General features: G+C 42.3%; 7 protein-coding genes and 1 long non-coding RNA gene across 11 annotated transcripts; 6 read left to right on the forward strand and 2 right to left on the reverse strand.

Moving 5' to 3' along the window:
- The first annotated feature begins 1,849 nt into the window (after positions 1-1,849).
- igf1rb (insulin-like growth factor 1b receptor) lies at positions 1,850-37,866 on the forward strand. 2 transcript variants are annotated; one of them, XM_029846032.1, is made up of 21 exons: positions 1,850-3,116; positions 10,047-10,610; positions 24,722-25,025; positions 25,233-25,375; positions 25,718-25,862; positions 26,580-26,788; positions 26,877-27,003; positions 27,492-27,727; positions 28,089-28,256; positions 28,488-28,695; positions 29,767-30,086; positions 30,162-30,295; positions 30,997-31,156; positions 31,251-31,350; positions 31,478-31,548; positions 31,621-31,850; positions 31,934-32,041; positions 32,248-32,407; positions 32,518-32,647; positions 32,731-32,865; positions 34,122-37,866. In XM_029846032.1, exons 1-21 carry the CDS (start codon positions 3,026-3,028, stop codon positions 34,624-34,626), a joined length of 4,248 nt encoding a protein of 1,415 aa, XP_029701892.1. In that variant the 5' UTR covers positions 1,850-3,025; the 3' UTR covers positions 34,627-37,866. The 2 variants fall into 2 exon arrangements, with proteins under 2 accessions (XP_029701892.1, XP_003969481.2); XM_003969432.3 differs by having other exon boundaries at positions 1,854-3,116; positions 32,245-32,407.
- Positions 37,867-38,502: 636 nt separating this feature from the next.
- lrrc28 (leucine rich repeat containing 28) lies at positions 38,503-42,637 on the forward strand. 2 transcript variants are annotated; one of them, XM_011609558.2, is made up of 10 exons: positions 38,503-38,645; positions 38,850-39,080; positions 39,200-39,240; positions 39,392-39,429; positions 39,508-39,645; positions 40,254-40,460; positions 40,556-40,658; positions 41,476-41,639; positions 41,793-41,952; positions 42,049-42,637. In XM_011609558.2, exons 2-10 carry the CDS (start codon positions 38,913-38,915, stop codon positions 42,113-42,115), a joined length of 1,086 nt encoding a protein of 361 aa, XP_011607860.2. In that variant the 5' UTR covers positions 38,503-38,645; positions 38,850-38,912; the 3' UTR covers positions 42,116-42,637. The 2 variants fall into 2 exon arrangements, with proteins under 2 accessions (XP_011607860.2, XP_011607861.2); XM_011609559.2 differs by having other exon boundaries at positions 38,987-39,080.
- A 1,822-nt stretch (positions 42,638-44,459) lies between these two features.
- LOC101079833 (synaptosomal-associated protein 25-A-like) lies at positions 44,460-64,575 on the forward strand. The gene is made up of 8 exons (XM_003969433.3): positions 44,460-44,603; positions 52,594-52,700; positions 53,689-53,730; positions 56,311-56,359; positions 58,917-59,034; positions 61,873-61,992; positions 62,343-62,487; positions 63,470-64,575. Exons 2-8 carry the CDS (start codon positions 52,629-52,631, stop codon positions 63,536-63,538), a joined length of 615 nt encoding a protein of 204 aa, XP_003969482.1. The 5' UTR covers positions 44,460-44,603; positions 52,594-52,628; the 3' UTR covers positions 63,539-64,575.
- A 3,787-nt stretch (positions 64,576-68,362) lies between these two features.
- On the forward strand, positions 68,363-70,545 carry LOC101080058 (cytochrome c oxidase subunit 5A, mitochondrial-like). 2 transcript variants are annotated; one of them, XM_011609561.2, is made up of 5 exons: positions 68,363-68,512; positions 69,242-69,358; positions 69,439-69,560; positions 69,683-69,805; positions 70,416-70,545. In XM_011609561.2, the coding sequence occupies exons 1-4, from the start codon at positions 68,395-68,397 to the stop codon at positions 69,794-69,796; spliced, it is 471 nt and encodes a 156-aa protein (XP_011607863.1). In that variant the 5' UTR covers positions 68,363-68,394; the 3' UTR covers positions 69,797-69,805; positions 70,416-70,545. The 2 variants fall into 2 exon arrangements, with proteins under 2 accessions (XP_011607863.1, XP_003969483.2); XM_003969434.3 differs by having other exon boundaries at positions 69,683-69,792.
- Positions 70,546-70,810: 265 nt separating this feature from the next.
- fam219b (family with sequence similarity 219 member B) lies at positions 70,811-74,159 on the forward strand. The gene is made up of 6 exons (XM_003969446.3): positions 70,811-71,147; positions 71,589-71,697; positions 71,978-72,071; positions 72,168-72,245; positions 72,602-72,653; positions 73,081-74,159. The coding sequence occupies exons 1-6, from the start codon at positions 71,073-71,075 to the stop codon at positions 73,228-73,230; spliced, it is 558 nt and encodes a 185-aa protein (XP_003969495.1). The 5' UTR covers positions 70,811-71,072; the 3' UTR covers positions 73,231-74,159.
- A 297-nt stretch (positions 74,160-74,456) lies between these two features.
- LOC101063886 (AT-rich interactive domain-containing protein 3B-like) lies at positions 74,457-117,186 on the forward strand. The gene is made up of 9 exons (XM_011609562.2): positions 74,457-74,816; positions 75,683-76,315; positions 95,522-95,596; positions 95,691-95,763; positions 110,158-110,341; positions 111,387-111,646; positions 112,333-112,605; positions 112,922-113,014; positions 113,148-117,186. Exons 1-9 carry the CDS (start codon positions 74,781-74,783, stop codon positions 113,384-113,386), a joined length of 1,866 nt encoding a protein of 621 aa, XP_011607864.2. The 5' UTR covers positions 74,457-74,780; the 3' UTR covers positions 113,387-117,186.
- On the reverse strand, positions 97,581-108,750 carry LOC115251919 (uncharacterized). Its single transcript, XR_003890406.1, has 3 exons — positions 107,709-108,750; positions 97,982-98,040; positions 97,581-97,721 (listed from the first exon to the last, which is right to left on the reverse strand). It is a non-coding gene; the product is annotated as an uncharacterized lncRNA (long non-coding RNA).
- A 4,606-nt stretch (positions 117,187-121,792) lies between the features above and the next one.
- On the reverse strand, positions 121,793-131,818 carry LOC105417227 (semaphorin-7A). Its single transcript, XM_011609563.2, has 14 exons — positions 131,430-131,818; positions 130,689-130,816; positions 130,569-130,625; positions 130,382-130,483; positions 130,138-130,246; positions 129,564-129,671; positions 129,338-129,471; positions 129,021-129,196; positions 128,107-128,203; positions 127,161-127,353; positions 126,470-126,582; positions 126,260-126,399; positions 125,244-125,296; positions 121,793-124,632 (listed from the first exon to the last, which is right to left on the reverse strand). Exons 1-14 carry the CDS (start codon positions 131,524-131,526, stop codon positions 124,298-124,300), a joined length of 1,842 nt encoding a protein of 613 aa, XP_011607865.2. The 5' UTR covers positions 131,527-131,818; the 3' UTR covers positions 121,793-124,297.
- Between the last annotated feature and the right edge of the window lie 9,581 nt (positions 131,819-141,399).

The following is a 141,399-nucleotide window of genomic DNA, read 5'->3' on the forward strand; positions in this document are numbered from 1 at the left end:
TTGTTTTGCTAATTGCCTCTTCTTTCACCTGCTGTTTGTCCTCATTCAACAACAGATGAATCTGAGCTGGGCAGGTTGATTTACAATGTGATGATTCAATGTTCCCTTTATTGAACACACATTTCTGAAATATTTTCTGCTAGACCATTAAAATGATAATCCTGCCATTTCTTTTGACCTGTAAAAAGTTAAGTTTGACCCAGACAAAATGTTACATATAACATTGCTTCTCACACTGCACCTGTGAACATCCAGGGTTTGGACATTGAGATTGTGGAGGAGTACAAATACCTGGGTGTTCACCTCAACAATTAACTGGACTGGACTCATTACACAGACGCCCTGTACAAGAAGGGCCAAAGTCGTCTTCATCTGCTGAGGAGACTGAGGTCCTTTGGAGTGTGCAGGTCACTGCTTAGGACTTTTTATGACTCTGTGGTGGCATCGGTGATCTTCTACGCTGTGACTGCTGGAGCTGTGGAAGCTCAGAGAGGGACAGGAAGAGACTCAACAAACTGGTCAGAAGGGCTGTTCTCTGGACTCCATTGACGAGGTGGGTGAGAAGAGGATGTTGGCCAAGCTGACATCAATTATGGACACCCCCTCTCACCCCCTACATGAGACTGTGGGGGCCTTAAGCAGCTCCTTCAGCAGCAGACTGTTACACCCATGGTGTAAAAGGGAACGTTACCACAGGTCATTCATCCCAACTGCCGTCGGATTGTTCAACATGCACAACACTTAATTGTAGCACCAATAACCCAGGGTTGGCATATTTGCACTAACTAATCATCCTACCTCTGGAATGTCTTATTTGCACATCTTATTTGCGCCTTCATTTTTCTTCACACTGTCCGACAGTCCTTCTGTAGATAATTTTAATTTCTGTATATACTGTACAATGTACATAGCAATGTACCTAATAAGAGTCTTTTATTTTTATTTCTTTCTTTTAGTACTTTTCTGTATTGTACACCACGGGCTACCGCAGTAACACGCAATTTCCTTGATGTGGGATCAATAAAGTTTTTTATCCTTATCCTTATTGTACCTTGACAGCTATTTTTGTAGCATTATATGTTTGATAAAAGTCCTGAAAGAACAAATTAAAGAAAGTATTAAGCAAATCCCTGAAACAAAGTCTATGGAGAAAAATAGCGTGAGCAAAAAGTGGCAACACATTTAAACATAATTTATTTAATATGGATTGTTCACAGCACATGCAGAAATAAGCAGGCACATAGGCAGAGAAATATTTTGTTATTTTGAGAAAGATGGGAAAAAACATAAAAAACGGTCAGAATTGTACATTGTCCAATGTGTCCTTTTCAACGCACAAGGACATTATTTCAAATTTCTTTCCCAATTTCAAGGATATTATTTTATTGTTTATTACAAATCGACATTTAATTATTTACAATTTTTTTAAAAAAAAGTTGACCTTGACGAAAATAGACATATATCTTTATTTGGCTACGTCCCTACCTATAAATAACCTATAAAACAATATTGATTTCTCCACCGTCGCTCGGAATAAATAAAATAAAATGGGAAAAGCCCATTTTCGAAATTGTGTTTAAAACAAGAGTCCAATATAAGAAAGATGCCTAATAATAAAGTGAGGCTTCATTGTGCACACGTCCCGCATCCACGTAGACACACCTGTCCTAGACGGTAGCTCTAATTACAGGTGGTGCAGTCAGACAGGGCTTTTTGTATCGATGGCTTTCCGCCGGGTGTTTGTGAGAAACAAAACAAGCCGAATCCCGGATCATCTTCCAGGTCTTCCCACACACCGCACCATAAATGGAGCAGCTACGGCGGCGACCAAAGATTAGAAAGAAATGTGATATCGCACTCCTTCTGCAGTTGTTTTTCGTTCCTCGTTCTTGGTGGTGCTCGGCAAGTTTGAGGTAAAGGTTCAATTGTTTTTGTTGAAAAGGACTACCATATGACGATTTGCTTAATTATGAGGTCTTTTTGGTGTCTTATGTGAAGATCTGAAGGAAAGCGTTATCAATAAAGTCAGTTACAAAACGATCTGTAAAATTTTAACGTTAATACATTTTTTCCCTCTGATATACGGACGTAATCATGAGCAGGGACGCATAGACACAGTTCCTTATAAGATGAAAAGAACTAGAAATGTGGAAAGAGGAGTGAGTCATCGTGTCTGACAGAGACGATCTGTGTGCACGGCGCCGTGTTTATAGTGAACACAGCGGACTGCAGACTGGTCGGAGGAGACTGTATACCTGTACATTAATCTGCCCAGCTACACTTCCAGTCAAGCCATCCGTGGACGGAGGACATCAGAAAACCAAAGAACTTGACCTGACCCAGAGCATCATGATCAAATGACCTGTTTTCCGTTAGTACGAGGGTGAATTACTGCCAGGGCGACAACGCAATGTTTGTGTGCACTGTGGGCTGCTGAAGAGGAGGAGGAGGAGGAGGAGAGCAGGCTCCTGCGGTCTGAACCCAGATTTTATCCTGGATATACCCAAACCAGGGTCGTGTAGTTATCGCAGGGGAGCGTGTAACAGCTCAGTATGTTGTCACATCTTCTGGACAATCAGGTATCATCCCGATTCTGATGTGAGTCTGACCCGTTTTCTGCCTCCAGAGGATCTCCTAGCAGCGGGACGTTTTTTTCCTCCAGATATGGAGTGTGAAGATGCGGATTACAGAGGAATCCCTAGTTTAACCGCATTGATTCCATTACTCTCATCACAGCCCCGTCGCCTTGTGCATGAGTAGACAGTGGAGAATGAACACATTCTTACCCGGATAGAGAAGAATTCCAGTGCTTTTTGAGGGGACGTTCTGACTCCCATTAGGAAACGTGAAAACGGCTACCTTGTTAGCCTGAATGCAGTAGCTATTAGCTCCATTAGCCGGCTAACAGCTAAAAGGTGCTGGTTGGAGATTAAAAGGCTTTTGACGATTTCTGCAAGGTTTTGTTCACGTTTTATCCCGCACGAATAATATTTCGCAGCTTGTGAGAAGGTTTTCTCACCCAGGAATGAGGTCTCGAATGGAAAGGAGCCACTTGACCTTGTTTTGGGGTCTGATGCTGGGTCTGTCGTCCTGCCTCCGGCCCGCCGCCGCAGAGAGTAAGTACCGCCGCTCGCACCAGCCTCTTATTAATGTTCGTTTGTATGACAAAAACAAGCAGAATGTTCCCATGGAGAAATAAATATGGTGGATTGCATCGCTTTGGATTACATGTTAATATCATTTTTTACATTTTCAAAAAGTCGGTTACTAGTACACCGATGAAATTCACTCCAGCTGGTGACATGATGGATTTCATGGCAGTTGCCAAGTCAGAAGTCTCACAACACATTTTCCTGTAATAGAATGATCGGGACATGACATGCATGGCTTCAAACCACGTTTTTTTTTTGTTTTTTTTCTGATGTCTTATGGGTGATGGTGGCTGAGAAGAGCTGCTGATGTTTGAGGGCTCAGACCTTAATATTGTATGGTAGACCTTTAGCAACCCACTGCCCACAAAAAACTGCTACTAAAACTGACCAAACACAAAATCGCATCTGTGGGAGCTCAGATTGTCCACACTTGAATGTCCACAGTTGAGTCTACGTCCCTCATCATAAACGCAGAGACCCAAGAAAAGTTGCTGGTCCAAAGGTGGTACCCAAAACTTCACTGAAGAAGCTGTAAATGACACAGAAAATGTCTATACGCAGGTGAAACAAGTAAAAACTGAACTATCACCAGCATGCTTTCGAGATGACGTGTCAGTTTTTCAAATTAAGCTTCTTTATTCAGAAATAACTCATGAATGGCCATCAAAGCATTTGTTTTAGCTGCATATAAACACATATATGCTGTCCCTCTGCGTTAGACAGTTTTGATACTTTTAAATTCATTGTATCTTCATGTTTCATCTTTCATTTTGGAGACCTCACAGAGCATGAAGCCTCAGAATGATTTGAAGGCATCATGTCCATGATCGGTGTCAACGTTGCAACAGCATAGTTGGTTCTTAGATAGGGTAATCTTATGTGTAAATGAAGCTAATGTAATAATACCATATAGTATATTTATTTTTATTCAGTTGTGTTTAACAGCGTCTTGGTGAATGCAGCTGTCTATCAGCATAGTTATAATATTATTTTCTATTATTTTAAACTAAAGAAACATAACGTGAAGAAAGCAGATCTGAAACCAGTTTAAGGAAATGTGCTGTGTCTAATGATTGATTGATCTTGCACTGTCATTTATTTAATGTTTTTTATGATCTAACAAATATGTAAACCTGTGTAGACACAAGTTAGTTATGTAAAGCCTTTACAAAAAGGCCTTGACGTTTCTATATAAGATGAACAGAATGTTTCACCACTGTTGTGTTTTAAAACAGTTATTTATCATTTGAAAGCCATTGCAAGGTCACATGAACGCGTAGCTTCAAGTAGAATTTACGGCGATAAACATTCCTTTTAATCTGAAATGATCTGCTCTTCAATACTTGTGTTGATGTATGCAGGATAAAACTCAAGTTTACTAAAGCAACCTTGAACATCAGGCCATTTTTTGAGAGCTGGACGTCACAGTTTTGGCTGCAGAGTTGAATTGTTTCGTGAAAGCACGATCTGTTGTTCTCCACAGACCAGGTTGTAACTGGACCTTGAAAGTGTTTACCTGAGTAACAGACCACTGCAACAGTTGATCCAGCGCAACAGCTTCTTCCCAGCACAGACAGATAACCACACAGGGCTGACTTTCTGGATCATAATGCCCTGGAGTCAGTAAACCTATCTGGAGGTTTGACAGGACACTGAAACTAGCTGTAAGAGGGCGCTCTGGCTTAAATGGAATGACGTTAAGCAGTTGTGTTTCTTTAGAAGTTGTTTTCATGTGTTGCCATCTGAAAACTTTCCATGTCTCCGTCTACACTGCAAACTAGGTTTCCTGATTCATCCTATTCATTATTACATGTTGGGGGAGGGGGGTGGCGGTGGGTTTGGGGGTTTAACCAGGGTCTGGGTTTTAAAATAGAACACGCCAAAATACATTTGCAAGCAAAACAGACTAAGTTCTGTTGATTGCAAAGAGTGAGGAGCTTGTGAACGGCGTGTCATGGGGTTTACTGTTAGCCCCAGTGGTTACAGGACAAACCTGGAGCAGTGGAGAAGTTCTTCCATCCGAACGCTGCATTTAATCTCCTTCCAGTGTGCAGCCCTGTGAAGGTGCCTTGTGTGGCTGAAGTCTGAGCAATCCTGCTGGGACTTAAGGGCAGCCAGTGGGCTTGGGTTAACCAGGTTCAGCTCTGCTGCTACACCCACCTCTGCAGGTGAAGGTTTATCTGGCGATAACTGATTCCAGCACAGTTATTATCCCGTTGCCCCCATCATGTGTAAAAGAATTTGTGGGTCCATTGCCCACCATAGGCAGTCTGTCACTAACCTGTCAGAAATGAGGAGTGAGCAGACTTGCTGAGGCAGCCTTATGGGGGTCTGGTTTAGCGCAGATAGCTTCCTTTTTCTTTTCTCAAAGGGCTTCTGGTGGATGTCCTCTGACTCTACGGATTGCCCGAGTGCTGCAGCCAGCTGGGAAAAGGTTATCAACAGTAAATATGTGATCTGGCGGCTCATCAGAGTGGTGGACATAGGCTAGCGTCATCAGCTGGTAAAAATGTGTCAGGATAGGAGCAGGAGGCACTTTCTTATTTTTCTCTCACTCGATTGGTGCAAAAATGATGCGTCTTGATCAGGATTTTTGCAAAATATCTTAAAGTACGAGGTCACGCTGAGCAGTTCCCATAAAAATGATGAGCGTATAGACAGAAGCTATGCTGATGTCACTGCCTTTCAGGGGCCTGTGTATTGGGATTGTAGTAACAGGTCTGCAGCCAGCTGACAAGTAGATTACAGAGAAAGACAGAACCGCCATGCCAGCACACTCCCAGCCTTAAATAACACCAAAGGCATTTTATGATGGCTCACCAGAATGCTCTCGCGCACAGGCCTTTAGCAAGTCTGTTTAAAAAAACAAAACAAAAAAACAGCGTTTCACAAACTGTTCATACTTGTACATATGTTTTTGAGTCAGTATATTTGTAGAGTTTCCTGTTTTGCTGCTGCCAGACCTGGCTGTTCCAGCACAGAACAATGTGAAACAAGTGGGCTATTTTGGTCATTACAGCACATTGAATTTCATTTTACAAGAAATTTTCAAAGAGGAAACACTATAAACAAATATTATGATGGGCCCTTCAGTTTAATTCATTTGGCTACACTCCATATTTCCAGCTGAATTCATTAGCTCTGCTACATTCTTGTTTCTGCACACATGTTGAGCACATCTGGAATTATTTTATCTTTATGCGTGTTTCACACATGGGACTCTAGATTTCAGGGTTTTATGGCTGAGAGGTTCTCTGACATTGATGCTTTTCTTCTAACGGCACTCTTATTTCAGTTACACTTTGTACACTTTTAATGAATAATCATCAGTGTAGTCTATGTAAAACATAAACTTTACAATTAAATATTAAGTAATTTGCATTTGTTCACCATTTGAAGTTCATGTTGCTTTTGTTTCTATAATTCAGAAAGAGCTGCTTTCTCAAGAATGCACATTTTAATATATGAATGTGAGCAGACGCTTGATGGAAAAACGAATCTAACGTCTTAACATGTTGCATCTGACATGTTTGGAGCTGACGCCATTGATATTGATGGATTTACAGTTGTTGCTGTGCAACCACAAATAAAGTGACAGCCTTCTTCAGGTTTTCTGAAGGACCTAAATAACAATGACTCGGGGTTCTCCACCTCAGCAGCCTTGTCCTTGCTCCCTCATGTCTGTATTTTTCAGCATCAGTTCCTTGCATCATTTTAGTGTAATTCAGCATGAGAACTTGTGGGGATGTGGGTCAGATTTAAAAACAGTGCTACAATTACATATAAATAAATAACTTATAATATGATTATGATGCTTACATTTACAGAGTGTGGAACAACAGTTTTTACACTTTAATTAGGTGAACTAAAGTCTGTTTTAGGGAGTGGGGGTGTGTTTAGGCAGTAAATGAAATGGGCAGGCATTAGCATTAAAGCGGTAGTGTCACACCTTGTTTGCTGGTTGGTGAGAGTTTCCATGAGTCTGTGCCCTCCAGCTCCTGAGGTCTGAATCCTCCTACCACCGTGCTGTGATAATGGCCTCTATGTTGCTGTGGCTGCTGCAAGTTGTGCTTGTTGCACACAGGTGGAGTAACTGTTGGGAAGGCAAACACAGCAACCACCAACACTGGTCGTCACTGTGGTGCTTGAACTTGCTTTTTGATGTCAGTTTGGATTATTATTTCAATTTAGTATCGGATTTTTCCACAGGGCACAAAGACGAGCACTTTCATTCTGTTGCAAAAAAGATGCACACTGAATTTAAATGTAAAACGCCATAAAGATGCTGTCCATAGCATGAGTTCATATGAACGGGCAGCACAGTCCTGATCAAAAGTCCAGTCAAGTGATATCCTTGGGTCAATTAGAACGCTAAGAGCATTGCCCTTGGTCTTCCAATGTGTGATTTAAACCTGTAGATCTGTCAACAAATTCCCAGTTCAGTCTGATTTGGCTCAGATTTAACGTTGCTATAGTTGGATGCGTTTCAGGTTCTGAAATATCCCGATAATTTATTCCAGAACCTTTCAAAACTACACAGTTCTTTTTAAAAGTGAAAGTCTATGCATTTTGAAACTTCCGAAGCTGATGGAAAGGTACCATATTGGTACCTCAAAGGATGCGATACCAACCAGTGGTAAACTGGCTGTCTGACTCCTAAGTGTTGACCCCATATGTGAGAGTTTGGAGAAAAACTTCTGTTGCTTTAGCAGTTAGAACGAACCTGGTTACAAATACTTGTGACCAGCTAGTTGTGCATGCAGACATTTGCTAAAAATAACCAGGCTTGGCGCATTCAGTCTGTCGTTGCAACATTGACTTTCACAGCCAGTGACGCTGTGCTGACTTTCCCATGTACATGCATATCATAATCAATACTACTGGATCAGCATAGACGGGACTCACATTATGAGATTTAAAAGGAGGGAATTTTTATAAGAGAGGGCTTTATTTGGCACCTGTATCAGAATTTCTCCCCTCAATTCAGAAAGTACTTTTAAATACATTTTAATTGAGCTATACGGACTTTGGTGTTTGAATTCAGTCCTTGTCCCAGTTTTCATGCGATGAAGAAAGTCAAGAACTGACGGGAACATGTCCTTGTCATGAGGTAGCTGTATGCATCTTTTCAGCAGGTTAATACGACCCTTTTTCAGTTGAACTATTACGTCTCATAGCTGAAGTCAGGTGGCAGCCTGGATTTTTTGAACAACCACAAGATGGGTAGTCGTACAGCTTTCTTTATTTCATATGCGATATGAATGATTTTCTAGATAAGATGCACGCCATCCCTCATGTTAATGACCAAATTTCTTGGATGTTATTTTTCCCGGGGTCATATGCCAGCAAGCGTTTGTGGAGTATGTGCACATGTGGTGTCTAGTTTAAGTATGACTAAGACGTATATATGCTGGTGATAATCCAATCACATTATCTGGGTGTCTTTAAGGCACATTTGCACTGCAGTGATAATTTTTGGGATAATTTTAAGTTGCCATGGCTGTTGGTGGGTGTCTCCAACGCAAGTAAGTGCCCCGACGACCATTTGCGAAAATCTCCTGGGCCAGGCTTCAGAATTACTTGGGATAAACCTAGAACACAATGTGTTTTGGCACCCAACAGAAGAGCCTAGCAGACACCACTTCTCTCCATAGGAGAAGAGACCATATACAAGAATACACAAACCAGAGTATTGCAAAACAACACCTGCTGTTTAATACTTAAACACGGTGATGTTTACACAGATAAAGTTTTCAACAATAGATTGGACCAAAAAAGTCACTCGTTCGAATGCTATAACTGCACATTTTAAAACAACACAACCCTCGAGAGGGCTACGCAGGAGGAAGGGTTACTGCAGAGTTTCTGCCCCCAATATTTACCAGGAAATCCCGCAGTGGAAACCCGCCATTAGTTGGATAAGGAGGACTCCAGAATTATTTGGACTAACGCTTTTACAGTACATGCACTTCAGTTGTCCAGTTATAGCCGGTTTTCAAGTGTAATGTAAACGTAGAGACAAATATTTAAATATCAATGGATTTGAGACCAAAGCCATGCCATTCCCTCAATTTATGATGATTACTGAATAACTTTTTCAGTCTTTTGTTCTTTATATGCATGCTAAGCTGTGTTATTTGGCAAAATGTCACTGTTTTATTGTAAATGTCTTGTGCACTTGAATGGTTTCTGCATGACAAAAGCCGGTCATGAAGGTGGACGCTCATGGAACAATAGTTCTAAGGCTAAAGGTACCGTCAACATCACTGCACTGTGAACCTGAGCTTGGAGAGAAACTATGAGTCAAGTATTTATTCTGTCACACAATGTTCAAGAATTTAAAACAAGTGAAAGGCAAATGTCTTCTTTCAGCATCGCCACTGCTCAAGTGTTCTGTCAATATGTTAAATCAACATCTCTGTTTAACAAGCAATGGGAACGAAACACTCTTTATTAAAATGTTATTCTTCAGACAGATCATATTTGTACACGGGTTTTAAGTTAGTTTAGTTGCTTGATTCAGCCAAGTGACATGTTTTTGTTGTTAGGATAAAACAATATAAAATGGAGACAAAAACTTAAATAACTTGGTTGCTGATGTCTTTGATTGCACTTTGAATTCCTAAATGTTGTTAATCAGCTTCTAATTAAAATTAAAAAAAAGATTTATGTGACACTTTATGTGTTGAGGATTGGATTTTAGCAAATGGCTTTGGAAAATTAGTTTTACATAGAGTCACTCCGATGCCATTCTTATTCAGAGAAATAGAGAATGTGAAGGAAAGCTGAAATGATCGACATCTGCATTGTTTGGACTTGTCAGTGAGTGAACTAGTCATAGATAAAAGTGCGGAGTGGTTAATGACCCATCTTCTATCCTCTGTCTCCCTGCAGTTTGTGGTCCCAGTATTGACATTGGCAATGACATCAGTGAATTCAGGCGTCTAGAGAACTGCACAGTGGTGGAGGGCTACCTGCAGATTCTCCTCATCGGTGACAAAAACAACAACATCAACCAGGAAATCTTTCGCTCACTCAGTTTCCCCAAGCTGACCATGATCACAGATTTCCTACTGCTTTTCAGAGTGTCCGGCCTGGACAGTCTCAGTACATTATTTCCCAATCTAACTGTCATACGTGGACGAAATCTCTTCTACAACTACGCTCTTGTAATTTTTGAGATGACCAGCCTGAAGGACATCGGCCTGTACAGCCTCAGAAACATCACTCGCGGCGCCATTCGTATCGAAAAGAACCCCGAGCTGTGCTACCTGGACTCGGTAGACTGGTCTGTCATCATGGACGCCGAGTTCAACAATTACATCGCTGGGAACAAGCAGTCCAAAGAGTGTAGTGACGTTTGTCCAGGCATCATGGAGAGCAGCCCTCAGTGCAGAAAGACCATGTTCAACGACAACTACAACTACCGCTGCTGGAACTCCAACCACTGCCAGAAAGGTAAGCAGACTGCTTTGCTTGATAACATGTGAGAAATGGAAACTCTGAACAAACCTCCAGATTGTCGTAGCTGAGAGGTTTGGCGAAAGTTGACAATATTTCATGGAGGAAGGAGTGTGAAGGCTTGCCTGTCTGATACAGTATGTCTGCAGTTTTTTGCATTCCGCTGCAGGTGTTCAGAAGTAAACTGGTGAAAAACATCCATTCCTTAGCCTCATAAGGTCAAAGTAGTCTATGAGTAATCTGCGTGATCTATTCCATTTCTTCCAAAAGTTGCTGTTGTCTGCCTTTTAGCAACAGTAAAATAATAATAATGCATTCAATGTCCTCAATAATTAGCATGATGAAAACACATTTAGAATGACTTGAATCAGTGTATAAATGCTGTGAGTGTGAGCTCAGAACTAAACTCTGTGTTTTGCATTCAGATGATGTGTTTTGGCTGACGGTGTGTATGTCTGGCTGCACTGTTTCCCCTGACGACTGGCGCCTTGCTGCAGACTCAACATGTTGATGTTTTCAGTCTTGTGACATAGAACTGTCGCAGGACTGTCCTGGGCTGTGTGCGTTTCCACTGACACACGAGTCTGAGGGTAGAAAGCGATGCGTGTTCCCATAAAGAATAGAGTCAGCACAGACAGAAAATCACTGGAAACACTGGTTCAATTCTTCGCAGGTATTAAGGGCTTGTTCATTTAATGTTGTAGAGGGTTTCTAGTAGAACTGGCATGTTGACGCAGCAGAGCTTGATCTAGCGTTAGTACATTTCTAACACAATTTATTCAAATAGCTGCCATCAAAATAAGTATTCTTCATTCAAATATTGTTGAAGTAGCAGAGTGTGGACACACTGGAAAAGAAACCAGATGGTTGAAGCACAGCTCTGTGCCCTTGAGTAAAGACACTGAATTAAGACTCGAGATGGATGCTAGCTGACACAATATCTCTGCACATGTTCAGCTGTGGTTGCATAGGCACCACCAGAAATGTTGTTTTGTGTTTGGAGTTTCAAAGGGTTCCCCGGGAGCTGCCTGCTGCTGTTCCAGGGTTCCACTGCATGATATTCACACTCCTATTTATAGAGAAACAGTAGCTTGTCCTGCTCAGTGATAGTAGCTTATAGAGTAACATGCAATATATATTTACAGTAATCTAATGCAATATATTATAATGTAACATGTAGGCATAATATATAAAAGAGGAGCAAAACTCGGCACAACATATTAGAATTTGTTGGTTTTGGTTCAATGGACACACAAGATACAAAAAAGATGGTTTTATGTTATTTATTTTAATCAGTGACCTCATTGTGAGGCTTGATAATCCATGATAGGCCATAAAACAAGTCAGCACATATGAGCAGTGCTGAGCCTTGATTGGCCTGTCTCTGAGGCTGGGTGGGGTTGAGAGGAATGGGTTGGGTGGGTTGCGTCTGCTGTGATGCTCATAGCTCCAGTTCTGCGTTTGCTGTTGTATATTTCCTCTAGAGAAGGGAGGCTGCAGTTGGTAATTTTCGATGAAATCATTCTGCTCAGCAGTAATCGGACAGAGGTGCCTGACAGTGTTTTAAACTCAGCCGCTGTGTTCTGTCAGCCTGCTGCGTGCTTCGATTAAGCTGTGACGTTAACTTTCCAGTAATTATCACTTATACTTTACTCACCTGAAGTTCTGCAGGATTCTTGAAAATAGAGGGCCTTGGGTATCTTTACTCTTACTACAACCAAGGAGACACTGAAACATTTCATTTATTTTTCACTTGTTTGCAAGCCCAATATTTTCCTGTTCCTTTGTGTAGTGGTATTTGTTCAGGATTCTTCGTGCTCATATTTACTTTTGTAAATACATTCACCTCTCTTTTTTAATTTATGTTCACGTCAACCTTTTTTGTAAGGGTATTAAAGGTTGTCTTGTCATCTTTGAGAAAAAAACACTTTTCAAAGGCTGGGGACTGATATATGAAAACAACTTTTAAATTGGTAACAAAACTTCATTTCTAGCTATTAACTTTTTCCACCTCTAGTTACATTTATGAAGTTAACTCAGAGGGAAACAGTAAGTGTATATTTGTGTGCAGTCACTGATCAGGCCTGTGGCTCTGTGTGCCACTGACTTCAGACATTGTGTGAGGCTAAAAAAATATTTTGAATGTCATTGCTGAGGAGAAAGCCTTAAATATTTTCTGTGTATGTTTACATAAGGACTTGGTGCAATTCTCATCATGAGCTCCTATTTTAAAAAACAAACAAAAAAACAAAAAAATACATTTCAAACCTGATGAGCTGCGGAGTTTTTCAGTCTCATCAAATATGAGCATCACTGTCTATTTGTAGAACTGAACTGAAGCAGGATCAGAACGACCTTCAATGCAGCGTCTGCATCAGTGAGCTGTTTATTCCGAGCTGCAGGTAGAGTGGGCACTAACACCAGGCCTCATTTTAGTGAGGAAGGCTTGAGAAGGTGGTGTTCACCTGTTACTGGAATTCTATAACAATAGGACAGACATTTTGTCATTTATAATCAACACTCAAGTTTCGCTTGATCTGCTTTGGGATCTGCTGTTCCTGTACTTCTGTTGCCATGAACTGTTGCATCATGTCCTAAGGAAAAGACCTAGTGTTAGATCGATACGTGCTGTTAGGAAAAGTTGATCACAATATTGTCAATAACCTGACGGGAAAGTACAATTTGGCCTGAAACTGTTACAGGAAAAGCAGCAGTTTCTCCAAACCATGTCCCTGCATGCTGGGAATGGAAAAACCACCATCTCCTGTACTCATAAACACACATGTGCTGATGCCTTTGAGTGGCGTGGGGGTTGTTTTTCCGTTGCTTTGTATGGTTTAAGGAGATGAAAGGACATCATCAAAGTACAAAGTAGGTCTTCAGGGATTTCCTGGCATGTTTCTTTCTGTTGTTGCCCCTGGGTGAGGAGATTACACATTACAACTATAGAGATTGTCTGGGCTACTATATTTAAATATACATAAATAATAGTTGGAAATATCCATCTTTTATGTCAATGTTCTTTTTGTTCTGGTCAGGAGAAGGAAAATATTTACAATTGCATCCAATCCCATCATTTGGTTAAAAATCAAGAGTAATGGAGGTTAGAAACGGATGGAGAAAATAAGCAGGGGAGCGAGTTGTGGAGTTGGTGGTGACCAGCCACCCTCCTCCTGTATTCTGCTTGGGTTTGGATGTGGTTGCTCTCTTGTTTATTTACCCAGTGCTTCTCATGCTAAATCGGAGGCATTTTAAACATATATTTTTGTGACGCTGCTTATTTTAGCCTCACTGATGTGGCTTTTTCAGATCTCCTGACCTTTAAATCGGGTTGTGTTGTGTTCCAGCATTGCGTTCGACATGATCTACTGTCAGCGGGATGAAGCTGGATTGTTCGGTGCCATGTTGTGATGCAGATCTATTAAAATTGGATGTATGTGGCGTGAATGAATAAAGAAACACCACTCGGCTGCATGCTAGATGCGATTCAAGAAACATCCTCAGCATGCATCGTCCTACACCACTGACAGCTGTATGCAGTATACTGTAATCGGCAGTATGTGAACCTCCCTCACTGTGATGCAGGACTGCCATCTTGGAGATTGCGTATAATCTCATGTACTTCAGCGCAATTTTGTACTAAAGCTTTTTCTGACATTTAAAATTCAAAAGTTTAGGTTGCTCATGAACCCAAAATAATAAATAGCTTAATGAAGCTAGTGCTACAATAACTGCGCCTATAGGGTTTACTTCAGTCAGGACATAAATGTCATTTGTCTTGCCCAACCTCCAGTAAGAGCGACAACTTGAGTGACCAAAATTTTTCAAATTTCCAGTCATGATAGTCTGAGGGCTCTATAGTCTGCTGCTGTTAGTTTGGATTGTAGTTTTGCAGAATGGGGAGAAGGATGTGAGAAAATCGGAGTTTGTAGAAAGGTTGAACTGAGAATTACATGCCACGGGCATGTTGCCAGGGGTTTACAAGCTTTTCTGTCAGCCTGGGCCTCCTCCAGCGTGCAGCATGAGCTACTCAGTAGGGTTTGTAACTCTCACTGGAATCCTGACTATGTAACAGTGTATTTTATTACAGTGCTGTGTTCTCGGGGCATGTGCATCTTTTGATATGTGTGTATTTTCTGATGTGCTGTTTATTTCCCCACTGGAGTCCCTCTGACACGCATGGTTTGATGCAGACACAGGATATCTGTTTCCATGCACCAGAATTAAAGGTGATTAATTTCAAACACTCATTTAATATTTTATGTTGCTCCTATTGTTATTCTATATATATTTCTGAGCATGCATGCTAGAAATGATCTACACTGGCTTAGACTGAGGTGTGTCAGCTTGACAGAGGGAGAGGATTTAGCACCTCCCATCAGCTGCTGTCGTGTCAGGCTAATTCTGTAGCTAATGCTACACATGCCAAAAATACCAGCCAGATCAGGGCAGACTGTAAAGTTCCATATTGAACTGACCTGCTCAGTGGAATGGCCTCATTAGAGTCACAACTAGCTGTCCTTTCCCTGTTAGTGTGCTGAATTTAGGGTTAACAAACCCTGGACAAAAGAAAGAGGAATTAAAGATCAACAAACTGTTTTATACAAACTACGCTGAAACAAAAATCACAGTTTGATTACCTGGTACAATGTCTTTGTCAAATTAAGTCAATTTTAGATCATGAAACTTACTCAGAAAAATGACAGTGCTCATTTTTTTCTAGATCTGGAGTCATTGTTAACCTGCAGCCGGATGCTCTATTCTGATTAGTATAGTGACCAAATTAGTTTCAGGATCATTTTAGATCAGATGAAGATTCAGTGTTATTTATCTTTTTGTCACTCACTATATATCTATACATATTTAGTAGTGCAGTGCAAAGACAGGCAGGTGAAACCCACAAGGGATAAAATGTTGTTGCTCCATGACTGCACTGGAGGGTTTTAATGAATGTAAATCAAGTACTGAGTGATCTGAGCACCAGCAGAGACGTCACATTTTCCAGACAGTCTGACTTGTGTGACCCAGCACTCAGGGCTTAAGGATGCCCAGGGACTGATGTCTGTCTAATCTCAGCTCTGATTAGCTCTAAACCATCATGCACTGAGTACAGACTGTAAAGGCCAAATTTCTCTCACTACCCACACATACATTTCTGATGTGCATCAGTTAATAAAAGATCAACCATCTGATAACTGTAGGTCTTTTAGAATGTGTGACTGTCCAGGAATAGGATTGTAGCTATCAATAAACAGTCTATATTTGATTTCTGACATGTTTAAGAACAAAAACGTGAGCAAATTTGATTGGGATGATCCTCATTGCGGATGCTGCTTCTGCCTGTGCAGTTTCATCTGTAATTGCTCGGGACGTAAAGATGGTAGGGATGGCTCCACAGTGTCAGGATTAAGATCCCCCACTCTGGTCAAGACGAGCTGCAGCATCAGATTGACTGACATATACGTGAAGAATTATAGACTCTGATTTATGATGATTAATTTACTTTATTGTCATCCATTGTTACTGTCTGCTGCTCAAGGCTGCATTGAACAGCAGGTAAAACAGCGTATGTTGGTGTTAGCTTATCTGCATTGCTGTTGGCTCCAATATTCAGTGTCCAGTCCAGGAAATTTTCCCTTTTTGCCTGTGTTTTTACCTGATGAAAGCTCTGCATCAGTGAGATACAGTTTATCCCCAGATAGAACTCAGGTCTGCGAAAAGATTTGCATCAGAATTCTAAATTTCAAAACGTAAATAAGCAACAGAGGCAGGATCATTGTTGGCATTGTGATCATTCACTTACAACCTTTTATCAACACCAGTAAATTAGTGTTAAACAGTATTTGTATTTCTGGCACCATTAGTTGATGTGCTTGGTGAACATTTTTAGCTTTATTACATGTAAATATCATCTCATAGTGTCACGTAAAATACAAAGACACCGCAGTCAAAACAATTTGAGCAGTAACATATAATAGTTTCATGTCACATTGACAGAAGGTTCATGTTATCATGCTCTATTATAATCGATATACTTTGTCAGTAAGATGATGACATTTTCTTCCTTCAGATTTTTGGCCTAAGGATGTCAAGATGCTGTTTAGATGTTGATGAAAGATCAACATGACCTCACAATATTTTAAAAATGCTCTATAAGCACTGATGGTCTTTTCCTGATCTGGAAAGCACATTATAAATGTTTGCAAAGCCCCATTTGAGTTTGTCAAACTTCATTTGGTTCTTGGAGGCATCAACTGCCACTTTTGTTATCCTCATTTTTAATTATTTTATACTTAATATTTTAACTTTACACAAATGTTCTGTCAATACAAAACAAATTCTGGATTTATTACCTGCTGCATTTGTCTGTCTGCTTCTATTTTTAGGTTTCAACAGCATCTTATAGGGGTTACTGTGCCAGACTAAGTACAATCCCTGTCTGTGTGCCTTTGAGCCTGGCACTCCCAGTCTCGATGGGATCTAAGAGAAAAATGGATGGTTTATAGCTAATTTAGAAAATGCCACAATTACTCATGATAGCAGCATTTCAGGTCCTTTAGTATTGTGATTTTTCATCCATTTAAAGGTGGCATTTATCATTACATTGACAACATTTGATGATTACCACCCCTTGTGCCCCCTCACCCTGAGCCAGAAGATGGAGGCTGTCAGAGCTGGTAATTACAGGGACCGCTCTGTGAACCAGGCACATCCACGACTACTTTTAGTGAACAGTCACACCCATTCCTGGAATTCCTGAAAGAGAACATTACTGGTTTGGCTGTGTTGAAGTGCCTACTGTAATTATGTGGCCTTTAATTGTGCTCTGTTAACACTGTCAGACTGGGATGCTCTAGGACCAGGGACTAGGATCAGGCTCTTGTTAGTGGATTGCAGCGATGGATCAGGAATAATACATGAGCAAAATATTTCGACAACACAGTTAAACAATTGTGGATTCGATCAAGGTGGTTCAAGCAATGTATGCCTTTAAAATGTACGTGTGATCATCTAGTATGATAATTCAATGGTAATGCTGTCCAGTATACAGTGATATTTTACCATAATTGTTCCATTTACCGTAATTTCAGGACTATAAGCTGCTACTTTTTTCCTACACTTTAAACACTGCAGCTTATTCTACGGTGCGGCTTATTTATGTTTTTTTCGTGGCGCACTATCACAACTATTGTGAATCAGTCATTTTTACTAACCCTCATCAACGTGGAAAATACTAGAAGAAAAGCATATGATGCGACTTAAAGTTAAAAGCGATCACTCTGGCGGTTGAAGAAGGAAATCGAGCTGCCGTGCGTAATCTTGGCATACATTACGGTAATCAATGGCGAGAAGGTGGAGACGCCAGCATACAGAACTTATCGAAAGCAAAAAGACGACGAAAGCTTCTAGACGTAAACATCGCAGATGGCCCGAGCTTGAAAACGTTCTGGAAGACTGGGTCAACACACAGAGAGCAGGCGGCCGCGGTGTTTCCGCTGTACAAATCAGACGGAAGGCAAAAGCAATCGCCACCGCAATGAAAATAGAAGATTTTAGAGATGGGCCATCGGGGGTTTTAAATTGTTCATTGCTTGAGTAAAAAAGCATAAGCAACGTAATTTGTGTGTAGCTGATACAAACTTATATTTCAAGGTAGCTGCATTACAGACATCGTTAGGAAAAAAAGCATTTACCAGTAGAATATATTTGTTTATGTTGCTAAGTGGATTAAATTAAAAGAAAAGTTAAAAAGTCCTGACGTGATAAAAATTGGATTTAAGGTCTCTGTATAAACATACAAGTGAAAAGAGTGGCTGTTGTTTCTTACCTGTCTGTTTGTCACCCATCAGTGACTCGTCTCTTACGGTAATAAAAACATATACCGGTACTGAATGTTTTCGATCTAATTTTTCATATTACTAAGTGGGATGCCTGCGGTTTATAATCCGGTGCGGCTTGTATAAGTACAAAATTGATTTTCTTTCTAAAATTAGATTATGCGTCTTATAATCAGGTGCGCTCTATAGTCCGGAAATTACGGTAATAGTCAGTTCAAACCTCATCACGAAATATCATTATTAATTGCAGCCTTGATGAGGTTGCCTGTATTTAGCTTGTTTTGACACATGACTGGTTAGCAGAGTCACACATCATCCTGAAACCCCTCTCTTGATAGCTTTTGGAGTAAGCTATGTGGGCCATGTTGCTGTCTGGACCCAAGTATTTGATTTGTCTTGTATTTTCTAGGTTTGTCAGCACAGGGATGCCATGAATTCCTTCTGTCTGTAGTTTTAAAGCATCATCAGCTGACCAAGGTTAACATTTGGCGCTGTTTAGGCTGGTCTAAAGTCAACATTTAGTTTAACTGTTGCATTTGCTTTGTCTATGAGATCATTATATTATATACTGTATTGTCTGCTGTTTGGTAGCTTTAATGGTGGATAAGCCACTTTATTCCTATTGTATTTTGAAGAGTTAACTTCTTGAATAAATAAATCCAATAAAGTTTCCCTTTCTTAATCAGGTTTGAGGGAACTTGTTGACAAAATCAACATAATGTTAAATTGTCAGAGCAACACAGAAAACTATAAACCAAGCTGAAGCTAAAACCAAAAATCCACCATGATTATCTCAACCGTGAAAGGGTTTGTAGACCGAAACACCAAAATGTGATGCACTTTGAGCTGTGCAAATAATAACAGTAAAATTACAGAGCAGCAGAATATCGCAGAGCATCGGGACTTCATCTTGTTTTGATTCATCCCCGCAAAGTGATGACACATTCAGAAAGGCAACACACGAGTTAATAAATTCTTGAAAGTTTATGAGGCCATTGCATCAGTTCAAAATGTGCCTATATTTGAATAAGTCGTATTATGAGATTAAAAACATCTGCATCTTTAAGAGCAAGGCAGAGCCTGATCCTCTGCTGTGTGCAGGGCAAACGACGGCATAGCTTCAGGGTTACAGATTCAACTGGACTGGAAACACTCTGCTGGAGCCAGCCAACCAACTGACACCTCTATATTCATCCTTTAGTCTGTTTCCTGTTATATGGGGGGGTGCTTCTAAAATATGTCTTGTAGTATTTTCTTTTTGAACTTGTCATTTATATATACCGGTGTGTATATATATACATTGTTTTACAACATAAATATTGGTCCACAAATGGAGCTCCTCTCTCACTTCTTGGTGGACTGATATGATACCTGCTTGGTGAGCTAGCAACCAGCAGTACCCAGCACACCCTTTATCAGTTGATAGTTTGTGTCATAAATGTGCAAGATTTAATCTGTTAGGATTAGAAATTGTTGGCAGAGTGAGGGTTAGGCTCAGCCTTTCAGCCCAAATGGGAGTGATGACCTGGGAGAACTTCATCCCTGTTGTGTTCCTTTTAAGCAGACTGTGAGACCAATGACTGAAATTTATCTGCTGTATTCAGTTCATGCTAAGATTTTAGGCTTACTTTTTAAAAGTAGACAGAATTCCTGTGAATGCTGTGCTTAAATAGAAATTGCTAGTGTTCATCTTTCTGGCAATCTCAATATAAACATGGCCGTTGGGTTGCTGTTGTTCTCTCGGTGCTGTTCTCCGTCTGTGTTGCAAACGGCCTGTTTATGAGCCTGGCAACCATCTTTCCAGTTAAAATGACTGCCTGGTATCTACTGGGATCAGCAGTTGTTGCTGTGACTAAGTGCATTTACAGGCCTTCAAGAAAACCGAAGTCCTGCGTAGGCTTGATTACATCAAATGCACGTGGACACCTTAGCTCGATTAAAATCAACCCAGAGAACTCCAGGTGAAGTCGGACTAACGCCCTCAGATAGCTCAGCTTTGATTTGAGCCTGTGTGATCTCTGCATGTGCTAACTTTTGCTAGTATTTCGCTGCCCCCGTAGTGCAAGCGACCCACTGAGTTGTTTACAGTTTGCTGTGTGATAGCAACCGGTAGGAAAACATGTGAAACTGTGGATCCTTGTTCTGCCAACGGGATTCAACCCTAGGACGACATACATGAAATTACGCTGGCATGCATTCAAAGAGGGAAATGGGTTTATGGAGTGATTTATAAACAAATCTATGCTGACTGGAAATCTGGCTGTTGGAATTGATGTACTGTGTGAAACTGGAAATAGCAACATTGTTGTGTTTCATCCATCATCATTATCTCTGTCAGACAAGACAACTGCGCCGTTGCTCTTTATTACTGACTTATATGGAGCGTTGGAGCACACTGCGGAGGGTGTGCAGTGTGTAAACTGACATTTGGTTTTTCCATTAACATTTCAGTGAACACACCACCGAAGAAAAGTTGCCATGTCTTGTCTTCATCAGGAACAGCGAACGTTGCAAAATGCTCCAAAGCATTTATCTACTGTTAATTTTTGAGCATTGTCCCTTTTCATGATGGGAGAATCTTGTGGTTTTTGTGAGGATGCCGGATCGACTGGATCATGAAATTATACCTTTTCAGTTCCATCAACAGCGGAACCAGGCACATAATGAATGAATTGAAGGTATAATATCAATGGTAATTTTAGACATTATATTATTGCTCTACAATGGTAAGATTGTCATTATAAACCCAAACATTGAATGAGTCTCCTGTACTTTCTATGACAACATGGGATTGTATGTTATTATTTTAAACCCTTTAAGAAAAAAATGCATCAATTCAGTTTCCACCTCCTGTGCTTTTGTCCTCTTTCCAGGTGTGAAAAAGACCAGGAAAGTTTCCCGATGGTCGCTTATCTCAGATTCACATTAAGAAGAGATCTTTATCCCACTAAATGCACTGAATATTGATGGGCAGAATGGAAAAGGTGACAGGCAGTCATTGGCAGCTCCATAAGACCTACATTTGTCACTGTTTAAATACACTGTGTACATGTAATTATTGCACAAATTATTCAAACGCTGAATAATTTACCAACGTTTAATTCTGATTCATTCTGACCAGCCTGCTGGGCGTTCCATTTTCTCCTGGGTGGCCTTCAAATGAGCAAGACAGACAACCTGTTGTTCAGAAAAAGATGGTCTGTGCCACTACTGTGCTTTCAACACAACTGGTTGATTAATTCCAATTCCATTCATCTCTGTTTATATAGCTTCTGTTGCAATTAAAATTGATACTAGGTGTGCTAGAGAAACCTTTCCCCTTGAACAGGAATAAACCTTGAGCAGAACCAGGCTCATATTTGAGGACCCACCTGCTGATGGCCAGCTGGGCAGAGATGAAGGGGAGGGGATAGATAAAGAGAATAGACACATCATGCAAATACATAAATTACAATGAGCTGTCACTACTAGAGCTGAGCGGTTCAGTGGGGTCAGAGGTCAGCAGGTCAGTGCACAGCTGGGAGGTTGGCAGTACCTGTAGGTTCAGAGAGGAACAGTTGATGATAGATTTCAAAAACAGGCTAAGATAGTAATGACTAAGGGTCAATTGCGGTTGATAGTTGATTTTTGTCTCCATTACATGTTTTTTTAAAATAAGGTAACAGCAGTTACGCTGACAGCCGTGCACATACCTTTCTACAGATTTATGATATGATGTGGCATTCATAACACGGCCAGGCTCAAGCGGAAGTCGGCCAAATTACTAACCCGGGTGGTTATCTATTGGCCTCAGGTGCTGTCAATCCTCCATCCGGGCCTGGTACACCCCCCTGTATTCATCATGCAAACACACTACCCACACTCCAATTACACTTCAGGAATAGATCCTCTCCTTCCCAACCCTCTCCTTTCCCTCCTTAAAAGCAGGAAGCAATAAATGATCAAAATTGCACCTTTCCTGCACAGCTGCCATCAGGCTGTGTTGGAGGTGAAGGTGAGAGGGTGAAGGGGGCTCAGAGTGGAGAAAGAACATTCTGTTCCAGAAGAATGTGGCACTGGTTCTCTTTCTTTGACCATTCTGATGTGTAGGTGGGACCACACATCATGGAATTTTTGAGTTTAGGCTTGTTTCTTTGTTCAAAGAGTATTTAATATCTTCCAGTATCAGAGTATATTGCATAATCACTGTCTTGTCAAGTGGTGATTTGGTAGATAAAAATCTATCCCAGCATCCAAAAGAAGAACTCAAGATTCTGTTCATTTTTTTTATTTTCATATGTACAATAATTACAGTAGCAATCACTGGCAATGAAAGTATTGGGTCTCAAAGTCTAAATATAACAAGAACTAATCTCTCAATGAACCGCTCCGCTTCGAACTGTCATGGACAATGACAGAGGATATCTTGGGCTACCCAGCACCAGTACCGGTTCATGTGAAGTTGGAAATGAGGAGGAATCCATAGTTTTAGATCTGTGGCCAATACTGTGGCACATCAGCCTACAAAAAGTTCTATTTATTGAATGTTGTTAATGGGAAAAATGTTCTTAAATAAGGCACCCTATGCACTGTAAAACTATCTAATTTTGTCATCTTCCAAAGACATTTTTAAGTTTATTGTTTATTTACAGTATATATGTATGTTATATATGTTTATTTAATTAACTGTTGTTGAGCCCGATTCAAGCCCAAAAACATGCTTGTGTGTGCATAACTTAAACATAACGTTTAACTTCAGAGCACAGTAAAAGAGACATTTTACTTTTAAGAAGCCAAGTTCAAGACAGCAGATCTCTCTTAAATCTGTCAAGGAATAAAGTGGATTCTACAGTGTGTGGCCAGTGACACTGGATTTACATCAGACACAAGCTTTCAACCCAGCATTCGGTGTTTTCAGCTTCAGAAGTGATACTAACGTGACCCCCCCGTCCTGACTGAAACACTGATGGAATGTGTGCGGATGATGAAGTTTTAACAGTTGGCCTCTTCTTCGGACTGCTGTCCAGTTGGACAGAGGTTTTTTATTTACTCAGCATTCTCTCAACAACCCAAAAGTTTGTTGAGTTTGTGTTTAAACACGACCTCTGGATAACCTTAGTGGGGAAACGATTGTCATCAGTCAAGCAGCTGAGTTTCACCCACAGAACTACACAACACCGTGGTGGGTGACCCTCTGACCATCTGGGGAGTCTGGGGGTAACGTCGCAAGGGACAAAATGTAGTTTGAGTTGTTTCACTGCTTCATAGCTTTATCATGGTTTTGATTAGTTAATGTGTTTGTGCACAGTGTTACTTTACTAAGCAATGCTTCATAAACCTTTAAAATATCAGCTGTTTTCCCCTCACCTTTGTCAGAAAGGTTGTTGGTTTGAGTAGTGCAGCTATTAGGTTATGGAGGAGTTTGGCCACTTTGGTGGTGCCAGTAATGTAGATATAGTTAGATATGTAGATTGTATTATTTTTCAAAGTTTCTTGCTCACTAAGAGACTGGATCAGAGGATGGTAGTCTCATATATATGGTTTCTTTCTGCAGCTCGTGAAAACCATTTTTAAATGCTGATCAGATACCACTGCAGCTGCAGTTGCTGGATTTGTCATTGTAAATCTTCTCCAAACAGCTAAACTGGGATCCACATCAGTGAGCCCACCCTGCAAACAACTGTTTGACAAAAAACTCTGACACACTGTTGATTGGATGTGGTTTCTGTTAGATTTTAAACAAAATAATCATGTGAGAAGCCGGCCTGCAATATTAGTAGGCCTTGATTTCCATCTTCAGAGGGAATGACAAGTTCAGGACAAGGGTCAGGCAAGAATCAATTGGAGGTTGATGACTGACTGAATGCCCGTTTTAGTTCATATAATGCAAATAGGGGGGACACTCTTCTTAGTGTGGATGTTTGTGATATTTTTCAATAATGGCTGAACATCTGAACCGTCATGATTTCTTTGACCACTGATGTTTGGGTGGTTTCATTTCAAATGATAGAACACTGTACGTGTTGGTGACTTTGTCCATTATTGCAGTTAATAAACAAACACTTATGGTAGAGAATGGTCAAGCCTGGATGCTTTCTTCACATCCCTAATAAGATAATTTCTTGCTGATACAATAAACAGAGAAGTGTTAAATTGTTTTCCTTAACTGCCTGTGCTGAAGAACATTCAGTTCTTTTTTATGGTGGCTTTCTGTCAATTAACTGAACATAAATTAAAAGAGAAATATTTTGGTATGCCCAGGTATAATTCTGTCTTCTGTGCTTTCTCCAGAGTGCCCGGAGAAGTGTGGACAGCGAGATTGCACGGTGGATGGTGAGTGCTGCCACCCCCAGTGCCTGGGCAGCTGCACACTCCCTGGGAGTGATACAGCCTGTGCTGCCTGCGTGCATTACTATCATCAAGGGCGCTGCGTGGCTGAATGCCCACCTGGCACCTACAAGTTTGAGGGCTGGCGTTGCGTCAGCGTGGAATTCTGCTCCAAAGTGCACCTACCTGATCCTCACACTTTTGTCATCCACGGGCAGGAGTGCATGCCTGAGTGTCCATCAGGCTATACACGCTCGACGACAGACAAGTAAGCAACACAAACTTAACAAAATCTACTGGTCAATACAATAACTGAATTTCCCACAAATGCTAAAATAGGTTTTCATAGACTTGGAATTCTGGAGGTGTAATTTATTCTGGAAGAACCCAATTTTTAAATTGACATAAATGTAGGATTAACATTCGGGGGAGCAGTGTTGACAGCAGTTTACTTTCATTCTCTGTCTGTCTCCAGTATGTCCTGCACAGCCTGTGATGGTCTCTGTGATAAAGTGTGTGAGGGGGAGGAGAAGGTCATCGACTCGGTGGACGCCGCTCAGTCTCTCAAAGGCTGCACCGTTATCAAAGGCAACCTGCACATCAACATCCGCAGAGGCCGTAAGTTCTGCACAGTAGCACAACCAGACTGCAGTTGAAATGTTTCCATGGTGATGTGCATGTGACACAGTCATTCTGCGGAAAAGATGAAAAGACACCAGGAAGTCTCATAAAGCTTTTGTATCCAATTTCCCCATCTGCAAAAGTCAGCTGTTTCTTTAAGCCCCCTGACCCGAGACAAGCTGAATCGGAATCCATTTGTTATTTCCATAAAGTCTCACTTTAAAAGTGTTTAGCAAAGCCAAGCATGACCTCCTTAAATGACTTTTCTCAACAAATCAAACATATTTGGTGAACTGTCAGAGATGAACCTGGGAATGGTACGTGTGTTTGTGTGTTCAGACAACATGGTGGCCGAGCTCGAGAGCTTCACCGGCTTGATCCAGCGAGTTAAAGGTTATGTGCGGATCAGACATTCACACACTCTGAACTCCCTGGCCTTCCTACGCAGCCTCAGATACATCGATGGAGAAAACCTCCTGGATGAGTACGATCACACACACACACCCACACCCACACCCACACAGCTAAACATCTGGATGATGGTTGGGGTTTCTCTATTGTCTGTGTGTTCATTTTACTCTAGTGTTTTTTGTGGAAGTTCAGGGTCCTCCTGAATTATGTCTGTGGCCAATATGTGATAATCTTTTTTTATCTTTAGTTGTGTTTTCAAGAGTTGCTGTATTAATGAAGATGGTGCTGTTTGTTTTGTCTGTGAAGGTGCCACTTGTGTCAGGCTAACTGAATGTTTTAGGTTGATAACAGCAGCGTCTTCATTAAAAAAAAAAAGGGACATTTCTGGCAAACCCAAGAGCAGATGTTCCTCTTTTATAAGACCTTGAATACTAAACAACAGTGGTTCTTCGGAGGGATATGTCAGGCTCCGATTTCTGTTCTCCTTGAGCTGCAAGGAATTTCTGTCCCAAGGTCCACATTACAGCCATTCCGGAGCGTCTGGATTCTTACACAGTGACTCATAACTGAGAGTCTTCTGAACCTGTCCCACTATATGTTGAAGTGTGTCTGAGCATTACACTCCAGACTGCTCATTGTGCGCTTTTCCACTATACAGTTAGAAAAACTTTGTCCCCTATGGTCTTCAGTCCCACATGACTCGCAGTACACATTGTCCATCCACACTGAAGCTTCTGTGAAGACCAGAGAATCATTATTCCCTCTCAATTTAGCTGTTTTTTCCCTCCAGTATGTATGCCTTCTCAGCGTTTGACAACCATCAGCTCCAGTATCTGTGGGACTGGTCTCAGCACAACCTCACAATCAAGACAGGAAAACTATTTTTCCGAGCCAACCCTAAGCTGTGCATGTCTGAGATTCACAAGATGTGGGAGAAGACGGGCATCCAGGGCCGCTTTGATGAGAGCGATTTCCGAAACAACGGCGACCGAGCCAGCTGTATGTGTCACGTCAGCTTTTCTTTTTTTCCAGTGAGTTTTACTTGAAATATTGTGAATAAGTTTGATTCCAACTTTGGTTTCCACAGGTGAAAGCACTATCCTTGCATTTACATCAAACAGTACCAGTAGCACACGGATCAAACTGACCTGGCAGCGGTACAGACCTCCTGACTACAGAGACCTCATCAGCTTTATCGTCTACTTCAAAGAGGCGTACGTTTTCCTTACCATTAGTAGTTCCTTTCTCTTGACTGGGTGCTGCTAATTGTAGTTCTAGAATTTGTGCAAAGGCACAAATATACACTGTCACTTGATAATAGCAAAATTCTAAAAACCATAATTTGAAAAAAAGATGACTTCCCACAAAAATATTGTGTTGGGTGCCATGACATCATCGTTATTGTAAAATGTCTTCTTCAGATATCTCCTTTTATATGTTATTATGGGTGTCTGTGTGTGTGTGTTGTAGTTCAGTAAAATAGAGGTAACAGGTACGTGTGTGGTGCACATATGCCATTTCTGTGGTTATGTGTTACGCTGACAATATTTCCTGTCTCCTCTACACACAGATCTCATTTCTGTTCTGTGAGCAGTGTTAAAATGTTTTCCTTATTCTTTTTGTCAGTGTTACACATACAAAGTATGATTTTACGCAACTTGGCTAAAATGTCATCCGTTAATGATTAAGTTATTTTCCCCAGACCTTACCAGAATATCACAGAGTATGAGGGCCAGGATGGTTGTGGCTCCAACAGCTGGAATATGGTGGATGTTGAGCTGAGACAAGACCGAGACTCTGACCCCGGGGTCCTGCTGTCTGGCCTGAAGCCCTGGACACAGTACGCTGTGTTTGTGAAGGCCATCACACTTGTGGTGGAGAACAAGCATGTACCCAGTGCCAAGAGCAAGGTCGTCTACATCCGCACACGTCCTTCAGGTTAATATGACAAGTTGATATGTCACCAAGGTTACTGGGAAAGATCTGTTGCTTTTGGGTTTTCAAACAGATGGAATGATTGTTTTGTGATGTTTTTGTGGATACAGTCCAACCATGCTGTAAGAGGTGGAGAGCAAAACTGTTTTAGTAAACACAGCTGCAAGTTAAAGTGATGGGAGACAACCTGATTTACAAAACCTCCAGCATAATTACATGAAACCACGGCTTTAAGTAAATCCAGCTGCTATTGTGCTTTGGTCTGAGAGGCAGAAAAGAGAAGTTATTAGGGTTTTTCAGAACTAAGGTTTACACTTTGAAGCACCCACAAAGAGAGTCATTTAGTTCTTTGTTTCTCTGCCAGCACCCTCTATGCCCCAGGATGTTCGAGCATACTCCAACTCATCCACACAGCTGGTGGTGCGTTGGTCACCACCCGTCTCTGCAAATGGAAACCAGACTTATTACTTGGTCAGATGGCAGCAGCAAGCCGAAGACAGAGAGCTTTATCAGCACAACTACTGCTCTAAAGGTGCACACATCCTAATATTTCTTTGACCTGGTGCTTCCTGGGCTGTACACCCAGAACAGTCTCGGTGTTGTGTGTTGATTGGTTACTTGAATGTCTGCCCTGGTGTGTAAACAGATGAACGTTAATGTAGTGATCTGAATACTCAAGGATCATTACAGTGCTACATAAAAACACTCCATGGTTGATTATATGAATGTCATAAAAAAACAACACATTGGTTGCTTGTTTCAGAGCTGAAGCTCCCCATAAGAATTGCAGCCACGGGTGTAGGGGACCAGGAAGAGGACACTAAGCCCACTAAACCAGATGCTGATGGACCAGAGAAGGGTCCGTGCTGCCCCTGTCCCAAATCGGTGGAGGATCTGGAAGCTGAGGCTGCTGACGCCTCTTACCGAAAGGTTTTTGAAAACTTCCTGCACAACTCCATCTTTACACCAAGGTACACAGGTCTTTTTTTTGTTTTAATCTAAAGATTCAAATGTTCTAAATGATTCATCTGAGCTCCATTGAAGCCTCACCTGCTGATTCAGAGTAGGACTGCCTTAAATTACATTGGTACAATTTAATGTTTAGATTTTGAACCATTTTTATGGATGAATGAATCCAAGCCTAAAGTGAATGTTTCACTTTTGGTGATGCGTCTCTTAGTTATTTTGTCACACTAATGTGTAACATTCTGGGAATTCGTCTTATACATTACACTATTCTGACTGGAAGAAATGGTCCCTTGTGATCTGTTGATAGTTCTTCTGATCTTTTAATGTTCTGCACTCTTTCACATGTTTGTGATGTCCCCAACATATTTCTGTGTAAAGCCCTTTTTTTTACTTTTACAGTTTAACACACACAAGGTTTACATTTTACATTTAGGTGGAGGCAAGTACAGGGACTTTATTCCTAAACACCATTTGACATTATTCTGAAGGCCACTCCAACCCACCTTATTGTTATTTTTTGAAATATATGAAAATATAAATTTGGAAAATGTTATTTTTTCGACAGCCATAAAACTACACAATTGACATCCTCATCTGGAAGAGCTGTTCAACAAACTTTTGAAATTCAATATATTCTTATTTATCCTGTCTTAATCTGCTGTTTATGTTTGATATATCATAAAATTATTACCCTTCTTTTTTATTGTTTATAATATTGTAATCCACTGTATCCACTTGTATTCATTGTGAATGCGGTCATGATTGGGAAAATGACTTGCAATTAACTTGCTAGCATCAGGATTTTTGAAGAAAAACCAGTAGTTAGAAAAATTAGCTGCGCAGCTTTTCTTTTGAAGAGAATCTGTCAAATAAGGTCCGCTATAAGAAATTGCTTGTGTGTAACCATTGTTGTTTACCTAATGTTCAGTGTATGTATGCTGTACATTTTCATCATGTTTCTAATTTTTAACGCTTCTTTCAGATGAGAAGAAACCACTTCAACTGTAATTACGCTGGATTTTGTTGTGTTAGCCCCCTTTTTCTAAAGTTTGTTGATTATCTTCTCTCTCCAGGCCTCCAGATCGACGCCGGCGAGATGTATTTGGTGTAGCCAACTCCACACACTGGCCTCACAATAGGCTTCCCATCAACAACAGCACAGTTTCTTCTGTCCAGGCTGGCAGCAACAGCAGCAGCAGCAGCAACAGTGGTGACAACGTAGAGCCAGTGGACAGAGAGTTTGAGTTCACTGAGCAGTCTGTGACGGAGCGCGAGCTGCAGATCTCTGGCCTAAAGCCTTTTACAGTTTACCGAATCGACATCCATGCCTGCAATCGCCAAGTTCAACGTTGCAGCGCTGCAGAGTTTGTCTTCTCCAGAACCAAACCCGCAGGTGAATGAATTTACGCTAGTGAGTGTTACTTCACTTCCAACTTTTCTGTTTACCTTGGCGATATTTTTCCCACAGAAAAGGCCGATGATATACCTGGTACAGTGACCTGGGAAGGCCATGAGGACTGGGGGTTCCTGCGCTGGCCAGAGCCGCATCACCCCAACGGACTAGTCCTCATGTATGAAATCAAGTTTAAACTGGCCTCTGAGGTAAGCTCCCACCAAAGGGTTCAGCCAATGTAAAGCCACAAGACTGCATTTCCCCTCTGAGAAATGTGCCGACTAAGATAGCTGATGTGCTTTGTGGTAAAGGAATAAAGGGAATATGGGTTCTGACATGACTGATAATATGTAAACAGAATCGTGACATATAAAAAATCACCAACATTCTTTCAGATCTGCAATTGTTTCTGAAAAGAAGCAACCATAGCAACAATTTCACGTTCTGGATATTGTACTGTGAAATCTGTGAGAGGCTGTCAGTCAAAAGATTATTTTGTCATCAAGTGAGCACTTATTACACAAGGATTGTTTGATTGAGATTGATGTAAACACCATTAAGGCATAATATTTAATTCTGGGCTTTAGAAAGGTCTTGACAGGACACATTTGTCACTGTCACATTTTAATTATATGCTGTTAGCCGTTATAAAACAAGGTCATTTTCCTTCATGAGTTGTGATGGAAAATATCAGCTCCCTGAAATGAGAGTCTGACATGTTATTTAGAGGTTCTTTAAACATTACAGGTCATTAATACAACTCGCCTGGTAAATAGTTGTAGGAATTGTTCTTGTGACCCATTTTAATGTAATGCTACAACTGCTAAAATGGTAATCTCCTTGTGATTTATTTCTCACGTTCCTAAGATTCAGCCTGTAAATGTCATCTCTTGTCCCGTTCATTTACCAGAGCGAGAAGCATGAATGTGTCTCTGGTCAGATGTATCAGACTCAGCGCGGCGTTCGTCTCTCCAACCTCAGTCCAGGAAACTACTCGGTCCGAGTCAGAGCAATTTCCCTGGCTGGAAATGGCTCGTGGACACACATTCTGGACCTCTATGTGGCTGAAAGTAAGCCTCGGAGAAATGTCTGCTTTGTTGACATCTGTGTTTAAATATTACAAGTATACTCCATGTTTAATAACCAAACTGTTTGACCCAACAGGATATCAAAACATCCTCTTTGCTATGATCTTCATTCCCATTGCCATCGTCTTCTTCATCTGCCTATTAGTCACAATGCTGGTGGTGCTCAACAAGAAAAGGTACTTTTTTCAAATGATGAAATATGTTTATAATGACAATAATTTCTGTTATTGTTGAGACTGCAGTATGCATTAGCATAAATCAGAGTGAAAGTAATATTAATTGTTGTTGTTTTGTTTTTGTCAGGAACAGTGACAGACTTGGAAATGGCGTCCTGTATGCCTCTGTTAACCCAGAGTACTTCAGTGCTGCAGAAAGTGCGTGCGCATGTGTGTGTGTGATACACATAGTTATTAACTTTTCATTAAAACTTTACTAATTTCCTCTAGTGTACGTGCCGGACGAATGGGAGGTGGCCCGAGAGAAGATCTGCCTGAGCCGTGAGCTTGGTCAGGGCTCCTTTGGTATGGTGTACGAGGGCCTTGCAAAGGGTGTGGTCAAGGATGAGCCAGAAACCCGTGTTGCTATCAAGACCGTCAATGAGTCTGCCAGCATGAGGGAGAGAATCGAGTTTCTGAATGAGGCCTCAGTCATGAAGGAGTTTAACTGTCACCATGTGGTGTGTACACACACACACACACATACACAGATGCATAAACCAAAGAGGGTAAGTCAATTCTATCATGTGTGGCATTCGCGCAGGTTCGTCTCCTGGGAGTAGTTTCACAGGGCCAGCCCACACTCGTCATTATGGAGCTGATGACCCGCGGGGACCTGAAGAGCTACTTGCGCTCTCTCCGTCCTAAGGAGGTAGAGTCTGAGCTGATGCTTCGCATCAGGTCCACGAACAACTGATGTCTGTTGTTTGTTGATTTCAGTAGGATTTGATTGCATTGAAACCTTGACAATGGTCTCAAGGCTCTACTGTTCAGTGGAGACGATTACAATATACACTTGAGGGGAGCACAAACCCTTTTACTTAGCTAAAGACTCTTTGTTGTACCTGTCTGCAGCAGCAGTGGTCGAGTCTGTCTCTCCCGCCCTTAAAGAAGATGCTGCAGATGGCTGGACAGATCGCTGATGGCATGGCTTACCTCAATGCTAACAAGTTTGTCCACAGAGATCTGGCTGCTAGAAACTGCATGGTGGCTGAGGACTTCACAGTAAAAATTGGAGGTAATAGAATGTGAGGAGTAGAAGGTCCAGTGGGGGTGTAAAATGTCTAATAGGTGAGAAAAGTCACTGGGTAAACTTATTCGTGTGTGTCTGTCCACTCTCGCGAGCAGATTTCGGCATGACGAGAGACATTTATGAGACCGATTACTACCGTAAAGGAGGTAAAGGTTTGCTCCCCGTCCGCTGGATGTCCCCTGAGTCTCTGAAAGATGGAGTCTTTACCACCAACTCTGATGTGTGGTAAGTAAAAATGGTGGCTTCATTTTCTCTGTTTACAGCTGAGAGCTTTGGTTGAGTTATTGTCATACACCTGTTGTGTGCAGGTCCTTTGGGGTTGTATTGTGGGAGATCGCAACCCTGGCAGAGCAGCCCTACCAGGGTCTGTCCAATGAACAAGTGCTCCGTTTCGTCATGGAAGGAGGCCTCCTAGAGAAACCGCAGAACTGCCCTGATATGCTGTAAGACCAACAAAACAAAATTATTAATCCACTGCATTCTGGTTTTTATAGTCAAGTCAGAAAAATCTGGAATTTGAACGTCTATTTCATGTATGTCCCCACTCTTCTGGGGGCAGTGTGGTTCCATGGTGCTTTGCTTTACAGTTGAATCCACCAGAGACCACATGTGTGGTTTATAGAGCTGTGATAAGTAGTGGCTAAACATTAGTGGCCACAGCATGAAAAGCTGATGTTTGGATAGATCTTGGATTGATCTATAAGACCTGTCGGAAGTCAAGTGAGCATTAAGTAAGGCTCCTTTAATGCAACAACATTTTCAGAATTTATTGAAAACAGTTCCCCATGCAGACGGCCACGTATGGCTAATGATCTCCGTGCACGCAGACAAATATGCCGTAGAACACGTCAGGCCAGCAGTTGGCGGTAACAAACGTACACCTATATAGAACTTAATCACAGCAGTGAACAGGTTGAAAACAACGACGGATATAATGGCGAGCACCAAAATATTCCAGTGGACCCACACGAGGTGCACGAGCCGAAGTTGCTTCTAATCGCAACTCTGAACTGTAAAACTAAAACGCTTCCAGAGAAAGTGTATTGAGTGGTACCGGACTTCTTCTATACTACGTATGGTCTACAACTACTCATGCAAGCTTAGGTGCCTTCAGCTGGAGTGCATGTCCAAAATAGCCGAAAATGCTCCGCTTTGTAGTGGATTGTGCGAAGCGTTCCACTCTAGAGTCTTCTTATCGCTCCAGTTTCAGCTGTTCTATTGCAAACAAACAGCCCAATTGGAACTAAAGCTTTGCGTTTTCACCCCAAAAGGTTGTTGTGTAAACGGAGCCTAAGGTTTTTTTTACCAGCATTAAGATTCCACAACAGTTACAAACTTACCGAACCATTGAGCCAATACAGCCTGGATCACAGAGGAATTTGTATATCTGCAGACTACCTTCAGGTTATGAGGGCACAGAATATTAGAGAATACAGTAATCTTCATCTGCCGGGACTACAGCTAATTAAGAATAAACAAGTAGCATTGCCCGAAAAATAGATATTTTCTATTATAGACAGTTGATATTAAGTTCACAGGCTAAGGAAAGTGACTTCAGTTGGGCTTGTTTTGATGATTTGCAACGGGAATTTTGAGGACTGGTGAAGCCCGCAGCAAAGTCCGAATATTATTGGAATCTGTGTAAAAGTCATGGAGATTTTGTGGTTCCATCTCATGTGCGTTGTGTTCTTTGGTGTAGGTTTGAGCTGATGCGAATGTGTTGGCAGTACAATCCTAAAATGCGACCATCCTTTGTGGAGATCATCAGCAGCATAAAGGACGAGCTCGAGCCATCCTTCAGCGAGGTTAGTTTCTTCTACAGTGCAGATAACAAACCAGCCGAAGCGCCACAACCACACATAGGCAAACTGGACAACGTGGATGACATTCTTCTGGACACGCCGTCCTCTTCCTCCTCGGTACAGCCACAACAGACCCCCGTATCCCAACAGACCCCACCCTCCCCCAGCTCAGAGACGCCACCCGCTCCCTCGCGAGCAGCCAGCTCCCCATCTTCACCCTGTACGTCAACCGCTGCCGTGGACAAGCAGCCATCCAGCCAGCAGGCAGCCAACGGCCTGTCAGGGGCGGGTTCTGATGCAAGCGCTCGGCCGTCCCTGGACGACTTGCCGCCGTACGCACACATGAATGGAGGCCGTAAAAATGAACGCGCGATGCCTCTCCCACAGTCATCTGCCTGCTGACTGAACAACAGGCAGCCAGCAGACTGCAAACCCTCTTACCTGCTGCTCTGGAGAACATCTCAACGGGTGCACCTGCATTTTTTGGAGTCTTACAGCAACACCATGTTAACCAGCTGCAGTTGAGTTCTTGGCAAGGCACAAAGACTCAGTGTGAAGTCTCGAGTGTGAAGACTGCCAGGAGGTCCATGCGTCGCTGTGCTTTCACACCTTGTTTCGTATTGTTCTGGTTTTGGTTTCCACCAGCTGGCTGTCAGACTGCCCTGTTTGAGAAAACCACAAGAAAAGGTACAAAAAAAGAAGTACAAATCCTTTATGGGAGCTCTGTCTCTCTTCATGGCTTAACTTATTTTATAAACTGTTGTTTGTTACATTTTTATCTGAATTTCCATGTGTAGGCCTTTATCCTGGTCACATTTGGGCAGGCGTTATTAAGAAAGCATATCGGGGGAATGTTTTTCACCAGTTATTCGGCATTGTTGCTGTCAACGTTGATGGCCAGTCCACCACCAGAAGGAGAAATTTGCAGTTTTATTTGCCAAAATGATGCTTCAAAATTTCCTCCAAATTTCTCTTCAGTCTCCAACATATGGGCATGAAAATGCCAGCAAGAGCAACAGAAGCACTTTGACCTGCTGTCTTCGAATTTAAAGTTCTTCACTCAAAGGGAAGTTGCTTTTCCTCCACAGTTCTAAGTTGGACCTAGGTTACCTCAGTTTTCCCAGACTGAGCCACATCCTCATCTCATGTCATGCTTTCAATACTTACAGTAATAAAAAACTCTTAAATCAGAACTGTGGAGGGAAGAGCAAAAAGAGGACAATAATGTCCCTTTAGTGGGACTTTCTCTGAGTTCAGGGGGGTCCTTGTCGTATACAAACAGCTATTTTTTTAGAATAGTCATGTGTCTGCTGCATTTACAACATCCATATGTGGGCAGAGCATTTATGTGCGCACCAGTTGTTTGAGTCACTTTTCTAACTTTTATATGGTTGGAGATGTTCATCATGTACAGAAAGAAGCTGCTATTCTTTATTCCTTTTGTGGTTGTAATATAGTTATTATCTATGTATAAAAGAGGTAAGAAAAAAAAAACTCCTTCAGGTCAGCTCTGCAAACTTTTCCACTACAGCCCTTTTTTAATGCTTGTAAAGGCAAAATGTGTTCTTGAGCTGGTTTCCTTTCTGTGTCTGTTAAGGAACGTCTCTTTGCCTTGTGAAAGTAAGCGCCATTAACTCAATGCCCCTCTAGATGACAACAGTGATGGTACCAAAATCACCATTTTCTCTCCAGAGACAGAGGTCAGGCAAAGGTCAGGCATCACTGCTGGTTCCCAACTCAGTCTCAGGTGTGTGTGTGTGTGTGTGTGTGTGTGTGTGAGTGTGAGAGAGAGAGAGAGAGAGTGTGTGTGAGAGAGAGAGAGAGAACCTCTGCAATTAAATTAGATCATTAAATACTCAACAGTGTGGAACCAGATTTGGTGTTGGGGCATTTGAATGATTCCTTGCACTTCCTGTATGGAATCCCGGTAATGACAATATCAAAGAAAAGGTTATCAGAACATTCAGATGTAACTAAATCCATGTGTATTTAACAGACATTAATTTAGCTGTGGTGTAAAAGTCAAAGAAAGCCTTATTTTTGTTTTCAGTGATTTGGGGTTTTATTTCTCTACAGTAAACTCCTCAATGTTTTCAGTTGTTTTCTCTCCCTTCCTGCAGGTCTCGGCACATGTAATCACTCTGCACATCTTCCTTCATTAAGCCAGTCCAACCTGGAGCTCATTTGTCATGAAAATTATATTAATTTACTTACATGGTTATTAAAACAGCTGCGAGTCAGTTTAATGTTTGTTGGGGGGTAAAACCAGAGCGCTGAAAAACACAATAAACCAGAGAAAAGCCTGGAGGAGAGGGGGGTATTTTAGGGTGGGTGAAGCCTTTTGTTTACTTAAAAATAAGGTTCTGTCCGAAAGCTTTCTGTCAAATATTGTCTCTTCCTGTTTCTTTGTATCTGTGCTGCTTCAGACACCGGGCTCAAGGTACGAAGTGAAAGCAAAATGGTGAATTTCCAAATTTAGTGCAGAAACAAGCCTTCACATCATATTTTTCTGAAACTGAAAAAGTTGGCAGAAGGTTGATTACACTCTGCTGATTAGCTTCCTTTTTTCATCTGGTTATTATCGTTTTTGCATGTTGCTGGCAAAGGTTCACATCACTTTTATATCCAAGCATTTGTTGTTGAGATCAGAGATTCTTTGATGATTTCTCCACCGAGGCCCCATTGAGACTCCCAAAGTCCCAAATGTTTTCGGTCATGATCCTTGAGTAAATCACTGTAGAGAATTCTCCAGTAGTCATTATGTCTTTTCAATGTTTATTTGAAAGGTTCTGTAAACCATTCAGCCAGTCATCTACCTCAATTTTTCAGTTTAACGTGTAGAGAATTGAAACATCTGCAATGACAACATTACTGAATGCTGTTAACAAGTTCAAAATCAAACCACAAACCAAAGCATCCTGACAGGGCCAGAGGCAGCAGGGGGTAAAAGCCAGTTTAATATTCTACTCTGTCCTGCAGATAATCCATAACTTTAGATTTTACTGATTCTGAAGAGCTGTAACGAGTCCCCCCAGCAAGATTCTGTTCAAGCAGGAAGTGGATTCTTTATATTTCTGTTCATGTTTCTGTTTTAGATGCTGCATCTGCTCATGATTTACTTATTCTTGTTGGGAATAGTGGCTGCCTGATATACTGGCACCGCTGGTTTTCTTGTGCCTCCACCTGTTGCCATCTGTGCATGAATCTCCCCTCACAAAGCAACTTTTTACACGTAGACTCAACGTGTCAGCAGTTTTTACAAGGTCAGGATGGTCATGTGAGCGTTTGTGGTCTGGTTTTGCTTCACGTTTTACCACTGGACCACCTCAGTGTGGACGTTAAACTGAACAAGACTTTTTAATGTTTTCTGTTTTGTTATATTAATGGCAAGTTTGTTAGAAGGTTTTGATGTGTGTAAATTATTCACAGCCTTCCAAATCTGTTTCTGTTGACCTGATCTGTAAAAGTTCTATTTTGATTTTTTTTTTGTACATGCCATTGTCAGAATTTTTCCTGTTATCTATATTTTACGAGTACTGGGAAAAATTGTTGGCTGAAGGAAAGAATGTTTTCTGATTCTTTTTTCTTTTCTACACAGGATTTGAGATTAATAAAAATGTATGCAAAGCTGTTTTTCATTTACATTTTTGTAGTCAACTTTCTCATGAAATAAATGTAAAAAAGGATCTAATGGGACAAAGGGATTTAATGAGAGTTCTGGTTCTGCCCTCACCATTACAGTGGCTTCAACTGAAAGCTTTCAAAGAAAGTAATGAATATGTCAAACTTAAATCTCTAATAATTACATTTTAGTGCTGAAGCTCCAAATTGTTGTTAAAAAGGGACTTGTTGAACCCAAACTTCTGCAAAAACAGCCAAAATTAACCTTTATAAAGGACCTCCATGCTGTTTCACCAGCGCCTCCGACGCATTAATCAAAGGCGAAAAAGCTACTAAAACAAGCGGAAGCGGCACTTCAAGCCCCGCTGCACTTTGCTCCTTCAGAATAAAAGCTTGACTTCAAATTAAACCGTACGCTTTCCATATAGAAATCACTATAATATTCATGTTTTAGCGTAAAAATATTAAGCTACTGTACATAGAATAAAAGATGGTTGCGTTTGTTTAGCTACGCTCTTTTCCAAACGGAGACATTACTCACAGTAACATGAGTTAGTTTTGTTAGGGACAGAGTAAACAGCGTTTAACCAAACCAAGTAGCCATCCATGTGACGTCACTAGAATCCAGCCAATGAGATGCTGGAGGAATCGGGAAAAGGCGGGGCCATAAGTCTCATGCTAGGTCGCTATCAGTCTATTCGTCACTGGGGCATGCGATGATATAAAAACATACATATTCAGTATGACCAGACATAACCACAAGTGGGATGAATATGTGAATAAATCAAAGTATAGTTAAGGTAAATGCGTGTTTTTAATGTTATTTAAACTGTAATACAGCGGTAATAGCAGCTGTTTCCCTAGCATGCTAACATTAGCCAGTTAGCTGAAGTCAAGTGTACTGGTGTTTTAAAGTACCTGTTACTTTAAACTGTCCCTGTTTCAAAGGAGAAACACTGGGTCCTCTTTATGCACGTCTTTTTTTGTTCCCACATTTATTTCAGGAAAGAATCGTGCATTAGAAGAAATCAGCATCGTGTCCCGGAGGGGGAGAGCTCTCTTCAGAAATGGCAGTTGAACTCCATGAAACTATTTTCATCGCCAAACAAGAGCGTCACAAAACCCTCTTTCTGAATTACAGGAACCTGAACACTTTTCCCATCGAGCTGCTGAAGGATGAAGGTTTGCAGTTTCTGGAAAGACTTTACATGAAGAGGAACTCGCTCACGACACTGGTACCCAATTTGGGATTCATCATTAATGTGATCGGGACCCACTTTTCTTACAGTGTTGTAGCTCAGAATCCATTCAGTGATGATTATTTTTTATTATTTTTGTTATCTCTTCTTCTCAGCCGGACAATCTTGCCCAGAAGCTGCCGAATCTTATCGAACTGTGAGTCTGTGCTCTAAATAAGTGCTTCCATGGTGGACTTTTGTGCTCTTTCAACCTTTATTGTTGTCATTGTGCATTTACTTTTTCAGATTTTTAAATGGGAAAGTGTTTTGTGAATTATAATCAGGTATTTTTTTCTACTTCATTTAAGGTATTTGCCCTCAAACAACATTGTCATTATTCCTGAAGGTACTCAGTGTTAATACTGAAGATTACAATGTGACCTTAATTCACATGACATTTACCCTGTTGTGCATTGGTTTGCAGCAATTGGAAACTTGGCAAGACTGCAATCATTAGATCTGAGCGATAACGTCCTACATCATCTCTGTTCAGACATCGGCCGAATTAGGTCTTTGCGTCATCTGAGACTGTACAATAACCAGCTGAAGCACCTTCCATCAGGTAAAATGCGCTAGCTGTTATTTTTTTGTGTTTAGCTCACAATTTGTCTTACCAAGTCTAAAAAAGTCAATAAATACAAGGTTTTCTCATTTAATGGCATCACATGCATGAAGAGCTGTGATGTAAAGATAATTTAAAACTCAATTAAGCAAAGTTATTGTAGGATGAAGATAATTCTGCAAAGAAATTGCACTACTGCACACCTCCATCAGGCTCTGTCTACACATTAGTCAATGAATAAAGCAGAAATGTGTGATCAATTCCAATAAAACCCATGCATTTGCAGCCTTGAGTATCAAAGACTTTAGTGGCTCATCAGTTAACACATTAGACAATAATATTTTAGTTGGCCAGGAGGGGGCGACAGTGTCTCGCTAAAGTTACCGGACAAAGATATCGCATTTTCATCTGCAGTATGTCCATCTTTTGTCATGATTTATTGATGATGTTGAAGCAATCAGTGGTAGAAATTGAAGGCAACAACTGTGTCTGTTTTTTTATACTCATAATTATAATGTGAAAAAAATATCTGTTTTCTGTATCATTTATAAACATGTTAGGAGAAATAGGTCTTTACCAAACATGACTATTACCTCTGAAACTTTCAGAGATCGGACTCCTGCAGGAACTGGAAACTCTGGATGTGTCGATGAACCAGCTCAGGTCGCTTCCACATCAGCTGTCCAGCTGTGCTTCTCTGCAGACCCTGACTGTCGACCACAACCTGCTGAGACACATTCCCCGTCAGCTGTGCTGGCTCAGGCACCTCAACCAGCTATCCATGGCTGCCAACCAGCTCTCTTTCCTGCCACTTGGTCAGTGCATCACTTTGAGCACGTGCTGCTGTTGTCGTAGCCCCGAAGAAAGCAGTGTTATTCTGTGTGTGTGTGTGTGTGTGTGTGTGTTTCAGATCTAGGCAGATCACAGGAGCTGCAGTTTATTTTTGTGGACAGTAATGTGGACCTGAGAGCCCTTCCATCCTACTTGTACAACAAGGTCATTGGCTGCAGCGGGTAATACAGCACACAAAACACAGAAGTTCAGTTTAAGTTAACATGGTTAAAGTTCATTTATTCCATTTCAGTTACACTTCATGTGAAGCAGTATGAGATTCTTTAACTGGGTAAATTTTACTCTGAAACACATGTGAGGATAAAAAAAACCCTACAACAATAAATTGCTGGTTTAGGTCATGTGGAGAAAGTTTCGACAACCGACAGAACATGGGTAATCAGCCTTTTGAAGGAGGCTGCTGACTGTTGAAGTGAAACTGGGGACATTCAAATAGCTTTCTGGGGTCATTAGAGAGGAGAGTGGAGCTCCTTACATGCCTGGTGAGGGATTTAAACAAACACTGTTTAATCGGCCATTTCATAGCCCGGACAAAAGTCTTCATGTGGAGGACATTCAACTCAAGTGCCAACATGTCCAACTGTGACTGTCCAAGCAGATTCCCCTTGAGAGGAGACCAAGACCTGCGGCTGGTTCTGCTCTTGGTGCCTCTACAAAGGCAGCACTAAATTCACTAAAGGAGTGAATCAATCGTACCCCAGACTGGTGTCAGTCTGGTAGATGCAACAGGAACCATCTCTCTGAAGTTATTTTAGCCAAAATAGGTAGACAGGAGTTATTGGGGGGGTAGGGTGTCCTAACTTTACTCACTCAGAAGACACATTTCAGTTCACATCTTTGCTTTAAAGTGTAAAACAAGCTTATTTTTTGTTCTTTATTTGCAAGGAAATATCTTTCATTTCTGGAAATAATCAACATTAGAAATGGACATGAAAAATTTTAAGTAAAGATTTATTTCGTGTTTTTGCGTGGCTGTAGGTGTGGAAGGTCGGCCGGTGTGGTGGAGAGTGGCGCGGATAAGCAGCCGTATGATGCTCTGGCTGGGCTTCCTGTTGAAGTGAAAGTATTGGCATCAGAGATGGATAACGTGGTTTCTCTGGAAGAGCTCGCCATGAGGTCCCTGCACCACATCTACCAAACAGGTGTTTATTTAGAAACCGAGTATGTCCACCTCAGCTCCTGTGAGAAATGGACTGGTACTGTATTTTTAGAGCACAGAACTACTTTTTGCACTTGATGAAATCTCTTCTGTCTCTTGGTGAAAAGTGAATATTTCCTGTCCTGTTGTGTTGTAGAGCTTGACCTGCTGCCTCCCACCAGCCTCCCAAAGAACCTGCTGGACCTGCTGCAGTTCCCCCTGGGACACTGCCACCACTGCAGCCAGGCCATGTTCACCAGCATCTACCCCAAACTCTTTCCCCTCCGCGACACCCTGTTGGCAGGAGTTCACCGCAGGTCAGAATATCTCTGCCTTCATCTACATGTAAAAAGGTCACAATTACTGTTTTCACACCAGTATGGATAAAAGTGGCTCTTTTTTCCCGTCTGAAGGACGTCCGTGAATTTTGTGGCCTACTGCTGTTCAACTCACTGCCTCAGGAACTTTGACCTTAACTGACGACTCGTTCATCCAGGACTGGTTTCCAGGAGTTGTCAGCAAATGCCTAATAAGTGAAGAGACAGGAGGTGGAGGAGATGATGGCAGTGCAGCTGCCTCAGCCATGTTTGAACACTGGCCTGGCTGGGGGACCGTCTGGGACAGTTCTGTGTGTGTTACGGCGTTAGAGGTCCAGTAACCACACAGATTTTTTCTAAATGCACTATTTGAATTCTATGAAATCCCTTTTTTTACAAAGCTCTATATTTTACGATTGGATGGAATGTGTCTGCTTAATGAGTGCTTATAATTTAAAGAGTCAAGCCAGCAAGCGTGAGAACCACTCAACAGCAGCCATGTGTGTTTGGACATACAGTCCTCCAGCGTGATGCTTCTGTCATCTGTAGGGACGATGATCTGATGGTTCTGAGCTTCACAGATTCACTGTGACTGAGCTGACACCCTATTGTCTTTCTGTGCAATCCTAATTTATCATTTGTTCTTGTTTGACTTTTTTTGCCAGTAAATGATGCTAATGTTTAACCTCTGCATTTGTGGCTGTTAAATCGCACGGAATGAATCTGGGGAATTTTGCATTTGCCTCATCGTTTCGGGTGCGATGACACATCTGAGATTTCAGGTGTGTCACCTTCAGTGTGTGTGTGTGTGTGTGTGTGTGTGTTCATGTGAAAGTAGCAGAGGTCTGGGGAGGGAGGGGCAGTTCCATCAGCGGGATCTGTTTCAAATCAAAGTGTGCCCGCTGGAAATCTCAAATATCTGCTGACTGCAGGTTCACGTGGAAATATAGCCACTGTTCACACGTGCGTGCACACACACACAAAATGAAACTCACACAAGCAGCTTGCAAAAGAGCAGAAGTCATTGTTCTACTATGGAATCAAAACTGAACAAGAAAACATATAAAATGTAAACTGTTTTGAGCACTTCCTGGATCAGCCCAAGTGAAACCACCACTAAATGAATGTTAAATATCAAAACAAGAGGAGAGTGAGGAGGGAATTAAGTAGACATTTGTCTAGTATTATCACATCAAAGAAGATACATCTTCCATTCCTGGTGGTGGCTGCTCAGCTCGGATCAGGCTCCTTCTTGTTGCTAAGGTGACCTGGTGAAGTGATAAGGAAAACTTTTTTTTATCAGATTTATCAATCATCAGCTTATTTGCAGAAATACCAATCCTTTAATCAAAACAATGCCACGTGAGTTATTGTGCTTCGACTGGAACATCAATGTTCTGTAATTTAATGTAAAGCAATGGGCTGCGATGTGAACAACACATGGAAGATTTCAGCAGATGGAGAACAGGACATGTTTCTCCCTTCAGCCAGGTTGAGGATACAGAAGCCTAGGCAAGGAAGAAGAGTATCATCTCTATCTAGTACGTGTCCTTCAGCTCTCCCGTCCTGCCTCCAGCTGTCTTACATGACCCAGTTTAACGATTTTAACAGGAGTAATAAATATTCCCCTGTCTCTTGCCTTTGACCTCATAAGGAATCAGTAACACTGAGACTGGCAAGAATACTCTCCTGATGGAGAAGTGACTCCCCTGCAGCACGTGTTTTAATGCCAAAAATATTATTTATGGTTATGTACAATGAATGACTTAAAGACAAATGGGCTCAGTCATTAGTTATGTTCCATGTTCTTTTTTTCATAATATTTATATTTGATAGAATTGGTTTTATTTGTAAGCCAGAAGACAGGTGTTCACACCTGTCTATGTGAATGTGAATGTGCCTTATTTAAGCATTTTAACTAAAAACAAAGGGGGAAAAGCACCCTTCTGACGTCAGAGGGCGCAGCCATTTTATGGTGTCATCAAGCTCAACATAAGGCACGTTGCGCTTCAATTACGGTTCAAAATAAAGTGACCTAATCTAATAGTCAATCAACGTGCATTATTATAGGACAATGTTTTAACTGCGTTTTACCGTCATTTAATCGGGAAAAAATTAGCAGCGCGGAACCACCTGCGGGGAAAGCTATTTCTGACGGACAGCAGTGATTTTTCCATCTCCATCTTTCACCTCTTTTTCTTTATTTCTTTCTTTTGGTGCGTTAAAACTAGAAATCTCTGAACACGGGTTATGTACCTTTTAAATAGCGCTCTTTTCTTGACCCCCTTTCGAGGTCATGGGGAGTGGATCCTGGTACCTTCCTTAAATTGTAATCATACGTTCTTTGCAATATGTATTATTTGTAATTATTCCATTGATAGTTAACTTATCGGTTGCTACATATAGTACATATTCCAATAAATGGTCTTCCTCATAAAAATGAATTTGAGGCGTTTTATTTTGGAAAAGCAGGAAATGTGTGGTTTCTGAACCGACCCACTTTACAGGTAGTGACGGGGAGGGCGGTGTTTGTCCACCGGGGACAGTCCCGTTAACTGGAGCGGTGGAACGGACGGACATTTTCATCCCGATTCCAAACAAATACAGCCAAATAAATAGGGGACTAAGAATACCGGAACAAATCTAACGAGGTAAGATCGGTTAGTTATCGCCATTATTGTTATATTTATATAAAACCGTCACATGGAGTTATAAACTCTATTATGTCCAGATAAAAATATAAAAAGTAAAAGTTTGAAATATAAGCCAAATAAGCATGTCTATAGTTAGGCTGAATTAGCGTTTTTGTCAAAACTCTCAGCATTTGCAGTGGGGAATATTTTCGTTTTTATTCCTTAATATCACAAGTTTAACAAAGACGTCATGTTTTATAGAATGAAACTGATTTAATGTTGCTTTGTGTTGCGAAAGGCTCGAATTTTGTAGTGTTGTTTGCATCACAGCAGCCTTTGTAGCTGCGCTTTCCTCGTAAATACATTATGAGATTAAAGTGGTTTGTTGTGAGGATTAAATGAAGAGCTGAAGCTTGGGTAGTGCGGCGGAAGGTTACAGCGGACAGGTTTGTTCAGCACCGCGGACAGCTCCGCGGAGAGAAGCAGTGAAGTTTCTGCTGCACAGAGCTTTTCTAATCTCTTCTAATTACATCCTCGTAGAAGAGAAAGCATCCAGCTGCTGGGGTGTGTACCAGTTATCAGAGACAGATGTGGAATTCGTTGCCGAATATAGTTTTCTTGTTTGTTTTTTGAAACCATTGTGTGAATGCAGGAATGAAACCATTTGGAAGCACTTTGATTGGGTCATGGATGAACTCACTTTAAAAGAATTGATTCTACGTGCACTCCAGGAAACGTGCACAGGGAGTTTGCCTCTCCTGACCTGGTTTCCAACCTAACGCAGGGTCTGAAGCTGGTTTCCTTGTCTTTGTTTATCGCCCAGCAGTGTCACATGGGACTAAACAGAATCTTTAATTTCAGGATGAAATGAATTAAAATTTGTGGTATATATTGTATATTCAGAAATGTGTTTTTGAGAAAGTGTCATAATAAGACCTTCACTCTTGTACGTACTAATTCTTGAGGTAGCAAAGTGAGCCAGTCAGAGGAAACAAAATACGTTCAGGGTGTCATTTCAATAGAAAATGCACAATTTTTTGGTCACTCAGATTTTTGAATATATTGATTTGCTCCACATCAACATTGTAAATCTTTAGGTATGATGCTCTTGGCTTTATACAAACATCTGACATCATCACTTTAAGTTGATAAACTGTGATGACTAAGTGGTTGGTTGGTTGATGAGTCTTTTAATCAGGCAAAGACAACCAACTAATCTTGAGGCTCATAATTCAACTTCTTGTGAAACAATTATTAAATGATTAGTGAGGTAGAGCTTTATGATGAAAACTATTAACAGCAGTCAATAACTCTTCCTCTTCTTTCCTCTTGATCATAATAGAGTCATCATAAGATCATAATTTTAATAATATAAAAGTAGACTTTGGTACCCAAATTTCATGGTAACATACCTTACTGATGTGAAGGAAGTGGACCACAGCTGCCCTGCAGAGAATGGAGACCCTATAGATCATAGTCTAAGGCTGGCACTGACAGTTAATGTATGTAATGATCTCTGTGCAGGGCCTGGTGCCGTTCTATAGAATTGTTAAGTTAAAGTTGGACGTGTATGTTGAACATCTGTCTGTCCACCAGAGCCTACAGACAGACTCACCACAGGCAGCATGGGCATATAGGCACCCAGAACAGATGGCATCTGTGCTCGCTATAGCATCTCTGACTCATTTAACAGCCTTGTTTGCTTTTTCAAGGTGTGTGCTGTTGAGATGGGGAGTGGGTGAATGTCCAGTCTGGTTGGAGTATAAACCTCCTAGATGTTCTCCTCTGGTGTCATGATTAGACGTAAAGGCCAGCTCTTATGGAGACCTGACGCCTCTGGTAGAGAAGCGGCTTCTGTCTACCTTTTCTCTAACGTGTATGTACATATGGATGGATGTGGAAGGTTGTGAATGTTAGAGTAAAGGAAAATGGAGCACATGTACAAAGAATGAAAAGGAACATTAGAGTGGGCTGTATATTATGTAAGTGATGTGAGGTGTGTGTGTGTGTGTGTGTGTGTGTGTATGTGTGTGTGTGTGTGTGTATGTGTGTGCATGTGTGTGTGTGTGTCATGTAGGCCTGCAGATTAATCCGGGGGTTTTATCCTCTCTGAATGGGACAGGGATTATCCCTGCAGGCCACAGATGATTGCTTTGAGTTTCCTGTACATCCACCATGTTTCCCGTATGTTTTTATTCGCTAACATTCTGACACTTTAGGTCATTTTTGCAGGTGACTACAGAGGCTTGAGCCATCATTGTCCAATTTTAAAAGTTATATTATATTATCACCCTGAAAATGTTAAATATTGAACATACTGTTGGTTGAATGTTCCAGCCTGAAAAGCTTGAACATTCTCTCATCCAGAGACAGAAAGCCTAAATGTCAGGAAATGTTTCAATTCGGGGCAGGTGTCAATCCAGCCTTTTCATAGTAAACGTGTTTGTTGGCGTCAGATCGTTTCATCCCGTGCGGTCAGTATAGGCTGTGTGCAGGAATTTACCCTGACGCTTCCATTCTGACAGAGCAAATCAAGTTATTTTTGAATTATGCAGTCAACAGTTCCACCCATTACAGCCCATAGAAAACAAAGCACCTGCTCAACTGCCCTCCTGGCGTTCTCAGTGAGTTTCCACAGCAGGTTTGTCCATGTGTTCTTCCTGCATCTCTACATGAAGGATTTTGATTCTCTGAGTCCATCCTGTCCCTGCAGACGATACTGTGGGCAGAAAACCAGAACAGTCAGAGCTCCGGTCCTCCTGGATGGAACACAGGAGCCCTCCCACTAAAGGAACGAGCACATTAAGTATGAAAACACACAGTTTTGAATGGGAAAGTTGTGCCAGAGACGGTTTTCCTGCTTCCAGGGGAATGCTCAGGATGTTCATATAAACTTACCACATTTGTGCAGGTGAAACACACACTGTCTCGCGTGAATGTATGAGAAGACAGTTAGATGCATGTTTGTATGTTATGTTATGTCAGCAGTCAGGCGTGAAGTGTGTGAATAGTTGAGCCTCCGAGCTGCCGTCATGCTTCCTGGCCTGGTTCCATCTCAGTTTCTGCTCCCTGACTGTAGGTCAGCATAGAAACAATGTGTCAGCTAAATGTGGATGGATGGATGGATGGATGGATGGATGGATGGATGGATGGATGGATGGATGGATGGATGGATGGATGGATGGATGGATGGATGGATGGATGGATGGATGGATGGATGGATGGATGGATGGATGGATGGATGGATGGATGGATGGATGGATGGATGGATGGATGGATGGATGGATGGATGAAGGTTTACATGAAGCGTGTGAAGTGACGCCACTCCCTGCTTCTCTCTATTGATTCTTCGTAAAGCTCCGTGGTCAAAGGTCAAACTGTAACATGAACCTCGTTTGGTCTGTAAACATCGCCACTTTAATAGCCAACCATTTAGAATCAGATCAAAGCTTTATTAATGAAAGTGCAGTCAGCATAGAAGAGTTTACTTGTGAATTCAGAAAGGACTGAGTCTGTCTGTGTTGGATTTCAGTTGGACAAACAGACAAAACATGATCTGATAGCATGGGAAAGAACCAGAACACCTTCAGCAAGGTACCCTTGAGCCAGGTACCGAACCCACAAATGCTGCAAAGAACTGGTAACTCGTCCAGTGGACCCTCCCCATGACCCTGAAAGGGGTAAAGCAGTCAAGATGAGAAGATAATTGTAATTAGCTGCCGCACCCTGATGCTTCAAATGCATCATGTACTCTCTCTCTCTCTCTTGCACACACACACCCACACACACAAAAAAACTATCTGCTGCTGACCTTCTCATCCTTGAGCTGAGAGGCTCCTCTGCTATCAACCGATACTCAGAAATCACGCACAAACACACTCACAGTGATGTCGAGACTGTCAGGTCTGGACTAAATTATGATCGTAACCGATGCAGTGATTCGATAAACATGAGAGAAACACGAAGCTCAGCAACTGACCCCATTTTGTTGACAGTGATTTGAACGTAGCCAAGAGGATCCTGATGGCCTGTTTCCCTCATATTGTTGTTCTGAGCTCACAGAGCTTGATTGACAACAACCTCCTCACATTCGATGTCTCAGCTGAGTCTCTCTCATGGTTTCAGCTTGGATCTCTCTTCAAGTTACTGCAGCCGAAGTAAAAATAGTTTTCACTTTCCTACCTTTCTATAAATATCTTCCAGAAATATATTTCAGTGTTTTTATTGTCTTTGATGCATTGCAAAGCTTCAGAAGGTCTCAGCGACCAGAGACGAGAGCTGAGGGTCTTTTCAGATGTCCTGGTGTGGTGGTCCACTGTATAATTGTCACCTTCACAGTCCATACTCATGTGCTTATTTCCACTGTGGTCCACACCACTGGTGGAGCGTCTTGTTTCCATGACAACTGGCAGGAAAAAAAAGAAAGTTTGGTTGATGATGAATCATTAAAAGCACATGTGATACTTTGTTTCTCACGTGACTCCTGAGTTCACAACGGACACACACTCAGGTAGGTGTTGTGGTGCTGCTGGTTTCGTGATAAATCATTTCCTGAATGAACTCTCCTAAGTTTGTGTCATCCGCACAATCAGCAGCACAACAGCAGAATCCTCCTGAGCCCTAAAGTCTCATTAGATGCAGAAACCAACAAGCTTATTTAGCTCAAAAACGCCAAGCCTACTCCTGAGAATCGGTGTGCACCAGAATGTAACTGTCGTGCTCACACTGACCCATCTGCACCGCACAACCTGGGCCAACCTCAATCCTGCCTGTGTGAAAGCAGCCTTAAACGGATGATGAACACATTTACACTTGTCAGGAAAACAAAATAACCCTCCTGCCAAACCAATTAGAGCTCAAGATTCACTTTAAAATCAATCAGCTGAAACTGCACTTGGCTAGGAGACGCAGCAATTAGCAGAGCTAGCACAGCACAGCTAGCACAGACAATCCAACTACATGTTTTAAAACAGGAACAGGAAAGTATAGACAAGTGGAAACAACAATACTGACAACTGTAGTGTTCATACGTGTGTGTTAGTGTAGGTGTGTGTGTGTGTTTGTAAGAGAGAGAAAGAGAGAGAGTCCCACCGGTACAGAACTGGGCTAATCCCATCCCTCTCTGGCTATATTATATTCTCTGCTTTGGTCAAAGGAAGCTTGAAGAGCTTCTCAGCTTGATGTCTGGGCTCTGCATCAGAATCTTAAATGGTGATGGAGCAGTTTGACGTGTTGAGCATTTAATGATTATCGGCAAGAGCCGATGAAACAAAAAACATTTTGTGGTGTGTTTTGGCACACAGATGGTGCAGCGCTTACTTTCATGTCTTAATGGATTTTTTCTTCTTTTCTATTACTGCTTAATGTCCTCTCACAGTTTATAGAATATGAATTCTATAAACTATGTATATGTATTAATTCTCAGATTAGAATGATGTGAATTGTCCCATCTCTTCCTGCCAGATTGACGATGGGACCTGGGAAACTCCTGCTTTAGATGATCGAATGTCTGCCTCTCTACTGAACATGAACTGTATGAGTTTATAGATGGAGAAGGCCTGGAAAGGAAGCAAAGAAAAGTGAGAGGAGACAGAGGAGAGAGTGAGTTTGTGTGAGAGAGTAAATCCTCTTTCCCTGCTGACTTTAATCTCTCCATAGGCTGAGCCGAGCACTTCAGGCCTCACAGCAGCCGTCAGTCACATCGACTGACAGGCAGAGGAGGGGCTGTTGATCCTCGTGTCAGGTCCACTGTAGCACGTGTGTGTGTGTGTGTGTGTGTGTGTGGGTGTGCTTATTATGTCACAAAAACAGTGACACTTTTATTGCAAAATGGATGTTTTCCTATTTAAGTCTGGAACTCAGAGAACTACTGTCCTATAGAATACATTACTGTATAGAATTGGTGATTATGGATTTGGGACCTAACTTATGTGCTGCTGTTACAGCATGTGTGTTATATTTGAGCAGGGGGAGACTCCCAACCACAGTGATTGGTTGGTTTTTTTTATTCAGTGACATTGTTGAAAGATGGTTAACAAACAAAGTCGTTCTGTCCTGAAACAGGAAATGGTCTGAGTGTGTCAGTATATGTGTGTGTGTGTGTGTGTGTGTGTGTGTGTGTGTGTGTGTGTGTGTGTGTGTGTGTGTGTGAGTGTGTGTGTGACAGGAAGCAGCTCTACTTCAAAGTCATAAGGAAGAACTCAATAATAGACAGAACCTGACATTTGGAAGATGAGTGTAGGCAGCAGCAGTGCGAGAACCACTTCAATCCAGTTAAATATGAAGGGAATTTTGATCATCGTGTTATTATTGTGAATTTAAAAGCTCCTTTTTCACAGAACTTGTGTAATAACGTGACTGCTGTTGCCACTGACAACAAGGCCTCAGTCCCACTGTCATTATGCAGGCATGAAGTGATGGAGTGGGTGTGATCTGTCTTGGTTTGCTGCCATTTTTGAAACCCCTCATCCATTTTCTAAAATAGACCACAGCTATTCATTATCACCAGAATAAATCATGAGAGTTTCACTCCGCGCGCACATAGACCTGCTTGATGTTAGAAGGTATAGTTGTTGTGTTGCCTATAAAATTGAAGTTTTTTGTTCAAGTGCCGTTTTTAAAAATGCTCTAAACCTAGACTTTATGGGCCCATTTATTTATTAAAGATCCAAAGTCCAGTGACCTTAATGTGTGCAAACACGTGTCACCTCCATTGTTGTCTTTATGATCTGGGGGACACCAGAGGTTGCCTGCTCCCTTAATCCTTAGAGCATTCAGGATGGATCGTCACCTTCTTCCCTCCTGCACCATGTTTTAACCAGGTTCTTGAGAAGCGATAGAGAAGGAAAGGCAGATGTCCTTCCGGCTCTCATCCCAGCAGATGTTGAATTATTAACCCCTCTCAGAAACTCCCCTAGGAGCCTGGGAGCAGAGAGAAGCATGGGATTTCGACCTTGGATCACTTTACCTCAGAGATCATTTATAGATCTCTGCGACATTAAAGATATTAAACTAGACATTTACTGTGCGTCTTTAAAGGATGACCTACAGGATACACTATCATTATATCAGCGTCTGCTCTTTTCTTGACATTTCTTTTGTATATATATATATTAAGACCTAAGTCAAGAATCCATTCTGGTGGTTACATCATATTAGCTTCTATAAAGTTTGAATGACCTCTGAGCTGAAATCAAATCATCTTCAACCAACCAGCAGATGTATGGACGCCATCTGCTGCCACTCTCTGCAGAGCAGCAGCAGCATGTAGCACTGTCAGCTATGTACATTTTTTATGAAGCAAACCTCTCCATGAAATAATGTCTCACAGAGCAGAGAGGAATAAAAATGGACCTGTCTTTACACCGAGGCTTTTATGGAAGCGTTGGGTGGAGGAGCTCTTCCCTCCTTCACCTGGTGTTGATGCTCGAGGAGGAAATCTGGGCTCAGGGCAGCGTGTGTCCACCGGCGGCGGCGTTGCAGGTGCTTGTGGGGCTGCACGGCTGCATTTGCTTGCGTGATTGGATCAGCGAAAAATAAGCAGAAGGTGTTTATGAACACTGTTAAATGATGCATCACTTGTGCTGATGAGGTAAGCGTAGCCGACAGCTCTGGGGCTGTTAGCATCTCAAACCCTGAAAACAATTTTTTTTGTGGGACATGAGTCATGTTGTTCTTCAGGAAGTATGTGAAGGGACATTTAAACTGACTGTGGCTGCACTTAGCCATAAGTATTGATAAGTGCTGACTCCAACAGGGTCAAGTCTTTTATGAGTCACTCTTAACATTTAGCTGAAGGACACTTGGAATATAGCTGCTAATGGGAGTGATTGACCTCTACCCCTGCTGGTGAAGACATGCTCTCCAATCTCAGGATGAGCCTGGAAACAAATCAGTGCAAAGCTCTGGACTCTGTCAGTCGTGATTTCTGTCAGTTGCGTTCAGAAGTTTTATCCACGTCTTTCCTCTAAGAGATGCAATAACGTCTAACACACTTTCTCCTTCCCAGTTCTTCCCGCTTGAGGTCAAAGTTCGACAGTCATCATGGCAGATGAAGCAGACATGCGCAATGAACTGGCCGACCTGCAGACCCGTGCAGACCAGATAGCTGATGAGGTACCGTAAAGGATGTGTGAATCTCCTGGCTTTAACAGAGGGAGAGTAGTGGGGGGAGGGTAGTGTGGGGGGAGGGTAGTGTGTGTGTGTGTGTGTGTGTGTGTGGGGGGGGGGGGGGTTTAGGGTAAACCTTCATTTCTGTGAGTGTAAAGCTGTTTATTATGCTGATTAATACAACAGAATGAAAATGTGTTTACTGATGATATTTGCAGCTTTTATGGACGGTAGTGGTCCACAGTGAGTGGAGATCTTCACTGTTGCTGACAGTTTGTGAGGAAGGATCGGTCAGAGAACAGTTATGTTGCTCTGAATTAACCTTTAAGGGACCTATTGGTAACAGATTCTCAACGAAGGAACAACCTAGCAGAATTTTCTTGTGTTCTTGGGTAAATGTTAAAGTTGTGGGTTCAGAAGAACACATGTTGACATCAGTGGATATCCTAAACTATGTGAAAGATAGCAGACATAGGTTCCTTTCTGCATTTGGAATATTTTTAAACTCTTTTGGGTGGAAGGACAGTTCATGAGAGTTATTGTGTGGCATTTCAAACTAACCTTTTCTGAGACAAACGTACCTCCAAAGCCCACAGACTGCTAACCCCAACCCGTATTCTCAGGTCTTACATAAAGATGGTGGTTGTGGGTGATAAGAGAGAACATTGCAATTGTAATGAGTTGAGAGGAGCTGCGGAAGAGCGGTTAATTCTGAGCAACAGAATAATAGAGCAGCTGAAATGGCCTCATGAAAAATTCAAAAGAGGATAAGACAAGGCCAAGAGGCTCCAAATGAGGAGAAGGAGAGGCAAAGAGATGAGAGACAGGACAAATGGGGTTAAGATGAAAGGTGCTTAAAGAAAGGATGTCCAGAGTTTAGAAAGAAGGTGAGCAAACTTCTGAATTCAGATCACTGATCCAGAGACTGTGGCAGCTAAAGCAAAGTACTGACATTCACATTCTCATGTCTCCCTCTTCTTCCTCTCTCCTACAGTCTTTGGAGAGTACTCGGCGTATGCTGGCTCTGGTGGAGGAGGTAAGTTCATACCGACTCTGCACACATTTGCCCCAGTGAACCCGGCTCAGGCTAACAGAGATGAAGTTTAATGAAGGCAACATCACTACTGATTCTGCCGGTGACTCATCTCATGGATCTTTAACGCCCACCATATTAACCCTCTGTCTCACTTTATAAGAAAGGCCTTTATATCTGTATCCATAGGCTGACCTGGATTGATTATAAAGGTGAAACACATAGTTGAGTCAGCTGGAAAACCAGTTTTCTATAGATGTGATTCAATTTTGACTTTGTCAATTATCAATGAATGGTTTATTAAAAGATCTTTGCCAACAGAAATGTCACAAATAAACAGTTACACACCGATTAATGTAGGAAAAATGTCATTAGTGTTATTGAACGGTTAGGAGTCCCTTCACCATACTTGTATTCAGCTCCTTTTACCATTTTGCTCTCAACATTATGAATCGGGACATTTTAATTTGTGTGTTACGACTTCAGCGTCCCTGCCACTCAGAAAGCAAATTGAAGTGCGTCATTTCCAGATTTGCCTGTTTCTTCCTTCAGCACCACCCAGAGAAGCAGCACTGTTGTCTCTTCGGTCTTTGGTCAGGCTTCAGCTCTTTGCATCAGTGTGTTTGTGTGGCTGCTGCAGGGCTGGCTGCTGGCTCCACACACATGGGCGCTGACAAAACCACAGGCTCACAGCCATTTCCCTCACAGCAGCTGAGGATTTGCCCTTTTAAGTTAATGCCAACAGAATGCCACTTTGTTAACTTGACTTTGACTTGTGGCATATTAGAGCTGTGCATGTCTGGACAAACTTGCTAAATGCTACCTCACATATGATGCACAATTTGGTAAATACAATATTTTTAAGGCTCTGGTCTGTTTCTGCATGTATGAAAATGTACTATCGGACCCTCATATGTTACAACATGTAGCCAAGGCAACATAGAAATGAAGATATTTAGATTGTAAACACACAGCTGAACGTAAACACAGGTCATCACAGTGTTCCCGTGATGACCTGTGTTGCACTGAGGTGCACATGCTTTTGTTTCTTATTAATATGGACCATGGGAAAATTCCATCATCTCCTCCTTTAAAGGCCTTAAAGTGGGCTGTTTACTGTAGCGGTGTTCAGGTCACCACCATAAATGAAATAAAAGGTTTTCTCCATAGTTGCATTGTTACCATTAGGTTTATCTGTGAACAAAGCATCACAATAAAGCAGGATGAGGTCAATCTTTGTAAGCAGAGGCACAACCCCATATCATAACCACTGATTATTAAGAAGAATTATGATTCCTTTGATGAATAATTTCCCCTCCTGAGACTCACAAAGTATGTGATGAAATTGGCAGCATTGGCTACAGTTGAAGGCGGGTCATTGTGACAATTACACCTATCAGCAGCAGGTCGCAGGTCGTTTAAACATTATCGCTGCCGTTTCACCTCATTGAATGAAGATTAGCGCAGCTTTAAATTTTTGATGTAATTTCAGTTTTTAGAAATGCGATTATCTGCAGAGGAAAAGTATATCTTAGTCAAACTTCATATACTGCAGCACATGCTTGTGCGGCTTATAATAAAGTTTAGCAACACATTTTCCTTGTTATGATTCTATACTTCCCAGTATAGACAAGCTTAAGCATCCTGTCTTACATTGTATATAATTTTATATTTTCCCCTTTAGGACAGCTTTGTATGTTCAGGGATGTTGTGAGAACCTTTGATCACTGGCTGGTCTTACTGGCCCCCAGTGCTGCCTTCTATCGATCACTACTGGGAGCACATGTTCCATTACTATGATTTGTGGCTCATGCTGTGCACACAGGTTTGAATGTGGTTGTTGTGTGTTATTATATGATCACAAAGAACGTGTCGGCTCTATCAGCCTGGAACCACATCAATACATCTCAGGCCTGGATGTATTTTGAGAACCATGTTTTTGTCTTTTCAGCAGATTTTGGAGGCTTCCAGCTTATTTTAAAGCCCCTAAACATTCAGATTTAGATTCCTTTATTTGTCCCACAAGGGGAAATTTACAGCGCAACAGCAGCAAAACACGCAGAGAAAAAAAACTGAAATAAGAATAGAAAGTATATAAAAAAGAATATATATAATAATCTAAGATAAATGGTAACTTAATGTATCTTCCTTCAGCAAAGACTATATTACTGGACAGCATTTGTCTGTTTTTGCTCATATAAATATAATAATGGGTTTTATTTCAGTAAAACTGCTCTGTTCTTGGCAGTTAATCATTGAAAGTAGGTCATGTGACTTCATTTATTATGCTGAAAGGAATCATTAGAATTTGACACTTTTGAGCTGATGAACCAATCATTCTTCCCTTTTATCCATCCTGGAGCCAGAATCACTCAGTCAGCTTGGGTTTCAGTCCCTTTAACTCTGATTCCCGTGTCTCTGTCCTGATCAGATACAACTGTTTGAATAACTGTCATAGCTAAAAAACTTTCTCTTAAAAGTATTGTCATTCCATGAGTTCTGTTCTGGGGACATTGCTGAACTGTCACTTTTGCTCCTCTTTTCAATCTTCACTTCTTTCTTTGTCTCTTTTCCTTCTGTCAGAGTAAAGATGCCGGCATCAGGACTCTGGTCATGCTGGATGAGCAGGGAGGTAAGTCGATAGGGAAAACAACTCCAAATTCTGCCTCTCCGACAGCATTAAATCCAGTCGTCTGCTCTCCTCTAACACAGTTGCTTAATGCTGTATAATCATAGTCATCAGCAAGAATGTCCAGTCTGACTGTTCAGTCCAGCCAACATATACATCCCCTCAGGAAAATAACTTCCATTGTTTTAGAAATACAATGTAGAGAATAAATATTCCAATTGTGTTCTCTGATAATAGCACTGGATATAGGCATTGAGCTAGCCTCCTGCTGCTTTGCCAACCTGAAACTACATTTATAGCTTGACTGTAATTGCAGACAGCTGTAGGTTTTGTGTTCAGGCTTCAAGACTGCATTTTAGCTGTAAGCATTCTATTTGTGAACCAAGGTTTGACCTATGTGTCAGTGAGTTAAACTGATGTGACACCGCATGTATGTCTTGACCTAAACAGATGTTCTGCTTGCAGCTGCATTAGTGTGACTCTGAATATATTCTACAGTAAAAGGGTTTATAGCCCAGTCATGGTCGGTGTTGATGAAGGGCTGTGCATGTGTGTTTTCACTTCAGGCATGAAGGAGCAGTCTAATTGGCCCGTCAAAGAAACATATAGCTTCTTGTCCTCGTTCTTCTGCCCTCCTCCCCCAACCGTCTCCTCCAGAGTAGCAGCTCAATGCTGTTAGCAGAGAGCAGCAATCAATTCCCAGAGTTATATTACCTCTGCCTCTTTAGCAAATGCCCTTCTAACCCAACCCTCTATCCATCTGCCGCCTTCTTCTCTTCCTCTCTTTCATGCCCCTCATCCCTCTGACCTCTTAGTTATTCTGCAGCTCCTTTGACTGACTTTGCTTGTTCTAATGATGAGGCTCTTTCTTTAACTTAAGCTTCTCTCAAGATTTAAAGCACTGACATTTACTGTCAAATGGGTCTGTAATAATAAATCCACTCCTGTTAGACTGTAGAGTCAACACTGGTGCACACACAAACACAGATCACATGCTGGCGATGTGTCATTTCCTGGAATTATGTATAACCTGCTGTGGTGGTCTCACTCCAGTTAAAAAACCCCTCCCCGCAGAGTGGTAAGGTATATTGACCTCAGTGAGATTTGATGGAATGCATCCCAGAGAATCCACATTAAGCTTCAGTTTTAAATGGGATGAAAAATGCTGACTTGACCTCTGTAATAGTATCATAGCCATGATCCTCATGTGCTGTTGCAGAAGAGAAGCAGATGGACTGGAATCGGTGAATATTATAAAATACTACCTACAAAGTCCACAATTCCTCTAACTTTACGTACAATTTAGCCAGTTCTTTAGTGTAGGTGATTTGAGGGCCAGGAACCACACAAAACCAGTCTGTGCCTCGGAGGGATCATTAATTACCGCGTATGCCGAGTCTCCGACACCATGTCAGAATATACGGTACCAGTGAGATGAGCCTTTCTGACTGTTAAAGCTGTGATTGAGGAGGTTAGAATAATCCTCAGACTTGGGGGAGGCGTCCCGCCCCTGATGTTCCTTCTCCACAATCCTTCACTCTGCCTGGGATTACTGCTCAAGGCCACTTAGCTGTCATTTGTAGCTCTGAATCTGTGAGCACCAGGTTCAGCAGAAATGCTACATTCATGTTGCAGAGCGTCATTTTTCCATTCGTCTCCAGGTTAAAGGTTCTACTTTTATTTAAACATTATGGCCTTAAATTTTAACATCTTGAGCTGATGTTCTTCAGGATCTCACAAGGGTCACAGAGGTCACTCTGGTGTCACTGTTCCAGAAAATAATATGGTGACTGGGCTAATAGACCCAAAACCAGGCCTATTTAATGTGTAGAACCATAGCACTGTTTGAGAAGGCTTTTAGAAAGTCTGGCTGAGCTTCTCTGAGCCAGTAGCACTGATGATATTCTACAGTCGGATGTGTTAACGAATCAAATTGTAGAATGACAAAAATGTCCATCAAACAGGAGTTTAGAGACCATCTGGCTCAAGAGGCTTTGCTAACTTCCTGTCACGAACCAATTATTAAGGTCACCAGCAGGGTGTTTTGCATGGAGGTAGGAAATAAAGATGTGTTTTTGGTGTCATGTATTAAAGCCCATTGCTTGCTTAGCCTGTTGCACGTAGTCAGAACATTTATGCGCCTGTAGCGTAGAGCGCCACCCCTCAGCCAACAAAGCACACGCCTTTATTTCACTACTTTCATGCCTCTGTTCTTACCAGAGCAACTTGATCGTGTGGAAGAGGGCATGAACAAGGTGAATGCAGACCTGAAGGAGGCGGAGAAAGATTTAAACGATATAGGACAATGCTGTGTACTGATATGCCCATGTATTAAAAAGTAGGTACCAGCCAGGAGCCCTGAGCTCTTGCCTGTCCAGTGCCGGTGGTGGTGGTGGTGATGTCTGATGTCTTTCTTGTCACAGTCAATGTCTTTTTTGTCTCTTCTCCTTTGTTTCCTCTCTCTACCCTCTCCTTTTCCTCAACCTGTGATCTCCCCCTCTTCTCTTCTCATGTGCTTTCATTCTTTTGCTTGGGAAAATGACATTGTGTTGGTAATCAGAGCAACTGGAGCGCATCGAGGAGGGGATGGACCAAATCAATAAGGACATGAAGGATGCAGAAAAGAATTTGAACAATCTAGGACAGTTCTGTGGTCTATGTTCATGTCCCTGTAACAAGTAGGTGCCACCTGTGTTGCCTGACTGAATGTGTTTCAGTGCCTGCCACTGTTTCGCTATCTGTCTGCCTGCTTCTGGTGCATAGAGCATGGTGAACCGTGGTGTGAGCAGTCAGGCCTGTAGCTACAGCACACACACTGGGAACTGGCACCAGCACTGCATGCATGCATGCGTGTGGATGTGTTTGCGTAAGTGAAGGCTGAGAGACGGCATGCAAGCATGAGCAGGGTGTGCTTCCCCACACAGCAGGTTCAGTGTCACTTTATTCGCTCTCCAGCCTCAGTGACTGCTGCCCTTAAAAGCCCTTCATTCCACCGAGGACGAGAGACTCTCTTGCAGCAGTGGCATCAACAAAGATCTGCGGCGAGACACCCGCCTCCCTTGTGAAACCCCATGTGCCCACATACCTGTGGCGCATCATGCTGTGGCCCACAACTCATTGACATAAATAAAGATGGATGTATTGTCATTTCCTCTCATGGCGTGACACCACTGCAGCCTGGGATATGGATGCTGGTGACTAATTGGCAAAATAGATTGGACGACTTGCTTACAGGCACAACTCATCTGTTATGTGTCACTTTTGAATAAATTATTATGTCAAGTTAAATCTCTTCAACCTTAATTTGAAGCAGTTGTGTTCAAACTGGAGCCCACCACCAGATGGCGCAGACATCCATCTTCAATCCCCAGTCATCCATCTATATATTTAGTCAATGGGTCATTCAATTTCCCTACGGGGATGAATAAAGTACATCTTGAAGAACAATTTAATATTCTGCACTAAATTAATCATTACAATCTATTCTGCTGCCATGTTCATGCAATTCTTAATTGTTTTTTTGATTTCTTGTTTTATGCATTAAGTTTTCACAATATGTCAAAAGCAATCTACATGATTCCATTGATTCCAGCTCCATATGCATCAAGGGTTCCCAACTTTTTTGTAAACATAGCCAGATAACAGTGAGAGGCGAGAAGCTGGTGCACAAACGTCTATTAGACAATGACCTCAACAAACCATGTGACTAAAAAAAAAGAAAAACAAACATGGAATTATACTGCTGATTTCGTGCTGAAATAAATAAATAAAATCAGCTCAGTCCCTCCGATGCACTACAGCTTTTGTACCACTAGGGGGAACTAATTCAACGTTAGTGTCCTAAAATTTGAGATAAGAGCACACACACACACACACACACACACACACACACACACACACACACACACACACACACACACACACTCATAGAGAGAGGCACACACATGCGGTTTCAACCTCAGCAGGTATTTAAGACTTCACCCCCACCCTCGGGTGCCTCTGATCTGCAGGCATGTGGTTGGGAACCCCCACGTGTATATGAACTGGTTACGCTGTACCTGACTGTAACCCTAGGTTACATCAGTAAATTAAATTTAAGATATTATTATTCAGGAATCATGAGTAAAGAATGAAAATGTTGAAAATAACCGGTAAAAAATCAGTAGAAGTGTTTATGTCAATGAGCTTTTATGGATTGTAGCATGAAGGTGCATCAACTGGTCCCAGCCTGTCTTTCTTTAGGACATTCCTACATAATAGGAAATCACTCAAGGAAGCTTTGATATAAAGACTGACTGGCAGGGTCAGGTGTGATGTGTTCTCTGGACCTCAAACGCCACACTATGGCCACCGAGTCATGTCTGAGCAAACACCTCTGTTGGGACACTTCATGTATCGAAATGTTGATCTGAGTGCTATAGAAAAAACAAGAGGCCTTGTTAGGCTGCAGCAAAGTCTTCTACCTGATCCCAATACATACTGTACATACATAAATATACATAGCCGGCGCAGTAGGGGAAGAACAGCAACAAACTGTCACATTTAAAATGTAGCTGAGTCCCATAACCATAAATCCATCATTTTATTTGGGTGGGATCCAGCCTGAAGTGACATATTCTTACAGAAAAAAAACCATTTCAACTGTTCTTCCAAAATAGCTGTTGGAAGCAAATTTAAGGATGCAGCTTCACCTGCATTCATTCACATGATGCCATTCCTTGTCCATCTTGTCCTTTCTATAGCTCATGTGCACCTGTTAACCATGAAGCATTTGCGCTTAATATCTGTTCGTGGCAGCCTTCTAGGCTGCAGACGCGTTCCGAAGACAACAATCACCCAGAATGTGCCCACTGTGTTGTTTTAGATGTGACGTCCATACATATGGCCTTCACTCCATAACTGCTCAGAATATACCCGAGGTAGCATGAATCATGGCACAGATGACTGCCTCTGCTCATGGCTGACACAGGAAGTGATTACAGCTCTCTTTCAGCAGATACTGCATGTGACTGATCCTCTTTATGCTCCCCCTCCCCACCCATCAACATGGTGTCCGCCTCACGTGTCCTTTCAGTGTCTGTTGTGCATGTATCTCCTTATCTCCTCTGTGTGCATGTTCACTGTTTGTGCTCTTCTTTATGTGCTTGTGGGAGACAGTCTTACGAATTCTTAACATACATCCACTTTCTAACACAAGCCACATAATAAGCTTTTTTGTGCAATTGATCTTTGTGTCCGATCAATTATTCACATACAGACGCGTGTGTGTATGTTCCTACGTGGCTTTTCACGTAGCTGGCACGTTGCTTCTGTAGGCTAATTTGTTTGACATCACATAAACATTGTTTTCTGAATGCATATCCATGGTAACAGGATATGTTCACACACACACACACACACACACACACACACACACACACACACACACACACACACACACACACACACACATCCACACCCAGACACACATGCACACAAATGCATTGGATTCTCTCTGACTGGAATGTGTGTGGTAGGATTAAGGGTGGAGGCCAGGCCTGGGGAGGGAACCAGGATGGAGTGGTGAACAGCCAGCCGGGGGCTCGGGTGATGGACGAGCGTGAACAGATGGCCATCAGTGGGGGCTTCATTCGCAGGTAACTGTGCACATACTCATGCACGGTTGTGTCAGTACACAACACTGTTTATGTCGCACAGTCTTTGAACTTTATTTGCTGCTCGAGAAACAGAGTTTATCCATGGCAATTAGCGCCTTGGTTTTATAAAAAAACATCAAATTCAACTGTAGTTCCTAAAGGATCCTGCCATAAGAGTTACCATGCAATGTGGTAGGAAGGCCATTATTTTAGAATTATTATACATTTTCTGTAAATATCAGTCATCTTTTGATATCAGGAATAGTGATTGTGGTACTGTGAAATGGAGCAAACTTCTCTGTGTATTTGGTCCAGTAACCCATCCTTCATCCTGTTTCTGTGTGGTCCAGGGTCACAGATGATGCCAGGGAGAACGAGATGGACGAGAACCTGGAGCAGGTGGGTGGCATCATTGGCAATCTGCGTCACATGGCACTGGACATGGGCCAGGAGATCGACACCCAGAACCGCCAGATCGACCGGATCATGGAGAAGGTATGGTACCTGGATCATGGAGCAGGTGGAAAGTCAAAACGTTTTTGTTTGGCTGTTCACATTACATGTTCGAATGTGGCCTGTCTGCAGACTGGGATGAGACACTGCCTAACCATCCCATCATGCTTTGCGGTTATACCCGACCGCTAATTATTGATTAATTAAATGACATTAAAGTACAGCAAAAAAGTTGACCAGTGAGTGTTTAATATTTGCTCATCAGTAGAAAAAAATAGAATTATTCAAACATGCTGTCAATCTGGGACGTGTTTATTATTCATTGCTATGACACAGTTTGAGTGGCCACAACTGGTTGTCTAAAAGTGGAATTTCAGCTTATCAGTGAGTGTGTGAAGTAGGTCACTGAAGCCAGCTCCCTATGTAGTGAATACGGAATCAGTGTGATTTTAGACATGGTCCTAGTCTCTACACATGTATTGTTTAGAAATTTATTTTCGAAAACACAGCGATTACGTCACCACAAACACTAATGAAGCCTAACACTTTGTTATTGCCCCACTGGCGTACTCCATCATCCCAGTTTTCTGTGTTTATTGCCGTTATGGTGACGCCCGTTGTGACGTGTGTCGCTCCCAGAATGACGTCAAAGTAGCATTAAACGCAACAGCGTCCATGTTCAAGAAAATCTGATACCCATCTGATTCAGTACCACATTTGGAAGTGGCGTGAATGGGATTCAAAAATGTCTGATTCAGTGAGAATTGTGCTGTTCACAATATCAGAACATTGCAGATTCAGGGCACGTTCGAGACATGTATGCGTGATGTAACATAATCATGGACATCCATCCATCCATCCATCCATCCATCCATCCATCCATCCATCCATCCATCCATCCATCCATCCATCCATCCATCCATCCATCCATCCATCCATCCATCCATCCATCCATCCATCCATCCATCCATCCATCCATCCATCCATCCATCCATCCATCCATCCATTTGTTTTTCTCTTTCAGGCTGATTCTAATAAGACCAGGATTGATGAGGCTAACCAGCGTGCTACAAAGATGTTGGGCAGTGGCTAAACCACTGTGACAAGTGCTTCGTCCCTCTTTACCCCCAAACACCTAAAAGAAGATATACATTTCCAAACCCAGCCCCCGAACCCCCACGTCCGCTCAGTGCCGCTCCCTGCAGGGGCTGCAACATCACGCTTCTGTTGTGACACTCGTAGAGGTTTGCACACATGCACATATCACACAACCGCCTGCCCACACTCACCTCCCCTCGTTGTCGGTGTCGTTGTGCGTGTCGGATCTTTTGATTTTGTTCAGTAACAGTAGTTGTGTATCACAGCTCTCCACACTGTACATAGAGCTTCTGAAAAAGCTTCATGGTAAACCGTAAATTCTGCTTTCCACGCTACTTTTTTAATTGTTTGTAACATAAGCTGTCGTTCTCTCATGTCAGCACAGGATCCATGTTGTGATGCTACATGATCTGGTCAGACTGTTTTACTGTGAATTAGCAGTCCTCGAAGTTTGTAACCATCGCTTCTAAATAATATTTGAACACAGACATGGAAACAGAGGGATGATGAAAGAAGTAAACTAGGTTCTCCCAGAAACGGCTGGTTGTAATCCCTAAAAAACTGTTGTGCTGTTGGAACAGTGTTGAAGTGGTGGTACTAATGATTGTACAGTATGTAACTTTCCTCAGGGAGCTAAATCTAATTCAAATCATCAAATCGCACCTGATCAGGTCTAAACATCAGAAATATTGCACACTGTCCTTGATGGCAATGAACTGATTGGCGGATGTCCACAGACTCTCCGACGGCGACTGGAACCGAGTGGAATAAAGTCACATGTGTGTATAAGTATGTTATGCATATCCATCTTCTACTAGGGGAAACTGAATTATTTATTAATCCTGGCAAGAATAACCCAACACTGCAACTGCATGGTGCGTATGTAGGCCACGCAGAGCAGAGGCCCGTGTTTGTCCGCAGATAGGGCCTCTCTTTTTGTTTCATGTCTCTGGATCCTCCCAGACTGTGACCATCACTGTAAATTCATCCCTTACAAAATGCCAATTAAACCATCATAACTGTAGAACCAAATGCAGCTTCCTTTTGGTTTGTACAATTATTTAACAAACTACGTCTTGTTTTATTGTCACCAGTAGAGTGAAACCAAGATCCGCCTGGTTACGGTTGTTAAGGAGAAAAGGAAGGGAAAATCTAGACCGAAACAATATGATTTGTAGACTGTAACAGTTCGATTAACTGTTGCTGACATACAAGATGTTCAGGTTTAAGGCAAGATGAAGAACTTTATGTGGTGGATGAAACATCAGCTAAAAATAACCAATAGGAACTATTTATTACTCTTAAACATGTGACTGAAATCTCACCAAACCAAGATTCCATTTAAAAGGTGAAGAAGATTGTCCGTGTATTATTGTATATTGAGGCATTAATAACTTAGTAACCGAAGTAAATGGACAAATATCAAAATTTCAGAGAATGTAATTAGGGTTTCACAGATGTGACAGGTCAACGATTTACTCCTTAATATTAAATACAGTGTATAATATACTAAACATCATAGTATGTTCAAATCAATGCTGAGAAGAATTAAAAGTGACAAAAATCAAAGATGGGACACAACGGGAGGGAAAGAGAGAGCAACACATGACACTAATGGACATCCAGTGGAAGTCCTGGGTTTATGTGGGATTAGTGTGTCCAACGTCACTGGGAACACTGACACAAACACACGCACAAACATAAATCAACAACAGATGACAGTAATCTGCTATAGCCTGCTGTCATCCATTAAACTGCATGCACATGAATTCTACTGTATGTGCTGAAAAAATATTATATCAACGTTATGTTTTATAATGTAGTTACCTCACCTCTTTCAAGTGTTATTTAGTGACTAATGAAACCTGCCTGGTTTTACTCTCAGGGGCTTTAATCACGAGCGCCCTCTGCTGGTGAAGGTTTGGTGGTACACTTATCTTATCCAATGTGGCAAAGCACATTTCTTAAATGGCCGTAATGCCTAAAGATACTGCCATTTACAAGCTACGTGATAATAAAACTAATGCATTGATATTGACTTCTTTGTGATGATTACAGAAGGTGAATGGAGGATCAGCCACGGTTAGGGTGATAATTGGTTTACGTGCCCTGACCATCCATGGAAATAAGTCAATAATGTGCTCTTTATGTCCATTTACCCTTTACTTTCCCATTGATTTGACTTTTATTTAAGAGTCTGGGGTTTAATGGAAGGAACAGGGTATTTGCATGGCTTCCCCCAGCAGCCCAGGACAATCCAGAACACCAAAGTGAGTGGTCTCAACCACGCAGGACCAGCCATTAAGAAATTTATCTAATTTTCTAATTAGTTAAATTAGTAAAGATGGTTTTCTTCCACCTGTCAGGATAAGAGGATAAGACAGCGCCTCAGATAAGACAGTTCCTGGAGGGACAGAGAGGAAGGAGGCATGGCCTTACCAAATTACATGTAGTATTAATGGGTAGCTAATAAACATTAGCTAATGTTTTAGGTCTCACAGTTAGATGATGATGAAAGTCCAGAGTGCTTATGGAACCTCGTGCTCCACTTAATGAGAGGCATTTTGTTTCTCCAGGCGCAGGGGGAACAGCTTTTAGGGAACGGCAGAGAGGGTGTGTCAGCAACCGATTTAGAAGTGGTATCTTCATATCTGCTGCTCAGTTGGTGGAGTATGGAATTTCCTCATAGACCAAATTCTTCAGACACTTCCAAGTTCGAGAGTTCATGAAGAAATTGTCCTTGTCCCTTGTGGTTGGATAAATGAACTACTTAACATGAAAAACACCCTTAAAGGGACAGTGTCCATGCTGCCTATGAACATCCAGAGGGTGACTTCCTCATTCCTTGGTTAGATCTGGATGTCACAAATGTTGCCTGCCTGCAGGTGGGGTCTTCTGTGTGTGTGACACTGGTTGTTACCATTTAGCGTGTCCACAGACCCCATTTATCAAAAGACAGACTGGCAGTATCTTTCTGAGAGTTCTGAGCTAAAATATTCAGAACTTCTCATCCATTTATAATAAAGACACAGCAGCTGCTCCTCTGACAGCCATCTTTGGTTTTTTTCAAGAAGCAGGTTTAACAAACCCTAATTCGGGACCTTAACTCCAGCTTGTCCAAATCTGAGCTGTCAAATTTCCATTAAAATGACCCTTAGTAAAACTCATTTATGTGTATATAAAAAGCCCTCATCAATGGAATGCTGACAACATGATTCCCCATGGCAACAGATGAAAATAAGCTCTGATCTTCTTGCTTTTCTCCTGCAGAGTTGGAAATAATAATGACCATGTATGCAGAAAATGAGCATATTTTATTCAAAACAAAAAAAACAAAAAACTGTGGCAGCAGCAAATATAAGAGCTTGTGTGGCAAGAAAGGAATGAGACTCAATAGGTGAGTCTTTAAAAAAAAAAGAAATATTTGCCTTGAGTGTTCCACTCATCCAACACCTATATTCTGCGTGCCTATTTGAGTGCACAAATGTCATTTCCTGGTTCAAAGGAGATGACAAAAATGGAGAAACGCAGTATGGTTTAGCTGCAAATATGTAATTGTTTAGGTAAAGAAGCATGTTTGCTGCCAGGGATCTGGAAAGAGAGTGAGGCGTGGACCAAATTTGCACGTCTACCTCCCTCAACCAGGATAATGAATGGATCAGCCGCTACCTCAGGAGAGAACACACAGCAGCATGTCATCAATTATGTGATCGACCTGAGTATGACACTCCCTGCTCAGTCAGCACCAGCAGGCAGGCAGGGCTGTCACACAGGTGCAACCCAACAGGCACGAAATGGACAGCAAATAAAGATGAATTATAAAAATCTAGTCCAAGCAGTTAGTCATCGTATCAGTGCCAGTATGTAACACTGTCTAAGCCACATCTAAACACCTGTTAAGCAAGAAGAAGTGGAAGAGGTACTTTTTGGAGGAGCTTGGAAAGGCCCTTGTGACTCCTTGAATGAACTAGCGACAACACCTTCCCCACGTAATGTGGACCTGAACAAGAAGTCACACAAGAAGGCAACACAAAAGGACAGAAGAGAAGGAGATTCAATCACTACCCTGCAAAGAAGCACTACAAAACAAGGACAACCTGCTGCAAATGTGGGAATCACATGCGCAAGCTGCACACGTCACGTTTAGTGCCACCGATTTCAATGCAGTGATTAGTCTGTGATCAATTCTGTGAAGTAAATTCAGGTTAAAAATAAATTTTAAGTTTATAAGCTGTATGTGCAAACTCAAACCGATAAGTCAACTCTGGAAATGGATCACATAAGGCTGCAGATCAACAACAACAAAAAGAACAACTACTGCCATGTGCAAACAATCACCACCACCAGCAGCAACATAATCCCAAAGTGCAATACAGAGAATTTGCTCGGAACTGAGAGCATTTTCATTTCTTCCCTCATCTCTGGGTTGACTATGGATTTTCACTACACCTGCTTTCTGAAAAGGGCACCTGGTCTTTTGGTGGTGTCAGAACAACCTGAAGCTGATGACAGTTGACCCCCATCTTCTGCAACTGCCCCAACAGACCACCACCCTGATCAACACCTGAATTGGTCCATCACTGTCCATGACCATTCTGATCTAAAGATGCTTAATCAACTTTATCTTAACTATCACACGATCATTTATCCGTGATTCATAAGGGAATTCCTACTGGATCAGAACTAAGAGCTAAGTAAACTCACATATTAAGACAATAGTAAACCACTGTGGATGATGCGTGTCTTGTGAAACGCCTACTATGACGTAGTTAAGAATCGGACCTATCATAAATGTCGCCATAGCTTCGGCTGTCTCCGTCAACCACGTGACTCTTCCGTCTTCCTCCTTGAATGTCTGTTTCGCTTTACAGGACGGTTAGCATTCATTGTGGTAACATGTTCAGAGCCGTATTCCGACTGTCTGCCACAGGGGCCCGAAGTCTGACCCGGTCACGACCCTGCTACTCAGGTAGAGTTGCTTGTGTCATACATTAAATGAAAGGATGCCTGTAGTAGAAAGGACAACAGTAATCTCCCCTAGCTAGCTTCGCATCTACTGTACATGTATATGTGTAGCTAAATGCTAACATAGGGTCACATTGACCATTTTTGAGTTGTAGAATAATGCTTTGACACTTAACGACATATATTATAATATCGCCACATTACAAATGTATATGAGATGAAAAATCGACTAATTCAATGTAACTCAAAAGTCACGACCTTGTAGTGACCCTCCGTGTTGATTCAAGAGTGTCACTAACCGCAGATGTTCCGCAGTTTAGACCGACTGTTGCTTAACCTGACAGTCTCGCTGATTTAAATTTCATGTTGGCATAAAACTGAATTTCCACATAGTGCTTATAGTCGTCACGATGTCTCAGCTAAATAGTTACTTGAACCCCCAACGATTGTAGTTAGGCGAAAGCGATCACGATCATTTGTGACAGATATAGCAGAGTAGGTGTGTCAATAAATAACATATTGCATTCCCCATTTTGCACTCTTCAATGTAAAACGGTGATTTCAATGTTATTATATAAGCACCATGTCTTTGTTTCTTTATCTGTTCCTGGACAACGGTGATTGTTACTATCTTGGGTGCTGTTGTTACTTGTTAATAGGACAGATGGTCTTGAAATCATTAAAAAAATGGAATAAATCAAGTAAAGTAGTGTGATTTGATCATGTTTTCAAGCTCCATTGGCCTCCAGATGTTACTCCCATGGAAAGGTGGAGACAGATGAGGAGTTTGATGCCCGCTGGGTCACTTATTTCAGCAAGCCCGATATAGACACCTGGGAACTGCGGAAAGGTGAGTTAGACACTTTTTTCTTGAGTATTAATTTCTGTTTCAGTCTGATTTTGCTTTTAAAGATGAATTTTAACCCAAAGGCATGAACACCTTGATTGGGTATGATCTGGTACCTGAGGCGAAGATAATTGATTCTGCTCTGAGGGCCTGCCGAAGACTCAACGACCTGGCCAGTGCCATCCGTATCCTTGAGGCCGTTAAGGTGAGGGGCTGTCCTTTTACTGATTACTCAGCCAGAGTCCTATTACCTGAAAAGTATATCCCAGAAAATGTCTGAGTTATTCCTGCCAGGTAAAATTAAATATATCCCTGTGTCTTTTACAGGATAAGGCTGGTCCTCACAAAGACATTTATCCCTACCTGATCCAAGAGCTGAAGCCCACCTTGTCAGAACTTGGCATCTCAACTCCGGAAGAGTTGGGAATTGACAAATTGTAGGTTGTTAAGGTGAGATGCAAAATGACTTTCCAGACAAAAGCCATGGTGCTGTTCCAGAGATTTATAATGTTTGTTGCTGTTGTGATTTGATTTACAATGATGTAAGACACAAATTAAACTTCTTAAGTTAGTGATGAATAAAGCCTGTGTTTATACATACAATGGCCTCATGGTGGAGACATTGATTTGTTTTCTGTTAAAAGCGGCTGTGATCATCCTCTGCTGCACTCTGACTTCAGTCTTTTCCCATATAGTTTTTGTTTCTATATTTGTGAAAGGTAGTCATGTCTAGAATTGGCACTGTACTGAAAACTCTACCTCTTTCATATGTATGTGTCAATTGAAATCTTTAGTTTATCAAGTTGTTAAGTTGCGGTCATTTAGCATGAGAGAACATTTATTTTGGTAAATTTGCTCTGATGTAAACTACATTGTCTGGCTGTCACCTGAGCACAGCATGAGCTGATTCATAAGTGATTTCCCACTGGTTCAGAACTGAAACTAAAACCCACATATCATTCCATTATTTCAGTAAAGTAAACCATTAAAGTACGATGCAATATCAAGAGTGCTAATGGGTTGACTTGTTTGTGATAGAATATCTTTTTTCTCTCCACAGGTCTATTTGATACCTAAAGGGATGAGCACTTCTGATTATCTTTTGTCAAATATGTCTATATTGTTGATTTCATCCTTGCTGTCTTGACGTGTACAAATAGGTGGACCTCATAATAAAACCAGTAATTTAAGATTGTGGTTTTTTTAATTATTTATATTACATGACTTGTTTTGCTCACATCATTGTAAATTGGTATTTTAATTTTCTAAGGATTTAACATTCATTTTTACTTTAGGAATTGTAATTTGGCGGTATATGCGATCCCAACAATTCCTTTCCGGTCACGTGATATTGTCATGCCGCAGTACCGTTATTAAAGCTCGGCTGTTCTCATCCACCAGATGGCGACCAAACTTAGTTAACTAGTACTATTACATCGTACTAGTCTGCTATATCACATATTTCAAATGATAAATCTTGTTTAATGTTTTTAAAACTTCATTTGTGAAAATAATTGTATGATAGCGCAGACGTCATGTCCTGCCTTCGGCTTTTATTTTGTTATTTCCTTCCGGAAATAGGAAACAGACCAGCGCTAGCATGAAGGTGTAGTTGACAGACAGAAGTGCTTTTCTGTGGAAGATTATTGAAGTAATGTGTCAGGGGGACACTTACGGTCATGGCTGTGTTAGGTAAACTGTGACAACTGACGCCACGATGATGAACGACATCATAGAAGAGCCCGAGAAGGACACCCTGCTGGGGATGCTGCCGGAACCACAAGTTTTGTCGGTAATGTCAGCTAAAGCTAGTCCTGCTAACTCTAATGTGCTAGTTGGGAGTGGGAGTTACCGACCCCAGCCTTCCATTTGTGTTATTGGAAGGGAAATAAACAAATCTACTGTTCACAGAACAGGACCCGACATTATAAAGTTCGTATGTGAATCTATTCGATTGGCTAAATTAGCTCATAAACGTATCGATGGAATGATCTTTTTCCTTTCGAATTAACGAAGTTTGATCAAGTGGCAGAATGTTGGAATCTACACCCGAGACTAACCTTTAAACATGTTAGCATAGCTCAGGATATGATAACCTCATGTGTCACGAGTTTTTAAACAAGTCACTTGACGTAGATATGTGAATATCAACATTACAGTTTTCACATATGGTTATGTTATTATCTCTTGAAGTTGAAATATTATTATTGTTTTTATTTTATTACTATTATAGGTGGCCAGCCAGGGTGCCAGACCGAAGACATTTGATGGAGGAATCAGGCCTATTGAGAAAAGAGGACCTTACATCATGTCCAGAGCTCCAGCAATCCACCTCAAACTACGTCAGTGTCTTCTTTAAGTCATTATTACATGTTTTCAGATCGGGAGTCCCCCCATGATTATCATCCAGTGTTACAGTCTAGTTTTATAATCAATGCCTACACCCATCACTTTCAAGATCCTTTTCCTGATCCTGACATGAGAGAGAGAGGCAGACATTTACATGTTTAAGCTACATGAATTTCACTGTTCTAAGTATGGGAACAAAAAAAATGTATATTCTGTGCTCAAGATGAAGTACAAAAATACTTTGACCAATATCTCTTGTTTTGTACCTCAAAGAGAAACACAGGGAGATGGCAAGGAAAGCCCTGAAGAAGAAAGCCCTCTCACCAGGAGCCCCAGTGATACATCAGCCCAGACAGGCAGCTAAGAGGTAATCAAAGAGGAGGCTACTTCTCTGTGATGTCAGCATCCTGCAAAAGGAAGACAGAATTCTACAGCTCTTCTTTTTTTTTTTCTTTCCTTTTAGAACAGTGAAGTATAACAAGGGCTACACTGCTTTGAGCCAAAATGCAGAGGAGAAGATGTTGGCACTGGATTCAGACAGGTATGATAACAGCAGCTACAGGCAAACACTGTGCTCCTTTAAGTCTTGTATTGTGGTGCAAACATGCTGTAAGTGTCAGAAACATTTGTGACTCAGAATCCACATTGCCCATCAGCAACACAGATCAGTTCAGACATTACCTAAATACTCCATGATTATTTCCTGCAGATGTGTAGGACATATTGGCTAAACCCATGGTGTTATGTCTGCAGCGAAAGGTTGCAGCAAAAATCTCTAATTTACTATCATAAGTCATTACGGATCAAGTCCTTTTCTTTTTACAACGTATTCGGCCTTACCGATGCCACTGATGATTTTGATGCGTGCTGAGTGTAATGTCTTCTGTGTCCATGCAGTGATGAAGAGATTGATTTTGAGCAGTATTCCTCAGGATACTCTTCAGCTGAGGTGAGTCCATCTGACTTCTGGGTGAAAGAACCATTTCAGGCTGCAAATATTTAACGTGCTGGTGCAAAATAAGATGTGTCTGCGTCTCAGAAGATTTAGAGAAAACTGTTCCAACCACATTAACTGCAACAAACACTTGATTAAAATGTTTTAAAGATGATAAAATCCAAATGGATCAAATGTTTGTCATGCATTTGTGTGGTAAGAACAGTTGTCATGATATACTTGGTGCCCCGACCCCAATCTGACCTCTGACTCTCTGCACCTCTCAGCAGCATAGTTGAGGAAGATTAGCGTAAAGACAGCATAGATTCAGTCAACCTGTTTAGCTGCTTTACTGGTGACTCTTTGGAATTCTGGATTCCAACTGAGATAACCAAATAAATATGTGGTTGGGCTGAGCCTGCGTGTTATCTTTGCTCCTCAGGTCCACCCTGACCTAAGCAGACAGCTGCTTCAGGACGGCTACCGTCTGGATGAAATTCCCGATGACGAGGACCTGGACCTGATTCCGCCCAAAGCCATGGGCTCGTCTGTGTGCTGCTGTTGGGACTGTCCATCCTGCTCCACGCAGTGATGCTGCTGCCACTACTCTCCTTGTAAAGGCTTTTCTTCTGACCTTGACTTTGGTCTCTGTTACCTAAAGCCTTTTGTCTAACCCAGGACCGGTGCTTTGTTGCCAGCTCCAAAGACAAGAATCTTCCAAACACAGGAAACATGGAGAGACTCAAAACAAGCTTCACCCACTGTGACCAGAACATTTTGGTGTTTTGTTGGGGTTTTTTTTATTTTATTTTTTTACATGAAATAATGTGGGGAACCTCCGCGGTGATAGTTTTGCGGATGCGTGCGCTGTGTCGACATGGGGCTGAGCTGGAAGAATGTGTGATGCTGGAGGCAGAGACGGTCTGAGCTTTGCTGTGTCACTGCTGGGAGACGTTTGATTTTATAACCTCTGTACTGATGAAAATGGTCAATGTCCATCACACTGTAAGATAAGAAAAATCTGGTGTTTCTGGAGCAAAACAACATGCTTTTATATTCGCGTGGTTACATGTGGGCCGTTCTCCTGAAGTCGTTTTGCGCCCCAGAGCGTCGTAGGATGGCGTCCTAAGTAAAAACTTAAGCAGGTCAGTTGTTTTGAACGGTCAGTAGAGCTCTGCTCACAGTTCATCATTGAGAAAATACTGAAAACCCACACAAACACAACTAATGTACAGAATATCTGCAAACCGCACAGATGTGTGATTCTAATATATTGTCCCTCTCCCTCTGTACTGACCCATTCGCTGCACTAACCCACCCAGCGTACTGACACACTACCCCGTCCCCCTGTACTGACCCCCGCAGTGTTTCTCTCTGATAATATTGCACTAACACCTTTGGGGCAGTAGCGGGTACCTGCCTGTACTATGCAACTAGTTGGACAATCTGCTTTTCTTTTTTTTTTTTAATCTTTATGTTACTGAGTGTTTGAATGCAATAAATAACTTATAGCAGAAAGAAAATGTGTTTAATTAATGTCTTGCGCAACATTTACCTAGTCATGTGCACAACATCCTAAAGGGGGCAGCAGAGCTAAACGCTACAATAAGCGCCTTCAATGTTTCTCATTTACTTTTGGCCTGAAACTATACCGACAAAGGTATTATAATCGCATCCATCTATTAGCTTCCAATGTAAACACTTTTGAGGCCGGAAAATTTAAATTCTATTATAAAGCGTGGGGGAAGGGGGGGCGTGAGACTTGTTGCTGACCTGGGCGGGTCTAACACGGTTGTACGTCGTGTGTGTGTCTGTGCGTGTGCGTGTGGTGGGGGTGTCAATTGAAGGGGAGGAAAAAAACGCGACTGAAGGGAGTTACCTCAGTGCTCTCTGAGATATGAGATCTGGCCATTTTCCAGTCGCCCCCCTCCCCATTAAAGTAGGAAAATCACGGAAGTCTGCAGGGACAGCGAGCCGCCAGTCGAGCCCGTCCGGACAGGTCGAACCTCTGCGCCTCTGCCGCTGCCGCAGCCGCGGTCCTCTGCGCTTCGCGTGCGTGGTTCTGTCCCCGTTGCGCGTGCGTGTGTGTTTACAAGTGCCACAAACGAGGGAAGAACGGAGGATAAAACTGAGGAAGGAGGGATGGTAGACAACTCCGGCAGCAGTAAGGCTCAGATGGTGAGTGGTCAGTCCGGGTCGGCCCGGGTTGGCCCGGGTCAGCCCGGGCCCGTCTTCATTCATCGGGCTCTGTTAGCTAGCAGCGACCTCCCCATTTAAGCCCAGGAAACAGTAAAGTTTCTGAGCTAGCTCGGCCGGCTGTGTGGAACTTTTCCAGCAGCGTCACCACGATACTCTAATACCCTAAATCAAAGCTTTATGCGGCCAAATGTGCCCGTTTACGCGTTGGTCCCACGAAACTACTCGTTAGTCAGCTGTATTGTAGATGTGGCATTCGGCCAAATGCGGAAACACTCTGGATGTATAGTCGTTTATTTCCTCCATAAGCGTCTGTGTGACATTAAAGCGGTTCAAAATCCGTTTTTATGACTGGAGTCGGTGCTGGCTCTGTAGGTTAGGACGTTCATTTCTCGCAGGTAAACTAGTCTGAACTATTTTTGTTCAATTATTCATCTTCTGAAATTCATTGCTGATATTTCGTTCAACTAAACTTTCTGCTCCTGCATGTTTTTAAGTATGAGCAGTTTGAAAACTACAGATTTAGTTCCAGGGGCAAAATATACACCATAGAAATGTGTTCTGTCTAAAAAAAACAAAAAACAACAAAGTTTGGATTTGCTTTTGACTAACTTTTTAACTCCCAGTTCAAATATTGACTGGAGTGAAAATTAAATAGTTATAAGTTAACAAGCTTTGCCGCCTATATTATAATAGGAAGTATTTGTCCGATTGGCTGTGGGCAGAAATTAATCTACATTAATGTTCGTGCCTTACACATGGATCATGTCATCCTATACAACAGCATTAAGTGTAATGAGATTTTGGTATATGGAGGCCGATCACCAGTGTGTTCCTTCTTCTCGCAGCCCAGCATGTCTCAGGAGCCTGGTGTGGCCTTTCCTCAGAGCACCTCTGCTGGGGGGATGAAGCTAGAGGCAGTAATGGAGCAGCTGCAGCGCCAGCAACAGGCCAGACTGGAAATGGAACGCAAGGAAAGGAAGTTCCGAGAGGCACATATCATGTACGCGCAGCAGGTTGCGGCCCAGCAGGCCATCTTAGCCGCTGCCCGAGCCTCCGGCGCCAGCTTCATGGGCAAAAGCCTGGTCGGAGGGGTGCCCGTTGCAGGGTTGCCTCCCCGCGTGTCCAATCAGAGTAGTGTGGACTCAGAAAGAGAGGACGACGAGGACAGAGGCCGCGATTCTGGGGATGAGGATGACGACAATGAGATGATGGAGGGGGATGAGGGCAGTGAAGAGGATGAAGGCAGCGCTAGTGGTCTGGAGTTCCTCCGCAAACAGACCCTGGCTCTGCAGCAGAGTGCCTCTCGCATCCCAGTCCGTCCCTACAGCAGTTACTCTGCATCTGCCCCTCAAAGGGCAGCATCTCCACCTATCAGGGTGAAACAGGAGCCTAATGAGGGCATGTCTCCTGCGGGTCCCCACTCTGCTACCTCTCCTAATGGACAAGGCGACTGGGGCTTTGATGATCACTTTAGACAGGTCAGTGCCTGCCACAGCACCTCTCTTACAGCTCTCCTTCCTCCTCACTAATTCCATTCTCAGCACATCTTTATCCAGATCTGCTTCACACATTTTTTTTTCTGAGCAGTAATAACCTGATCACTAAACTGAGCATCAATAAACTTTAGCCCTTTCGTGCAATCTTAGCCACCACACACAAAGAGCTGCTCTTGGTTTATTCCTTTGCAGACTGTTTCGTCGAACGTCACCTGCTGTGAGCAGCTATTTAATCTGGACAGTCAGTCAAACCTCTCCAGCAGTATCTTTAGCAAGACACTTCAAATCTCTTGGGATGCCTGACAACTGATTGGCTTTTGTGGCTAAAAATCCTCCTAAGTGACTGCTGGCACTGAGCCACAGTGCGCGCGCACGCATGCACGCACACACACACACACACACACACACACACACTGTGAGAACGCCGGCTCGTGCACATGTGTGGCTTTCCCAGTCTCGGCTCGGGCTCAGGTTTGGCTCTGATCCACATTGCTGAGTAAAGGGCCGCCGCTGTGAAGCCGTGGGTGGGTGGCTGGGTCAGCGGCAGGATTTTGGGTGGGGGGTAAGGTTGGATGTAGTACTACACAGTAGCAGCTGCTCACACCCCCTTCCGAGATTTTCGGCTCTGTGCCAAGCTCACTTTTCCTTGAAGGTAAATATTGCCTCACTACAGTGTTACGGAGTGCTGGAATGTCATCTGGGAGTTGAGCCCAGCTACGTGTGGTTTAGCATCATAGTTTAGAGCATTTAGAGCACGCTGAGGAGAGCTCGGCGGGCCGGGGGGATATAAAAAGCTCGTCTAGAAGGACGTCTATACGAGCTTGATTAGGGGGCTGGGGTGGGTGAGGGTTGGACTATCACATGTCTGGCTTTTATTACAGTCTATTTAAAGGCAAATGTTTTTGAGTCAGACTTCAGGAGACCACATTCCCAAATTTAGGAAAGGCAGTAGTGTGTAAGTCGGAGGAGGGCCAGCAACAGTAGTAGTTCCTGTTATTTTTATTGATATCCAATAACAGGTGGAGTATCTGTCTTCTCAGGATCCACTACAGATGATTAGAAACGAGACTCCATCATTCCAAATGGCGCTTCCCCGCGCTCTGTTATTTCCTGTAGGGTAGGATTCTTCTGGGAGGTAGTCAGGCTGTTCTGTGGACATCACAACAGAAGATCAGAGCAGCAAAGTTGTAGCTGACCACTGCTTTATCTATGTCTTTTATTAGAGCAGGCGGGCTCAGCCTGGGGCCTGGGGGAGGCATTATGGGATGAGAATTGGTCTGTGCTTTTTTGTTTCCTCGCTTTTATCTTTCCTGTCATTATGTCAGCTCTGCAGTATTTAATGACGCCTCATCTCTTCACGCAGTTTCAGGTTGCACCACTGTCAGGGGAGGGGTTAATGGGGGGGGGTGGAGGTAAGGGAGCATTTTTTTTATGTCACAGATACCAACCCCCTTGGTAAAAGGAATGGCACACATTTATAATATTCCAGAAGCAGCAACAGATACCTGATATAGATAATTGTAAACATGAATGAAATCGGCCATCTTGGACAGAAGCTGACTGGCTTCCCGTTTCATTCAGACAGTACAGACGGACAAAGGAGAGTAGCGGTTTAGCAGCAACTCGCCAGATCTTTGTATTTAGATTTCAGTATTTCTTTCACACACCTCTGTGATGGAGGAGTGTGTTTTGTCATTAATGAATGGAGACCTCAGCTGTGACCTAATAATGGTCCAACAAGCCTGGACGTGCAGGCTGAGCTGGTCGGGCGGGGGCACTTCAGCATTTGCTGGAGTAGAGGTTGTTTGATCCTTAAAGTCTGCTTTGACTTTCACAAGGCTCCTACAGATATGATGTGTGTTTGCCTGCCATGTGTCAGAATCCAAAGCATCCTGATGATTTTAATATCTCTGCAATGGTCAAAGCTAGCTCTGTGTCAGTTTAAATCTGTTCATAATGACAAATATCTGCATTGTCTGAAAAGTAAGGGAGTGACTCCCGACCGATCTGACTTCCTTTGAGTGGGTTTCCATAAGTCCAGCTGACTCAGAGCCTTGCACACTTTAAATACTGACATCAGTCATCAGGCCATAAGGTGCGAACACATTCACATTTATAGCCAGATGACTTTCATCATTTACACCATGTAGGATTAGACGGGTGGAAACTCACGCAGCCCCTTTCCTTTTCCGTCCCTTTTAAACAGAATGGCATGGCACAACTGTGCGGCAATCTTGTTTTGTACAGGCTCTGTAAAGGGAGCTAAAGTTACAAGATATAGAAACCCGTAACAGTGCTTCTTTCATCACATCACTGGACTGAAAAGTAAGTGTGGGAGGAGTTCCCAGGTGTGAACAGAGTTGCTTGCATGCATGCATGTCTGTCTGTCTGTCTGTCTGTCTGTCTGTCTGTCTGTCTGTCTGTCTGTCTGTCTTGCCCATAGATTTTCATCATTTGCCTTCCTCAATCCTGTAACCTTTTTTATTCCTGAGGAGCTAAACAGCTGAAGCTTATCTGTTTAGCCAGTGCTGTTGCATAATTTAGCTGTCGCCCCAGAAACACATCAGCCAGGAAGTGAGGAGCTGCACGGCTGCAGTGCACAGATCAATACAGATTGTGTGTGAGCTTTTAGAGGAAGGACTGTTACTGTGTGTTTATGGTTCATTTATGATAAATGAGCAGTGTATTTAGTAAATGGATGCAATGGAGTTGCTGCCGTGTAGGGCAGAGAGACTGTTATTACTGCCGCAAAGCGCACTCAGAAGATGAAGTTCAGACCATCAAAAATCACAGCTCAACATTCTTGAGTTTCCTGTTTTCTCCAATGACGAACAGCAGAGCAGGACATTGAGCCTGGATTCATCACAATTAAACTCGACTTATTTAGGGAAGCAATGCCTGCCACTAATTCTCCTGACGCAAACCGTCTTGTCACAACACTGTTTCAGTTGAGATTGTCAACAAAAGCACAAACAAGGGTTTTCGTTTATTGGTTGGTTTTAAAAATGAGCAGTTATTGCCTCCACAAATGTCAGTGGCTTATACAGTACACTAGTGTGTACTACATTCAAATCCAGTTTTCGCTACCATCAGTTGTACAGTCACATGTTGGGATAGCAATCACATTTTAATGTCAGTTATAAATATGATTTGTAAAGTCACAACTATGGATTTAGAGGATATCTGTGTCTAATATGCAGTCAGAGGTGATCACAACTTATGTGGATTTTAGCACGGCTAGCAACAGTTAACAACTGTATGCCTTGGAAAAACCCACACCAATTTTTGGATTTATGCAATAGAAGCAGAGGGGGGAGGTCCTCCCCTATCTAAAGGGAACGGAAACCTTTATGTTGTACTGGTTTACTGTTCTCAGTGCTGTGCTCACGGGTTAGGGTGTGCTGTAGAACATCAGAGCAGGGTCCAGCTCCGCCGTGTTTCTTCTCACACCTCTTTTTAATTGTAGGAAGCCAGATCACCATGTGTACTTTTGAGTGGTGTTGTGACACCTTGATGTTATTTGGGTAAAGGGCTGCAGCTGTGATGACTGAAATGACAAATTTGACCCTCTGGGCAGTGATTCAGCCAGTCCAGGTCTAACACAATGCTTTGTATAACGTCAAGATAGTTTTCCTTTCCATTTTTGTCCTCACACACACCAACAGGACCATTTACGCGCAACAGGACACGTTCAATGCGTTTACACGACACTCTAATAAACAAATGATCGCCTAAATCCGACCATAAATTGACAATTGAAATGCATGTAAATCCGTTGTTCCAACTGATATTGGTGCTCTCCATTGCCAACATTTCCACCACCTCCGCGCTGGCGTATGACCCCGGAACAAAAACGGCAAGAAAATCAACATGACCACGAGAGAGAGCGTCCACCGTTTCTACACTTAAAGTAAAGCGTATATTACATACGAGATGGACATAGCTGCACGATTATCTATCTTTGGGTTGTTTGAAAGATCTGCCACCTGTCTCCAGGTGTTTATCACAATGTTATAGATCAACTGGTAAAGGGGCCAGTAACCCACTGAAAAAGACGCATATCCACACCTACTAGACCTCTTCCTGTCCGTTATCCGACTCACTCCTTTGTATGTAACTGGGACGAGGACCAAATTCTGACAAAAACACTGAAATTGAATTCTGACGTGCATGTAAACATTCTGACTGAAACACCAAAACCTGTTTAACGACTTAAAGACCATCACAAAAGCACTGATGTGGATTCTGCTTTTTTTGAGTCTCCCTTGGCTTTAGTCCCATTTGTTTTAAATGGTCTACTTAGTTCTTATGCTGTTTACTGGACTTCCTGTTTAACTGATGTAATAAGGGTGGAATTACTGTCTGACCCCTGCTTGTACAAACCGCCTGCAAATGGAGGACATTCAGATTTGAGAAATGATGAAGATTACGCAGGCTCCATTTAAACATCCATTATAAAACACTCTTTAGACCAAATGTTCGTTTTTTGCGACATCTTAATGTCAATACGTTGTAATAAATTAAATCACACTGAACAACATCATTGGAATGTTGACCCTAAAGATGGTAAAGCTGAGAACTAATGTGCTAAGATAAGGACATGTGCAGTTGCAGGTTTAATGTTTGTTCAGATCAGGACGTATAGCTTTACGTTACTGTATGTGTCTCGGCCAGGCTGAACCTGTTGTGCTGCACGATCCAGCAGCTTTGGTGATGTCCTGACATTGGTGGTGGAATAAAAAAGCTTCATTTATTTTCTCTGTTTTACGTGGCAGAGTGACATCTCTACATTTTAAACTGTCATATATTAAAATCCTGGTAGAAACAGCGATCAGGCCCGCAACAAACATTTTTAAACATTTTTTAAAAAGGAGTTTGGTGGAGCGTCGCTGTGTCACTTTCATATCACACGGAGGGACAGAGGCTCTCTTGTTTCAGCTGAAAATCTTCTGGCTCTCCCAGCCTGTAATGCAGCGAGTCAGTATTCAGATCTTTAGGTCCCACCTGAGTTCCTGATCCATCCATTTCAGTATTTATTGTACGTCTGATTGTGCGAATGCAAATCAAATTCCTTGAATTTATCGCCATCTGAATTTCATCAGTGTTGAAGAATTAAATTATTAATGACATTTCTGATGAATGAGAAGGACATTAAGTGGTTAAACCCATTTCCAAATCTCTGCCATTGGCTGTAATATAGATGGCAGTAATGATAAAGCTAGCAGAAGACTTCGGAGTTTGCTCTGTCTTTATGTCTTACTGAATATGTCACAGACTTCATTTTTTAACAGGCTCAGCTCAGTTGTGGTGTGTAAATGCTCACGTCTTCATCTCTCAGGTTCTTCTTTGTTCCTCTTGTTAGCAGGAAGTGGTTGGTTTCATTAATATCTCCTGAGTGGCCTTTTTAATGACATCTAATTGATGATTGTCTGTCACTAATCTAGTCAGGTCATTATGTCTGTGGTTGAATACGTATATGTCTAAATGGGGACATACAACTGCACAATTACCACAGTGTAATTACATTTTGCACTTCCCTTTTTCCAGCACAGTTGTTGTATAGGTAATGTGGGACATATATCTTGATTTATATGTAGGTCCAATCGCCTCATGTTATTTTTTATTTTTTTTAAATTATTAGCAAAATGGTCTGTAGTTGCTGGTTTAATGAAATTCATAGATATTTTTTAGGAAATTGCTGCATTGCCGGTCACAATCTGTGAAAAGCTTTAGATCAAAGTTTCGGCTATGATGTTTAAGATTATTGTCATGAACTATAATCATGCTCAAACCAAATTTCACTTTGTGTAACACTGCTCTTTACAGCTGAGTGTGGACAGTTTCCTCCTCCCTAGAAATAGAGGTATTGAATTTAGTAGGGAGATGAAGCGGGGCTGAGGGGGGAGGAGAAAGGAGGTTAGTGGTCTGGCTGAAAACACTCACTGCCCCACCCAGAGGAAACATTCCAGACGGAATTAAAGAGTTAACTCTTCAAACAGTGAACATTCCCACCAGGGGCTCCCAACAAGAGACGAGGGGGGGTGTCAATGTTGGACGCAGTCCTCTGATTGGTGATCTTTCAATTCATTTGACTGAGTGTTGCAGGGCTGTTAAAAAAAAGCCGATGGGTCTGGATGGGAGGGAAACACTTTTTATTTGTTTATGTCCCAAAGGGCACATCTGCTGCCGACAGGAGGAGGATTCTGGAGGTGGGTCGAGTCCTGTCACCTGGGTCTCATCATGGCCTGCTCAAACAGCATGAGCTGGACGTGTCAAGGCTGCATCCACACATGAGGACTTTGGCGGCAGATGTTACACAAAGCTGACCGTGGTCACGGTCCTCTATCCAACACCACTTTAACAGGAGAGGTGTGTTAGCATGACCACACCATATTCTGCCATATTTTTTAAAATTACTTAAGTAATGAACTGAAATAGAATATTTACTGGAACATACCATCAAAATTCTGGCTGTAGTAGGGCTTCTAGTAGACATTAAAGGGCTCCTCTTGTAATTTAATGAATGAACCAGTGGCATTGACAAAACTTGGATTTAGATTCCTTTTGACCTGTATAAATCAAGATAATTTAGAGAAGCCTGATCATCCTGCTGTGCATGATGTAAACAGGAAGATGCAGCAAATAACAATTTGATTTTGTGCTTTTTGTTGAGGCCGTTTACCTTCCAGCTCCAGTTAGTGCTCTTTGAACATCCTTCAAATCACTCGCTTGAGCCACTGTGCACGTTTACACTGCCTCTTCTCCCAATTTAATTGAATGTACATACAGGCAAAACTGTCACATTTAAATGCAAATGGTTCCTGTCCATTAGAGTTGTGACACTTTTCTCCCAAATTGACCCAGGAGGATTGACTTCCCTGGTTCTAATGGAAACTGAGCTACTGATGGCTGCTGTAATTTGATCAGCTGGTAGTGAAACCAAAAGCCCCCGCCCCACACCCATGCTGGTTCCATTTGCCCTCTACAGCCACTCCCACTCAACATATCTCAACACCTGCTCTGTAATGAAGGCAAACACAGCAAGAGAGGAACAGTCAAATGAACCATCCACAATGAAGACCATCGTATGGCAGCTGCAGGGAAATGGATCCAGGGTCACATGATGGCATTGAGCAAAGTCTGCTTGAGTTTTATTGAGAGTGACTATGTACATTACAGTGATATATACAAAGTATATGTACAGAGTCACAAAATAATGACCTTTGGCCCACTGTATAAAGTGTTTTCCTGATTTATTTGCCCATATACAATGTTCATGTTGTATGTAGACCTGATTGGTTCGACTGTAAACAATGTGCTCAACATTTAAATTTTGTATACAGTGCTGCTGTATGAAACCTTTTTGAAATTCAACTACCACAGCTATACAGCCAGGCTGTATGTTGGCATTATTCCAATACAAAGCAATGTGAGCATTGGTAGCACCTTTTTCCTCTAGATCTCACAGATTACTTCACTGTAACCACAATACTGCTCTCAAATTTGGTCTAATGATATAGTCATACATAACAAACAAAAATAGCTCAAATCTGAGACCTATTTGAGACCTTGACCAACATGCACTAGTTTAAAAAACTGAATATACGGTAAATATTGTGTTTATATACATGCATACATACAAAACGACATGTTTCCTTAGTTATAATGAAAGTCTAAATTAAAATGTTCTGCCTGTTTATTAAGATTGCAGTATTAATAGTCGCATATTACTGACATTGACTAAAGTTTGTCTTTGTAATTTCAATAATATACATAATTGTATCCTCCACCAAAAGCTTCAGATATTACATTACCTTTTTATTATAATACTTTATTTTGAAATATTGTTTCTAACTCTAGAACACTAATTGTTTTCACCCTCTTGATCGTGGGGGTGGTCATGCTGCTTACTTTTAGCTTTCTGAGGTTAAAAGCGACTTCAACTCCTTAAATTGGTCATTTTAAGCAAGTTGTTTACTTTTGGTATAAGCTTTAAACTATAAAGTTTAAAATACTTTGACAGTGTTACACTCATTGTTACATTCAGTGTTCAACAGTTCTTCCAATGTCACCTGTACAGGTGAAGGATTCATGTGATTCAGGTAACTGAGTGCTGTTAGCATGTTATGACTGGTTTGCTGGGTCTATGTTCTATTACTGTGGGGAAGATTATGTCTTCCATTATTCCATGTCTGTCACGTAGTCTGTGACTGGACCACCATTTTGTGGTACCTGTGACCTTTTTAAAGAGTGTGTAAACAATGAGGCTGGTGCATATTAAGAAGAGCTAGCACAATATTGATAGTCAGCTTTAGCCGGAGAATAGAATTATAATTCTAATCTGTTTATTTCTTGTCTATAAATCTCAATTGAAATGATATTATATATAGTTCTAGTTTATTGTTTAAATGTTGAGTCAATCAGGTGGAAGGGGGTTAGTGTTAGAGTTCACGGGGACCTGGCAGTCGGGAGGCGTGGAGCTGCCGAGTGAGAGTCATCTATTGTTGCTGGTTTTCTCTGCTTTCTTTGTTGCTTTGGCTGAGCTCCAGGCTGTTGTCAGGGGCTTGTAGGTGCTAACTGGGCCACTGTGTCAAGGCCTTTGGGTAAACACAGCAGCTGCCTGGGACCTTCAACAGAGCCTTGGAGATTAAAGGAATGCTTCATTTTCTGCACCTGTCAGTTTTCAGCTTGCACAGTCATTACACCGCCTGCCAGGATCTCATGTAATCTGTTGCAGCATGTGACTTGTGCCTGTGCCAAGTTTTAAAATTTGAGCCAAGTGTGGTCACGTGCCTCCGAGCTGCCAGCATCAGAGGGAGGAAGGAAAAACAAAACTCCTGGCTGCTGCCCAGGAAACCACACATTACGCTTACACAGTTCAGTCAGAGCTGCTGGTTAGTGAGATGGTTGTACTCGAGTAAACAAGGCTTCAACTTATTTCAACCGGTACGAACAAAGTCCTGTTTGTTATACAGTCACTGATTTACGCTATACGTTGAAGAGCTGAAGCATCTGCTTCTTTTGAAAACGATTCAGGATGGTCAGAAAGTCATCGTACATTCATAATACATATGTTCAATATTAATATAAGGATTCCAAGTTCATCTATGTATACACAAACTCCAACATTTCTTGCATATCTACATATGTTTATATAATCCCAATCTCTGACCTGTTGCTGATCTGGTTACCGGTAATAGACAATCATAGTGTGAATAGAACTATGGACTGTCCCTGGTTCAGACAATGATTTCAAACGGCATTTGAGTCAATTATTAAATCCAGATGCACAGAAAATGGAATTATTAACAGATACCACGAATGTAGGCAACTGTAAGAATGATATGTTCCAGCTTTAAGGTACTATCGTAAACATTTCGTCAGTGTCCTTCAATAGATGGTGCTCATTTATTTTAGCCTCACATTGTTCAGCTGCAGGGGCTTTTCTTTTGGAGTGGATGTTTTTCAGATCACGAACCTCTCTGGGATCCATATTAATGTGTAACCAGGCTGGATATAATCTAATGGTTGTGACAGATCTGGGATCCCAGAGGACACAGCCTTGATCAGGCAGCCATCTGGCCAAAGACATCTAAGCTTTACTACATCAAATCAATGTGATTAGAAAACCTGCAGAAGCTCCATTTGTAGCATGTGGAGACTATGGTCAAATCTTATTTATTTTACCTTGATTAACTGGCTGACTTCTTTGCATTGTTGTGCACTTCACATAAGTGGCTGTACATAAATGTACACATTCTTTATTGTTTCAGTAAAACACAAACAACAGCAGAGGCTAATAATGAATGTAAAAAAAAAATGGACTATGCAAACATCTACCTATAAATCTGTCGCGGGAACTGGTCTATTGCCTTTGGTGTTGCACTCGCAACACTCCTCTATCGTCATATCACATCCCAGCAAGCTAATTATCCACAGCAATGATCACAATTTCATCACAGTTTAAGGGCAATACGTAAGTCTGCACTATAGTTTGTCAATAGTTAACTCAGTATAATAAGTTACATACAAAAAGTGATTTCCCTTTATGCTGGTTTACATAGTTTGGTCCAATCAACTGTGTATTCTGTGGAGAAGGGCATCAGTGGCAGCACAGAATTAAACTACAGTTGATTTAAGAATGCAGATATTTGTGAGAATCAGACCACAAAATACATACATTGCTTTTAAATGTGACATGTCTAGGGTTCACACCGTCTACTCCTTCACTGATTACGTTATCACATGACTTCCGAAAACAAGGAAAGTTACTTTTGATCAGAATACAACCACAAAAACATACTATGGACATCGGACCTGGGCCAGTGGCGTCTGTCTGTAACTGCCTTCATATAAATGCCATGTTTAGAAGTGGCTCATGTTTTTAATATACCTGCACGTGCAATGTGCCAAGATTTAAAGTTGATAAAAAAAACTGTAGTTGATAAAAGTGTGCATGGATGAAAATGTCATTTGTTAAGAGTATACTATCACTACTAGCACTGGGGTTTAATAGTACAGTATTGATAATCATCAGTTATTTTAGCATTGTGCACCAACTACATTCAACATTTTTAAGTGAATTGTAATGTTATAATAGACTACATAAACAAGGAATCGATGTATAAAATATTGAAATGAGATCCCCCACTTTGGCATCTGAACAAATATATTGTAAAGTAATAGTTTCTCTATAAGACTGACATAAATTAACATGCTATTACCAGGTTTATATCATGATGCATGTAAGCTGCAGTGGACAAAAAAACAGTTGTTAGTTTAGAAAATTGTCCATAATTTGGAATTCTTCACAAATATAATCTGGAAATGATGGTGTGGTTTTGGGGTCACACAGAAAAATTAGTAGATATTCAAGTTTCCGATTGTTAAAAGTGACTGAAGAAAAAAAAATTCCATGGGAAAAGTGTCATTCCAAACCAGTGAACTTGATCAAGTAGATGCATAGTAATGTTTGTGTGATGTTGATGTTCTTGCGTTCTGGTGTGTAGGTGCATCTTTTGGCCCCTCAGAAGAGCTGCATTATTCCTGTCCAAGTTCCCTTTGGGGATACTGGCCTGTCAGAGGTGGAATGCCCCTGCACACTTAACACGGGTTGAAAGGAAACAGATAGCCCTGGTTGTGAAGGCAGAAATCATTCTCCATCGATTAGGCCCTGCAGAAAGCTGTGAATGTTGCTCATGGTTTGAACATTTGATCCAGCAGTTTCAGAGCTTGTCATAACAGTGTCTTCTCGGAGGTCTCTGCTGAACTGGTTACTGTCCTGCTCCATATGGGACGCAAAATCCTGGCCACAGGCGTTTCATATATAATTAGTTGCGGTTGGTCTAGTAGTGCCATGGGTTTTTGTGCAGTGAGTTTGTGATGTTGTCAGTGTAATGAGAAGGTCTATAAAGGCCTATCAGGTCTGTGTGATGTCTCCAGTTGCCATTAACATGGGGGTGAAGTGGATACTTGCTCTTTGAAAGATGTGTGATATGCTAGGTATTTTTAGCCACAGCTTTTACCTCGGAAGAAAGAGCTTGTGGCTGTTTTGACCTGAATGCAGCTCTGCAACTTTCCTACTCAAAGAAGCTATAATTCTAAGGGTCTACATTTGGAATAGCACTAGCTTTGTACCAGACTGTGGAAATGTGACATGTGACTGCAGATAAGTGTGTATACTTAAACGTGCCACCAAGTGGGACATGTGGCGGTTTTAGACCAGACTACCAAACAGCTCCGGGAAAGGGTTAAGCCCTAAAGAAGTGTATTTGTTGCACAGATGTGTAGTTGCACTAAAGTGTTTGCTCTGGCCATGAAAGGGTCTTTGAACCAATGAGTGTGAACTTCTGGCCACACCAGCCTATAAACGTTGCATTTGTGTGAGGCAGTGAAAGGGGCCAGCTAATGTAATGGGGGAGGGGGCCTCTGCCTGTGGAATGTGGTGTCTTGGTGAAAGAGCTGGAGCTGAACAAATGAAGTCAGTTTATTTGGCAAACCAGAGTTGCTGCTCACCAGCGGGCAAGTTTACCCAGGCACTAAAATGCAAATGCATTCTTTTCTTTCAGAGACGGGCCTTTATTGGCGGTTACACCGTGTTCGGGGTGAAAAATGTTGACGATTCCCTCGTTTTTTGTCTGCCAGTATTTTCTCTCTATGTGACCACCCCTTCTTGTCCCTCTGTTTCCCTTTTTTTTATCTTTGTAAGTTGTAGTGATTAATGTTGGGAGGGGTGGTCTTGCCTGAAGGCCTGTTTTTCAGTGGCCTTTGCTGCGGACATGGCGAGTAGCAACACGTGCTGCCCCTGGACGCTGAGCCCCCTGTCCCCGGCAGTTATCTGCTTCCTCAAAGGCACAAAATCTTCCCCAGCCAGAAACAAGACCGAAGGCTCAAAGTTTTCTTGTCCTTGCATCTCAGCTGAAGACTTCTTTGCTCAGATGTCACCATTTATTACTTTGCACAATAACTCCTAATCTGAGCAATGATCTGATTGTAAGAAGGAAATGTACCATATGTTTCCCAGGAGCCGGCAGATTAACTCCCCTCTTGCCGCACATGGAATTGCGATTAGCCAGAGCCTTTGTTGGTGGTACCGTAGGGGCAGCTCAGCATGGGATCCTACAGTAGTTAGCAGATAAAGAACGCTGTCCGCTCCGACTGGGGGACGCCCCTCCTCAATGACAGAGGCATTATGAATGATTTCAGTCCTGCTGTGGGATTGAGGCCTCAATTATTTGATTAGTATCAAAGATTGCTGCCCCCCGCCATGCTGGTTTTCATAGGCATGCTGTGAGGAAGAGGAGTCACTTTCATTGAGAGCGCAAATGCAACTCTTAATTAACTTAATCTGGAAACTGGAACTGGAGTGTGTTTTTCAGAGAAACAGAAGTTGGTCTTAAAGATAAGACAAACCTGTGATGACTTAAACCCATTTAAAGAATATAAGCTACAAAAGTCGACCATATGTTCAGCCTCTATTTTGGCTCTTTATCAATTGACTAGCTTCATTCCATCTTTTATATTTCAAATACAACTTTGGTTTTTATGTTCAGACTTCACCTGTCTGCGGGAAAAAAATGCTCAAGTTCTGTTTGACTGTTTATCATTTAGCACCATTGTTTGCTGGAATCTAAATTTCAGCTGGAGGCCTGATTGTGATTAAATGTCTTCTACGGTGCCTATTTAAGAGATTTTCTTTGCTGAACTGTTTTGACAGGCAGCAATTTGGCTAAAAAAGATTAGCGCAAGAATGAGATGTTGAGCGTACCTGTGGGATGAGAGAGGTTCTCCTGTTATTGTGAGGTCTTGTTACTGGTTTACCGGAATGTCAGTGAAGTTAGTCACCTCCCTCCTCCGTCTCCCCACAGCTCTGGGTGAGCTCACAGACATTTGTTCCTGTTGATTTAGTGTCTTGGTTTCCGCTGTCATTTTCATTTTATGTGGGGGGTCTTTTAAATGAGCACACATTTGACTGTAGACAAAGGCTCTCTTTTTTATTTTGATGGCTCTCCATACAGAAGTGTTTAGGGGGTCCTTGTTTCAGATGCAGGGGGAGGTCACACTGATGATCTGGTCCTTCTCTCAGCTTCACTGGCACGGTGGCAGATGACTGAGGATGATGAGTATTGACATGAACTGAGAGATTGTGTCCGGAGAGGGCGGGGGACTTCCCTGTGTTTGCACATCCAGGGTATTGATTTGGGCCTCCGGTTCAATGGCTGTGACCCAGGGGAGTTGATCTCCAGCATGGCTAGAAAGCCATGACTGTAGCTGGAGCAGGAAGCCAGCGTAGAGGCCTTGTCTCAGCCCTAACAGGGCTCTAATATAGCAAAAACATGTGCTTCCCTGCATTAAAACTTTGTTTAGTCCACAGAACCACACTGGTGCGCTGACCTTTGCTGTCCACTCCACAGTTTAGATTTTTTTTGTCCATTCCACCTGTCCCAGTCATCCAGCTTGTTATCTGTGAACCTAACCCTCTACACAGGTTCAGTGCAGCTGACGCTCCTGAAATGATTCTCACACTTTCAGTGTCTGTCCAACATGGTCGGCTTTTTTTTAAAATCTTGTATTTAACAAAATGAGATTTTCCTCATCTAAATGGAAGGTTTTTGAACCCCAAATGAGGCACTAGGGTAGTGAAAGCAAATTATATGATGCTTTTTTTAAAGCACAGAGCTCTTCATCTAATAGCAGCTCCACTATCAAATTGGTGAAGTGCTGTCAGCATCCTGAGCAATCAATGTCATCCATCCCCCACTCCCCAAGCAGCAGCCATTAACCCTTCTTGTTCCAGCATGCCTGGCTGCACTAAAATGGTGGCTTTAAATCAGACATCTTTTATAATGGCTGCATAGAAGTGCCTTCAAGCTATACCTGCACATCCTGTGTGCATATTTTCTCACTCACGTGGCAACAGTGTCAACTTGTTGAACACAAGAGCCGTGTTGTAAAAACACAATCAAAATGCACACATCACTTCTTGTGTTTTGTGTTGTAGCACTCTTAAAAAAGGACAAAAGGTACATTTTATTTTATAGAAGAAACTCACGGGATAGTAAAACCTAAACACCTCTAAGAACAAGGAATGGTCGTATATCAAAAACACTCAGATATTGTGTGTGTGTGTGTGTCTGTGTGTGTGTGTGCATGTGTGTGTGTGTCCAGCTCAAGTGCATTTCTGATTTGAAAACTAGTGAATGACACTGAAACGTAATAATCCAGCAGCCTGGATGGCTCACACATTTTCACATGCACAAATGTTGGGAATTTTTGGAAGGTTTCACGCTCGTGTTACTTTTTCACAGCGAGAAAGCCTCTTTTGACTCTGTAGGTAAATCCTTGTCTGGGTTTAGCAGGAATGGTGGAATGTGGAACTCATAGCGTTGGACAATTAACAGCAGGTGAAGGGAGATTACAGTAGCTTGTAATCTTTACTCACACACTGGACTGGTACATTTTTTTACAGGTCACACATACTTATTTTTAGGAGCAAATGTTAGTGAAATACACTGACGCTCTGCTTATGATGACATGAAATCATGGCAACGGCCATCACACTACACTCTCCTGTCCTGTCTCAGCCTGTGAAGTTCTAGCCCGCTCAGCCTTTTTCTCTGTTCAGTGATGTTTCAGTCCCTCGCCTCTAACAGTAATTAGATTAGACCAGCCTGTCAAGTAAACCAGTTAAGAGCAGGGGGTGACAGAGAGGAAAGACATAAAGTGTTTTATTTATAACATATTAGAGATAATTACATTTAAAGTCACTGCTGTAAAAGATGATGATCCAGGGAAATAAAATAAATAGACTCGGTTTTAGTTTTAGTCTGAATGAGAGGGACGAAGGTAAAGTGCAGTCTAGAATATCAGGCCAGCCAGCACATGCATTTTTAACTTCCAGAAGTCTTCTCTGGGTGGAGGCCTGGATGTGATGATGGGGCTGAGGTGACTGATCATAAGGAGTGGTCTCAAAACCAGTAGTATCCATTACAACAAAAAAAAACAACATGGTGTTAACATTCCTCAGCGACCAAGGACCCAGTTCATGATCCAACATGCCTGTCCATGGTTAAGACCATCCAGCTTCTAATTACTGTGCTTCTTCTGAACCAGGTAGACGAGCACAGTGAACTAATGACAAGCAACCTCGGAATGAACTGTGTAAACACATGACTTATATCTGTAGCACATTACCATGGCCTGGGATTTTGAACTTCATCAAAAGAGTCTGCAATAATCAGCAAACTCACAGCACACAGGTTATTTTCACTACCGTAGTTAAGCTGTGGCTGGACAGAGGGGCTACAGGTAATGGAGTGGGTTCTAGTGATCATTACAATCAGCTTAGAACATTTGAAGCTTATTGAGGTTTTTGAGCAGGACAAGTATGGTATTGTATGATATGGTATGGTATAGGCAGAGGCAGAGGGAGTTACTGTTTTGTAGTGCTCACCGAGTCACCAAGCCTCCCAAAAACACAGACACGGTGAATCCATCCCATTGGATAGCCCTGGTCGCACAGCAGGACTAACTGCAAGGGATTTTAGGCAGGAACGTTGGAATTTGTCGGTATGTTTTAACATTAGATTGCGGTTGCTGGGTCAGGATAATTTTGCGTCGTCATCTCAGATCTGCATCCCTTTATGTTGGCTGAAGGTAGAGAAGGCTGTCTGCGCAGTGACTGGCTGGTGTGGATCTGTGGCTCATCGCTGCTAATTTCAGTTCAGAAATGTTCCAGATGTATGTATGTGTAATGCTAATGTTACAAACAGCTCTGAATTGAAATGTTAAGCAGAGGCTGACATTGAGTGGAGGGTGGTGTTCTGTCATGTTTTATATTGGCTTCTGTCAGAACGCTTTAATGCTTTCATCCTTATTTGTTGTGTCCCTCACAAAGTCCCACATGTGTGTTTGCTCTGGGTTGCCATGTGATTTTAGTGTGTTGGCCCACGCTGGCCCAAAGAATTTTACACAAGATAGGAGAATGTACTTGATTGTGTGCAAAGATCAATCATTTAATGTGGCTCTGTTAACCCTAATGTAGAAAGGAAAGTGGGGAAGATCAGCTGCTTTAGTTTTAGATAAAATAAGCTATGAGAAGTTGATTTTTTTGGATAGTCGTCCAAACTAATAATTATGTTCTTTACTTTTAATGTTATCAAACCGACATAGAGTAGATTTAAATGTCTGGCTGTTGTACAAGAATAACCAGCACATGTTAAAACTCTCTCTAAGGCAAGAATGGCCTGTGTGAAGATGGCTACACAGTAAAGTATCTTCAGTTATAATCATTTGTAATGGTTAAAGGTTAACATTGATGGTCAGGATATGTACAAAGTACAAATGTAATAAAGTCCAGAGTATATTTCCCATCCCACCATGATGTTGGCCTAATTTCTGTCATAATATACTGAAGGTAATGTAAATTGATTTAAAAAAAATACATTAGTAATAAGGAATGAACTACAGATTTTTTTTATTACAACTTAAGCTGTTTGTGGAGAAGGTCTATGTAGTAAAATACCCTTGATGAAATGAAATATCCATTATTATAGATATTGATCAGCCATATAATCTTTGTATTGACCAATTTTAAAAATGAAATGCAGAATTTCCTCACTGCTGTTTTCAGGACATGTACATACCTGCACATGACATAGCTGGTAAAAAAAAGTCACTACTACTCTGTCAGTAGGACATTTTAAGCAGCTTATTGTGCAATTAACACCAAAACTGGTTACTTAAGACCTTAATCAGCAGACATATCAACATCAGTGTTGAGATCATATCTACACTGTGGTGTCCCAGAGGAACGGATTATTCTTAAATGAGTCTGGCTTTATCCTAGAAAGGTTTTCCATCCTCAATCCCGTTGCAGTGTGTCACTGTTGTCTTTGGGCATGTCATTTTTATTTCGGCTGCTGAAATCGCAGTATGTCAGAGAGGTTTTACCCCCTTCAGATGGTTTTGACATATTTGAACAAAAAACCTTTGTGCAGGTTTTCAGGATGCTGGCTGATGAATATGTGATTTGGGAGCATGAATGTTGACAATCGTTGCACATTCAGAGTTAGAAGGTGAAAATTACTTGCTCTCAGGGGCCTTGACAACCTTTGCCCTGCCAGCTCTCCTTTCAGCCCTTGTAATTGCCACTGACCAATAGGCTCCTGTTTGAAACTAGAGCCTGAGCTGCAGCTATTAACGTCTCCCTTCCAAACAGATCTTGTTTTGATTCCTGATGCTTTTATAGGTTTTGTCTTTAGGAGACATTCCTCGTTGGCACATACCGTGCACCCCTTTCTGCCCGTATTTTCCTTCCTTCCCGTCTTGTGGGGCCATTGCCCCCCTTCCAGCGCTCACAAACACACACCACACACATGATTAGCTTTTGTGTGTGTGTGTGTGTGTGTGTAAAGGCAACTGACCAATCCAACCCTCTTTGGCCCCCCCAACCATCAGCTACACTCCATGAACTTGGCCACCCTTCACAGCTGCGTTAAGATTGAAGGATGGGGGGCCCTCGTATCCAGCTGGGTCGGAAGACATGGTGGGGGCAGGCCAGTCCCTGATGCAGATGGTTTAGGTCAAATGGAGATGTTTAAAGATGTGGGGGGAGGGGGACACAGGAGCTGGGAGGCACAATAACTCCAGAGGTTACAACTGCAGCCTCTGGAAAAATACATACTTGGAGTTTGAGTACATATTAGTTTTCGGTTTGTGTTAGAGAAATGTGTTATAACATGTGTTATGTCAACTGTTTACCAGATTACATCCTTACATCAGAAAAACTACTACAGAAATAAAAGGAACTCAAAGAAATATCTTTAGGTTTTTCAGCGCTGGGATGAGTTAACACTGGTTCTGACCAAGGACCACGTTTTTGTTTGTGCATGAGAGACTTACTTACTTATTACACTTTTCTCAACAAAATTAAGTCTTGGTTTGCCATGACTGAATGGATGTATCTATCTTGATTATTTTAGTATTTGTGCAATTATTTCCTAGTGCGAGGCTAATTGGTTTCTAATATTAAAAAAAAAAGTCAGTCAAAATGAGCCTCTAATAGTATTATAGTAATTTTCTCAGTTTTAGATCAAGACACTGTCTTACAAGAGATTAAAATGTTTCTTTAATACTTAATAGTAACAGTAATTGTAGTACCTCTTTATGTGTCATGGCAAAGCTCCGCGCTCATTTACTTGGTGTCTAACGGCGTGTGGTGCTGCAGCACACATGCTGACACTTCATCAGAGACAGCAGGAGGTTTCTGACATACACACGGTGACCTATGCTAGTTCCCGCATCTGCAGATTTTAGTTCTGTTTTTATTATTATGTACTGCACTGCAAGTAAAACTAAAACTGTTTGTGTCAGACTGTTTTTGCATCACAAGCATCTGAAAGTGAGGAGCAGTTACAGTCCTGTTACAGCATTTTTCCATGCAGTTGAAGGTAGCTAAAAGACTGAGGGTCTGGCCTCTGCAGATGTCACCCAGATTCCCAGAAGTACATGGAAAGTAATCAGAAACTTTTTCTGACTGGACTAAAAAAATCCACCCAAAGACAGCATTTAGTACTCTAGTTCACATGGTGAAAAGAACAATATACACGTTACCTTATGGTGAATGCAATGGTGAAGAAACAGTTTCTTTATTCACCTAATGTGTGTTTTGTTTATTGTTTATCATAGAATGGAAGTGCAGGATGGACAGATGAGGCCGACAGTAACAGAGGAAGAGGAGAAGCCTCCAGAGACTTTGCTAAGGTGAGCATTTGGATACTTACACCATGCGACAGAATGATTTCTTTTATACGCACACTGGCTCTGATGAGCTTCACTTTCTTTTTTTCCATTTCAGCTTTATGAACTGGACAATGACCCCAAAAGGAAAGACTTTTTGGATGACCTTTTTACCTTCATGCAGAAAAGAGGTAAGACTTTTCCACCAGGTTTCATGCTCTAGCAGTTAACATTTGAAGCTATATCCTAAAAATGGCCCTGTTTTTTGCCTTAAATATTGAAGATTAGATTCAGGTCAGGATTAATTGAATGTGTTGAATAGAATAGAATAAAAGATGTCTACTTTTGAGCCATGCGTATTGCTTTAGATCCATTATAACTTCCTTTGCATCACAAGGTGTTCAGTGGCTAAGACATACCACAAGATTTAAGATTTATAGAGATTAATTTCCATTTTCTGTGTGATGAATGATTACTTTGTTGTTGCTTTTAAATATTTAGGCAATTTCTAAAGCTCACACAGCCTAACCAAGTTTAGAATTTTAAATAAAATAAGTCTTTGCAAGTGTGTTATGACACTAATCAACTTAAAAAAAATAGTGTTACTCTCATTGGCTAAGAAATACTTTACTAATTGTTCTTAATGGAGTAAAGGCCTTAAAGGGTCAACAGGTGAGGTCTCTCTCTCTGTTGATCCGGTGGCTCTACAGTGTTGGTGCCAGATGAATCTGGCGGTGGCCTCCATTCGGCTAACGGCCAGGCAGTTATGTTGCATTGACACTGCAAGTAAGACCTTTCTGACCAGAGTAGCTAATGCACTTAGGTCTGATCCGACATCTGTTGCTAAGCAAGTTCTCTGACTTGAGTTGCACCACCCAAGGTGAATCACAATGTTATTACAGCGGTGCATACTTGTCATTGTTTTGGCAGACTTCAGTGAGTGATGGTTGTCTCTGAGTGTGTGCGTAGATCACACCATTTTTGTTACAGTGTATGATGTGTGTATGACATCTGCAGTGTGCATGTATATGATGAATGGTTTATTTTGTTCGACTGTGATGGATGATGTATAGATTTGTATCTAGTATTCCAGTGACGTGCATGTGTGTGCAGTTGAGTGACTATGTTTGCAAAGCTTCATTCAACAGAACAGCAGCAGGAGTATCTGGTTTGGTCTGTGCATCCGGAGGTCTTTCATTTGAAGGAAGATAAATTCAACTGAGTCAGAGAGAGGGAGGGACAGAATCTGTCAAGGGCCTGTTAGCGTCTCTGTCCTGTGTCAGGCGATGGGAGTGGTTGTCTGACCCTTTACTCACGCTGGTCAGGCAAAGAAATCTATCAAACTGACTCCAACACCACCTGATAGAGCATAACTGGCTAATTACTAAGTGCTATATTACATTCTCCCTCAATTTGAATCTATACGGCAAGGGGGGGGGGAGTGGTCTTTGAAGTAAAAAGAGAATATATTTGCATTCAAATCTAAAGGTGTGTCACCTTAAAATAAAACAACACTTTCACGTGACATGTACCTTTTTAAGTTGTATGCAGGATTTAAAAAACACCACAGGCTTCAAAACATGAGATTGTAATTGTAATGACTGGAAAGTTAGAAAACAAAAAACAACTGAGAAGATGTGGCTTCAAATATGGACCCAGACATGGATGCTGCTCATGATACCGAGGATGAAGAATTTAGGGGTTCTTCACCCCACCCTTAATCCAGGAGACACTGGACTGACCTCTGCCGCCTCCCAGACTACAATCTGGATCAGAGGGACAAATTGCTCTTTTGCTGGTGATGCCAAGAGGACTATACGAGATAAGAGCACTTATGCTATTAGTGATGCACCCTCTTATTACTGTGCATTTAGTCACACCACCATTTTTCTTCATACTCCAAATCATTGCAATCTTTTCAATGAATGGGGAACTAAAGTATATTTAATTTACTGTCACATAGGAGAAAATTGAGGGAGAGTAGCTGGTTATAATGGTAAATGTCATCGTTTATTAGACTGACAGAATCCTTAGTCTAATCCACTGTCTAACTTTCTTGACCTGTTAAATAGGCAAAGTCAAATTCAAGGTTTTTTCCAGGCCTATCTAAGGAAAAAGCAGGTGATTGCCTTGGTGATCTGGCCTCCGCCTGGGTTGGAGAAGGGCAGAAAACAATGGTTTACAACAATCTTGACACAATAGAAATATGAGCATTATGGTGCCTCTACAGCATGAATGGGGAACCACGCAATCCCCACGTGCATCATACATCACAGCTCACAAGTGCGTGCATGCTGCATACGTGCATGCCTTTCCCATAAGTTAAACTCGAACACAGCAAACACATCGTTACTAAATCCAACCCCCAACACACTTTTTTTCAAGATAATGGTAATAGCTTTTGCTTACCTCAGAACAGACAAAGCTCTGCTCACCCCTGCAGTCTGGTCCCCATTGCATTTTAAAGGCTATATGACAAAATATAAAAGTTATTCATAATTTTCATAGATGAAGACCCCCCCGTAGAACCGAGTCAGGGGGGTCAACCTTGATGTGTGCTGCAGGGTTGCAGTGGAGGGGTTAGGCGCTTTTACAAAGTCAAAATTGTACAACTACAATATTTTACCAGGTTAATTTCCCGGTTCCAAAATATATATTTTTTTTTTTAGATTTTTGTTCCAAGTTGGTATAAAATTTTAAATATTTTCCAATCATGATTTTTCACTTCATTAACAACACTATAAAGTTGGGCTCACTCATTTGTCATCCAGGTTCGCCAGACTTTTGCCACCTTGGTCTAAAAAAATCCGAGAGAAAGCCCTGAATTCAGTGAACCTTCTGAAAGGGGAGACAAATGGAGAATTGCTTTCCCACCTCAGCATGGGGGCCTCAAGGCCTTGAGAGGAAAGCAGCAGCGGAAGGAAAACTTACGAGGGATTCCCATTTCCTGCCTCTGTGCTTAAAAACAGGCATGCGTGTGTGTGTTAATGGTTGTGGAATTTCAGCAGCTGTCCTAAATCCTGTCTGTGCTTAAAGGGGCCCATTGATAGGCTCTGCATCTTAGAAAATGGCAAATCACACACACACACACACATACCATTATATCTTCAGTCATATGTCATGCTTTCTATTTTATGACCTGTCTTTCCTTCACTTGCCAGGCTGGTTATCAAATGTTGATGGTCTGTTTTATTTTGTTTAAAGCATTAGTTAGTGTCCTCATATGTAAATCTAATGTAAATACAGTAGCAAAGCTGCTTCTGCCAGGATGGAGGTGAGGTCTGTAAACCCCCACCCCCGCCAAGGTTCTAGTGGCTTTGTGCAGAAGCTGTGGCAGTGAAGGTAATTGAGGCTGCGGGAAATACGGTCGAGATTTTTATTTTCTTTTTGGGGAGGGGGTAAAAGAGTGATGCAGCCAACTGCTTGTCAGCGCTGTCCACTTGAGATGATTAATGTACCAGGCTATGATGGACAGAGCCAGAGAGGCTTCTGTTCAGTCAACTCACCAGTCATGGAAAGGTGGGGGTGGGCATATGGGAGGAAGAATAGCAATCCAGCAAGAAAACCCCACACGTTGTTCTTAGGAAAATGTAGATCTATCACAGTGTGACGTCCTAATGGTGAGTGTAGATTCAGATTAAGAAGGACCACATGGTGTGCTTTAGGGTTCATCCAGGGGAAATCCTGACCCTTTAGGGTATTGGACTTACACAGGGGTGATATTAGGATCAGAGCTTTAGGGGTACTGACCACCAGCAGGATAAATGTACAGATAAATGGAATCTACTTTGTATGTACTTTTAATTTTTCCATCTTTTAAGAAGCGCTTAAGCACCCCTGAAATAGGGCTAGCCACACCCCTGGAGGTAGCACAAGATGTATAGAATTGGAGGAAGAACATTTAAATGAAATTAATAGATTTCATATGGGATTGAAAGGAAGATATCCTCAACAAATCCCATGAAAATGTAAAAAGCTATTCAAAGAGTCTAAAATGGGTAGAGAGAAAAGAAAATCTGAGAGATCAGAGAGAAAAAAAACATTTTGGTAGATGTTGTGTTCCACCAAGTGTTTGTGTGGCCTCTCAGCAGAACATTAGATGATGTTCTCTAACTGTAATCCTGAAACCAAGAGCTCTGTCCACACCAATTACACCATGAATGGGCTCTGGGGGATCTGTGCGTGCATTATATTACTCCCATGGCCAGCCTCATACCAGGCGGCTCCTCTGGACAATAGGAACATTCTCTGGCACTTTGATATGGCCTCTTTTTCCTTTGGTTCACACCCCACAACTTCTGGAAAGTGGCAGCACCTGGCTGCTGTAACAACACAGACTATTGTGAGCGTGTATGTTCACCGTAGATACTGCTGAAGACTGACAGGATGGTCGTTTCAGATGGACCTTCTGAACTTTCCCGGACAACTATTAAACAATTAATGTAATCGTTTTCATATGTAGCTCTGCCAACGGCCTGCTTCAACTAACTCCCAGAATTGAAACCACAACAGACAAAACCTCTAATACATGGTGCTTTATGCTTAATATAGAAAGCACCAATAAAAAGTATTTAGGAAATGACACGTTGTCCTTTGTTTGTGTCTCCACCCCCAAACACATGCACACCCTTCTCCTTCCCCCCTGTTTATTGTGCTACAGTTACAAGTGCTGAAACTTGATAAGGCTGTGGGGGATAAAAGCAGAGGGCAGTGCTGTGGCCTGCATGGGGAGGAGGAGGTGGATTAAGGGGCCTCCTGTTCTACACTGCGATGATTAATGATCTCCAAATAAAGGAGACCAACCTATTTGATCGGACAGCGCTGATAGACGTTGGACAAGGGAGTGACTGCCGCGTGTCTGTACGTGTGAAAAGAGAGGATGAAGGATGTATGGGGCAGACATGGACGCTGCAGTAGGAGACGGGGTGGCAGGGTGACAGAGGGCAGGTTAAGGGAGGCATCGGTCAGAAACAAGGTCGTGCTCTTTCATGTCCCTTTGAAAACACTTTGTCAGTGGGATGAAGCCAAATGGCTCACCAGTCAGAGGGAAAGAAACAGGAAGAAATGGCTTCCTACTCTGCATTTGTAATCGCAGGGTTTGTGGTGACATATTTGAGAGTTGAGATTATCATCATTGATGGTTGACTCCACCCTGGCTACCAAATTATAGCGTGGCCTTTGAGAACAGCAGTACTCTTCTTTTTTGTCAAAACAGAAGGAAATAGTAGTTTTCCTGGTGTTTTATGTGTGTGGGTGTGTTGGAACCACAAGATTAAAATCTTTAAGCTTTGTTATTTTTTGTTTGTTTCTTAACCACCAAGGCTGCCCTTTGTGTCTCTTCCTCTCTTTCTCCCTCAATTCCCAACCCCCAGTCAGCACTGCCTCCTTGTCATTTCCTCACTCATTCAGCGAGACTTGTCTGCATCCCTGGGTCCACAGTTCTGTCCATTTTTAATTACAACCATACTGTGCAGGGATTTCAGGCACTAAGCTGAAGAGCTGGTACCATCTTAATCACCAAGCTCATAAGCAAAGCAGCTGAGAAGATGCCGGCTCAGGCAGATATATGCTTTGCCACAAGGTCATGAGTCAGGGTAAAAATAAAACAGGCTGCTATGTTCAGCCATACCTCTTTTGTTTTCAGTAAAATACACTTACAAAGTCAAACGCAGTTTCCATTTGGGGGCGGTGAGTATTGACGGTGGCTCTAAAGGTAAAACACAGGTTGGAGCAAGACTATTAAGCAAGGATTGTTGTGTTGGACCTCAAAGACGTTTGAGGCTCATTTAAACAACCGGCCAATAAAACAAAGACAAAAGAAAAGAAAACATCTTTCCTGCTCACTTTTATTGGAGAATGGTATGTTACTGTTCAGTGCAGGTTAGGAATTGCTGGTGGCATGGGGGATACTTCCTCCATTAAGCAGTCCTGAATTAAGCTGTCTTGTGATCAGCAAATTAGCCCAACTTCAGTTATCTCTGGCTATCTCTGTCTCGCTTCTCCATCTGTGTCCTGTGTGTGCTCTTAAAGGGATGTTTCCTGGACCCGCACCCTTCTGACGGATGGTATGAAATACATTACAGCCCCCAGAGGAGTCCTACGCCAGTACAATAGCCCTGAGCTCACTTCCATAAACCACACGGTAGCAGAACACCAGTGGGATTAAGAGAAAACAAGACCCTCCCTCTGAGGGAAGAAATACTCACACACACACATAGTGTAATATAGCTGCATCATTGTCAGCGTTGAAGTTGTTTTCAATTATTATCTGTGTAATTATGTTCAGTCATACACATGCAGGGGTTTTAATCACAGACCCTGAATTAAGTGTTTCACATAATGTTATTGGCTGTCGAAGGGATTTCTTTAGTACCTGAACTCATTTAAAGTCACTCAGCCAAAAGAGCTTTCACACCATCCCTCAAAGCAGGACCTATGACCCGCTGTCATGTATTCCAAAAGTAATTAGCATCGATGTAAGTGAAACTGTCCAAGATGCATGCCTCCCCCCACTCCCTGTTTCCACATATCCACCTTTCTCCTTGGCGTATTGCAGTTGATGTCTCCCGTATTGATCAGTGGTGCTGGGCCCCAAATGGGACTGGTCAGTTGATGACTTTATCTGTCAATCCCAGCGTGCATTGACTGAAACTGTTAGGCGTGTTATAAAGCTGGCTAGAAGCGAATTGGAAAATCTCCAGTATTGCACCAGGCAGTGAAGTTGCCTGGTGCAATACCTGTTCTCACCGGTGTGAGAACAGCTAATTATCTCTGAAGAAATGAGATGTGCACAACGCCATTCATATGTGTCATCCATAGCATGTTGCTCATTGCTTCACTCACACACCCAAAGCTTTGGATAATCCTACACTTAATGTACAGTTGTAAAATATAATTATATGTTTCTCTGTTTAAGCCAACCTCCAAGCTGCCCGCGGAGCATCCTAGTCTATAGCTTTATCACAGGAATTTAGATTTGTCGCCCAAGCCCCTCCTACCGGTATTTGCAAAACATTCCCGTCTTGTTGCTTTGACATACGTTCTTGACATTACTGCAAAGATCAAAAGTGCTTGTTTTCTCCCTCAGTCTCTTGCCATGTGAATAAAGAGCAGAGGTTACGTAAAACATTTTTTACAAGCCGTAAGGCAAAATATAAACAGATATTTATGTTATTTATGCTTTACTATTAAATGACTACAGCAGTAGTGTGATAATATATTTGATACATTTGTCTTGATGGTAATTCCTAGTGTTAATAGTCTACTTTTAGCTATTGTGCTCCTTTAACTTAAATCCTTGAATGTGTGGGTTACAACCTGTACTGACCTTTTTGTGACCTGTTTGTAACCCACAATATGGGCCAGTATGATGAGTGTTGTCAACCACTGCGGATGTCAACAAAGATTAAACATTTGTATTCAAACAGCCATACACTGAGCTGCAGTAGCTGGGTCAGGGTTACTAATCAATTTTTTTTTTTAACCTTCCATATATTAACGCCGTCCAATGTTGCTGGCAAGGAGCAGCAGAGAGGTACGGTCAGGAAGGATTCGCTTACACCCACACTGCAGTGTGGGTGTAAGCGAATCCTAAGGCCTAAGACCTTAGGCCTGATAACACATGCACAGGTTAGGCTGGTTCAGCAAGCACATTTAAGAGATTTTTAGATAAACCTGTGTTAATTCAGTAAACTAAAGCACTCACGCTGTTTAAAGAAATCAGGCCTAACAACAATTGTGCAAAATGGGAGTGCAAGTGTTGTTTCATGAGCCACACAACAGGTTTAAGTTGTTATGGTAGTTTTAGGTTTGAAATAACCCTATAAATCATGGCAGGTTTGGATGATCTGAAAAGCTTAAATACAGCTACCAAAAAAAGCCTAATTTTAAGTTTAAACGAGGTGGTAAAAATGTGCCACTGCTAACATTACACACTATAGAAATATTTACATTCACAACTGCTACTCCTTCGACTAATAATAACAATATCAATACTCATCTGCTTGTTTTTTCCTTAAGTTTTGTATTGTTGCATTGATTTTACTCATCCATAACACATGTTTAAATCAAATGTAATGTGATAATAACAATAATAAAAAGAACTCAGGTGTTTGTTGAAGTAATTATAAGCTGATATAGTTATGGGTTTAATGTGTGTGCTGAAAGTCGGTGTTAACCTCCAGACAGTCACTGTCCTCCAGTTGCTCGTCTGCACTATCAACAGCTACCTGCTCATTTTGATGAGCAGAAATATCTGAAACAAATACACAGATTTTCTTTGAGGCAGAGACAGGATGATGCAGTTGTCACCTTTTTCCATTCCCCTTTTCAAAGTCTGTTAATGTCATTTATCAACCCACCCGTGTATCTGGTCCATATCAGGTGGTGTTGATTGGGGTCCAGTCAGTTGATCTGCCTGGGTCTTTGGGGATGGAGCAGACTTGGGTTACAGTCAGAGAAGCCATCTCACTTTTCGCTCCATCCAACCTTTTCAATCCCCCTCCCCCTGTATTTCACCAGGTGACCCATCTTCATGACTCATGGAGGAGGAGTCATGTTTCGGTCCTTCGTTCTTGTTCTTCTCACTATTTCAGTTCAAAGATGCATTACTGACATACCTGTCAAAAGATTGAAGCTGGATAAAATGTTCTTTGCTGCTCAAAATACCATGTAACACAACAGCAGCCTTGTGAACTGCACCCCACAAACCTCAGATCTTGTAATTTAGGTGTCAAGAAGTGCATTTACATGCACACTCAAATCAGACTACACTTCTCGCTCGATTGTAATGAATAATTTATGCAACTGGACTTTCTGTCCACAAAGCAGTAGTGGTCATCGGATTATGGGCGGAGTCACACACCCCCGCCCCTCTTCCCCCGCTAGGTGGCAATTTGCACTGTTTTACTTTGTTGCTCTTGGGCCATACAAGTTGACCTTCTAAATCACACCACAAGAATCCATGAAGAAGTTAACCAGTGATGTAGCAGCCGTGGCAGTGATGACGCCTTCACCAAAGCATAAATTCATCCGTGAAGCAGCGTCTTGATGGTCGCCACACCGTTTATGTTTTGATATACTTTGCCATTGTTTGCCTGGGTCCTACCAGTTGCAACCACTCCCAACACATTATTTGAAAACAACTCGGAGGGACGCTTCTTCTTTCAAATCGGTGAGATATAAGCAAAATATAGTGCGTGTGCAGAACACATAGGTGAGTTGCTGTCTACATGCTCTCATAAATCAAATTTAGTGTGCTTCCATGCATGTAAATGCACTTATTTATGTTTTTGACAACTTTTGGTGATAGTAGTGAGAATTACAGCCTCTGACTGTTGGAAACAGGCGAGTAATGCTCAGAATTTGGCATTGGCGTCTCGACGGAATCCGTTCTTTGTCCCAGTGTACAAGCAACAGAGAAAGTTGGATGTCTGACGGGAAAATGACCTTCTCATCAATGCTAGGTGGATATGTAAGTAGATGCGTCTTTTCGGCGAGTTAATATGACCCCTTTTTCAGTTGATCTACTACGTCATGATAAAGAACTGGAGTCAAACGATAGCAAGATGAATGATCGCTTTGTTCTTCTCATATGTTAGGTGCGCTTCACCTATTGTGCAGATGCACACTCTCCCTCGTGGTCACGTTGAGTTCGAAAGGCAGATGAGACCGCCATATGCTTTCTTGATTGTGTTTGTTCCAGGGTCATACATCAGAGCGAAAGTTGTGGATCCTGCACACATGTAATGTCTAGATTAACTCTGATTAAGGTGTATACACGCTAGAGCCAATCAATGTCCAGTGGTATTAGCTGCATGGGTTATTCGGATATGGAGAGCACTGTTATCAGTCGGAATAATACGTTTACGTGTTTTTCATTTGTCCAGTTATTGTTTCAGTTGGATTGAGGCAATGAGTCTTTTGTCATGTAAACATAGTGACAGTCGGGTAGTTACACACCAGTATTTGATGCACAGCACGATTGCACTGAACAGGACCTTGCACAAGTCATTGTTACCAATGACAAAGCAACTATTCTTGCTGCCTGATTTAATGAAGCTTATTGGTTGATTATGTTTGGTGGGAGGTTCAGCCCTGGGTTTAACCCTAGGGTTATCCCTAACACGAACTCTACTGTTAGATTATACCAGCTGGACTCTGCAGTTGCTTTTTCACACAATTGCATACATTAAAATTCCCGTTTCATACATTAAGATTTATGCCTATACCTTTGAGCAAATGACCCCAAACAGTGAAGCCGTTGTGGTTTTTTTTTCTGTAGATCACCAGTTTTCTTGCTTCTCTTTTTCTCCCCCTCTCTCACTCCTCTGCCTTCCTCCCTCAGTAGCTTCACATTAATTGCTCTTTATTGATGTAACAGGAATCAAACCTATGCAAGCAACACTGTTTGGATATTGATCCACATTCTGTATTATAGGCTTTATTAGACCACTCTCCTCAATCTATCTCTCTGTGTCTTCCTAGCTATGGCATTAGCTTCATGCTTAGAATAGCTGTGTATCTGCAGGCTAACATTACATTTAACTTCCCGTATGTGGAGGGTACATATCTTAACACTTGATATGAATTGGTCTGTCATGCAAGTGCCTGTACTAAAGATAGCAAATTCCATACACTGGAGGTTTTTTTACCTTGTATGTCCCTGGCCATGCATTATAAATAAAACAAACATGCCCCCACGAGCGGAAGGGTCCTAACAATATGCTGCCCGTCATACGCACATATAAACCAAAGAGTTGGGGCTGGTCGACATAAAGTAAACTCCTAGAGTGTTTAGTCCAGACACTTGCGTACCGAGTTAAAGCCTGCCATATCATACTGGGGAAACGGACTTTTTTTGTTTTGAGTACCACCTTAGACAACGTTATTTTCATATTGGTTTGATTGTTTTTTTTTCCACATAATTGATAAAATTAGGCTTTTGGAAATATACATAGATGTGAAAAAGCACATTTTACCCTTTCTGCTAATGATTTGTGCTAAGAGGGGCTGCACTAAAACAGTACCATACATAGTATTATGTATGGTACTGGGACCATTTACATAATAAATGGTCCCATGGTTGGCAGTGTGGCTAAAGGCGGGAAGCTTTTATTTCACATTATTTTCACATTTTATGAAGAAATGGTTGTTTATTTTAGAGCCATCACTCAGGTCTCCGGCTCAGATGTAGCCAGGCTTGGGGAGATTACTGGTGTGTGCAGACATGGTGGCTGCTCAGAAGGTGTGGGTGAGCTGCTGGGCTCTGAATGCTTTGAAAGGATTCAGACTCTGACGTGAGGCCGGGGGCTGTTTGTCTTGGCTGACACCTTCCTTACAGCAGTAATCCTGTCTTTCTCCAGCTGGCTAGCTCCTACTCCTCCCCTTTTTTCTTTCTTTACTTCCATCCTTCATTCCCTTATTCCTTCCCTCTTGAAGGTAGCACAAACAACTTGTTTCCTGCTTTATATTTCACAGTCTTTCCTTTGCAGACTGTGTTTCTTTTCGGATCCACCATGATTTTTTTCCAGCAAGAGACTTTTGCCCAAACAATCACAGAATAATCTTTATATTGATTGCAATAATTAAAGCAACAAAGGCCCAGTGGTGTTTTCATTTCGGCCGCTTTTCCTTCATGCTGAACTGAAACCTTACACTCTTCATTAAATAATTAATTTCCTCTGAAAAGCTGTAGTCCTCTCACTTCATTATTTAAAAAATCCCTACCTTGTGAAGTCAGAGATGTGTAATTTACCAGTGCTGGCATGAAGGCCAGTTCCACTGATTTATTATAGTGGCTCTTTAATGTGAACAGCTGTCTCCTACTAAAAACAGGTCAGGGGTCGGATAAAATGACCTTGTTTCTTTTTTGTGCTTACATTAGAAAGCTACATGAACAGGGAAATGCTAATGTCTATTTCAGATGGACTTACCCTCTGTTACTTGTCTTTTTCAATGTAATTGTCCCCTATGGGTAGTTATGTTCTGATAAACATGAACTGAAAGGGTTTTACACTGCGTTCACATTACCATCATCTTAGTCTGAAAATGCTGCATATTAATGATAGCACAAGCGTTAAACTCGCATATTAATGACAACAAATACAAATACAAGATGTAGATTATCACCCCCTACCTGTCCAACTGGTTTTTCATGTGAAGTATGAAGACCTAGTGGATCTTCACTGTGGAAGTTAGAGGAAGGATTCGGGGAGTGGTTCAGAGGCCCACAGTCGCAGCACTTCCCACCAGAGAGACCTATGACCCCTGGCGCCATTAATCACTAGGCTCCTGATGGCCCTGTCCCGGGGGGGAAATCAGTCCAGGGCAAAGGATGATGGGAGGTGAAGCCTGCAGCCAATTACACGCTAGGATCATCAGAGGGGACAAATCATAGATTTACACCAGGAAAAAAATAGCCAATAGTCACCAAGACGGGCACGCAAGGCCTTTGACCAGTGTGCCTGTGGTGTCTGATGACCAGAGTGCACATTAAAGCAGCTGTGATCAAAAGAAACCCTTTGGCCGGTCTAATTAAGCCTTTAAGTCCTAAATGTCTCCGGGGTAGGAAAAGGAGCAGATGTTGGACACCAAAAAAAGCAGAGAAAATAAAAAGGCCCATGCGAGTACCTTTTAAATCCAGGTCTTTATCATAGATGCTTCCATATGATGGACAAGCATTCAGAGTTTGATGATGACATGTGAAACCTGCCTGAGGCCAGTGTTGACTAATTCATGCTGCTTTAGGTTTCAGAATTACCTTTAGTTTCCCTAAGGTGTGTTAGGTTTACCCTCCAAACTCTGTTTTGCTTCTGTGTACATCTTTAGAATAAATGAATAGAAGCAGACCTGACAGTGGACAAATGGTGTGAATAAAAGCACAGAGGTGAATTAAGCCTGACTAACTGCTGGCCTGTCACTGTGGGGCCTTCGCTGTTGTGTCTCATTTGTTGTGCTCTCATTGTTCATGTCCGGGCCATTATGAAAACATGGCTTACTGCTGACATGCATTTTAATTCACACATCGATAACCCCTGGCCGACCTCTGACCCCTCTCGTTGTGCTAATTGTTTGATGCTGGATTGATGTCTTGCACTGAATTAAATGACTGGTCCCAGCAGCACTGCATTCCCTGTGTATGGATCTGCCGTGTGTTCTGGAAGTGCTGCCACTGTTCTGGGATGTTGTGGAAGTTCAAACTGACATCCCCGTTATCTGCTGTTGAAATTCGAGAGTATTCACTGGCACCGCCATGGTCAATGCACAAAAGTGTGATATATCACCTGTGCAGTCATGAATGCTAAATAATATTCGTGTAGAGCCCAACAATGACCATGAATAAACTCTTCTTTGGCAAAGGTCTCCAGTTTTGCTGTCATTGGCTGTTGAGATAAGAAAACATTTTTAGCTTTAAAATGCTAAACGATTTTGTTGGTTTATGACATTGTTTTTAATTTAAATGTGACATTTAATCCTTACTTGATCCAAATATGATGAAATAATCTTTTGTTTTTAGATTTTAGATGAGATTATGAATGAGAAAAGCATAATTTCCTTATCTAATTTTGTATTCTCCATTTTGGATTCTCCATTCTCTCATTTTTTTAAGCCTTTACTCACTCACGCTGTGGTTAAAACCACTTTACAGATAAGTACGAAGAACAGTTTTAATAGTTCTAGAGCATCATCCATGGCCTCAACACATTTTTATAGTGCCGTCAGCATTCATCTTATCAATAAAACAGTGAGCGTGCTCCTGCTCCACTTCTGAAGCATAGATTTTTAGAAGGCCTCTCCACATTAACTGCTCCAGGCCACTCCTGGTCGGTCAACACTTCCACACCTTCCTGATCCCTGGACTTATGTCAGTTCCTCTGATCAACTAGGCCCCTTGGACACGGCTGCAAGACATGTTGCTAACTTAAGAAATTAATCGGGGCTAATCCTTATGGCCTGATCGCACTGCTATTGTACAGAGTCATTAATGAGTCTGACTCCAGGTTAAGAGCAGCCTGTGCAAGGGCTGAAGGATTGCCTGGCATTAGGTGCGAGGGCAAATCTGTATGAGTCCCCTGCAGTACATCTGACTGCGCTAACAGCAGAGGGGTGTGGATTTACTTAGTCCAATCCTCTAAATAAGCTTCATTATATTGCCTATCCAGGAGCCCACCCCCGCCCACCGCTGCCAGTGGATTAACAAGTCGTCACAATCCCCTTCCCCTCCTCCTGCTCATGTTCTACTGTTGCACTTTTTGATTCTGCTGCTCCAACGCCTCCCCCCGCTTCCACCCCACACGCTTCTTGCAAGCTTCACCGCAGCTAAGCTGTTGACAAGATTAATGCATCTGTATCAAAAGTCTAGAGCCGCTTTATGTTGTTTGTGAATCCCCCTTTCCAGGTCAAGCCAGATTTCCTTAACTGGGCTAATATGTTTCCAAGACAAATTAACGGTGCTTTTGCCACTAATCAATGTGAATGTTTTAGGCGGAGAGACAAATAATAGCAAAATAAACAGATGCATCATTCAATGCATTACTGTAAAGACAGATTGATTTATTTGCTTTGCATTTCTATGTTCTCTCTAGGTACCCCGGTCAACCGTATCCCCATCATGGCCAAACAGGTTCTGGATCTGTACATGCTTTACAAGCTGGTGACAGAGAAGGGGGGCCTAGTGGAGGTCATCAACAAGAAAATCTGGAGAGAAATCACAAAAGGACTGAATCTGCCTACCTCCATCACCAGTGCAGCGTTCACCCTGCGCACACAGTAAGGATGCACAGTTCATTTCTTTGGCTTTAATATACCCGTTTACCTCTTAAGGTATCCTGCTGAACATCCATCTTAGCTTTCATTTGGTTTTTTGTCACTAAATGAAATATCTGAAGTGGAAACAAGCATTTCTTTATGCTGTAATGTGTGTGTTTGTGCTGGTGTGTGGGGGGGGGGTAGTTAAAATTAGAGGGGAGAGATAGAGGGAGTACAGACTAAACTAAACCTCAGCTGCATGTTTATAGAGTTTGTCTGCCCACCTTCCTCACAGTTCCCCTTTTCCTTCCCATCACACAAATAGTTCATTGATTGCCATAGATTTATTGGCATTATTTGGGTCAGAGGTCACAGTGAGTTGGACCGCTTCAGACGGACAGCTTCTACACAGAAATTTGATGGAAAACCTCTGGTAGATGTGACACCTCTCCATCCTATCCATAATCAGGTTGTCCTCGTGAAGCTTTATGCATTTTTAATGTTGTGCAGGACTCACTCTCTCTAATGGATACTCCTCTCGGCATCGTATTGATCCCTGGTGCTTCTATCCCACCATCATGCAACATGCACAACACTTGGATGTGAAAATACCAGAGCTGTGACAGTGCATGCTTGTAGAGATTTACTGATGTCATCCAAGTGTTCTGAGTGTTTTAGCCAAACGCAAGCAGGAATTTTTTCCGTGTGTGAATCTGTGTGAAGGACTTTATTTAAGATCTCATCACAGCCACACAGAGTAGCACTGGGAAAAAACATTGAAAAAGATCATTATTCAAGGTGACCTTTGCTTTTATCCAATATTATTTCTATCTAGCCAGTGACATTATAATTTGAATGCTTAAGCGCACAATCAAGGAACTGCTTTTTATTTTTTAAAGCCTTCAGTAGTTATCTCTAAACATTACACCTCATCAATCTAATGGATGTTTTTTCTTGATACATCCAAACCTGTGAAGGGTCCTGCTGGGTTACGTAGATTCTGGTTGCGGTGATTGAATGGTTTCGGTGGAGATCTGATGCATTTTTTATGTGATTTTTGTTTAAGGTACATGAAATATCTGTACCCTTACGAGTGTGAGAGAAAAGGCTTCAGCTCTCCAGGTGAACTTCAGGCTGCAATCGACAGTAACCGCCGTGAGGGTCGTCGTCCAAGTTACAGCAGCAGCCTCTTCCGCTTCTCTCCTTCTCCCAGCACAGCCCCTCACATCCTCTCGCCTCCCAAGATGCACCTCTCAGCTCTGGCTGCAGGGACTTCTGGGGCTCTGAATGGCCTGCAGGCCTCACCAGGAGCCCCTCTGAAGAAAGGTAGGAACCTTGCAAAAACTCTGACAGATGCCAGAAGAGCATCAAACTTTCATCATACACTTAAAATAATCACAATGTCTTAAAATGATTATTTTAAGAAGCAGCTGAAACACACACATTTTTTTCTTGTGGTTTCTTATGATTTAGGGCAACGTGTAATTCACAGCTAGTGATTTATAGAGAAACCACGCCCTCTGCTGCATTTTAGGAACATTACATCCCTAAATATTAACGCAAACATTAAAATGTCCCAGGAATTTAACTTTTATTTGGTGTGTAAATACTACTACCATTACTTTATCGTACTACTCACATGTCTCTCCTCTTCATATCTGACCAGTGGTGTGTGTGCACGTTATCTATTTTTTAGAACTGTGTGTGCACAGACCGTCCAGATGTTTAAGAGTCAGGTGTGGAGCACTTGTGCCTCGGGCGGCTGAACACCCCCTCAGCTTTACTGCTGATTAATGACACGGTTCCCACTCTTGGCCACTATATTAACTCTGAAGTCTTCATTCCACTCCAGCAGGATCCGTCATTACTGATGTCGGGGGCCTAAACCTGATACAGTTTAGGGCCCAACAGCATTTTGTGTAACGCACTGTATTTTTCCGGAGATTCTGCTTTGATCGTGGTTGTTCGGTGTCGGTCTGAAATGATCACATGTCCACTTGTCTTTGTTTCAGAGGATCTGACGTCCTCCATTATGGCAGTAAGACCCTCCATGGCGCTGGCTCTTGGTCAGCAGCAGGTTGCAGGTTTGGCCAGAGCTGCTACCCTGGAGCAATTGAGAGAAAAGCTGGAGACAGGTGGAGGCGAAGGGCCAGAACGGAAAATGGCCCGTTTGGCTGAAGAGCAGCAGCGTCTGATGCAACAGGCTTTTCAGCACAACCTGCTGGCCATGGCTTCTCAGATGCCCATGAACCTGCGCCTGGGAGCGCCAACCATGTCCACCAGAGGTCAGTGCTGCCAGAAAGCTTCTATTCCACAACTGCTCTCAGTATGAGCTGTGTCCACCAGGCAGGTTCCTTTGTTTCACTGTCTCTGAAGACAAAACCAGACTTCCTGCATATTTTCTGAACAGCACTGAGCACATTCATGAATGCTGCATCACGTGCGGTCACACAGTCTTAAAGGAATACACTAAATTAGTTTGGGCCTTCAACACTATTGGGACTTATGGGATAAAGGTTCTGGAGTAGTACACATTTTAGTTCGGTGATTGTGTGTATTTATGTGTTGCAAATATGTGAGCAAACATCTTTGTTCCTTCAGATGAAAAGCAGCAGGACATGTCTCTCAGCATCTCAACCAATGGAAATGCCAGCATCACGGTCTCGGTGGAGGTCAATGGCACAATTTACTCAGGTTTGTATGTGCGTTGGTGTGTTGAGGTTCTGGGTTTAAAGGCATTGATGAATATTCTGATGTCTTCTCTTAGAGCAGGATTGTAAGCGTCACACCCTACCTGCAAATATAACCTCTCCAAATGTTCTGTCAGGAACCCTTTTTGCTCAGAAGTCTGGAGGGGCTCCAGGATCTGCTGTGTCTGCTGCCGCCGCAGCTGCCGCTGCCGCCGCCGCCGCCGCTGCCACTGCAGCAGCTTCGGCCTCCCCTGCTGGAACCAGCACAAGCTTTGGCTTCCCTGCACCCGCGGCTCAGACCCTCAGCCCTGCATCCTCCTCCTCCTCCTCTAAGGGTCCTGCCTCGGCCGAGCCGACCCCCAGCGGGTCACCATAAACCTGATGTCTCTGCGCTGGCAGAACACACAGTAAAAACCCCAAATAACAAAACTGTTGCACAACAAATACCTCATCAATCCTGTCACCTCTTGGCTGTCAAATCATAAACTCGGAGCCCAAGAATTTTATACAACAGCATGTGTCCAAATGCACAGCTATGCATTTACCTGAACATCACACTACAATCATGCAGACACACACTTCAATCATAATCGACACGCTAAACACAATCAGCTCAGCCAAACCCACTGACAGGTGTAGTCATAACTGAACTTGAAAAGTTTTTATTTAGGACATTTTCTTTGTTGCCATTTTGTTGTCTTTTTGATTTTGTGTTTAAAAATCATTTTATTTTTAGTTTTTCTCTTTTTACATACCTCAAATCAAGTAACCTGCAGTGGTGTCTTTACCTCAGGAGCTGTAGAATATTTAACCTGAATCAACTTTATTTTTGTATTCTTTTTTTTGACCTTGTTGCAATGGGGGGGTGGGGGGTGGGTTGTCAGGGAAGTCTGTAGAGCGGAACCTTGTATACATAGCACACACATCATAGACTGGCCTCCTACTGGAGCCGCTCAGGATTCCCTAAAAGCTGTAGACACTTCTGGACCTCAGACAGATGCTGTAGATCAGCACAGTGTCAGGACACATCGGGTTCATGTGAAAGGTGAGAAGTTCGTCACTGACCTTTCAATGACAGACCTGATTTGACTAAATATAAACCAGTAGCTATGTAAAGGATCTCCATGTAAACATACTGTAAATCACTGCAGGTCAGCACAAGCTGTAAAGATATATTGCAAACATGTGGAGAAATTGCAACCTGCAGCAGTTTCATCAGTCATTGTCCCACTTTCACAGCCGCTCCTCACGTGTGTATTTGGGTGTAGCTGCGGGCTTTTCGTGCATCTTTGCTCCCACTAGAGCCGCAGAGATGAAGGTCGCTGTGACTGCTGTCGTTCTTCGCTCTAACTGGCCTCTCTGCTCTGAAGGGTGTCTCTCTCTCAGGAACCAGCTGCACGGACTCACTGTTAACTTAAAGAAGAAAAAGGACTTGGAGCGTTAGAATGCACAACTGATCAAGAATACCTCATGAGGCTCTCAGAAGGAGAGCGACTCTACGTACCTCATAGAGCTGAGAAGCCATCCAGACTTGACGCCCTGACCTGGGATCTGAAACTGACGTGACTGACACTGCTTTTTTAGACAAAAGGAACTGAGATTGCTCTGCTGTCTCTCTTCTCCTGTATTTAGTTGTAGAAGTTCTTTTACGCTTGCATCCTTTCTTCCTTTTGTTTTAAAGGCTTCTTCAAGTTGTTGTCGAATAAGATTGATATATCCGCATTTTGTTGTCATTTTTTCAGGGAAGAGACGTGCTCCTCGCTGACTTATAGATGTGTTGGATTGTCTACAGGTTTCACGGTCGCTGGAGTGTGACCAGGTTAACCTTAAATCCTGAGTTGCAGTTAGAATGTCTTCATTTATAATGGCAGCAAAACAATATGCATGTGTACAATCATGTGACCAGTGTTTTTAACACCCTGATTGCGTTAGCCTTTGGTTATTGCACAGCTAGGTACCAAAGATTAGCCAGGTCGCTACTCTTGACTGATCCCTTGTACAATCCTGTCTGTGCCAGCTTTAGCGCACTGCTGGACAGCTGAGTGTCTCATGTAGGATAATCTTACTACATCTGATGTTGTTTGAAAAGAATTTTAGCTGAGGTGTATTGCCCAGATTCATGTTTGACAGCATGATGTAAATCAGGGGGTCACAGTGTAAAATAATTTAAAATTCAATTATAATCTAATTATCTGATTTGTACAGGTGGATTTTTTTGTTAGCAGATAATTAAATATGGTTGTCCAGGTGTAATGTGACCTCCAGTGAGGGCCTGATCTCTTGTATTGTGGCCCTTCTTATTAAAGCAGCCTCTTCCTAAAAATCCACAAACAGGTGGATGATCCTCTGATCATCAGGTATGTGTCTCCCTTTAACAAGTGTAGCCTTCAAAAATGGTGCGAAGGACAACTACCATTTTACTTTAGCTTTTTCTGTGTTGAATGTGAGACATTTGAAGTGTTTGGAAAGGTCTTAAAGCCCCGGAAGGGGGGGGGCCCAGCAGAGGTGGGCGGCCTTGAGGCTTTCTGTGTGTCAGGATTTGCAGACATTTTTTAGTGCAAAACACAGATGAGGCTTACGGGAGCCACAGATGGAAGAATTCTGTGCTACACATAACGCTGTTCCAAAGGTGAGAACTGTAGATGCTGCCTTAATTTAGTGGCTGGCCAGATTCAGCCGGAGCAGTTTTCACTCCTCGGCTGGCCACGAATGTCTTTCTCTTCAAGCTTAATCATTTGGAGAGCAATCACTTTTAATGATTGAAGAAGGAATTGGTCCGTTTTAAGACACCAGTTGTCATTCGTGCAGTTGTGTTAACTTTATTTCTGAGTTGTTTAATGGATGCTGCTCAGCTCAATCATTTTGCTCTGTTACTAAAATAGTTTCTAAAATTTCCTCTGCTTGGTCTAAGCAATGATTGTTGTAGTGTAGCTTGACTGCCTTGTGTGTGTATGGGTGTGTGTGCGTGCATGTGTCCACAGAAGCAGGTTCAGTCTAGCTAGGATGGGTTTTTGGGCTGCCATTGATGATTATCATGTTTCATTATTATTTATAACTCGGGTTAATACATTTCCTGATGGGTTGTCCCCCCCACCCCCCAGAGACCATCAGACCATATTTACCATGACAAAAATAAATTAGTATTTATTAGAGAAGTTTGAAAAGCAGGAACCAGCACAGTTTTTACTGATTCTTTTAAATAAACAAATTGCTATTTGCCAATTCCAAACACTTGCAATAACACGAATGGCCCATAGATGGCAGTGAAAAGCGGAATACTGCATGAGTTTGTGTTAATGACGTCAACTGTCCTTCAAATGTGCTCCTAACTTCGCTGTGATCGCACGATTTCCATCATAACCCCCCTGCAGATCTACATGATCCATTAACACTACAGAACAGTGAAGTTCTCTCACATCAGCCTCTTGTACTTTCTGTGCACGACCTTTCACGTGCATACACCTGCCGTGTTGAGTGTATATGTTGTGTCGTTCCTGCCTGTGTGTATGTGGATGTATCTCTGTTAGACACCACCCCTACCTCGTCATACCACAATACCTCAAGGCAGTGGGCTGCAGCCACTGCTGGGATCAATGTTGGAGCTGAGGACCGAGAACTGAGCGCCGCTGCCGCCGCCATGTCGCTGAAAAATCCTCTGGTTCTTTTGGTTTTGTCTTCAGTAACTGCAGGCAAAGTCTCGTCGCTCAGGAAGCTGTGAAGTTGGAAGTCTGCAGAACCTTTTGTCTCTTGGATACTTTTGGGGAAAAAAATCAGTTTGAAATAGTTTGAAAAATTAACTAGATCTGTGTAAAAACAGGTGCATATGCAAGTGGTTATGGAATACCTCATTTATTCATTTATGTGTTTTTTTTTTTGCTTGTACAATGCTCCGTATATTAATTCAACTGTGGGGTTTGTGCATATTTTTGTACTGTTATTATTATGGACATGATAATAATATTACTGATATGATAGTTTTCTCTTTGATTAATGCAAGCAAAAAAGGACAAAACACACGAATGCTTGTAAAAACTGGTTTGTGCTGATTGTATTTAAGCGGAGCACTTTTCCAAAGTGGTTTTCACACATTCAGTTTTGTTCTTCTTAGTAATATAAAGAGATGGTTCTCAGGGCTTTAAACTTGTATGTCATGATAAAGTTTTACTTTATATCTTATGTGTGTCTGTGCTCTTTTGTTTCATTTTGCAGTGTTTATTTGCTTTTCACATCACTTAACATTAATTTAAGCAAAACTCATCATTTAAATGCAGATTGTCGTGACTTACACCTTCAGGCCTTCCAACGCTACTTTCGTGAAATTAGTTTATTTATTTATTTTACTTGAATTGATCCTCTTGGTCTTTTCAAACAGCTCAATCAAATCAAATCAATCTTTATTTATATAGCGTCTTTTACAATCAAAATTGTTTCAAGGCACTTTCCAGAGTCCAGGGCCTAACCCCAGACAAGCAACAGTGGCAAGGAAAAACTCCCCTTTAACAGGAAGAGGGTCAGCGGGGGCCGGAGGTCATCATGCAGCTCTGAAGGCGGCGATACCTGTAAATGAATACAGCGGGGGGGGGGGGGGCAGAAAAACTACACAAGAATCAGCATAACTAGTCTGCTTGATGAGGAGGAGGAAAGGAGAGGAGAGGAAACCATGACCAAGTGGGGGGGTGACAGAGGCCTGTCAGGTGATCATGTTTCCGGACCCCGGCAGCCTCGGCCTATAACAGCACAGCTAAGATGTGACCTAACGATTAGACGACCCCCTAAGTATGATAATTTGTCTATCTATGATAGTAACTGGAACTACAGAATTAGTAGCAATAAGCTTTTTCAAAGAGGTAGGTTTTAAGCCTAATCTTAAAAGTAGCGATGGAGTCAGCCTCTCGTACCTGGACAGGGTGCTGGTTCCATAGCAGGGGGGCCTGGTAGCTAAATGCTCGGCCCCCCATTCTACTCCTAGAGACTCTGGGAACCACAAGTAGACCAGCATTCTGAGAGCGGAGCGGTCTATTGGGCTGGTAAAGTATCACTAGCTCCTCCAGGTAGGATGGAGCTAGACCTCTGAGGACCTTGTAGGTCAAAAGAAGGGTTTTAAAAATTATTCTAAATTTAACGGGCAGCCAATGAAGAGACGCCAGTACAGGAGTTATGTGATCTCTTTTGTCAATACCTGTCAGAACTCTGGCTGCAGCATTTTGGATCAGCTGGAGGCTTCTTAAAAAGTTGTTTGGACACCCTGATAATAAAAAATTACAATAGTCCAGCCTAGAAGTAACAAATGCATGGACTAACTTTTCAGCATCATGCAGCGTCAGTAGCTTCCTAATCTTTGTGATGTTCCTCAGGTGAAAAAAGGCACTTCTAGAGACTAATTTAATGTGTGAGTTGAAGGAGAGGTACTCCAAGATTCCTCACAGAGAGACTAGATGTTAATGAGATACCATCTAGAGTGATCATGTGATCTAATCTATCCCTGAGAGGTTCAGGACCAAACACCATGACCTCAGTTTTACCTGAGTTAAGGAGGAGGAAATTTGAAGACATCCAGGACTTTATGTCTTTAAGACAGGTCTGGAGCTTCACGAACTTCTCTGTCTCCTCTGGTTTCATGGATAAATAAAGCTGAGTGTCATCAGCATAACAATGAAAATTTATCCCATGCTGCCGAATAATGTTCCCTAAGGGAAGCATGTACAAGGTAGTGATGGGACGAGCGACACTGGTGCGTCAGCACTAGTGATGGGACGATGATACCTCAAGGAGTGTATTGACACACTACACAAACTGTGTCGGCACTGTATTGATACTGTGTTGGTCACCCACTAGTGACCCCTGCAGTAGTTATAAAATGATTGCAGGTAAAGGAATTCCTTGTTTGCTAAACTGAGTTGGTATGTAAAATATAGCAAATTTGAGTTACAATTTTTTACTTATGTACACACATTTTTTGTTAACTGCTAAATCATATGAAATAATACAAAAAAGTGATTAGTTTATGAATTTTTATTGAGAAACAAATGTTTTTGGAGTGTCTTTGCTCCAAGGCGATTTCTCCTCTTAAACACCAGCTCCCCAGCCTTAGAAAATACTCTTTCACACGGTGCAGATGACGATGGTGAGCAGAGAGTTTTAAGTGCAAGTTGATGCAGATGTGGATATGTTTTCTGGTTCTGTCACGAGTATCTGCCAATTCTTCATTGCCATGCCGAGCTCTATAATGCCTCAGCATTGATGAAGTGCTCTTATTGATGTAAGAGAGCTCTGTGGAGCAGAGCCGACACTTCACCTACAATAACATAAAACGTTACAAACAATTCAAACCTCTTACTAGAACAGAGTAAAAACTAAGGTGGCGCATTGCATTCACTTGTTAAAAAATACCCTACACCCTATAAAACGAATAAAGCAACTGTAAGGCTTTTTAACTGACTATCGTATGTATCACAGGTCATTCACTTGATAAACTGATAAAATTGTATATAACAGTAAACAATGCTCAAAGGAGAAAAAGATTTCACAAGATCAAAATTATTCCACACTGGGGAAAACTTCTTAGAACGATCCATAATTGCGCAACTGCAAAACTCCATCCAACAAACCCACGACATGTCGATACAGTTTGCTTCCTTATAAACACACTTTGGCGCGGCACATCCAAACGATATAATTCCTGTATCAGTCACGTGATTCTTTCTTAAAGCAATACACGCACCGATACGGGGTTTCACTCTTGAGCTCTCGGCACAGTGCTGACTAGTGATGGGAGTTTTGCTGTTGCGTGATTATGGATCGTTCTAAGAAGTTTTCCCGTGTGGAATAATTTTGATCTTGTGAAATCTTTTTCTCCTTTGAGCATTGTTTACTGTTATATACAATTTTTAACGGTGGCGCTTTATCAGTTTATCAAGTGAATGACCTGTGATACATACAATAGTCAGTTAAAAAGCCTTACAGTTGCTTTATTCATTTTATCTCATAATAACGAGATCCTGATCTCGAAATCATGAGATAGGGTGTCTATTTTTTAACAAGTGAATGCAATGCGCCACCTTAGTTTTTACTCTGTTCTAGTAAGAGGTTTGAATTGTTTGTAACGCTTTATGTTATTGTAGGTGAAGTGTCGGCTCTGCTCCACAGAGCTATCTTACATCAATAAGAGCACTTCATCAATGCTGAGGCATTATAGAGCTCGGCATGGCAATGAAGAATTGGCAGATACTCGTTACAGAACCAGAAAACATATCCACATCTGCATCAACTTGCACTTAAAACTCTCTGCTCACCATCGTCATCTGCACCGTGTGAAAGAGTATTTTCTAAGGCTGGGGAGCTGGTGTTTAAGAGGAGAAATCGCCTTGGAGCAAAGACACTCCAAAAACATTTGTTTCTCAATAAAAATTCATAAACTAATCACTTTTTTGTATTATTTCATATGATTTAACAGTTAAGTTAACAAAGAATGTGTGTACATAAGTAAAAAATTGTAACTCTGAATTGTAACTCAAATTTGCTATATTTTACATACCAACTCAGTTTAGCAAACAAGGAATTCCTTTACATGCAATCATTTTATAACTACTGCAGGGGTCATTAGTGGGTGACCAACACAGTATCAATACAGTGCTGACACAGTTTGTGTAGTGTGTCAATACACTCCTTGAGGTATCATCGTCCCATCACTAGTACAAGGTGAAGAGGATTGGTCCAAGTACAGAACCTTGAGGAACTCCATGGCTAACCCTACTGTATGAGGAGGGAACACCATGGACATGAGCAAACTGGTATCTATCAGATAAATATGATCTAAACCAGTCTAGTGCTGTCCCTTTAATCCCAATCACATGTTCCAGTCTATGTAACAGGATGCTGTGATCAACTGTATCAAAAGCAGCACTGAGGTCCAGCAGAACCAGCATAGAGACCAGTCCATGATCTGAAGCTATGAGAAGATCATTAGTAACTTTAAGAAGTGCCGTTTCTGTGCTGTGATGAGCTCTAAAGCCTGACTGAAACATCTCAAACAGGCTGTTCCTCTGCAGGTGCTGCAGTAACTGAGTCACCACCACCTTCTCAAGAACTTTAGAGATAAAAGGAAGGTTGGATATTGGCCTATAATTTGCTAATACATCAGGATGCAGTGATGTTTTTTTAAGCAACTGCTTAATCACTGCCACCTTGTAGGACCGGGGTACATAACTTGTCACTAAAGAACCATTGATCTGGTCACTGGATGATTGTCCAAATATAAAGGTGGATAGATGCGTGCACACTTTGCCCTGTAGGGGCAAGGGGGAGGTACTCTGCAAAGGAATTTTTGTCCACGCAGCTGCTGCTCACTGGAGCTTTTCTCTTTTTAAGGTCATATAAACTGTCAATTCGAGAGATGGTTGTGGGTTAAAATTCCAGGAGGTCATCAGTTTCTGAGATACTCGGCCCATGTGGCCCCACCAAACACATTCAAAGTCATTTGAATACCCTTTCTTCCCCATTTTGATGGTGGAGTAAACTTCAGCTTGTCAGGTTGTCGTGACCATGTCTACGTGCCTAAATGCAGCCATGTGATTGGCTGATTACTTATTTGTAGAGGTGAACCTCACATAGTGTTCCATTAGTGTGTGTGAGCCGAGTAGATGAATGCAACCCTAACCCAAGATACCAGGAACCACATCAGAGAGCCTGATGTGAGGTTCACATACTGTTCAGGTTGTGATGACATGCATGTTTTGAAAGGTTTAGAGAGATTAGAGCTTTTAGTTCTCCTTTACTAACACCATTTATACACATAGAAACTGTTTTTTTAATTAAAATATAACATTTAACATGACAGTATTTATCAGTCCAACATTTCAAGCTTGTGGGAATCACAGTCTCATCTCGTTTTCTCCCGCTTATCCGAATCCGGGTCACTGGGGCAGCAGCTTCAGGAGGGATGCCTAGACAGCCCTCTCCCCGGCCACTTCAATCAGTTCCTCTGGGGGGGACCCCCAGCAGCTCTCAAGCCAGGCGAGAGATGTAATCCGTCCACCTAGTTCTGGGCCGGCCACGAGGCCTCCTCCAGATGGGACATGTCCGGAACACCTCTAAAGGGAGGCGTCCGGAAGGCATCCTGGCCAGATGCCCGAGCCACCCCAGCTGACTCCTCTCGATGTGGAGAAGTGGCGATTATGGACAGCCGGTTATGGAAATTGGCTGTCGGAATTACAGTAAAAAAAAGAATTTAAAACTTTATCATATACATCTAAACAGCCACATTTTAAAGTTTGTATTCCCCATAAATCTAGGTTTGGTTTAATTTCTTGACGAATCTGGACATACACACATTTCTGGATAATGATTGTTACTCTCAATAACAAAGTTTTGTGCTTTTTGTACCAAATCAACAGTTTCAATGTAAAATGATCTGCACTGCAGAAATGACCAGGGCTGATATGAAAGGTGCTGATATGAAAGGTGGTAACAGTAGAATGAAGAACATTTACATTTTCCAATTACCGGTAACTAAAATGTGCTAGTTTTCCGAGTATTTTCCGAAAAAGGGGAAATGGTGGTTTTATGACACTTATGACCATATGTAAGAGAATAAGCAATTTTCTATTGGAGCTCATGCTGAATTTACCCCTGACACATCTTCTAAATCAACATTTACTGTCCAGTAACACAAAACTAAAAGGTAATCTGAGGTAGAAAAAGGGAGGAAGTGAATTTTCAGAATTTCACAATAAGGGAAAGTTTTTTAAAAAACATACATTTTAAAAGAGCAGAAAAATACAAAGGTGCAAAGTTTAGGGGAGTATCATCAGCTAGTCAGTTAATCTGCATCAATATATTGATCAACTGATCGAAACTAAAATGTATGCCCTTACTTTGAAATTCCCACAGTATGTTTATGTCCATTGTTTCATATATGGGAATTATAACATTAATAATCACATTATTACCATCATTATTATTATTATTCGCGATCTACATACACAATCACATTCATATTGTGGTGACTCAACCTGTGTTTATCTCAGATTAATGAAAACAATAAAATAGTGCAGCTGCAACATGGCAGGAAAAATTGTATAGTTTGTATGTTTGTTAAAATGGTTCAAATGAAAAAGGGTCAGTTATTCCTCTCAGTTTAGACCTTGTTTAACTCAACTGTAACGTTTAACATTTGTCCTCATGTTCCTCTAACAACATTTGATTATTTAAGTGGCATTTCAGAAAGACAGAAAATGATGGCATAGTGGCTGATGCTGACATCGCGGAAACCACAGTAATATACAGATACAGAAACACATCCTTCAATAAGTAAATGAGGAAAAGAGTGAGAGGAGGGGGATTTTTTGTGACATTAACAGAGACATTAACATTTTCGTGAGATTAACACGTCGACCTCCCATCCCCCACCTCACCTCACCTCACACACACCGATAAATTAAACCACACTAACACAAAAAGGAAGCAAAAACTGACATCTATATGCTGCTTTCAAAATAAATCTTTTTTAAGGAAGTGAAGCAGTTTTGAGGAATGTGTGTTTCAACACTATAAGCATTTCTTAATTTCTTGAGGCATTTGAAGAGGCAAACTGAGAGCAGTGGCTGGCGTGACAGTGCCTTCACAAACAGGTGGGTTCCCCGTCTAAAGACACCTCAGTCGTGCAAAATGAGTCAGAGGAGGTGGGAAAACGCTGTCCTAGTATAGAGCTGGAGGTCACAAACCTGGGGCCCATTTCTGAGGGGAGGTTTAGTGATTCAGTCAAACCTGAGATGAGGGAAACTGGTTTTTCGGTTTCACATATCCAGTTTAACAATGAGTCAGTTACTTTAGAAACTAGTTTCATCGAAACATGACTTTCCACTGCTCTTATTTAGAAGCCTGCACAGCTAAGACAGTCGCAGACATGGGTGTCCATTTCTCAAAGAGCCAGTTGATGTTGAGAAATATATAACATCTTTATGAAAAAGTATATAATTATTAATATATTGTAGGGGAGAAGTAGGAGAATCAAGAGTTTTCATCGGCTGTTGTTATTTGCATTCCATTGATGCATTGATGCATGCATCGATACATTTGCATTCCAAGGCTTTTTAGATCCTGCAGGGCTTCACTCAGGGTTGGTTGAACTAACTCTTAACACCTGTTACTCTTTCCAAAACATTTGACAGCTCAGAGTTGGACAGCATAAGGTTAAGATTTTGACTCCCAATTTGTTAAACATGCTATGTAAAACGGGCCGCAGGACCTGATCACGGGCTTGGCCCTGAACCATGCCTGTGGTTAGCATCTATTCTGGACCAGCAAACCAAAAAGCTGTCAGAAGAATCCAAAGCAGTGGGCTCCATGAGTGTCCAGCCCCTCGGTTCTTCAGCTTAATTTGGTACTGTTTAATCACTTTGATGTATCCTGCCTCTGTGGAGATGCAACTGTAGTTCCCCTCAAGCTGAGCAGCCATGCTGTTGATCAGGAAGACACAATGCTCGTCCCTGGAGTTGCACAACACCGTGCCTCCTGGGTGCTGCCATACATACTGGGCATGATGGGATCTCATTGGACACCGGAGGAAATGTTTACAGTTGGGACAGACTTCGACAACATCCCCATCCTCATCACCGCCTGTAACTGTTGGGGACAAAAGAGAGATGTTTACATTTAAGGCTGGTCCCCTTTTTGCTTATTTAACCAGCAGGATTTTCTAGTTCCTGTAGCTGCTCCTGACAGCATGTGAGAAATTACATCTGAGTTTCAAAAACTATTCCAACAGGGAGCTTTGGTGAAGGATTCTTGCCCATGACGCAGTTCTTGGCTCCCAGTATGACTTCTGAGCTCACACCCAGTAAAATCAGCCATAAACTAGCATCACCCTACATGAGCCTGACATGACCCTTCCTTCTATGCATGACTGTGTTTGTATTCTGGAAGAGATAAGAACAGGTTCATCTCGTTCATCCCATGCTAAATCTATTTGAGTTCCTCTTTGCAGTCACACCCCATATCATGTGATTACATGTGATCAAGTCATTGCACTCAGTTAAATATAAAAAGAGAACCCTCCAGCCTTCAGAAATGTGACCTTAGTGGGATGATGTGTCTCAAACTGTAGAAAAACCCTGAACCACTGAAACCAGCAGCCTGGCCTACTTACCCACCTGTCACAGTATATTTATTACATGTATTTTATTTGCCTGTCATATGCTGTTCTTCAGGGCATGTCTACACTTAAGTCATCTCACCTTTCTGTGGGCAGACGCTGTGGTTTCCGCCAGATACATCCTGAAGAGGCCCCCTGAGGACACAAATTTGTGAGTTATTCTTTTAGTGAAAAGGAATCAAGCTCCAACAGTTTGGCACGATCATCAGCTTCTTCACTTGGATGAAGAAATTAATTTTGTGATTCATTTCTTTCAATTACTCAGAGGCGAGGAGAAAGAGTTCCAGTTCCATCATCAAATATCATAAAATGAAGATTGCAGTGTCAATGACTAAATTATTCCTCACAACTCTCCCCTGTTCCACCTGTGTGGGGGGACTGTGAATCAGAATTGTTTTTTTTAAAGGCAAGAGGTTTGTTTGCAGATGTCAGCTCGTGTCTAACGGAGGTGGGGGGTATCAGTGAAATGGAAGTGTTACCTTTGTGGTTGAGGTGTGGAAATGTGGGTTTATGTTTGCCCTAAAGCATCATATGACAGCACCTTTATGAAAGCAGTCATAAAGGGCAGATTGCCTGTGTCTGTGTTTCATAGCTTTGCTTAATAAACATCAGTTGAGTTCATGTCAGTGAATGTTTGGACATCGTTCTGACTTTTTTTGGACATCTGTCATTCTCCTTTTGAGCAAAGTGGAAGCTGTAGTTGTGGCCTTAGTGCTCAAGGAATCAAGCTCTTTATTCAGCTGAAACCTTTGTTTCACATCTCATATAGTGATGAAATCAGAAGCTTGTCTCATCTTCTTGACCACTTTATCCCTTTCAGGGTCACGGGGAAGGTACACAATGGACGTAGGAAGGATCCACCCCTGGATGAGTTGCAAGCACTTGCTGACCACTGCTGCACCTAAATCTGGGGGCGATTAGCAGGATTTTGTTGCAACACTTCATGTGTTGGCTCATTCATTTCGAAACTCTAACCTTTGTCACAGGCACACCTGATGACGGGAATACAATTGATACTTATTCATCATCGAAAGAGGCATGTTGCTAAAGCCTGGAACAACTAAAGCCTCTACATGAAATAAAGAGAGATGGTATTACTCTGGGGTGCAATGAGTGCCATTCCAGCCACAGTAGGGGTCTCTGGCCAAGATGCAGTCCTCACATTTGTCTCCATAGTGGGAACAGCTTGCTATATCCAATTGGACCAATTCATTTCTTGTGTTCACGTACAGCTTCCTCTGAAATAAAAGACAGTGGGTTGAATAAAACATGTAGCTGTACTTGATGAACAGTGGTTTGTCAACTCACAGAGGAAGGGTGGAGCAAGATGCTGATAACGTAGGCACGTTGAGTAATTTGGTTGTACTCAGCAATAACAAAGCCCTGACTGTTGTGTAGTACTTTGTGAACTCCTCCACTATCTGTGAGAGACAATGGCAAATCTGTTACAAAATATGAGGGAAATTTACCACATGCAAAGCCTGCATGTGCAGCTTGGTGTGTTCACACTGTTATCATTTGTCTCGGGAGCCAAGTTATGTGGGGTGTGTTCGTCCACGTGTATTTTATGTAACTTAAATAACGCAGGAATTCTTAGTTTTAGCCGTCTCAGCACTTAGTGTTTAAAGCCACATTTACAAGACAATACTTTCACCAGAAGTGGAAAGTGCTCTAAGTTCATACAAAGACGGTGTGATAATGATGCACATTCACAGGGATCCATAATAACGACTAAAAAAGAGATAGTGTGCATGCCAGGCCAGTAGTTGGCAGTGTAACAAATTGACTCAGTCCTTGGTGAATATAACAAATGCACTGGTCAGAGTATTGATGCAACAAATCCACAGCCACAATAAGGCTCTCAAAATTCTTCACTCTGGAGTACAGTTTCAAAACCTTTCAAACTTGAGCACTCCGGGCACTTCCTGTTGTAATCAAAAGGCACAAACGCAACAAAATCTGACACTATTCTTTGCTCTTCTTCAGCTAGAATACTTACTTAAGGACAGGAAAAGGACTGGGAAGTGGCCATTACTGTTTTGGGAAGAGTCCACAGAGATGTGAGTGTAGATGTGGTGTTTGAAGATGAGTGGAATCGAGTTTTTCACAGGATGCACCAGCTGTAGCATCTCCGAACCCTTTTCAATGCTCCTCAGGTCTTCATAGGACAGTTGCTTGCTGTCTGAGGCGCACTGAACACAATATTGGGGGAAATGTCTGACAAACAAAGCCAGTGATAAGAACTGAACACAGTTTAATCAGAAACACATTTAATGACCACCCAGATCATTGTCATTAGTAGCATTGGTCCACAAGGGCTATATTTTCAAGCTCTGTCCTCAGTGAGTTTCGAACTGCAGAAGCCTTCTGGAGAGTAGGCGAAATGTCAAGTCCAGCCGACAAGTCCAGATGATGCAGAGATCTTACTCTTACATCTAGGTCATAGTTAGATGATTGAGAATCTACACAGACAACACATTTAATAGCTCGCTCTCTCTGTCTGTCCGTCTGTCCGTCTGTCAGTCAGTCAGTCATTGTGCACTGACCTGCTGACAAATTCAGTTACTGTTTAACTCATGTTTTTACAGGTGTGTTGATCCAGGTGACACCGATCATGCTCCAGGTTTCTCCCTACTAAAGACAGTGCTTTCTGTCACTGTTGCTTGTTTGGGGGTCTAACCCTAACCCTAGACTGGAGAACATTCTGATTGTAAACAATGCTGCTTAAATTAAGTTGAAGAAAATATATCAAATTTAGACACCCAGCGAGGTTAAAATCAAGGAGAGGACATTACGTTGCGAAGGGCAAAGCTAAAAGTAAATATACAATCTGATAGTTTGGATGCTGTCACAATTCATGCTGGGATGAATTTGAATAATCGAACAGACTTTATGGTATCTTATTTTGTGTCTGTAACTATGCTGCATGTTGTGGTGACACATACCTCTCTGGACCGGCTGATTTTACTGTCTTTAAATGGTGAGGTTCTGAAGACACGTTCAATATCTTCTATGGTATAGATGCATACAGCACTCATGTTCCTGAGGAGGGACGTGTAAGGATCAGTAACCTGATGTCAATAAAGTTTCCATACGTTGTTACCAAAACAAAACAACATTTGTGCAGAGAACGAAATGAGGAAAGAGAACCAGAACAACCGAGAAGAGGAGAGGAACAGGAAGAGACACATGCAGTGTTAAACCCACTCACCTGACCTCTAAAAATAAAAAAGTTCTTTAAACAGGAAGTTGAAACAATGTTCAATCATGAGACCTTTTGAGTAGATTACCAGTCTATATATATATATATATATATATATATATATATATATATATTAAGGACAGGGGAAAAAAAAAAAATATATATATATATATATATGGTTGATGAACCTTAATCCCTTAATCCCGTTTTTTTAATCCCATTTTAAGAGTGTCTCATAGAGAAGACTGTTTAAAGATAGATTACCTATATATATATATATATATATATATATATATATATATTTATTTTTTTTAAAGGTAATCTATCTTTAAACAGTCTTCTCTATGAGACACTCTTAAAACGGGATTAAAAAACGGGATTAAGGTTCATCAACCATGTTGGTCTCATAGATTTGAGTCAGTCTCTTCAAATCTATGTAGTCACACGACCAGTGTCCTGTCTCTGAGCCATCAGTCACTTGGGTCACTCTCTGACCGCCTGACAATTGCACCATCGTGGTATAACTTGACTCATGTTTAGTCATAGCTATAAAAGGCTAATCAGGTCTACATTTAGCCTTCTGCTGAAAATGTATCTATTTACAGAGGGACATGCTTGTCAAAGCGAACATTTTACTTTATCATAAGTGCCTCCTACCATTCATTTCTGAATAGAGCGTAAACTGTGGTATCTTGCCACCGTTGGCCATACACTGTAGCCACATCTACCAGTTGAGAGAAGTGCCTGCTGGCAGAATCTCCACAGAAGAGCTGGGCGTTCATCTGAGATGTCCAGGTGAACTGGAGAATTTGCTTGGAGCCACCAGTATCTGCCTAGAAACAACACACAACCCAAGGATCCACATGAAACTCACAAGCCTCCTGTGCATAACGTAAAAACAAACAAGAGTGGGCAGAAATATAATAACACTATTGCAAAAGCTTTATTTATTATTTCATTTATGTAGCTCTTACCAGGCAAACCTGAGAGACAAATGGAATCCATATGTCACTTTGGTGTCTGTTTTTTTCATTATAGAAGGCAAAAATTTTATCCTGTGAGGGCTGATTTTCCCGTCTGCTGACAACCAGCTCAACATAATACTGCTCTGAAGACACACAAACACAAAGCACTTGTGTCCACATCCTCAGCAAATATTTAATTGGATAAATTATGCATTCTTTTAGGGTGTGGCAGTACCTTTGTACTTGTTTGGTGGGGAAACTCTGTTTTTCCCAAATTTGTAGATGCCAACCTTCTCATAAGCTCCAGAGTAGGTAACATAGAGGTCTGCAGTTACATTTTTTTCTGTGGAGACAGAATAATCATAATCAGGGTTAGGATGACCAGCAGAGCATATTTCACATCCTCTGACAGGTGCAGTTTAGAAACAGAAAAAAAATCCCTTTTGCAACAATATTTTAACAGAATGGTAGCGGGTAGTTAACTCCAGATGACCACATGACGGGACAGTAAATAAACAAATGACGAGGCAGGTTAGTGTGCAGTCAACGCCTTAAAATGATCCAATCTGCAGCAACATTCCAGAAGTTAATAGCATCCATGATAATGCTAATCTGAACTAAACAATGCCAACCTTTGTGTGTGTTTGTGACATTGCAATTCTCTTGACAGTGGCTCTCTCATATTTGACTGCTTCCTCATCTAAATCTTATAACATAAGTTAACTACAGGACTACAGATTGCCAGATTCCTGCATTCTTATGTTGAGGCATTGAGGGTCTTTTTGAAAAGCAATTTATTCAAAACTCACCTACAACAAGAGATGGTTCACCTGGTTGTAGGACAAATCTCCTGATACTTGCTATGATGCTGCTCATTTTATGAGAGGGAGGGCACATGCATGTCAGATTTGATGAGCCCTGTGAAGAAGTTAAATCATGGTCGCACTAATGTTGATCCGCCTGACGCAAAGACGATGTTGGACATCGAATTAAAAAGGCAGAAATAGGGTTGACTTGGGGTGTCAGCATCAACCCAGAACAAATTTACTCCACCTCAGAAGGTTGGGTGATGCAGCATGCAGTTTCTGAGGCAACGGTCGCACAAACAAAGATGTGCTTCTCCTCTGTCTGGTGGGCCAGTGTGATGTTAAAGCCCTGAATCACAGAATAAGACATCTGAGTCCATCAAGCAGCCCACCATCGCCCCCTGAAGTCAGATGCTTTGGAACTGAGAGCTTACACTGGTCTGAATTTTAACATCAGAGCATTTCCCCCACGACAACAGGCTGTCGACCTTCTGCAAAGAGAAAACATTCAGACTGACAGCTGAAGGAGCTGAAGCCACAGAAACTTCTCCTACCTGCGGAAGACCTTGAAAGTTGACTGAAATCATCTTATCCTGTGCAGCCAATAAACCAGAGTCCGGCTGGTCTCCAAAAACACCTCGTATTTGTACGTGAGATAGAGAGATTCTTTTCACTGCAGCCTCTACAAGCAGTATAAATAGTGTGTGAAACACAGTTCTTCACACATTCTGCAGCTCATAAATATGACATCATGCAAATAAATAAAACAACAAACAATAACACCTTTTGAATGCAGTAAGTTCACATGTATTCTAAATAAAAACATGAATTCATCATGTATGATGCACCTTCTCTGCAGAAACAGATGCTAACTGCATCACAGCAGCACAAAGATGTTTTAAGGACTTGAATAAGATCATTTATGTTCCTTTCGAACAATGTTCAGGAGGAAATGTCAGCTGTTGTTTATGATAAAATATTGGACAATTATTGTCTCGGGTGACCATATGCTTAAGATCTGTCATTCAGGTTGAGGTTCCTGGTAAATAAGGATCTTTTGATTTGCAATTACAGTATTTACAGTATTTAAGTCATACTTATCAGTGTCTGTGAAACTATTATCAGCTTCATAATTTTGTTTTGATACCTGCGTACTTTTACAAATCTGTATTTATTCTGACTTTACATACGCTGAGTAAAACATCCTCCACTTTACATCAGGTTGAGCTGCTTAAGTTGAAAATAATACGGTCAAAGATTTGAAATGATTCGGCTGCTCAGAAACTCTTCCTTACCTTCATCTGTGAATTTCCACCGAGGTGACAGTGTGTTGTTGGCATCTGTTAAATTGATGATGATAGCAAAAGCTACAGCTGTTCCAAGCACAGACATCCTAATGTGAAGGTTAACAAGGTCACCGGGAGATCGGGTCTTTATCTGTCCATTAAAACTGGAGTTTAACTGCCTGGTACAGGCAGAACAAATACATCTATTTGAACTCAACACACTTCTAAAAAAGTGTGTTGAGTGTGTGCCTAAAAAAGAGGGTGCTCAAGCCAGCACCCTTAAAAATCCAAGCAAAAGTCAAAAAATGTCTGAAAAACTGTCTAAAAATTAGAGCTCATGTAGCCTCTTCAAAGCTAAAAAGTACTTTGAACGGCTGCTCTCGATCTGTCTCTCTGTCTCACTCGCAACCACACCCGCTTGTCTTTATAGGTTCCTCCCACTCTAGTGGATCCAAGTAGTATGTAGTCATGCTTTTGCTTTTGCTTTATTTTTATATTTATCTTTTTATTGCCTTATATTGTATTTATAGTCTCTGTCATTTGCATTTTGTTATGTTGTATTGAACATAAAAGTCCTGCAAAAAGTTCTCCATACAGAAACATCAAAAGTCTTTTGTTATTACTTAGTTAAGATTTTGTTTCTATGTCCCAGTATGAGTTAAACTGCAGAATTTGCAATAAAAGAAAATAGAGCTTGGCGTATGTACAGGCACAGGATTAACTGCCAAAATCAAATTAACATCCACCTCTGCAAACTGCATACTGTGTGCACAAGAGGAAAATATCAGATAGAGATCAAAGAGTCAACTGTGTGTTCATAAAGAAAATGCATGCGGCTGTTAATTAAACTTATGATCTTACAACTATTTGATATGAAGTAATACAAAGTAATATGTTAATATGTTAATTAAACTTATGATCTTACAACTATTTGATATGAAGTAATACAAAGTAATACAAAGATTCTTTCTTTTCTGCTAATATTTGGAGCTAAATAACTTCTGACTCATCAAAAGGCCACAGAGATTCCATTTATTATGAGTACATTTAGGTCAAAAGAGGGACAATGTCCCCTGCATTAGTCTGACTTTGAATCGGAGTGTCAGTGACAGGACATAGGGATAATGTAGATCTTTGAACATTTACCATCATCACATGAAGTTGTGTGTTCAAGCCATTTTTTTTTTGTCTCTTACATATTGTATTCTCTCGTCACCCCGGGTAGTGCCCTTATTTAACTGTTGGCAGGTAAATTGGGCAGTTCGAACCAGCACATAATTAAGTGAAAGTAAGCTATGCAGATGACAAATAAATCATTCAAATGACATGTTTGTTTCTATCATCAAGGTAAATAATATCTACCAATTCTATATGCTGCACTCTGCAACACTGCAAGTTGTTTTGACTAGTCAGCTCCAAATGTAGAGGTTAAACATCCATCCACATTTTTAGACTTAAAAACTTTGTCTTTGAAAGATCTGATTGTCACTGTTCTGTAGTTCCAGTTATTATCAAATCAAATCAATCTTTATTTATATAACGTCTTATACAATCAAAATTGTTTCAAGGCGCTTTCCAGAATCCCAGGGCCTGACCCCAGACAAGCAACAGTGGCAAGGAAAAACTCCCCCTTAACAGGAAGAAACCTTGAGAAACCAGGCTCATGTAGGGGGACCCTCCTGCTGATGGCCGGCTGGATAAAGAGAGAGGAGAGGGAGAGGGAGAGGGAAGGGAGAGGAGAGAAGGAGAGGGGGGGGGAGGGGGAGAAGAGAGGAGGGGAGGGGAGAGGAGAGGACAGGTAGAGGATAGAATGGAGAGGAGAGGAGAGGAGAGGAGAGGAGAGGAGAGGAGAGGCACAGAGCACAGAAACACATCAAGCATTATCAAGCAATCATTCAATAAATCTTTATTTATATAGCATCAAAATTGTTTCTAGGCGCTTTACAGAAACCCAGGGCCTGACAAGCCCAACAAGCAACAGTGACAGGGAAAAACTCCCCTTTAAGAGGAAGAAACCTTGAGCAGGACCAGGCTCATATAGCTGCCTGTAGAGCTCCGCGTCGAAGGACTGCACGTGCAGACAGTTGACGTTCAGCACAGGATCGGCGACGACACTGATCTCTTCCAGCTTCTGCATGTACAGAGGCTCATTCAGGTCCAGGCTGGCATTCTCGTCTTCGCTGGAGGTCGGATCGATGAACCTCTGCAGGAATCTCTGAAACTTCTCCTTAGGTCTCGACATTGACGTCGGCCCCCCAGATCACCAGTCGCTGTCCTGCATTGGACTCGCTGGCAACAGCGCCATCAGCGTTTGGCGGTAGTGATGGGACGATGATACCTCAAGGAGTGTATTGACACACTACACAAACTGTGTCAGCACTGTATTGATACTGTGTTGGTCACCCGATAGTGACCCCTGCAGTAGTTATAAAATGGTTGCAGGTAAAGGAATTCCTTGTTTGCTAAACTGAGTTGGTATGTAAAATATAGCAAATTTGAGTTACAATTCAGAGTTACAATTTTTTACTTATGTACACACATTTTTTGTTAACTGCTAAATCATATGAAATAATACAAAAAAGTGATTAGTTTATGAATTTTTATTGAGAAACAAAAGTTTTTGGAGTGTCTTTGCTCCAAAGCGATTTCTCCTCTTAAACACCAGCTCCCCAGCCTTAGAAAATACTCTTTCACACGGTGCAGATGACGATGGTGAGCAGAGAGTTTTAAGTGCAAGTTGATGCAGATGTGGATATGTTTTCTGGTTCTGTCACGAGTATCTGCCAATTCTTCATTGCCATGCCGAGCTCTATAATGCCTCAGCATTGATGAAGTGCTCTTATTGATGTAAGATAGCTCTGTGTGGCAGAGCCGACACTTCACCTACAATAACATAAAAAGTTACAAACAATTCAAACCTCTTACCAGAACAGAGTAAAAACTAAGGTGGCGCATTGCATTCACTTGTTAAAAAAATAGACACCCTATAAAATGAATAAAGCAACTGTAAGGCTTTTTAACTGACTATCATATGTATCACAGGTCATTCACTTGATAAAGTGAGTGCAATGCGCCACCGTTAAAAATTGTATATAACAGTAAACAATGCTCAAAGGAGAAAAAGATTTCCCTTGTTTGGAGTCACAAGATCAAAATTATTCCACACTGGGGAAAACTTCTTAGAACGATCCATAATCACGCAACTGCAAAACTCCATCCAACAAACCCACGACATGTCGATACAGTTTGTTTCCTTATAAACACACTTTGACGCGGCACATCCAAACGATACAATTCCTGTATCGGTCACGTGATTCTTTCTTAAAGCAATACACGCACCGATACGGGGTTTCACTCTTGAGCTCTCGGCACAGTGTTGACGCACCAGTGTCGCTCGTCCCATCACTACTTGGCGGTTCCGAATGGAGATCAACTTGCGGCGCCTTCCGGACTGACCCCAGATCGGGACGCTGCCTGGCCGGGGACACCGCTGCGAGGGGTCCCTTCCACCCTCGAGCTCAGGGTCCCATACATAAGAGGCGAGCTCATGTCCACTTCATTAGGATTTCCTAAATAACTTGGACGTGGGCTGGAGAACAGGGACGTGTACTGAGGAGCTGCTGGGCTGAGCAGGTTGGTGGTTGGGGAGACGGGCATCGGCATCAGGTCCCCGGCGGAGGAGTCCTGGCCTCTCCTCCTCTGCGATGGGGGAGATGTGGGCCCCTCACTGTTGGGGGTGCTGGGATTTGTGTTCCGTCCACGTTTGCACCTGGGAGTTGATGCTGGGGAAGACATTGTTGTTGGGGTCTCTGCTTCTCTCTACACCGGAACACTGCAGATGTGGCGCGAAACTGCGGGGGACCATCCTGCTGATGACTGGCTGGGTAGAGAGAGAGAAGAAGGGGGAGGACAGGTAGAGGAGAGAATAGGCAGAGATCATAGAAATACATTAATAATACAAGCTGCTGGTATAAGAGTAGAGTGTGTCAGCAGGGTCAGAGGTCAGCAGGTCAGCATACAGCTATAAAGGCAGCAATACCTGTAGATGGATACAGAGGGGGATGGAGAAGCAGAGAAACTACACAAGAAATAACATCATGCATGATCTACTGGGAGAGGAGAGGAGAGGAAGTCATGACCCAGCAGGGTGACAGAGGTCTTTCAGGTGATCATATTCTCTCCTCTACCTGTCCTCTCTCTACCCAGCCAGCCATCAGCAGGAGGGTCCCCCTACATGAGCCTGGTCCTGCTCAAGGAGTCAGTGCTGTGTGGATGTTCTTGTATGACCAGGGTGACGTTTTGTCTCCTCCCCATCATTACTGCCTCATTTCTGCTGGTAAGTCTTCCATGCTGAAGGTCTTCTGCCCCTTCAGCTGATTTGTTCGTCAAATCCGGATTATATGAAGTGCATCATTGGAAAATTTAGATGAATTGTTTAATAAAAGGTTACATTTATGTTTCTCAATGAAACCACATCATTTTTATAACATACCTATGTGTCTTTTCTGTTAAAATACAGAAGGAAGTCAACTCTTCAGGTGAAATTCCCGGGATGGCATTCTTGGAAATTTTCGACTACAACCTGGCTTAACCGGGTTGAGCAGGAGGCATGAGGTGAATGGGGTGATTTGATTGATTTGATTTGATTTGATGGGGTGAAAGTGGGAGTGGGCTCCATACTCAGTGTGGAGGAGGTGGCTCTTGCCGTGGGCCAGGAAATCGACCACAGCTCGGTGAAATCCGCCGCTCGCATGAACAGGGCGGTGGTGCTGTTCCTGGAGAAGGTGGGACAGGCAAACAGGTTGGTGGAGACGGGGATCACCGTGGGGGGGCAGTTTGTTCAGGTGACTCCGCGGACGCAGACGGTGGCGAGGATTACACATGGGACATGGGAAATTGGTGTCCCCCATTAGGAAATTTTTGTCTGGGTGTAGGTTGTTGAGACACATGGTGTCTCACTGTAGACAGGTCCACATTATCTGAAACAACAGGGCAGAGGAGTACAATTATCGTTTTGTCGTCCGCGTGGACGACTTTGATTACGTTCTTTTTGCAACCTCCTCTGCCCTTAAATGTTTCAACTGTGGCGAAGAGGGACATATGGCCAGGGCTTGTCCGAGCCGCCGAGTCCTGGATGCTGCGCCCGACCCCACGGCACCCCCGGCCCATTCCCGGCGGCAAGGCGTTGGTAGTGCAGTGCGGAGGGGGCCCCCGCTGTTTCGGACGGGGTGCAAATGGAGTCGAAGGCGGAGGGAAAAGGGAGTGAGTGTGTGCGTGTGACTGAGGTGAGTGGAGAGAGGGAGAATATGGAGGTGGTGGCGGAGGTGACTGGCGAGAGTGGCAAGGCGGGGGAGGTAAGGGATTTAACTGGGGTGGAAATTGAAGTGGTGTGCGGGTTGGGTGAACTGGAGAAGACTGGTGATGGAATGAGTGAAATAAGTGAATTGGGTGAGGCAGGAGACACGAGAGACATGGGTCAAACAGGTGAACAGGGTGTAACGGTAGGTGAAGTGGGGTAGGGGACAGGTGAGCGTGGGGTGCCAGGGATGGTGGCTGGCGAGCTGGGTGAGGGAGGAATGAGCACAGGTGAGGTGGGTGTGAGCACAGGTAAGCTGGGCGAGGGAGGTGCAGATACAAGTGAGGGCAGTGGGGGGTTGTCTGAATGGAGGCCTACTCCTGCAAAGCAGCGCAGAAAACAAAAAAACGTCACCAAGGACAGTGGAGACAAAGAAGCCGGGCGGCTGGAGGATGCAGCCGCTGCCACAGACAGTGACCAGGAGTACAAGTCTGATGGCAGTGAACTGTCAAACACGGTGGTAGACAGTGAGAGGGATGATTTGTACCCATAAGTATGATTAAGAGTTTCCTCACACAGACTAAAGGCATGAGGGGCCCTGACTTGGGGATATACTTCCCCGACAAGCTCCTGTTCATCCAATCGGCCAGCCACTGGATAAAACACAGAGCTGCATCGGACCTGATCGATCCGGAGATCTTTCAGTTGAGGAAGCTACTGGCCCTGATGGCATCAACTCCAGACTACTCAAGGACTGTGCAGATCAGCTCTGTGGAGTACTCCTGCACATCTTCAACCTGAGCTTCAGTCTGGAGAGAGTTCAACTACTGTGGAAAACATCATGTGTGGTTTCTCCAGTGCCTTCAACACAATCCAGCCATCATTGCTGAGAGGGAAGATGGAGGGAGCCGGAGTCGACTGTCACCTGGCTGCCTGGACCACCGACTACCTCACCAACAGACTACAGTACGTGAGGCTCCGCGACTGTGAGTCCGACGTGGTAGCCTGCAGCACGGGGGCCCGCAGGGTACAGTTCTCTCTCCCTTCCTCTTCACTCTCTACACATCGGACTTCAGCCACAACTCGGACAGCTGCCACCTCCAGAGGTTCTCCGACGATACAGCCATCGTTAGACGTGTGTCTGAGGGGAACGAACTGGAATACAGGGAGGTCATCACCAACTTTGTCGCCTGGTGTGAACTGAACCATCTGCGCATCAATGCCAGCAAGACAAAGGAGGTGGTGATCGACTTCAGTAGGAAGGCTTCTCACATTGCACCCATGAACATCCAGGGTTTGGACATTGAGATCGTAGAGGAGTACAAATACCTGGGTGTTCATCTCAACAATAAACTGGACTGGACTCATAACACAGATGCCCTGTACAAGAAGGGCCAAAGTCGTCTTTGTCTGTTGAGGAGACTGAGGTCCTTTGGAGTGTGCAGGTCACTGCTTAGGACTTTTTATGACTCTGTGGTGGCATCGGTGATCTTCTACGCTGTGGTCTGCTGGAGCTGTGGAAGCTCAGAGAGGGACAGGAAGAGACTCAACAAGCTGGTCAGACGGGCTGGCTCAGTCCTGGACTGCTCTCTGGACTCCATTGAGGAGGTGGGTGAGAGGAGGATGTTGGCCAAGCTGACATCAATTATGGACACCCCCTCTCACCCCCCATACGAGACTGTGGGGGCAGCTCCTTCAGCAGCAGACTGTTACATCCACAGTGTAAAAGGGAACGTTACCGCAGGTCATTCATCCCAACTGCCATCAGATTGTTCAACATGCACAACACTTAATTGTAGCACCAATAACCCAGGGTTGGCAAATATGCACTAACTAATCATCCTACCTCTGGTATGTCTTATTTGCACGTCTCATTTGCAACTTATTTTTTTGTCTTCACACTGTCCAACACTCCTCCTGTACATAAATTTCTGTATATACTGTACAATGTACATAGCAACTTAAATAACATAAGAGTCTCCGCTGTAACGTGCAATTTCCCCGATGTGGGATCAATAAAGTCTTTTATCCTATCCTTAAGCACATGGGCAAAACGAGGAAACAGCTCAGAGAACTGTCCAGCAAGAGCACCAACTTGTAGGCTGTCCGGCTGGGAAGGGACGGAGCCCCCCCCCCCCCACCCACCGCTGGAGCCTGCATGACGAGCCACCACTGTTTCCATCTCTAGGATGGATCACTGTATGTCACACCAGTGCCTGTTTCTGTTCCAGGTGAGAGTCTATATTTCAAGTGTGCGATGAACATGAGAGACTCACTGCACATTCAGCAAAAAAGTCATTTGAATGCTTTGGAATTATATGAAGACTCAAGATGGGATGCGACATTATTGCGGGAGAGCACAAACGACCGGGAGTAACAGAACAAGCTGTCACACAAATCTTCAATCAATGAGTTTTGTCTTTTTCATTTTAAGTGGGCCAAATGAGTTATATTAAAAGTAAACTAATGGAAACTGCAGTTCTAATTTGATTCTTTTAATGAGCCATGAAACTTTCTATGATCCCAGGTGTGATACTGCGAGCACTTCTGATGTTGCTCACTGTGGTCCTCAGTGTGCTCAGGGAGGTTGTCTGTATGCCCAGACATATGAAGAATTAGAGGGAACATTGGCTTTGGCGTTTAACCAGCCAGCGTTTGTCTGGCTGGTTGGCGTCTGACGCCATGGTGCTTGGTGGTGGTAGTGGGGATCTCTCCTGGTTAACGCGGAGACATGGTGTTAAGGTGGGGGCCAGGTCTCTGTACACCGTGGAGCAGGTGGCCCTGGCTGTGGGGGAGGTTATCGGACATGGGTCTGTGAAGTCGGCCGCCCAGATGAACGGGGCCGTGGTGGTGTTTGTAGAGAAGGTGGAACAGGTGAACCGGCTGGTGTAGGCTGGTATCAGTGTTGGCGGAAGGATCGAGGTGGTGCTGCCTCTGAGCCAGTCGGCCACCAAGGTTACCCTGTCGAACGTGCCCCCGTTAATTACGGACGAGTTTCTGTGTCGGGAGTTGTCCAGACATGGCAAGATTCTTTCTCCGATGAAAAAGGTCATGTCTGGATGTAAATCTCCCTTACTAAAACACATAGTGTCTCATCGTCGGCAGGTCTATATGATTCTTAACAACCGCGATGAAGATCTGGATGTGTGTTTCAAAGTCCGGGTGGATTATTTCAGTTATGTTCTTTTCGCCTCGTTGGTGCATATGAAATGTTTTGGCTGTGGCGAAGCAGGGCATTTGATTAAAATGTGTCCAAACGCAGCCAAATCGGCTGCGTTGGGCTCAGGGGAGCGGCCTGGGGCCGCTGCTGCGCAGCCCCGCACGGCGGTGGAGCCCCGCATGGCGGTGGAGCCCGGAACTGCTAGTGAGCGACCAGTCGCCGGAGCCGAGGGTCCGGGGGATGATGGGGCGACGGCCCCGGTGGGTAGTGACGGAAGGTGAGGGTAAACAGGTGGGTGAGAAAGGTAAAGTGAGGGTACAGGACGGTGAGACTAATGTGTGTGTACAGGAGGGAAAGACAGGAGGAGCGTGTGAGGAGGTAGGTGACACAGGTGGAGCTTCTGTACAGGGGGACGAGGCAGGTGAATTGAGTGTACAGGAGGGTGAGACAGGAGGAGTGTGTGTAGAGGTAGGGAACATAGGTGGAGCACGTGTACAGGGGGACCTCCTGACTTAGTGTGGAGGGATGTGGCCAGCTGCTTACTCAGACGTGTGAGCAATGTGGGACTGGATGCTGCTCTGTTTTTAACTGATTTCAAAAGTTTAAATTTAAGGGGTCTGCCAGCTTTTTATCAGAGTGTTTTTAAATCATGTGCTCTTTTTAAATGGAAGAAGATCCAGGAGTCCAGCTCTCTGCACTGGCTGTTGAAGGAGCCCCTAGTTCACGGTGGCAGACTGGATGTCTGCAGCAGCGCCATGCCCGGGCTGATGGGGGCGCTGTGTGGCTCCAGGACTGTCACACTGAAGCAGCTGGTGGAGGCAGCCGGTCCGGCACTGCCTGCTGTCCGGACCCTGAGCACTGTGCTGAGACTACGTTCGTTACGGCTGGTGGAGAGGACCCTGGAGCTGTGGAGGAGGAGGCTCTCTGTGAGAGAGAGATGTCTTCTCCTGTGGTTCGGCGGAGGGAGAGCTGAGCCGGACCCCACGGACATCGTCACTGACTTCCAGCTGAGCCCTGGATGCGAGGAGTTCATCGGGCCTCTCCTGAAAGCCCTCTGCAAGAACAAACTGGGCCTCCATGGAACTGACAACAAGACTGTCTATGTGAACATTGTAAAGACAATTAACGGACAGGGGCTACTCAACAGAGCGGCCTCTGTGTGGACAGACAGGCTGGGGGAACAGAATCCACAATGGAGGGTCCTATATAAACCCCCTATCATAAAGAGGACTGGGGACCTCCAATGGAGGATCCTACACGGAGCTGTCGCACTGAATGTCTACCTCTCTAGATTGGACCCTGCTGTGTTGGACCAGTGCCCATTCTGCTCAGGGCGAGAGACTGTGTTTCATGCGTACAGCGAGTGTGAACAACTTTTTAATGTTGTAAAAGGTGTTTTTAATGGTTTTAACGAAACATTTTCTGTCAGAGGTTTTATCTATGGAGCAGGGTACAAAAAAACTGCTCAGAACAAGTGGCAGCTACTTAATTTTATTTGTGGAGAAGCCAAGATGGCAATCTAC

The sequence above is a fragment of the Takifugu rubripes genome, chromosome 13 (assembly GCF_901000725.2).
Source record: "Takifugu rubripes chromosome 13, fTakRub1.2, whole genome shotgun sequence".
Lineage (NCBI taxonomy): Eukaryota > Metazoa > Chordata > Actinopteri > Tetraodontiformes > Tetraodontidae > Takifugu > Takifugu rubripes.

Excerpts from the sequence above, each read along its gene's own strand:
- igf1rb (XM_003969432.3), top strand. The coding sequence starts at position 3,026 with ATGAGGTCTCGAATGGAAAGGAGCCACTTGACCTTGTTTTGGGGTCTG. Across the intron at positions 10,611-24,721 it reads CTCCAACCACTGCCAGAAAG|AGTGCCCGGAGAAGTGTGGA; the intron begins GTAAGCAGACTG and ends TGCTTTCTCCAG. Across the intron at positions 27,004-27,491 it reads ATCGTCTACTTCAAAGAGGC|ACCTTACCAGAATATCACAG; the intron begins GTACGTTTTCCT and ends TATTTTCCCCAG.
- LOC105417227 (XM_011609563.2), bottom strand. The coding sequence starts at position 131,526 with ATGTCTGTGCTTGGAACAGCTGTAGCTTTTGCTATCATCATCAATTTA. Across the intron at positions 128,204-129,020 it reads GCTCTATTCAGAAATGAATG|GAACATGAGTGCTGTATGCA; the intron begins GTAGGAGGCACT and ends GTCCCTCCTCAG. Across the intron at positions 125,297-126,259 it reads GGCACTCATTGCACCCCAGA|GGGGCCTCTTCAGGATGTAT; the intron begins GTAATACCATCT and ends TTGTGTCCTCAG.
- lrrc28 (XM_011609558.2), top strand. The coding sequence starts at position 38,913 with ATGGCAGTTGAACTCCATGAAACTATTTTCATCGCCAAACAAGAGCGT. Across the intron at positions 39,241-39,391 it reads CTGCCGAATCTTATCGAACT|GTATTTGCCCTCAAACAACA; the intron begins GTGAGTCTGTGC and ends ACTTCATTTAAG. Across the intron at positions 39,646-40,253 it reads GCTGAAGCACCTTCCATCAG|AGATCGGACTCCTGCAGGAA; the intron begins GTAAAATGCGCT and ends TGAAACTTTCAG.
- fam219b (XM_003969446.3), top strand. The coding sequence starts at position 71,073 with ATGATGAACGACATCATAGAAGAGCCCGAGAAGGACACCCTGCTGGGG. Across the intron at positions 72,072-72,167 it reads CCCAGACAGGCAGCTAAGAG|AACAGTGAAGTATAACAAGG; the intron begins GTAATCAAAGAG and ends CTTTCCTTTTAG. Across the intron at positions 72,246-72,601 it reads TTGGCACTGGATTCAGACAG|TGATGAAGAGATTGATTTTG; the intron begins GTATGATAACAG and ends GTGTCCATGCAG.
- LOC101079833 (XM_003969433.3), top strand. The coding sequence starts at position 52,629 with ATGGCAGATGAAGCAGACATGCGCAATGAACTGGCCGACCTGCAGACC. Across the intron at positions 53,731-56,310 it reads TGCTGGCTCTGGTGGAGGAG|AGTAAAGATGCCGGCATCAG; the intron begins GTAAGTTCATAC and ends TCCTTCTGTCAG. Across the intron at positions 56,360-58,916 it reads CATGCTGGATGAGCAGGGAG|AGCAACTGGAGCGCATCGAG; the intron begins GTAAGTCGATAG and ends GTTGGTAATCAG.
- LOC101080058 (XM_003969434.3), top strand. The coding sequence starts at position 68,395 with ATGTCTGTTTCGCTTTACAGGACGGTTAGCATTCATTGTGGTAACATG. Across the intron at positions 68,513-69,241 it reads GTCACGACCCTGCTACTCAG|CTCCATTGGCCTCCAGATGT; the intron begins GTAGAGTTGCTT and ends CATGTTTTCAAG. Across the intron at positions 69,561-69,682 it reads GTATCCTTGAGGCCGTTAAG|GATAAGGCTGGTCCTCACAA; the intron begins GTGAGGGGCTGT and ends TGTCTTTTACAG.
- LOC101063886 (XM_011609562.2), top strand. The coding sequence starts at position 74,781 with ATGGTAGACAACTCCGGCAGCAGTAAGGCTCAGATG. Across the intron at positions 95,597-95,690 it reads CCTCCAGAGACTTTGCTAAG|CTTTATGAACTGGACAATGA; the intron begins GTGAGCATTTGG and ends TTTCCATTTCAG. Across the intron at positions 112,606-112,921 it reads GCCAACCATGTCCACCAGAG|ATGAAAAGCAGCAGGACATG; the intron begins GTCAGTGCTGCC and ends TTGTTCCTTCAG.